The following is a 144,179-nucleotide window of genomic DNA, read 5'->3' on the forward strand; positions in this document are numbered from 1 at the left end:
GAGAAGGAAGGAAGGGGAGGGGAAAGAGGAGCGGGAGGAAGAATAAGAACACGAAATAGAGGATATTCTTTGACTCATAAGGCCTGAGATCTCCAAACCTCAGTTTCTTTATCTGTGAAATAGAGCTATTACCATATTCTCCCAACTGCGATTTTGATGGGAGAATATAAACTGCTTTGTAGTGCTTTAAAATAGTCAAGCCCACAAAAAGAGGCACCAGATATTGGTGCCATCATTGTTATGGAACTTCCATTGCTCCCTATGGTAAAACACACACACACACAAACAGATGCACAACCAAGTTTGAGAGCTTTGTGATTGTAAAGGCATGAGTTCAAATCAAGTGTCCCAGGAAAAAGAGAACAAATGAATAGATGAATAGATATTTGAAATATTCACCAGGCTCACTACTGGAACCATGCTTTTGTCGTTCTATGTTAAAATCTGAAAGAGAAGCTTTTCACAGTAGTCACAGAGTGGATTCCTCCCCCTCTTCCTAAATCTCTACAAGAAACAGTTGTTTTGGCAAGGAGACAGCTTCTCGGGTACAAGCAGCAAATTGCCCTGTCCTTTATGAATACGCGTTTTGTGAACATTCCTAGCAAGTGCCAAGAATGCCTCATGGTGAAAGAACACAAGAAGACTAAACTGAGGGAGGTACAAGGTGGAATGCAGGATGAGCTTTGCTGCTGCAGAATTGAAAAGGCTCTAGTTAACACAGCCTCCTTCTCTAATATTCTTCTGCCCCCAATTTTTTTTTCCTTACTAAAACAATGCTGGACATTTCACAGTTGTCGCTAGGAGGTCATAGATTACTGCCACACAGCCTTTTGATCTTTTGAATTTTCACAGCATAGTGTGTTCGTAGAGATGTCCATCAAACAGCCATAGTATCACCTTATAAATCTCTAGTATAGAAGTATTTATAAATATGTACAAGACAAAAACTCAGAAACTCCCTATATCTGATCTCAAATCAGTAAGAACTCATCCTGACAGATGTTAATTTAATCCTGATTAGCAAGTCTATAAGGTACACGTTATTAGTAACCCATATTCAGCTGACAAATTTGAGTCGGGGAGGTCATGTCAGCCGCCAACAGCACGAGGAACGAAGGCAGGCTTTGCGGTCTCACCAGCACTCTTCCCGAGGCTGAACCCTAACCTCTTCCTGTGCTCCATCGTTCGCAAGATCATTTGCAACTGATATTTCCACTTATTCACAGATTTCTGGTGGACTTTCTGAAAATAATGCTGAGTTGTATACCCAAGAGTAGAGTCCGTTAGGAAATATTTATCCTGATGCTGACACCTGCACTATATTAGAGCATTGAATGTAATGAAAAGGCAATTCATCTCTGGAAAATGAGTCTCTGTTGCCTCCCTAATTCCTTAACTTTCAGAAAATAGGTCCGTAATTACCAAGTTCTCAAAATTACCCAAAAACAGCAAAAGGAATAAAAGAAGAACATCCAGAAAGGCGATGTAGTTGGGGCATTTTGATTTAAAGCAAGATGTAAAAGCCTCTTCAAGTTCATTTTCTGTACTTGAGAAGTTAAAATTCTTTCTCAATTAGTACCTCATCTAATAAAGCTAACGTGGCAGCATCCCTAGAAGAGTTCATTAACTCTCCTTCTGTGGCTTGCCAGGAGGGACCTTGCTTCTCAGTGCCAGCTGTTTCAGAGGCCTAGGGCTTGCTCCACCTCTGGGGACATTAGCTTTAACCTTTCAATCTTTTGACTTAATCATGAGCTCATGTAATTAAATTCCAATAGTCAAGTTTCAGAGGCAGAGAAGCAAGGACTGGGCTGCTTCCATTCAGCCCAAGCAGATGGCAGATACTGCTGCTGGAACAACATGCTCAAATTGCTTACTGTAGCATTTGTGTTGAGTCCCCATTAAGCACACACAACAAAAAGTTGGTCTTCTTTAAGAATGGAAGCCTCTTCACCTGTTTCCATGAGATAAGGTGCAATGTATTTTTAATGTATACTTTTATCTCTCTTTGATTCCCCCCTGATAGCAAGCCATAAGGTAAGCAAAGCTAATGGGTTTGATTTGTACACAGCATATGGACCCCTGGGTTCAAAATAATGCATTCTTTCTCTGTTGTTGCCTACAGCTTTTCAAATGTTGAAGAAGCACTTCCAGGATTGAGTTTAAAAATGCTTCTTCAATGAGTGTAACAGTTGTTAATAGCCAGGTGTTATTTCAACATCTGGTTGAGACTGCTTCATGATATTACCAGAAAACAGCAATCTCCTGCCTTGTTAAATTGATAATATGTTGTCGAAGATATTATTGAGTTTAAATACATATGGGCAGTGAATACATGATTATAATTTCTTGCAAAAATATGATATGAAATAAATGCTTAAAAAATCAATGTTTGCCCAATTTTATCATTCATCTGAAATGTAAAAGTGAAAAGAGAACATATTAGCTTACATGTAATACCGCAGATCTTCAAAAAACTCATTAAGCTATCTATTTTTAAAAATCATAAATAGGGCCCAGCATGGTGGCCTAGCAGCTAAAGTCTTCAGCTTGAACACACCGAGAACCCAAATGACACCAGTTCTAATACCCCAGCTGCCCTGCTTCCCATCCAACTCCCTGCTTGTGGCCTGAGAAAGCAGTCAAGGATGGCCCAAAGCCTTGGGACCCTGCACCCATGTCAGAGACCCAGAGGAGACTCCTGGCTCCTGATATCAAACTGGCTCATCTCCGGCTTTTACAGTCACTTGGGGAGTGAATCATCAGACAGAAGATCTTCCTCTCTTTCTCCTCTGTGTACATCTGACTTTGCAGTAAAAAAAGAAACATAAATAAACTTAAAAAGTTTGAGTCAAAGTAAACTTATCTTTCAACTCCATTTTGCAACACATTTTAAATTCAGATTCATATAGAAAATTTTTAAATCTAAATATTTGGGTTGGGGGACTGTAGATTTAATAAATGCTGATACATCAATAAGATGGAGTATTACTTTTTAAACATTAGTATTTCTTGAACTTTGCTTTTCAAAAGCTTTAAATTTATAAAACAAAAATATGATTCTCCATATTTCCCATATACTAAACACCCAGCTTCTTCTCTAGTGTTATTTGTTACAATCTGTAAGCTACATCTAACTTCCTCTATTTTTTAATCCAAATTCCCTCCAGCTCTCTCATACCTCCAGTCATCTAGTAAGCAACGTTCTGTGTTCATGCTGTATTTGTCTCTGCCTCTTCCAAACCTGCCATACAAACAATACTTAAAGATGCTCTCTTGACAGAGAAGAGGAATAGCACCCACCAAAACCAAAGGCAAATATGAAGAACACCCCAGTAAAACAACAGAGGACTAAATCAATGAAAAACCCATTGCTAAAATGACAGGACCAAATTACCACCCATACATATTAACCCTGAATGTAAATGGATTAAACTCATCCATCAAACTTCTTAAATCAGTAGACTGGATAAAAATAACAAATTCTAACTGCTTCCTGAAGAAGACATTTCTTGCCAACAAAAATAAGCAGAAACCATGTCACATTGATTTTGATTTTTAAAACTTTGTTTCATCTCTTCAAAACAGTTTCTTCTGATTAAATTCTTCAATGGCTCAGATTATACAATAGCATCATTTTCTTCAAAAAGGCTTTTGATTTTCTTTTTCATTTCTTCAGTGATATATTAGTCATTCAGTAGCATGTTATTTAACTTCATGATTTTTTTTAGTTTCTTATTATTCTTCCTGTTGTTGATTTTGTTTTGTGGATTTTCATTTAAGGAGATGTACGGTAACTGTGTAATGGAGACTATCATATCCAGTAACGTTATTTAATTCCATGGCATTGTAAATTTCTATTTTTCTTCCTGTTGTTGATTTTGTATTGTGGCTTACATTTAAGGGGATTAAATAGTAACTGCATAATGGAGAGTATAATATCCAGACGTGAGGATACAATGCAGTATGCATCTCTACTTTCATATCAAAGATGGACTCCCAGTGAAACTGTACTATGTCTTGACAATAGGATGCTGAACTCTCTGCCATTGTCCATGTCTATAATGGTGGACATATGACTGTTTATGAAGAACTATACTATAATAATAACATAGAGGAAACTCAGTGGGGAGGTGAGTAAGGGGTTGGGGGGGGTAAGGGGAATCCCAACGTCTATGGAACTGTATCATAAAATGATGATACTAATTGAAAAAATTTTAAAAACAAATCATGAATTGCAATGCCTATGGCTTAATTAGTTTTTTTTCTTTTTGCTTAGAGTTGCTTTGGCTATTCTGATCTTTAACAGTTCCTTGTGAATTTTAGGATAGAAGGATCTCAAACCATCTAATTCTATATATAAAGGACTCTGACTAACAAGGAAAAACAAATTAAATATTTGGGAATAAATTTAACCAGAAAGTGAAAACTTTACAATGAAAACTATTTTAAAAATTACCAAAGACGGCCAAAGAAACAAAAGTAGAAAGATATTCTGTATTTAATAAAACATAATAATTGACTACATTAATAAAATCAATGCAGTAAAAATGTTCAGGCCTCACATTGTCAAACAGCAGATTAAAACGCTGCCTGCAATGCCAGCATTCCGTAAGTGCACACATTTGAGCACCTGCTGCTGTCCCAAGGAAAGCAGTGGAAGAGTGCCCAGCTTTTTGGTTCTTTCCACCTATATGCGAGCCCAGGGGAGTGGCATACTACTGGCTTCTATCTCGCCCAGTTCTTTCCATTGTTGCTCTCCTAGAGTAATCCAGAAGATGAAAGATCTCCATCACTTCCTCCGTCTCTCTCTGTTACTTTGCTTTAAATAAAGAAATCTTACATATATGTTGTGTATAGCATATGCAAAATATATACCAATATATACATAAAAGTTCAAATATGAGGATTGATGCATACTATATTTAATATAAATACATTCACATATTACCTAAAGCAAACTATAGATTTAATGCAATCTACCATTGGCATTTTTTATGAACTGCTTTATAAACTACTGAAAGGTAATAAAAAAAAAAAACTTTTAAATGTGCTATGTTACTGTTTTGAGCAAAGGAATAATGCTAAATGACTTACTACAGCGTAACATTAATTTGAAATAGCCTTTTGGGACCAAACACTGTTAGTGTTAAGAAAACAATTCAGAGTCCAGATTTTTTTTGTATTTGAATCTAAAAGTAACACAGGCATGATATTCCTATATATTTTTCTATTCGTTTCTTAGAAAGGTTTTTCTTCAGATAAGTTCCCACGCGGAACAGCAATTCACAGAAGAGACTTCATACACACGCAGTTATCCTCCAAACATCTGCGCCGCACAGGCCAAGAACAGAGCTTAGAAGAGCGTGGAGGTGAAGTAACTCGAAGCCCTTCATAGCTGGGCTCTAATAAACCCCACTTCCTGCATCTCAGGGCACTCTGTCTCCAAGGGGGGCTTGGTGAAGGAACACGGTATTTGGGGGGTCTGAGTTTCTCTCATGTGCTTCTAGGAAAAGGTGTCCAGTTTGAGTAGTAATGTGCAGAATATTAATAGGCCCTTAAGCAAAATATTTTAGCTTGTCAACAGCTTTTTCTTAAGACTCTGGAGGAGACAGTTCAGTTGGGATTTTAGAGACAACTTAGTAGGAGTTTGCTTGAAATGATCCAATGCATGACCATTGTCAGTCACCAACCATAGAATTTCCAGATTTTCCTCCAAATGGCACTCTATTGATGCTACCAGATTTGTCATCTGGAATGACCACACTGGTACCTCTCCAAGTTACATCTGTTCCCTGAGCATAATTGGATCGTGTGTAGTGTTGCAGCTTTGTTCTAAGCATTCCATTTATATATATATATATATATATATATATGACTCTGGAAATGTCTCCAGCCTATTGCTGCCAAATCTTAGAGTGGATCACAAATTGAAAATACTTGCATAGAAAATGTGTTCTGAGTTGCAGTACATAAGTGTCTGGTATCGATTTATTTTACATTCTTTCTTGTAGGTAATGATTACTGGCCAGCCATGGCAGGTTAACTTAGAGGAGTTAAAACTTTGACTTCCCCTATTGGTTCTTGTGTGGTGAGACGCAGCACTCATTCAAAATGTGAACAAAGAAAATTTCCTAGCAGAACAAAATTGACGGGTGAAGAGCTCCACGGCTTTAGGATTAATCAAGTTTTGATTGTTATTGCAGTCACTAATGGCCAAAAATTAAGTTAATCTCTTTTTAAAAGAGTAGGGAAAATTTACAAAGCTTGCTTAAAGGAATACAAAAAATTTAAACTACAAGTAATTTATTCACATAAATTTGTATAAACTGATGAAAGTGTTTGTTCAATTACTGATATTTTTATTCTGCACAGCTAAATTAATATACCAATGAACAAAATCAAAGCAGAAATTGTGTGATTAGCTCATTGTTTTATAGCTTTATATTTAGGTTAGATCCTAACAAGAACCACAATCTGTACATCAGAATCTTTAGATTTATATAATGTTATAGCAGCCTTTAGACTAAAAATAAAGATGTAATTTCTGTTGGATCACAATGGACAACATTTTGGAGTATATACGCTTTTTTAGTCGGAAGCCATAAGCAAAACATATCCCACTTCAAGCTGGAGAATTCAAATTACTTTTAAAAGAAGTAATATTATCTTTACAGTTATCAATGAAGAAACACATGTCAGGAAATAGAAAAATTTTCCCAAACGATTCAAAGATGTTTCCCTCAGTATCCATGTTACTACATGACAGAGCATTTAATAATGCTATTTAAGGACTCTACAGAGATCAGCTTCAATTATTAAAATATTACCTGATCTAATTAGATCATAAAAATAATTCAAATTGATTTTAACTACAAAATTTATACAAGGATCTTCAGCAAGATCAAACATACTTGCTGATAATACTTCATTTCATCTCCTAACTAAGGAACATGTTTGGTTTTTTGTTCATTGATTTTTTTTTAAACAGCTGATTCAAAAAGAACCATCAGTTGTACATTTATTCCTAATAATGTTTTGAATACCATCTTTAATAGAGAAGACTTTTGGACATACTATCCATTAGCTCCCAGCTGGAAAAGCATGTGTAAGGAGGCAGGTGGTGACCATCAACAACGTGTCTGACATTCCTTCTATTGTTCAGCAGAAGTGAGAACGAATAGATTAATTTTACACTCTAAATGAGTTGTGCATGCTGGGATTTTTTTTTCTGGAAAGCACTCCTCAGAATAAAAATTGAACATATGTCCTCCAAATAATTTTGAGAGAGGAGATTTCATAGCAAACACACTTTAGGAGTAAAGACATAAAAGGTTAAAAACAGTGGAAGAAAGTAACAAGAAAATATCCACCAAGACACAGTGTGACTGTATCAGTGCTATAGGCAATAATGAAGACTAGCCTTCAAAAGAGTGAATGGAATAGAATATATCTGAAAAGGCATTTCTGTTTGTAAAAATAAGCATAAACTGATAGAAATGAATAAATACATAATTATTGAACACATTACCCTAAAAATTAAAAGAAGCCAGTAAAAACAAGTGTAAGAAATAAAATATTAGTTCAATTAGACAACATGACATATAGTGCTATAAGCAATGATCAGGAAAGAAAATAGTAGCTTCAACGGTTGACCAAATTACTAAGTAATAAGAACCACAAAAAATCTAAACAAATAGCAAATCACTGATACTTTCTGCGCCTATATGTATATATTGATTTGAAAACAAGTAAAGATTTGTATGAAGCAATGTAATACAAAATAAACTTGGGGATAGTCTCCTGAATAACTTGTGAATCAATAAAAAGTGATTTGGTTGGAGAATATTACAGATAGATAATAATTTTAATTTCCACACTGAATTTCAGTGATATGGCGAAGTTAGCAGTGAAAAAGTTGATAGTTTTATGTTAAGAAAACCAAGTCTTTGCAGATTTTTGTAAGCTACCAGCATGTTTAGAATTTGAAACAACAGAAAGAATGCACAGATTCATGAACATGTAATGAATGAAAAATGTCAAATACACCTCTACCATTGTACACACCTGCAATGTCAGAGTGTGCTTAAACAGCACATTGCTGGACTTATGAGTGCAAGATTGTAATAATATAGGGGAAATCAGGGAATGGGGGAGGGGATAAGGGAACTCCCAGAGCCTATAAAATTATATAATAAAATAAAAAAAAATAAGAAAACTCAAGTTAAACTCTTAATGAGACTCCATTTCCAACGTCTGAAACAAACATTTAAAAATCAATCAGTAGGAAATAACAAGAATAGGGAAATGTGAACTCCCATTTACTGTCTTGTTATAAAAAAAAAAAAAAACAAGCTAAAATGCTCACACTTTGGAGAAGGCTGCAGCAGTTTCTGAAGTCCTGTCTAGCAATTCAAAACATGAAATACCAATACTAATGATATAATTCTCATGCATTGCACTAGAAGAAATTTAGAAATGGTTACTGAAGGATAGTTTATGATACTGAAAATGTAAAAGAACGTAGAAGTTCATCTATGTGATAAAATTAAAAACCCTAATGCCTTTGAAAAAAATTATATATACATATGTGTGTGTGCTATTTATGCAGTAAAATGTATTCTATATTCAAAATGAATGAATGAAACAACCAGCAGTACAGCTCAGGGAGTTGGTACCCGGGCAGAGCATTTTGCACAGTGTTAGGATGCCACTTGGGACACCTGCATCCCATAGTAGAGTGCTTGGTTCAAGTACCAGCTACTTGGCTTCCAATACAGTTTCCTGTCATTACCCACCCACCCTGGACGTAGCAAAGGATGGCTCAAGTGCTTGGTTCTCTGCCACCCACGTGGGAGTCCTGGATGGAATTCCAGCCTCAGCCGGGTTATTGTGGGCATTTGGAAAATAAACTAGCGGAGCATAAAACAGCAGGAAGGAGATCTCATAAAGCCTGAAATCATTTATGTATAAATTTGAAACACACGAAGCAATGCGATGCTATTCATTATTATTGCATATGAACACGATAGATATGTAAGAAGGTGAAGGAGAGGTTTTATACATAAGAAGCGCAAGGATTCCTATTATATTTGTAATTTTTACAAATAAATAAAGCTGTTATAAAGTAAATTTAAGGTAATATTGAGCTGAATGAGGGGTATGTAGATATTCCTTTATTACTCTTACTTTCCTGGGTAATTAAACTATTGAAATATTTACTAAGATATGAAACAATAAAGCAACAAAGCCTATAATCAGGTAAGATGTAAATACAACATCCTTCAAATTTTCTTAATGTATTCTTATGTACACAAACTATACAGCGAAACAAAGGGCATTATCACCTTTGCCAAACACACAATCCCTTTTTTCAAATTATGAATACCACTCAAGAAAAGATAAATGAAGAACTTAAGGTTGGTATCAAAACATTAATAATACAATGTTCATTAAATTTTGCAGTGAGAAGAGGCATGGATAATATCACACATTTCAATAAGAAATATTGCATTTTATAATCCTTTGTCTATAACCAAATACAGCAAAAGCAGCATCACAATTTTTTCTCTGAGATTTTTTTGCCTTTGAGGACCAGCCAGCATCATCCTTGCATATTATACAAACATCTAATCCAATAAAGTTTGTGCATCTGATAACAAATGTGGTGAACAAATTCATCTGACAAAATACTTTTTACAGTTTGGTTGATTTCTGATTTTCTCTTGTTTTTCACATTAGTAAAGTACATAACCAGAAGACCAATGCATACAAATGGGACGACAGCTTCTGCAACCGTGTCTGGTATCCGCTGCAGGCGAGTCCTTTCAATGAGCTGTTAAATCATCAAAATTCGGGTCAAGTGATTACTTCGCAAGTAAATTGTTACCCAAAATAAATACACTGGGGCTTTCCGGAGGAAATTGTTGAGTAGAAAATGAATAATTAGCAAACTTCTCAATTTTAAATCATTTCTAAAATGCACTCTTTTACATTTATGATTATTCGGCCAAACTGTAGGACAACATAAAGTTGCCCTGATTTACTGTGCAGGTGGACAGATGATAAAACTCACCCCGGGGGGTGTGAAATTCCTTCACAGTAGTTATGGACATTGCCTGTGGGCACAATATTCTTCAAGAGTTCTCAGTGTTCTAAGGAACTGATAAGTTATAAAAGAGAAAGAAAAATTAGTTGCCAATTCAGACATGGTTTTAAAATCTTGCTGTGCTGGTGCAAATTATCTGGCATGGTGGTGAAAATGCCAGATATTTTACCTGTATCCCTAATAGAGCATCCAAGCTCTTCTTCACCTCTTCCTCCTGTTGTGAACTTCTTACTAATGCAAACATTGGAGGCATCGGTGATGAATTAGGTAATCAGGCATCCTCCACACGTGTGAGCAATGGAGATTTCGATCCATACTCCTGGCTTCCCGTGGGCGGGAACATTGTGGATAAATTGGGAATGTCACTGCAGATAGAACACTTCTCTTTATTTTTTACCCTAAGAAATTAAAAAAGCAAGTAGTAATTTCATACTTGTGTAGACCTTTTGGTAATTTCAAATACATATTTATTTTCAATGGGAACAGCTTGATCACTAATGCAGATTACACCTCTTATTCTGAGTGACAGGCTCCTCAACTTCCAATTGTACTTAATCCAAGAGATGTTATAACTGACTCCCGACACTCCGTTATACTGTTTAGGGTTGCTTCCGACAGTATGTAGTACATGCTGGCAACAATGTATCTTATGCATTGGAGTTCATATTTTCAAATATTCCATGCAATAAATGAGTTTATTGTTGAGTAGCAATGTTGTATGGGTCAAAATCCAGACTAGAGTAATTGTCCACCCCAGTCAGGACAGTTACTGTTTCCATATGGAAAGAGTCCAGCTTCTGCTACAATCAGTAACTGCAAGACTCCCCAGTGAATGCCGCAGAGAGTGTCAGCATCGTCTCTGAGTTTGTCAGATTAGGAATTCAACGTTGATTCTATCAAATAAGCCATGTTGTTGAATCTACATTCAACCTACAGGTAAGTTATGATGAACTCTGCATTCATGAATTCACTGATCAGAAAAGGGAGGGTCATCACGTGAAAGAGACTCCTTGACAGTCTTATAACCTTTCCTCTTAGTCAATGAAAAATGTTTCTACTTGAAATTTCATTTGAAGAAAACTCATATGAGATGCGAATAACTTCCCAGGTTAAGCCAGTTATAAATTGGCCCTAATATACCTCTTGTCTCTAATTTTTTATATCATTCACTTTCCAATTTTTATCCATATTTAGGAAAGCTTTGTTTTCAAATAAATTGTGTATGACTATGTGACAGAGATCTGTCCATCTTCAAAATTTTTCTTCTCCAGATTTTTTCTGGGAAGTAAATGTAGGATGAAGAAGAGATAAGCAGCAAGGTGTAGTCACTGCGAGGGTGAGAAACTACCATCTTAAGAAAAATACTGAAAATTTAGTCAGTCTTATATTTCTATTCTATGTATGAATACTGCTGCTCTAAAAGGAGAAAAATAATCTAAGGAAGAAAACATATTTTTGTCTCAAAATTCCAGAGGCTTAATCCATTAATTTTCTATTATATTTGCAATATTGTTCAACCTGTATGGCCATCTGCCTCAAACACAGCAGGCGCCATTGAACTTGCTGAATAATTATGACCAAGACCAAGTGGCAAAGAGAACAGCTTGCACCTCGGTCTGGACAAGCTAGAGTGTACATTCTTTTGGAAGAAATTCAAAGGTTCCAGGTATAGAGAGTAGCTGAGGAAAGTAGTATGCATTGCTCATAAACATTTAATAAGCTTACCAAGAAGTGGGAGTGCCACATGTGTCACAGGGACATGTGATATCTGTTTGATTCATAAACATGATGAAAAATTATCTGCCCTAAAAAATGGGTTAACCCATTTTCTGGTTACTATTTTCTTGATGACTTTTATAGAAATGATGCCCACCCTCTACCTTGCAATAGGCATTGCCATCTGTCCTCCACCACTACAGAATTCCTTATCTACACTTAGACATAGAGGTCTTTCTTAAAATTTTTATTTATTTATTAGAAATCTGAAGTTACAAATAGAAAAAGAGAGAATCTTTCCTTTACTGGTTCATTTTCCAGTTGGCCACAATGTCCAGTGTTGTGCTGGGCTAGAACAAGAAGCTCAAAGATTCATCTGATTCTGTCATCTGAGTGCACAAGGACTTGGGCCATTTTTCACTGCTTCCCGGGGACCTTAACAAGGAGCTGGGTCAGAAGTAGAACAGCTGGGACTCAAACCAGCACACGTGTAGAACGCTGGCATCATAGATGGTGGCTTAACACACTATGTTACAATGCCAGCTACACATGGAGACGGATTCTACAGAATCTCTGTGCAAGTTAGGAATTTCATCCCAGATGTTCCGGCAAATGTCTTAGTAAAATAGATACCTGCGGCGTCTCTTAAGCGAGATTAACAGTTGTTCGAGTGAGCCATGTAGTAAGATACCGCAGGGACTGAAGTACATGTCTTAAACAACGTGTTTATACTTTGATCCCCCACCCACCTACATACTAAATACTTAGTGAAGGAGCGTTGGGGAGATAATTAGGTCATGATAAGTTCAAGTTAAGCCAGCAGACCACTCTTCTGCTCTGATTCTTTTTCTCCATCTCTGTATCTGTCTTTTTGTGTCTCTTTGCCTCTCTATCTTCTCAGCTTTCTCCCCCGTTCTGTTTTTTTCTTTTTCTCTTTTTCTCACTCCCCCTCTCCCTCTAAGGATACAAGCAGCCTGTTGTCTGCAAACCGGCAAGAGGGTTCTAACTAGACACCAGATATTTTTTTTTTTTTGCCTATTCTTGTACATCCATGCTTTTAGAACCATAAAAAAATGTTTTGTTTTGTTTTTTTTTTAAGCCATCCTACCTATGAAAGCATTCAGGACTGACTAAAATATCTCGCTATGATTTGGATATGGCTTAAGGTTGTCTACTTTGGCTCAAATATGGATTTCCATTGTAGTGAGTTGAAAAGTACTGGGATATTTGAGAGTGCCAGCTGGTGTACATTAACTGGATGCTAGGAAATTGCTCACATAGAAGGAATTGATGGTGAAGCAAGTGTTGCAGCACAAGGGAATAAATCAATGCTTGAGATGTTCCTTCAACTCTTGGCTGCTCCACTTCTTACCCAACTGCATACTAACGCATCCTTAGGGTCAGCAGGTGACAGCTGAAGTACCTGGGTTTCTGCCATCTTTCTGGGAGACCTGGATCCTTGGCTGTTGTGAGCACTTAGGGAGTGAACTAGAACATGGCAAGTATCTCTCTTTTCCTCTTTCTCCTGTGGCTCTTTCAAGTAGATACAAATAAATCAGTGATTTTTTAAAAAGGAGGAATTGATGTGGTTCATATAGAAGCCTTCTTAGCTCTCCCAAAAGGATTGTTAACAACTTGCTCCTCCTTGGCTGCTGAGTCTTTCTCTCTGATAATGTGGCCTCTCACTTTCTCACGCCCTCGCCTCAAGATTCCATCTGTCATGATGTAACACAACTCGGGGTCCTTCAAAGTGCACAATGCTACATTGTTTGCGCTCAAAACCTTCAAAGTCATATATGAAATACACCTCTTACTCTGGTGCATTACCCAGACTAGGATGTTTTCTTAAAGCAAAAGAAAATGGATGAACCATCTTGGGTTCTATAGTACATCAAGAAATTTCTTCCATTTCAACTTGACTAATTGTGAATCACCCATAAGCCCCAAAATTTCAGCCAACCAATTCAGAGAAGAGTGATAATCAGAGTTACCTTGAGCAAGGATATTGAGTGCATGTTCTAGTATATGCATTTATATTGGTTAAACTGAAACAATTTAGTTAAGAGTTTTGTAGCCTGGTGTAGCCCCTTTCAAATCTATTCTCACACATTTACCCCAGGCTCCTGTTAATAAATGGTAAGATACTACCCTCATCTTTTTGTTTGTTTGTTTTTGCTATTGCTATCTTTGCCATTTGTTCCTGGTTCACACTTTGTATTTGATGTCGTACGGACACACTAGAAACCCGTTTTAACTCTAGACCTGAAAGTGGTTGCATGTTAATAGCCCACAAAGAATGATGCATTCTTTATAGATTAGTTTTCTCAGGCGACACAGCTTTCTAAGAAAGAGTCAACCTGACAGAGTAGGAATGAAGCGTGTACCCTGGCAAGGAGAGCCTCGTGGGCTTGGGAGTTCCATGGAGTCAGAATCATCTAAATCGATGCAGCCTCCTCATTGTAATTCCCTGGATGTCTGATGTCCCTGGATCAATGCTTTTTCACAGCAATTTGATGAGGCTATGATACAGCTCACATTAATATTCAAACACAACAGCAAAACAGATCAGACATGCTATCATATTTTATCTTTTTGCAAATAGCAGTTGTGCAGTTATTAAAGCTAAGAGATTTTGAGAAGCAGTCACCCATATTTCTTGAAACCATCATTTCCCCTGAGCCGGGTATTTAAAATCCTATAGTTGTTACTTTTCTTTGTGCTTTCAGTTCATCCAGGAAGACTACCAGACTGTTGTGCCTAATTATATTTATAGTTTTATCATAAAATTCTATCGAAGTAATCACACAATCTGGCAATACCTCAGCTTCAACAGGCTTTCACTCCAGGTGACCTTGGGTAATCATTTTAGTAGCTGATTTTTTTTTCACTGAAAGCCACAAATCACTAGTGATCCATTACACACGAATAGGGTTTTATCTTTAAGCAAACAACACCAAATGCCTATCCTTGAGTGAGTAGAATTGCAGTCAGTTTAAGTACTGAATGCTGCATCAAGAAGACATTCAAGAAATGACAATTATTTCAGCAAGTTCAAGAGACACTAGAGTATATATAATGCAAGTGTACTGCTGACTTACAACAGGGTTTTATTCTACTAAACCCATCATAAATTAAAATTCTACAAGTCAAAGATGCACTAGTATACTTCATGTCCGAGGCACTAATAGTAGCACAGTACAATGCACACCATCCGTCATTTTTCCTCGGAACAGTGGGGCTCACCACCAGCTGGGCCCACCGTCTTTGCTCAGCATCTCTAAAAAAATGCTATGGTGCATGTCCTTGGGTCACAAAAAGCAACCAAGTCAATCCCCATGGAATGCTTCCCTGTAAATGCTTGTCATTTTCACATAATTGTGAAGTTGAAAAGCCCTAGGTTGAACTTTCCTGACTGTCTATGTTAAGACAGTGGAAAGGCGGGGGAGGCGGGGAGCAATCAGGAACCACTTCCTTAAGTGTTGCCTCTAAGGACATACTTCGGTAGCCTTCAGCCAGAACTGGGGTCTCTCCTGCTAACAACGCCTGAGCTTTGTGAAGGTAGCAACCAAACACTGGAAAACTAGGCCATGTGACCTCCTTGTCCCTTGTGCTCATATTCAAACATTAAAAGGAAGCTAAACTCCATTTCACACTGTCTTGGACATTTTACAAACATCCATTTAATCGACAGAGCCTGACTCACACCTAGAACCCAAATGCCAAGGGGTCTGGTGAATGGGATAGATTAGCACCACCAGCCATATCCAGGGTTTGGCCCTGGGTAATGAGTCTACCATCTTGCAGCTCCACCATTAAATAACACACTTTGTTATTTAATCCTTGGAATTTGTTATGTTTCAAAAAGCCTTGTGCATTGTTAGCTTTCACATCTGTGAGTTTTAGCAGAAACATTTCACCCATTCTATGGTGAACTGTAGTCGATTTTTACATGCTTTACAGAAACTTAAGATCATTTAATACTTACACTGACTCTAGGATGAAATTCGACATTAGAGCTTAAGCAATTAGCAGAAAATGGCATGGGTGGTGCAAAGCCAGGGCACAATGTCTACACAGGCAATTCAGTTGTACTCTAGCCAAGCATTAAAAAGGGTCTTCATTTTAGAAATATTCCAGTATGGGCCTGGTGCAATAACCTAGTGTCTAAACTCCACCTTGCATCCATCAGGATCCTATATGGGCACCAGATTATGTCCCAGCTGCTCCACTTTCCATCCAGCTCCCTGTTTATGGCCTGGGAAAGCAGTTGAGGATGGCCCAAAGCCTTGAGATCTTGCACCCGCGTGGGAGACTTGGAAGAGCCTCAGCTCCAGCCATTGTGGCCACTTGGGGAGTGAACCAGGGGACATAAGTTCTTCTCTATCTCTCCTCTCTATGTATCTACTTTCCAAATAAATAAATTAATTAAATAAATAAATAAATAAATAATTACCTTGTATTTCAGTTTTTTCAAGCTATCTCTGAGACCAAGAAGGAGATAATTCCTATGACTTATTTTTTTTTTTAATTACCTTTGTTCTGGCCAAGGAACTTATATTTCTCCGTAGAGATGCTGGACTGTAGCCTGACCAATGACGAGACTATAGCACATGTATACAGGTGTAAAAATACTCCCCAAACCGTTTTTTTTTAAGGTAGGGCATTTAAGAGAGTCAAAGTATAAAACATGGTGGAGACTTCAGCGAAAGCACACAGCCATTGCTAGTATCGTTCAATGATTTTGCCTCTCCTCATTTGCTTTTGGAGAGGATTCTAAGTGACTTCCTTAAGCATTAAACGATTTAAAAATCTTTTAATATATCTGGAAACTTGCAATATACATTTAATGATTGGATTTTGCCTCCCAAGAGAACTTTGATCATGACCCACATTAAAAACCCATAACGATGTGTTTCTAAATGCAGTCAGCAGGTTGGAGGAGCGTGGTTTCACCGAGTTCCTAAACAGCCTGAAGAAAGTGTGCCGCTGGGAGGACAATGTGTTCAGACTGATCACTTGCTTTCCCTGCATCTCCAGAATGATTCGACAAAAGTTGCTGGGACAGTCTACTACAGTGGTTAGACAATAACAGCCACTATGAAATATTCTACTGCTGAAACAGTGTGGTGCAGAGAGGGGAGGAAACACAGTTCCAGCTCCACTCCTCTGTGTTTCAGAATGTATCCCGTGACTTATAAAATCTTGATCAATGCTTTATAGCATCTTTGGTTTTTCCACTTTTCAAATGCATAATACTCTCAACAACAGGAAGAATTTATTCATGTAAATTCTACCAATAGGAATATGAAAAATACTAAGCATTTGTCCTAGATGATACATTGTTCATCTGAACAATCATTTCAACAGTAGGAGCTGCTGTGGTGTCAGCATCCCACATAGGTGCCGGTTCAAATCCAGGCTGTTCCACTTCCAGTCCCATTTCCTGCTAATGACCTGGAAAAGCAGAGGAAGATGGCCAAAGGTCTTGGGTCTCTGCACCCAGCTGGGAAACCTGGAGTAAGCTCTTGGCTAGCAGCCATGCGGGGAGTGATCCAACAGATGAAAGATCACTCTGTCTCCTCTCTCTGTGCAACAATTTCAAGTAAAACAAATAAATATTTAGAAAGAAAAAGAAGTAGGAGACAGAAAGTAGAAAAAGAAGTCTCGTAATTACTGTTGGGGCCCTACTCCTACTTGGATGACCATAAGTAAAATCGGTGTCTTGAATGTCCCAGGATTTTTAGTTTGCATCTTATTTCTGTCCATGCAGGTAAACTACTTTCACAGAAAGCTGCTTATTTTATTACCATAAACCACTTCAGAAAGTGAATTCAATTCTCTTTAACTCCTGTCAAGATTTTCTTGACTTAATGAGATGGCGTGCTCATAAACAACCTGCCATCTGGTTAACTGAATTTGTCAAGGAATGAAACGAGAGAAGGTGGAAACCAGGCAACAGTGAACTTGAGTTCTTGCTTTTTCACCCACCAGACAGGGAGAGAGGAGATCCGTGGGATTCTGCAGCTACCCTTAACGTAACTGATTCCCGACAGGAATCTGTTCCCAAACACACGGCCAGCTCCCGGCGTTGTCTTGCTTTCGGCATAGGTTTTCTTTTCTTCTTCGTTTCTATTCACAGCAGATACTTGTGTTCGTGCCTCAATCACCTTGGTTATCGTTTTCCTAGATAATTTTATTTTTGTGGAGAGTTGGCAAACTTGGATTCTTTCAGGTTTCATTCAAAGATGTCAGTATTAATCACTTTTTGGCTTTTTTTGCATTATGTGTTTTAATTGAATTTAATTTCCAGGAAATGTGAAAGTTTTGTGTTTTCCCTTGAAATCTGATCATAACAAGAATAGAAAATGGACAGTATAAATTAACAACAACAGCAAAGATGGTTTTCTACTGTAGTATATAAAAAAATGGCCCTTATTTATGTTAAAGCTATCACTCTGATTCTTAGAAGAACAGACAAAACTTTATATAAATTTAACTTCATGTCTTTTTTTTTTCATAAATACAGGAAAGCTTTGGGCTCAGTCTTATACATTCTTATAATTATCATTGTGTATCTGGAGATGTGTAAAAAAGTTGTAAGCTGAAATGTGACATAGACCATAGTTGATGATCCAGGAGGGTTCCCAGGAAAGCTGGCAGAATTTAGTTAGCCAGCAAGAAGCTCACTTGGTGGTCCTTGTGACAGACAATTGTGGAAAGTATAAGAAGGGACAAGGAAAAGTATCAGCCAGAAGAAGAAGTAAAACCAGGATGAAATACTATGTGAATCTGAAATACAGCCTGCCATCATTGGTAGATGGCATATCCAGTCAAAGCTCACATGAACAAAGTGAGATGTCTGGCTTTCCTTCGTATTTCTCCCCACCGCCTCCCCACCTGATCATTGGCTGAGCATGTGCTAGGGACAAACTGAGTGAAACAAAATGCATCTAGGATGCACAAACAGAATAAATGTTCATGGAAAATGAGGAAAAAAGAGGAAAACTGGAAAGAGTTAAAACTGCTAAGCAATGGCTATGTACCAGGCATTGTGCTGACAAGTTCAGACAAATTCTCACAATAACACCAGGCAGACATTTTTGTGTTGTTAGATATATGAAACCAAATGCTAAAGAAGTGAAATTATTGGCTAAAAGACACAGCTGTTAGGTGAATGAACTAAAATGCGAACTGCAATGAATCAATATGTGGACCACAAAGTCAGTGATATTCCTAGCACTTTATAAACCATAGCGCTTCTTGAACAAGTTTGAATAACAGGAAGTCATTCTTCAAGTTTTTAGAAGGTGAACGTTTAAGCCACACATGAATGCTTCTGGTACCCCATTGGTCAAGATGTAAGCTTTTATTTTATGTAGCTTCTAAAAGAGACTTATTATTTAAGCTTATACCCATGCCACAATGGTTTCTGTGTTTAAAATCTGCCTAGTTGTGTGTCCACAAATATGCTGTTTTTCCACCTGAAATTATTTGTCATATAGCAATTTACCCACCTGTTTGATCATCCTGTGTGAAAGATGCTTTGTGGTTTTATTTGTTTGATTTTTTCCTATAAAATATCAGTCATTTTGTATGAAAAAATTGTGTTTTATTCTCTTCCTTACGCTGATATGTTCATTGTTTCCTTCTAATGTTCTATTGAATTTCTTAAACAGACAATTGATAGTGATTTGACCATTAAGCAATGCTATGCTAGAATAGATTACTTCAAAGACATGCTTTTCTCAAAGTTTGAATTTATCTCACCATGGAAGGTTAGATTACTCAAAATGTAGTTCCCTCCCTCCTGTGGCAAATTCATTTCTATTTCTATGTATTTAAACAATAGTGATGTTTACAATAAAGCTTCCATTAAATACTTCCATTACATTGGCTTTAATAACTCCTTTTAACGTGTAAATTTGGTCCTTTATAAGAGTAGCCTAATGCAGTTCTAGCCTTAAAAATAATTATATTAATTTGGCTACATTTTGTTCAATACCTTTACAGTACTATAAACATTCAAAATTCTGTAACAAAGAACTAATGTATGAGACGCACAAATACTATTTTATGAAAAATAATAATAATACTTCAATCTTAGTCTCGGGTATCATTTTTTAATTACACAGTTAAAAGGCATTCACTTAAAATATCAGTCATTAGACTATTGTAAATTACTGGAAAGTCTATATTTCTATAAACACCTTCAATAAAAATAATATCTGTTATTCGATCAGAAAGATGGTGTGATCCATGGGAGCTAGTGTTGGAATAGGGATTTGGTGTGGCAGATGTGCTCTGCTTGGCAGGCATGCTTCTCATACTGGAATCCTGCGGAGTCCCAGTTCTGCCCCTGATTCACGAATCCTACAATGCACAGCTTGGGAAGCAGGTTGAGTCCTCGGTTCCCGTCAGCTTATGTCTGAGACCGAGATTGAGGTTCCGGCTCCTGGCTTCCACCTAGCCCAGTTTCAGACATTGCTAGGAATTGGAGCATGAATTTCAGATAGGACATCTGTTTCTGTCTCTTTCACTTGCTCTTTCAAATATATTTAACTTTTTTAATAAAGAAGCTGATATTGACTGAGAGGTAGTGTTCTTGGGCAACTATTTAAAATAAAAACAAATATCTTGAATTTAACATTCCACTGTTGCCATCTAAGCAGTGTTTTAATAGGTATATTGTAGGTTCTAGAGATATGAATTATCTAATTATACTAAAAACCCATTATAAATGTTTTAGACCTTAATTGAGCATATTTTCAAAATTCAGAGCAAAGTGGCAAAATCAGTGCTAAAATCTATCCATCAAAAATAAACCACACTTATCATGTAATATTTTTTCTTGAATATTCTTCTCATAAGTCCTTTTTCATTGAATATTCAAATGTTAATACCTATTACATAAAATATCTGAAAAACTAGAAGATATATTCAGTATTTAGAAATAATTTTGCTGTATACAATTTTCATCATAGGAAAATCTATCATTGATCAGTTTTACTGAAATAAGTTATTTCATAAATATATCAACTTAGTAAAAATTTGCATTTCCTGATTTCGAGAGAAAGAATTCTTTAGAATCAGTTTGTTTCTATTTGTTTTTCTTTCTACTCATTTGTAGTTCTTTAGCCATAATGGGCTTGAATAAAAGTCAGTCTCTGAAGTGAAAACTTCACATAAATTATTTCATTCAACCCTTGCAAGTGTATTATTTCACAAACAAGGAAACTGAGATTTGGTAATATTTAATAATGATACAACACAGCTATAAATTCATGGTTATTTATTATATAGGTCCTACTTTTACTGATTATGAATCTTGTTTTTCAAAAACATTGTTTTGGGGTGAACACAGAATACACCAATTTTCACCACTCGGGACACCTACCTCTTGTACTGGACTACGTGGTTTGAGGTCCAGCCACTCTACATTTCCTACTCAGTTTCCTTCTGATGTGCTTGCGAGGATGGCAGATGCTGGCCCAAGCACTTAGGTTCAGTCTCCCACATGAAATGCAGAAATGTCAGTACTGCTTTAGACTTAGACCTAGCCCAGTTCTTCATGTTGTGAAGGACTGAATCAGTAGATGAAAGATCTCTCTGTCTCTCCTTCTCTCTGTGTGTTACTCTGCCTTTCAATAAATTAATCCTTAAAACAAAAAATCAAGCTTAAGTTTGTAAAAACAAATGGAAAATAGGTCAGTCTCTATAATATTGTCAATGCAATTGAATATCTCCCTTATCCAATCTATACACATCATCTTCAGTTTATAAGAACACAGGAAATAATTGCTTCAATTAGCTAAAGCTAAATCTCATTGAAAATTAGCAAGTATTAAACAGAATTCTGATTTCAAAAGGATTTAGGAGATGAGCCAATTTGTTATAAAAAAGCAGAAACAAGACAGAGAAATGATTTTACCCAAATTACAAGTACTTATACCAATCATTCATATTTTCAGAAAGTATCTGAACTTTATTCAGTACTTAATATGCCTTGGTATTTCTCTATATTCTTACATGGTCAGTGGTGTTTCTTATAACTGCATGTCCAGAGGGAATCTGAAGCCTACATGTGCTGGAGCAGGTGTTTGAATCTAGCTCTAGACAGCTTTGAACTCAGGATTAAAGGGTTCCATCGTGTTTGACTTGTGTAACTTCTCATCCAATTGACTATAGCTCTGTAAACAGAATTACTCTCTACCTGAAATAATTGGACTCCATTACAGAATAACTCACTTTCTGCCACTCTTAACATCAGATACACTACTGAGACAACTACACATTCCAAGTAAACATGTAAACTACTTCGTATTGGAAAGATTTGGGGTCAATCAATCAAAAATAGACACGTGCAAATAGAAGAGCACTTGGCTATGAACCATAGCAATTCTCGTGTCCATTTATACTCACCAAATAACTGTCCTGGAACAAACTAAACAATGCATTCAAGGACTAGGAGAGAAACTATTTCATTCAATACTCCAATATCTGATATTCTGCAATTTGTTGAGTAATGAAAACAAAAATAAGCAAAGGAAAAAATAACACCTCAGACCACAGTGAAAGAGATGTGTTGAGATTATTCCATCATAAATAGAAAATGCATAGAGAAAAAACCCAACATGACCCAGCTGAAGAGGATGCAAACTTCTTAATTATAAATAGATGACAAAATTAGAGTGATATCAATTGCAAAAGTTAATTGCATAACAGGTGGTCAACTATAGCTTCTGCATGATGGAGTCCTTAAATCATTCTCCTTCTTGATTACCACTGCCCCCACTATGTGCAAATGAAACATGGATGTAAATGAAATGGTGGATGATATAGTAGAATATAATAAGTCAATGGCATTTAAGATTATAGATTTTTTTGAAACAAATGTGGTGTTTTGATTTTTAAAAATGTATGAATTTTCCAATGCCTTGTGAGTGCTCATTCTTGGGATTCATTTTATACTCACATTTGATCAGTTAATTCTTTAGCAATCACCACATTTATAAATGCAGATTAGATACAATCTACTATAATGTATCATTGTGAGACAAAGTACCCAGTAAGATTTGTTGTTAACACATAGGCCTTATTTATCCTAACTGAAAAAACAACAGAAAAGAGGAAATACGCTTCTATTGGTAATAGTTGTGACATTTACATGGAATTTTGGATGTTAATTATTTTTTATTTAGGTAAACACAACATGTAATTCCAGATTTTAATACTCAAAAAGTTTAGTTTAAATCAAAAAGAGGTGGTGATGTCTCATCTTCTGCTTATGAATTTATTTTGCATGAAAAATATCTGGTACTTAATTTATTTAGGACTTGCTCAGATGCCGTGCCAATCATTCTACATGCTTTTAACTGTGACAGCCACGACTAATGTTATATATCACTGTTCTAATTTAGGGGAAAAGTCGTGTCTAAGAGTTATTGCTGGGGCCAATTTTCAGGTCAGTGGTAGAAGCAGGTGTCCAAAATGAGCTGATCTGATTTCAAGTCTGACTTCTTAATTGACACTATCCATTGCCATTTTTATGGACGAAGACTTTCTTGGAGAGTTATTTACTCTCATAGCAATAGCCAAGGTAACACCATGTAAACCTTGACATGATAGATGCTGCATTTTTTATATAGGATATGACAATAAATAATGACTGTCTCTTAGGATTTTGCTGAGAGATATGAAGACACAAATAATCCAACTTTGCTTTGTGCCTGTGTGGAACTCCTGCTGAAGAGTAACCTGCCAAAATAGTTGACTCTGTCTCCCTGTGTTTTCTGGACTTCTCCTGAAGTTGAAGCTTTGTTGAAACGTGATCTTTAAACATACATCTTCCTTTGTTTTTCTGGACACTGGCCCAGAATTTTGAGGTTGTCCACAGCATAGTAAAGGAATGTTCTCCAACTTAGTTTTCTAGTTATCACTGTTCACCATTTGAGCGTAGATTTCAAATCAGATAAAGGTGTAGCCATCAACTAGTCACATATTCATAGTTCCACAGCTCTTCCAGAAGGTTATTTTAAAAACCATCTGGCCGTAAGTCTGACCTGGTGACTCTTCTCCACGTGGAACATCTTCCAGAGACAAGCCCCTGAACTCAACCCAAGACACAGTACAAGTGACAGAATGTTCTCTGTCTCTAGAGACAGGTACAAAACAAACCTCTACATATTACAGCTATATTGGTGCTAAACTAAAACTTTTAAAGCTATATGTAACACACAAAATGCTTCAAGCAGCTTTTTAAGGGATTGTATTTGCCCTGCATCACAAGCAATGAATATGTCAGCAAAGAATGCCACGGGATGAAATATTTTAAGCAGCACGACAGTGTGAATGAGATCTCTGGAAAGCTGATTAAAGCCTTTTGCTTGCTTGTTCATGTTAAATGCACCCCTAACCTAGAGCACATGTTCAAGCTGACTGCAACATTGGTAGGCAACATTGGTAAGAAATGTAGTGAACAATGGCTGGCTGGATGATAAATATCAGGCAATAAGTTTGAAATCTACCATTTAAATAATGATAAGTGTTTGAAAGCAAGACACTCAGGCATTCTTAGATTATTTTTTACGCTGAGGTGCAGGAAGGGCTGAAGTGAGAAAAGACTAAAAGATGGGTCATAATCGCCACTGTTGTAGAATCAAAAAGAGAAAATCCATTTGAAAGACAAAATAAGTACCTGAATTAGAAGCATCTTTGGAAAATAATTTCAGACTGTGACTTTTCAAAGTAAATCAGCAGAAATAGCCTGAGTCAAGTGCTGAATACTAGCACCTTCTAGGCAAGATTTTTGATGGGAAATTTGTCTCCCAGAAAATAGTTTTATTCTGCACCCAACATTACTGGGCTTCAGGAAATACTTGCTGCTTAAAAAGGAAACGGAATCATTTAAACAAGGTTTATAGTGTCAAATTAAGGAATTCAACAGATTCTTGTGCCAGGGTAGTTTTATATTTAATGAGGCAAATAGTGATCCAGTACATAGGTTCATTATGTGATTGAAACGGGAAAAATAAGAAGATAGAAAGTTAGAGTTCATACCAAGAAAATGACAAAATCATTAGCTGATGTGCATATTAAAATGATATCTTTAGCGGTGTAAATAAAAATCTGTATCTGTAATTTTCAGTTTAACTAAGGAAAGCTAGCTTATATAATAAGCTATGAAAAAGGAGTATAAACCTAGAATCCAACTTGCTAATGACCTAATAGATTCTGACATATGTGCATCTTCAGCAGTAGCTAGAAAAATACTTAGAGCAACTTCTCAACTATGAAACAAATTCATTACTAAAAATAACCCAATTCAAGTCCTGTGAATGATTTTTTTCAGCTCGCCCTATGGGTATGGTTTTGATTCCAACAAAAACTTTCAGAACAGATAAATGCACAGCCATCAAATAATGATGAAAACACCATCTCAATAAAAGAAAATAAGAAAGGATAATGGTAGGCTCAAAATGAGGTAGATGTTTGAGAATTTAAAAAATACCCATTAGACTTTTTATAAGAATCACTACTATTGCATAAGGTGTTTACAGAACATCATCATCAAAAATAACAGCTCCATCTTCAAAGATTGGTTTAGAATTTATCCTGGAAATTGGTCTTAACATGATTATTTATCAAGATTCAGGAAAAGCTAAGTGCCCATTGAGTAATAGTTGGGTTTAGTTCCAGACTCTGCTTTTCATGGAACTTGTGATTGTAGACTAATCATTTCATTTCTCATGGATATGATTTTTTTTAAGTCAGAACAGCCAAGAAGATTTTCCTCATGGGGTTACCTCAAGGATGAAATAAAACATTATCAAAGCATATGGTGCAGCTCAAACACACAGGGGCTTGATAATTGTCAGATGTCATAATTACTGTCTTGGATTGTTTTCCTTTCTGGTGGTTACCATTAAAACTCAAAAGATTGAATGGGAATTACCAAATAGAATTCCTACAGTTTTAAGTATTTGGTGTAAGTTTGAAAATCTAAACTAAATGAGTTCTGACGTTACCACTATAGTATCAATTTTTCTTCATCTATTTAAGACTTAGATCATCTAACATTTAAGACACAAGACAGATGCAACATCTGCTGTACGTTGGTAGTTTAATGCGAATGTGCAAAGCTGTTTCATGGGCTTTGAAACACTGGGATGCATAAAAAGCAGCATTTATTATACTACCTGTGAGTTCCTTAATGGCGGAGTTACATTGTTTTTTTCCTCTGAATCCTCAGTAGACCTTAACATAGCACTACAGAAAACAGATGAAGAGTAAACACGTTAGATTGATGTGTAGACTTGTTTATGGATGCAGTGGAACAGAAGATAGGTTCAGACTGCATCTTCTTTCTCATGAGGCCTTTGAACAAAGTCTAATGCCCAAACTCGGTAAAGAGACATAAATAAATCTTTTTGAATGAGTACTGTTTCTTGGCTAAGTGTCTAGCCTCCATAGAGTCATGTCTGTAACTGTTGGCCAAAGTAATCAAGAATAGCCATAAAATTCCCCAAATGTAATATGATCACTGATTATTGTTGCCTCTCGTAGCTATTTTTCCAACTGAGAATCTACAAATAACTAATACTGGTTCACTGAAGTGTCACAATTTTATTTCCTGATTCAATCTCTGTCAGATTCATTATTAGTGAAATGGCCAGAAAGGGGTAGGAAAAAAGGTTCCAGAAAATCATTTGAGAGTCATCCAAAATTGAACTTGAATATATGAATTATAAACAATTTCAAAGTAGAACACTATTATGTGAGCATTCTTTAAAGAAATTAATCTTTAAAGCCAGTAGGGTACATGACAAAAAAATGAGTATTCTTTTTCAGGATAACTGTTGGAGCTATCTCCGCGATAATCAATGTGGACTTCACAAATACAAAATAATGTCCTGTATATGTGTGTATACTTACAGGACACTTGCAAGTTCTCATAATTAAGAAAAATAGAGAAGAACTTGTGGATGTTATATAAATATCTCGCACACAAAAAACACCCTTAACAGAAGTTGTCTTGACAAGGGATATAAAAAATTGTATCATCTCCTTCATTCTTGTCATCTTGCTTCATCATGTGACCCCTCATGTATCTTTTACATTAGCCACACAAGCACGGATGGTGTCTCAATGAACTTACTCAGATAAACACAATATGGTTTTCTTTTAAAATAAGCCTTTACTGGATATATCAACAAGGTACTGTATAGTGTAGAGTGAAGTTTGTAGTTAACAAAAGTGTGCAACATGGCAGGTTCCAAAAGATGGTGTGATGTAGAATCCCTCAGCCCCTTGTCAGAGAACACACTAAACACAAGCAAGAAGCAAATCAACACAAAGTTCAAACAGTAACAGCCATCAGGATGGACTTCCCGTGAATATATATATACCTTTATGAAAGGGACATGCAGTGCCAAAGCCTCTTCTTGGCCTCAAATGACTGTATATTGTACCTTGCATGGACCCCTGAACAAATACCCCATTTCTATGGGTGTGTTTGAGTATGTTTATGTGTTTCATGCTAGTTTAATAATGCATGTGGCAATGACTTGCTTTGTGCTCTTCTCTTGGGTGTGCACCTATAAAAACAAAAACCAGAATCATATGTGTACAAAACTTGTCCCTACAATCAGTGACAAGCATTCTTCACTACCAGCAATTGTCTTGTGAACTTGCTGAAGAAATTAGAGCATGCAAGCTACAGCTTCCTACTATTCATATTTCAGATTTTCAAAGTAGCAGTCGGAGAGGTCTGACAAGACCAAGAATTGAAAGTTGTTTTGTTTTTAGGTATTTTGTTTTTTTTTTTTTTTTTGGCAGGACTTCTTTCCTACTTTCCTTCCCCATGCAACTAAAACACAAGTCTTAAGCAAAACCCATAACTCTCCTGTTCTAAACAAAAATGCAATGCCCATTTTTAAAATATAGGTTAAGTGAAAATGCCTTGAGTAAAGACGTTAGTGGAAATTAGCCACTTCCCTGTTCAGGAGCTACATTGCATTGTGCAGCTCAGCTTCGCTAATCAAGTGCAGCATCCGCTCCCTGTGGACCACAATATTGTCTTGTGTTTTGAATGGATGCCTCGCTCACAATATGAAGCACTTGTTTCCTCAGTGGGAAGTAAGTTCTGACTCGTGTGAAATCAGTAAGACCATTATGATTCACACTAGTAGGAAACGGAGCTGTGATGTTAACTTTTTCATTAAAACTTATTAGACTGGTCATGCTATACTTTTTGTTTTAGCCTCAGAGAAAATGCCTAATACCTTTTCAACAAACATCTAGGTAATTATAAATTCCATTATTTTTCTCAAGGGAGAGTGTTTTCTATTTGTTGCATAAAGAAAATAGGAAGGGGACAGACTCCTCTCCTTGTCTCTGCCTGTGACTGACTCACATGGTTGGCTGTAGGTGTATCTGAATGGGTTTTGGGAAGTTTCTCATCTTTTCCTGGTCAAATATCACTGTAGCATTAACAACTACCAGGGTTGTGATATAACCTTCAATGATACCTGTGTGGTCATGGCTATGCCTTGGCATTTCCCAATGTCATTTTTACAGTAGCTGGGACTAAGCTCTGAAAGTGGTCATATATTGTCACAAATTATCTCATTTGGTATGATAACACCAAGCTATGAGCAAGCCAGCAGACCATGGCTTTACTCCACGGTGTGGCCCTTTATTTTCAACCTTCACTATGAGTTAACTCACAATACAAATGTATCTGCAAAACACATTCTTACGACTAGAAATGTTGATCAATGCATAATTCACCAGGATGTCCCATCAATAAATTTTTCCAAGACACATCAGACATCACCGATTCAGTTCTGTGCTTTCTATCTTGACGCGGTTGAGGATTCCAGGTATACTACTATAGACGAGAGGCTGGGAGTAGTTTGGGCAACCATGAGTGAACTGTGCATGACATCAAAATAAAGCCTGTCACTAGATTCTGTCCCATTAGGACACTTTCTTGAACAGGAACTTTTTGTATCATTCTAACCACTTACTATAACTGGGTCACCTTCCTACTACTTAAATCCCAAAGGATTTTGTGAATCCCAGGACACATAATAGAAATATCTCCATCCTTCTTATTTATGGCCCAAAGCAAAACACTTTCATCAGACAAAAATTCCACTGGGAGTGTAGAAAAATACAAACAAATGAGAATGATTCTTTTGTGAATAATAGTAACTTAAAAAAAATCAAAAGTCAATGTACCATCATTTGAACATACACTTTTATCTACACAGCCAAGGGGATGAGGACAGAGAAAGGGAATTCTCTAGGTAAATAAAACCCCATTTCAGTGTGATTTAAATGGCTTACTGCTGCTTGGATCACCTTCATGGACTGTCTGATCCCTTCCCTGCATGGACCTTAGCTTTAAAGAAACAACAGCCAAAACATTCTAGCTAATAGACTAACAGGAAAACTAGAGTTACTTTAAAATAGATTTAAATTAATTCATAGCTAACTTCAGCTCTACTGACAGCGTAGTGTCAATTATTGTGTTTACAGCATAATAGCTTCAGTTGTATTTTCTGCTTACTCTGAGAGATGGGGAAGATTAAAACATATATGTTGGGATACATTATTAAAGAAAATAAAGCTCTTACTATAAAGAAAAACTTGCATAGCAGTTCATAGCTAAATGTTTACAAAGAAGACACATCACAGTTTTATTTAGAGAGAGAGAGAAAGCATAATGGTTGCGACATTTACTTTATGAGTCTCTAATGTAATGGTTGGTGGTAGAGCAAATATGCCTCACAGAGTGAAATGGCTATATTTGATTTGAAAAAGAATTCACCAAAGTTTTATTCACTTTTTTGAAGATAACATAGGTGGAGTTTTAGCCCTTCTACATCTAAGGGATGACATGGAGAAGAGTCAATGAAATATGTTTTCTGAGTATGGACATCACTTTGAACATATCTAGAAATAAACATGGACATCCCTCTCTTTTCTAAGCCCTCTGCTCCTTTTTCTGCTCTGTGAAGACTGTAAGATTGATCATGCCTCCATTATTTCCCAAAGTAGAAAATCATTCTCTATTTAAAAGGAACATATGAAATTCCAAAAGTGGAACTGGATCAAAGTGAATCCAAGGTGAAAATCCAGGATTGCTTTAAAAAATCTGGCCAGCATGGGCGTGTCCTTACAGAATCATTAGCAGTGAAAACTGGTATACAGTTTAAAGTGTTTGAGTACATATGGATATTTTGTTCAACCATGACTGGGAACCATATTTTTTTCTTCTTGAAATACTGAGCAGAGGGTCGGTAAACAAAAGAGGCACCAACAACTAATTACAAAAATATACGCTGGATGACTGGAAGACAAAAATTTGCAAGGGAATAAAGACATTAATTTGAGCTACTTCAACATGATACTAAGAAAGCCAGTTGATACTGCTTAACAGAATCACTGATGAGTTGTTTCTAAGTAGTATCAGTGATTTCTAACATGCCATTGGCATGCATTCCAAACATTGCTACCTTGTTGATCTAAATACCATGTTGATATAGCTTCAGTGAAACTACCCAAATAATTCTCATTATCAAAAATAATCCCATTCAATATAATTCTTCCCATTATTTTATTAGCCTCTTCTAAAAAAGTATTCTAGAATATATCTCTGTTGGATGTGATTCAACCTGACATATGATTTGAATAGTAACACTTTTCAAGAGAGTTTTCTTGCTAGCACATCACACTGGTTTCTGAAGACAACCAAAATCAGACTCAAGCTTTTAATTCCGTTATCACATAGGGTCAGGGACGCACAAAGGATGTTATTCAGTTCCCACTCGGAAAGCTAACCCCTGAGCTTCAGCATTCTGCCAAAACTCATTTCCAGTTTCTGATTCTGTCAGGTTGGGTTAAATGATATCAAGGGAATCAGCTTCCTTGTGATGTTTTGCGCATCTTCTGAGTGGAGTCTAATCAGGGTAACTACCACCATTCATGCCCTATGGAATTTTTCACTTTTCTTCCAAACCAGGACGCATAGACAGAGCACAGAAATATCTGGGTCATCTCTTCTTTTACCCATGGGATTAATCTTACCCCGATGAGTCCATTTCAATCGGCCCTTTCACCTGACCACCAGCTCTATGAAAGAAATTTATTCGGACAGCGTCAACAGCAAAGTGGTTAATGTGCATCTCTTATGGAAACATCACGCATTCTTTCACCTTGTCGTCGGGTTTTCATTGTACAACCCTGTACAGTACTTCATCAACTATATATATATATATTTTTTAAGATTTTAAAAAGCAAAGAGTTACAAAACTGTTTGTAATTAACTTGAAATAGAAAAGATAGCACTTTTTTTTAAATTCCATTATATAGTACACCGTATAAATTACAGAGTATTCAAATGCACAAATGCATCTGTGTAACATTTATCAAATGTAATCTGTGTGTCTTTATGTGCACACGTGTGTTCGCAAGTTTTACTGTCCACCTAGCGGATGCTGGCCTCCTGGCTGTTACGTGTGGCAGTGTTCCAGGTCGGGCACGCTGCTGTTACAGTATCGCATGTTGTTGGGGATGTGGCAGTCTGTGTAATTAATGCCCCCGTTTGGGGTGTAGATGGGCTGCAGTCTGAAATCTCCTTTAAGGAGCTGATCGTTATTTAAGGAGACGATCTGAAAACTGGTTTCTGTCATCTCCAGGATGGAGTTGTCCTTCTTGGTGCCCGCCTCACAGTAGTCATCTTTCCGCCGGCCACGGTTGTATTTCCACTTCTGGGAGGTGTATCGCCCCTTTTTGTGCATGTGCCAGCAAAAGACGCTGAGTAAGACCACAAGCACAAATATCACAGCACCCCCAATCAAGCCTGCCAGCAGAAAAGGGGAGCCCATGCTGTGGGAAGTCGTCTGCTCGTGGCTGGAAGCAGTGTTGCTGCCATTGTTAAAGTAAGAGGCATGTGTGGTGGCCTCGGAACAAATGGTATCTTCTACAGCACGGTAGTTAAACGCATCCAGTGGCACTAAACAAATCCGATAGGTGGATCGGGGCTCTAAGTTGACCAAGCTCAGGTGCTGCTTCTCACCGCTGACTATGCGTTCCTGAACGATGCCGCCCACCAAACTGTGGCCCATTTTCACCCAGGTGAGCTTGTACGCCATCACGGTAAAGAGGGAGAGCCAGCTCACTTGAATGGAAGTATCATTCACAAAATGGATGAAAAGTTGGATCCGTTCAGCAATAGGAGGGGTCACCCTTTCATTACCATCCCACTCGGGAATCTTGGGGAGTTTTGATGTGGTAGGAACTGGAGGTGTGTGGCTCCTACTTGGCGTTGGAACTGAGAGAGTGGGAAGCTGAGTCGTCGGAGAAGCTGTACTTGGGGCTGGGGTGAACAGAGGCAGGCCAGGGGTTGAGGTGGGACATGACAAAAGATTCATATTCAGCTCCCTCACCGCCATCCCCCGGACTTGTTCAGGACCTTGGCACATGAAACCCCGCACGTTAAGAGATGACGGGATGTATTTGAGCCATTCTGTGACCCATTTAATACTGCAGTCACAAAACCAAGGGTTATTTCTAGCAGTGAGCTGCTTCAGGTTGGAGAGGTTATCAAAAACCCCTTGAGTCAACACTCGCAGTTGGTTGTTGGATATATCCAACCGTTCCAGCTTGCGGAGGTTCGAGAAGGCTGTGAGAGGGATGTGGTTTATCTGGTTGTCCTGGAGATAGAGCCTGAGCAGGTGTGTACCTGGGAGATCCGGAGGGGGATGGGTAAGTGAATTACGTACGATGGAAAATTCCTTGAGCTTGGTGAGATGGCTGAAGGTGCCCTCTGCAATGCCCTTATTGGTCAGGAGATTTCCATCCACGATCAGACGCTCCAGGCTCGTGAGGTTCTGAAAGGCCATGTCAGATATGACAGCAATCCGATTTTCATCCACTCTGAGCTCTTGCAAGTCCACAGGCAGCCCAACAGGCACACTACTCAGGTGGTTCTTGGACAAAAACAACAATTTGAGGCTAACAGCCTCCCGGAAGGCCCCATCCTCCACCCCCACTGTGGAGATCGAGTTGTCATCCAGGTGCAGCTCTTCAAGCTTCAAGAGCTGGGCAAGAGCAGCCCGCGAAATGGTCTGAATGTTGTTTTCCTGCAAATGGAGCACTCTGACATTCTTGGGCAGGTTCATGGGGAACTCATCTAGTTGGTTACCATACAGGTAGACCGTGTGCACTGACTGTACGCTGTGCAGTTCTGCAGGAAATCCAGCATTATTAATTTGGTTGTTGTGGAGGTAGAGCACGGTTACGCCCTCCGGGATCCCAAGAGGCACTGAGGTCAAGCTTCGCTCATTACAGTAGATAAAGTTCCGGTCGCAGCGGCACACAGTAGGGCAGGCCAGGAGTTTGGACATCTGTGAGTTTAGCCCCAAGATAATGATGAGCCAAGATTTCAGAAACAAAGCCCCGTGTCTGGGCCACTTTGTGATCTGTAGGCCCATTTCTGAAGCACAGAAATAAAATACAACGTATTGGGGAAAATAATAAAACAAAACAATAGAGCAAAAGCAAAATGACTAGATGGGGTTCCGTCCAAGTTCAGAACACCAGTTAGGGAAAATGTCCTGAGGGCATGCGGTAAAATAATCTGCTTGCTGTCTCTGATCAGCCTACGCTGCCCTCTCTGCTGCTGTCTTCCATGTGCAAATCAATTCAGCTCTCCACACAGGCAGTGGGTGATGCCAAGTTATCAGTGGTATCCGTACCAGTGCACCTGGCCAGTTTGAGCTCCCCTCTTCTGCTGCAGGTCAGGGCAGCATTGGTCAGCCCATGAACTTGTCCATTCGACTCAGTCTGCAATCTGTTGTTGGAAAAAAGAGAGAAGAAAGCAGGTCAGTTAAAAGCAATAATGGAAGGCTGGGCAGCTGGCCTAACAGTCAGAATACTGACATCTCAAGTGCGAGTCCCCAGTTCCCGGTTCAATTCCAGTTGCCTCCTAATGTGCACTCTGGGAGGCAGGAGATGATTGCTAAAGTAGTTTCAGGCTGCTGGTTTCTATCCAGCCCAGTCCTGTAGGTTGTAAGCGTTTGAGAAGTGAACCAGTGGATGGGAGTTCTCTTTGTCTCTCTCAGATTGATAAAATAAATAAATATCTTTTAAGAAGTAAACAATATAAAATTGCTGAGTTAAACAGCCTAAGTGGGTCTAAGTAATAAGACAGGGGTGGCATTAAATAATGTTTTAAAAAGCACTAATTTGGTTGAAAAGTTATTAAGGAGAACTACATGATTATAATCTATGTTCAAGAGGAAAGTATATATTTATCTTTTACTATCAGTAATTACAAGGTGAATTCTATCATTCAGTCAATACCTTCTCTTAAGTACATATTTGATAAGGGGCATAAGCATGCTACTGAAACCCCAGCAACTGTTAAAGTTGACCACTAACGAATCTTCTTGGTCTTAGACAGTTACTGAGCAACCAGGAAAGTTTAAGGGAAATTGAAGCCTATGTAGAAATGAATTTCAGATATCCAAAATGGTTAATTGAGAAAGTAGCTTTGTTAACTTTCTATCTCCTTTAAAAATGCATTCTAAAATTCTGATGTAAAAGCATATTAATCATTAATGAGAATTCTGGATAATGTGAATACAGGATGAAGATGATAAAATCACTGTTATGAGAACTTACACTGACTACTTATTTCCTCTTTTGTCTATGTGTATACTAAACAAAACTGGAATTATTATTTATTTTCTTTTTGTTACATAATTCTGTGCTGTGACTCCATTTCCAGGTTATAAAAGAAATCATTAAAAAAAAGATGGATCCTTTTGATCTGACATCACGATGGAGCAGAAGCAACACAAAGAAGTCAGAGAAGCACACACGTACCGCACTGTGAAGGCAGAGAAATGGTGTCTCTTTCCTTCCCCACTTCCTGATCTGTGTCTTTCCCCAAAATAACTTTTCATTTGAGTTTCCAGAGAGAGCGACCCCTAACGGCAGTGAAGGGACACCCACTTATCCCCTCCCTAGAAACCTCCAAATACAGAGGAAACAAATCACCATGAGCCCTTTAGGAATCACCAAGCTCATGATTGGGAATAAATTCTCCTACAACAACACCGCCTTCCTGCCTGTGAGAGCTTTTTCTGTTTATTCGGGACTTTTAGCCAATTTAAAACCGATAGAAGACATAGCTGAGAAAGTAAAGGCAATCCACAGATAGCAATCACGCCTCTTGTCGCAGAGTGTGTTCCATCTGCTTTTAGATTAGAGAGGTAGAGAAGTTAATTGAAAGGTGCCAGATTTGATTTCCCTATAAAATAAGCAAACATGACAGGACATGGTGAGCTGCGAGCCTCTCAATTCTCACCAATACACGGAGATTGAAACGACTTACATCAAAAAGCACAGAGGTAGGATTTGAAATAGTTTCCTAGACTATCTTTAGAAATATAATTTTAAAAGGAAAAAAAAAATCACTCTGTTATTTGTCAAGGATATTGTAAATTTGTTCTATAATTTAAAAGACTATAAACCATCCGATAATGCCTATGGTGACCGGAGCCGTTAAAATTCATAGTTGTTTGTTATATAATAAATTCATAGTTTATTGTATTTTATAAAAAGGTAGACGATCTCTTCGCAGGCAAAAAGAAGATGTCCCAATAGTTATTTGACTGAAAAAAGTACAAGGAAGTATCTTGCCGCTGAACGGGACCAGATTTTTACTGGACAAAATTTTATGTGTTTGAAGAATAACTTCTACAACTAATGGTAGCACAGAAAAGAAATGGGTTTAATGTAATTGGGCAAAGCAAGACTTAGCTGAGGTTTCAAACCCTACTAAAGTTTCCTGGTCTCTTGCTACATGAGTGTGGTTCTTTGTCCACAGAAAGAGGCTGACCTAGGAAGCTGGTGGATGAACAGAACCCCAAGGAAAGAACCTGAAAGTTAGAGTGAGCCTTGGGTGAGTACGTTGACAAACATTGCCCTCAACACTGGGATGCCTAAGTTAGTAAGTACAACATAAACACAAGGGCACATCACTTGATTCTTTAGAGATCTGTAATGGCACAATATAGGTTTATCTTTGGTGATAGGAGACAGGTTCAAACTATATCTTATATGCAAATTACATCTGCTAGGGGGTGTTGGGCTGCAACTCTGCGTCACTTGACCTCAACAGAAAAATGCAGCTGTGAATGACAGGCTGTAATGTCCAGTAGGACCTTGAAGATTAATTTGTAGGCAGAAGAGCCCACTTATATAAAGCATTATAAAATGGTATTACTAAGTATTTACAGAAGAGGATGAAAAGACTTGGACCTAACATTACAGTGGAATGGTAGTCCTCAGAGCACAAGGAAGGTGCACAATGAACAGAATTTCTATGCAGGAAAAAAAAAAAAAGAAAAGGCAAACCCACACACACACACACACACATCTAAGTTTTGTATAAAATTAAGAGATGCCTCTCAACTCTGTCTACAATCCAAGCTTTTAAGCCTAAGACAACAAATACTTGAAGATGACATAATTGACTTAAGAGTTTACCAGCTGAGCCTCAGAGAAATAATCACTGGGAATTATGATGCATCCAAAATTTTAAGATTTCCACTTATCTGCATTGTTGTCTTCCGAGACAGAAAACACACCAGCAGCCAATGCTCTGCCCAGGGGCTTGCTGTTCTGCAGGCACATGAATAATTACGTAAGAAGACAAGATGTTGTGCTCCAAAGGACATTCCTAATAAGATTACATGGGGCATGGGGCACACCGCCACTGTGGATTCACCTTAACAGGAGAAAAGTCTCAAGCAGACCAGTGTGTTGATCAGGCATGACAAATCTAATTCTGAATGGAAACAAACCCTCAGATCTTCCTTTGAGCGTGGTGGGAATTCTACAAAGGAGAAGCCCAGGGCACACCTGCTTTGATCCTTGGATTAACAATAGCCTATGCGTGTCAGCTAATGACCATCTTTGTTCAACTTAGTTCAAAGTACGATACTGCAGAAATTAGTTCGTAATGCTATTTTTGATTTATACTTTCACAAATTAAAGTTCACTCCATATTTTCAGTTGTGCTTTCTAAACCCCTTTAACATTTCACACAGGAGAATATACTTGTTGAGAAAGCGGTATACTCTACTGGTCAAGAACACGGGACTGGGCCAGTCCTAGAACAGTAGCATAGGCTGCCACCTGCAGAGTTGGCGTGCCATATACCCCTTATCAGAGCTCCTGCTTGAGTCCTGGCTATTCCACTTCCAATCCAGTTCCATGCTACTGTGCCAGAGAAAGCAAGAGAAAGCAGGAGAGGATGGCAGAACTCCATGGGACCTGTACCACCCACACTGGAGACCAGGACAGAGCTTCAGGTTCCTGGTTTTGGCCTGAACCAGCCATTGTCATTGCAGGCATCTGGGGAGTGAAGCAGCATAAAGATCTCATTGTTTTTTTTCTTCTCTGTCATGCCTTTCAAATAAATGTTACAAAAAAAGAAAAAGACAGACAGACAGACATGAATCTTGAACAAAAAGAGAGCAAGTAAACCTTAGCCCTGGACTTACATCCTAACACTGAAATGCTGTAAGGTCCTGCATATATTAATATTAGGAGTGTTGCTTTTTTATTTGAAAAATGGGTAGTAACAGTTCCTAACACACAACACTGAAGAGGATTAAATAAATACCATTTGTGAAAAATCTGCAAGGTGTCTGAACATGGCAAGAATGTAATAAATCTGAACCTGTTGTTCTACATTAAATTCCTAATGATATTCAAAGGGCGAACTGTAACATTGTCAGCAACACAACATCACCCTGGACTTGGCTTGTAGCATCACTTAGTCCCACGGTTTCTTAACCTTTGTCCGATTGACATTATGGGCCTGATAATTTTTGTCATGCTGTTGCCAAATGTGCCCCAAATCTTGTCCAGTGACTGCCCTATATAGGATGTGCTATCATTCTTAGCTGAGAACTATTGACCTATACCATTTTTTTCAGGTGACTTGGACAGATGGTATTATCACTGTAATTTTCCAGTGAAAATTGAAGGTTATTTCCTAACACATCATCTAAAAATGATTTACTGCAATAGACATGGAGAAAGCACAGAATGCAGTAAGCTTTGCATTAATTTATCCAACCAGTATATTTTTTGAGCACCAGAAGGAAGAGACAACTTTAGTTAGCAGATGAGGGTTTTGGTTCATTGAGGCTTAAAGTTTTGCGAAGGGAAAGAGTATATTTACTATTGAGGCAGCTGGTTAGGATGCTATGGCAGGGGCATTGATCTTGGAACACCATCTGGTCCAGGGATGCCTAAAAAGCTGCACCCTTGGGCCCTGTGCCTCATGGCTAAAGTTCTCACCTTGCATGTGCCACCTCCTATATAGACGCCGGTTCCAGTCCCAGCTGCTAGACTTCCCTTCCAGCTCACTGCTTGTGGCATGGCAAAGCATAGAAGATAGCCCAGATTGTTGGGACCCTGTACCAGCGTGCAAGACCTGGACGAAGCTCCTGGCTCTTGGCTTCAGATCAGCTCAACTTCAGCTGCTGCAGCCACTTGGGGAATGAACCAGCAGATGAAGATCTTTCTTTCTGTCTTTCCTTCTCTCCATAAATCTGACTTTCTAATAATAATAATTTAAAAAAGAGCTGTACCCTATCTCTCAAGGTGTCAGTGAAAGTGCTGTAGCACCAGAGGGGTCCAGGTGAATTTCTGCAGGTAAGGAAGCCTCATCATGTAGAAGAGTCTGAGCTGCTTGTCACTCAATCCTAGCAAGCAAACCCAGCTCATAGAAGAAGCAAAGATTTTTCTGGTTCTTTCTCCTGGATCTTGGTGCTTCTCAGTGTCAGTTGAGCCTCTGGAAGATAATGAGCAAACTCAGGTTTCCAAATCACTGGACATTATATTTTTCTGTCTCTAAATGGTGGGAAATAGAAGTAAGTTTTACATGCTGGAGGATCCCCCTGCCATGGGTTTGTTTAAAAACTCTATTCAATTCTTTTTCTCTAGAAAACTAAAGGTTATGAAAAACAGGTTAAAAGAAGATGTGAGACAGAAGCAGAAATTTTCATTCAAAGTAGGTAACATTGTAAAGAGGGTTCAAAATCAATGAATATAAATCCATGGCCCTTGTATACACAAATAATTCCATGGCTGAGAAAATACTTGTAAATACAGTCCCCTTTAAAAATAGCAGAAAAAATCTTGGTTATCTTGGCATAAGCCTAACCAAAAACGTTGAAAAACTCTATGATGAAAATTATAATATATTTAAAAAATAGAAGACATTAAAAGATGGAAAATTTACCATATTCCTGAATTGGTAGAATCAACATGATTAAAATGTCCATTTTATAAAAAATAACATACATATTCAATGTGATCTCAATCAAAATTCCAACAACATTCTCTCAGAGCTGGAAAAAATGATACAAAAATTCATTAGGGAAAGCAAGAGATCATGAAGAGTCAAAGCTACCCTGAAGGATCAAAAGAAAGCCAGAGGAATCACAATTTAAAACCTCAAGGAATATTACAGGGAAGTGGTAATCAAAACAGTTTGGCATTGGCTCAGAAACAGAGAGGATCAATGGAACAGAATCGAAACCCCTGAAGTGAGCCCACACATGTATAGCCAACTAATCTTCTTTGTACAAAAGAACTGAAAATAAGCCAGGGAAACAGTTTGGTCTCTTCAACAAATGTTGTTGGGACAATTGGGGAGCAGTCTGCAGAAGCAAGAAACAACCCCCATCTGTCACCTTCTAAAAAAAACTGCTTTAAATGGATCAAAGACCTAAATCTGCACCCAGAAACCATCAAATTAATAGAAGAAAACACAGGAAGCACTCTACAAGATATAATCATTTGTAAAGACACCAAAAGCACAGACACCCAAAGTCAAAATAAACAAATGTTGCTATATCAAATTAAGAAACTTCAGTGCAGCAGTGGAAACTCTCAACAAAGTGAAGAGGCAACCAACAGAATAGGAAAAAAGAAAAATCTTGGCACATTTCACAGTGAGGGACTGATATGCAGGATTTGTAAGGAGTTTTGAAAATTCAACCATAGCAAAACAAGAAAAGGATGAAGGACATGACCAGGTATTCTTTAAAAGAAAAAATTTAAATGATATCTGAAGAAAAAAAAAAACACCACTCAGGCTCATTAGCAATTAGGGAAATACAAATGAAAGCCACATTGAAACTTTACCTATTTCCAGTAAAACTGGCCTACATCCAGAAATCTACTTACTAACATTTGGTGGTAACTGTGGAAAAAAAAAGGTATTCCACTCACTCTACTATTGGTGGGAATGTAGGCCAATGTAGCCACTATAGAAGTCATTATGGAGAGGGATCAGAGAACCAAAAATGGATCCACCAATACGACCCAGCTATCCCATTCCTAGGAATATATCCAAAGGATACAAATCTGCATATGAGAAAGTGACCAGCAACACTGAATTTATAGCAGCACAATCCATATTAGCAAAGACATGAAGACAACCCAGATGGAGTGGATAAAGAAACCACGGTATACATGGTATACAATTCAATGGACTACTCAGCCACCAAAAAGAATGAAATTCTGCCATTTGCAAAAAAATGGTCCCAACTGGTCACTAGTATGCTAAGTGAAATAAGCCAATCCCAAAAGGACAAATATCATATGATTTTTCTGATAAAAGGCAACATTCATGCAATAGATAGAATAAGTATTTTTATAGGCAAAAAAGTGTATATACATATTTTCATGGAGGAACCACACAATGGAGGCTAGTACATCAGGACAGTTAATTATTCCTCAATAATATGGATGCTAGAATATTATGGTGCGCACACGTAGCAGAATGCTGAACCTACAACTGTTGCTAGAGCACTATACTCTTGTAATAATATGGAGGGAATGGCTCTGAGAGAGGAAGAAGGGGAGGAAAGAGTAGAAAATTGAATCATGGAAAATAATAAAAATAATTTAAGAACAAAGTAGATAACATGATTCGTAGCTGCCTAAGTATAAATGAACATATGACAAACACTCTTGGGGGACACCAAGAACCTGGCCCTGCCAGGCTCTTGAAGATGAAGGTACGGCAGTAGCTATTCCAGGATACTTTAGCCCTTCCTAGAAACTGGCTTTCGGTACATAAATCATCTAAAAGCTTGTTGTAAAATGTTTCTCTCCTACTGATGGTTAAGAAGGCTTTTTTCTTTCTTAATTAATTCCAGGAGCCAATATTCCAGGAGAGCTTAATAAAGTCAGACTATAAAAATCATAGCACAGAAAATAAGAATTGTCAATAAGCACTGCTGAGAGCATAACATAAAGACACTAGGATAAGCCTAATCACAATCTTAATGGTTTCAGCATTGGCTGTCTTGTGATAAGACAGCACGGTGCATGAAGTGATACAAATGAAAATGCTAAATGGAAGAAGGATTTTTCCAGGGTCACAATGCATTGAGTTTTTGGGGTTAGGCTATTTGTGCTTAAAGTCAGACCCACACAAGTGTGCAATCTAGAAACATGGCTGCACTGCACATTTCTTTGTTACAATTTGGACATTGGAAAGCATTAATAATAGATCTTGTGCATATTCTCCAAGACCAGGTATAAATACTGCTCACACAACAATCAGACAAGTGCTAAAATGTGGGGATTAGCACATGAATCTGGTGAGATACTTTTAATAACGGCCATCCTCTAACTTGAAACTGATTTTTCATGCCATTTTGTGAGCCTCCAATGAGCCCCTTGAAGTTTTTCATTAAATGAAAATCCTGAAAGGATGGAAGATGGGAATGAGGGGTTGGCAAAAAGCAAGGAAGCAAATGCTTTATGTAAGCAGTTGACAATTTCCTGGCTCCCATTAGCCTGCATTTGTAAACATTAAACAACAACAAAAGGCAACTGTCCTAGGAATTACAAATTACTCTTCAAACATTTGAAAAATTGTTCTCATGTGGTTCCCCATTTACTCCAATAATAGGGATGAGTTTAGAACAGCAATTGTTATATTCTCAAATGGATCAACTTTAAGGACACATTCACGACAGCCACAATCCATGAGGGATCTCCCAAGAGGTATTCTGTGACACCTTTCAAGTCTGACACTGCAAGAAGGTACCCTCTTCATGAAAATAGCCTTGACTTTTATGTGTAAGACAGAATGGCCAGCTGAGTTCAAGGTCTGAAATCAGCTTGTAGTGTGATTATAGAGTTGGTTCACAAAATAAACACAAATGAATGGAGTAGAATTTTCATGGAATTGAAAGAGGACCAATAGGATATAAAAGTATTCAGTCCATAAAAAAATAGATCTGCTAGAGCTTATATCCACACTCTTCAATCCACCTCTAGTACATACCAGAATATCTCACATTTCATAAAATAATTGTTTTCTTAGACTTTTGCCTTTGAGAACTTAATTTTTTATTTACAGGGGCAGAATGAGACGTAGACACACACACACACACTTCAATCTGCTGGTTCACTCCTACACTCCTAGATGAATGTAATAGCCAGGTCTGGGTCAGACCAAAGCCAGGAACCAGGAATGACACTCCTGTGTTCCACATGGGAGACAAGGACCCACATACTTAGGCCATCCTAAACTAAGTGCATTATCAGGGAACTAGATTGCAAGCACAACAGCCAGGTCTCCAAATGTCACTCTAATATGGGATGCTGACACTCTAAGTGGTGAGTGACTCAACTTACCATGTCACGATTTTGGCCCTTTGGACCTAAAAACAAAAACAAACAAACAAACAAACAACAACAACAAAAAAACCAACTCACCATTGGTTCCCTAATCCCAAGGGTCACTAAAAAATATTAGAAGAAAGGAAACAAAAACAAAGACTCCAGGACCCTGCCCTGTAGACTCCAGGCTGACAGGTCTGTTAAGGAGACGGGGCACATACATTCTGCATAGCTTCCCCAGATGAGTCTGATACTCAGACACTTTGAGACTTGATGACCCAATGGCCAGTAGTGTGGAATAATGAGTAAAAGCATTGCCTCTGACACAGGCTTCCCAAATTTGCACCAATTCATGTCCCGGATGCTCCACTTTCAATCCAGCTGCCTTCTAATGGTTTAGGAAAAGCAGAAGATGGCCCAACTCCTTTGGCTCTAGCCATACATGTGGGACACTGGAAGAAACTTCTGATTTCTGTCTGGTGCCATCCTGGCCATTGTAGCCATTCTGGGGCAGTAAAACAGCAGATGGGAGATTCTCTCTTCTCCCCTTTGTTCCTATGCCCTGGCCTTGCGCCTGTGTAAGCCCCACACAGGTAGAGGCTGGTCTGCTTTTGCTCACTATTATTTCCACAGAGTCTATTGCAGTACATGTTTATAAAATAAATGAACAAATCAAAGATTCGGCTTCAGATGATTGCTGTCTGAAGAGACAATCGGTAAAAACTCTTCAACATCTCCATCTCAGTTCCCAAAAGGAATCAGAGATAATATTTCAGAACAATGTTCACAGGTTTTAAGCTGCCCAACCCTACCTACAGAGATTGCGGGACTGACATAAAGAAACTAGGGGATATTACAAACACACACAGAACAATTAAATAGTAATTGCAGCTACTGCAGCAGAAGACTCATATACAAAGGAACATCAAGTTCTACATGACTTCTAAACTACTTCTGCACAATTTTTTGATGACAGAAAATTTGGTACCTAACATGTCAGTTTCACAATAGCTGTTACCTGAAAATAGACTTTTGTGGACTCCCAAAAATATATGTTTCTGGTCACATAACAGTGACTTCTACATACTTACATGAGTTTACTGTGAAAATTCAACCGAGTTTTAACCACACAGAAGTTTACCATTCTTCATAGACTTGATATAAAGCAGGCCACTAACTCTGAGAGGTATGAAAGGCTTACGAAAAAATAACTTGAACCCCCAAATACGGACAAGTTTTACATCAAAATAATGCATCCCATATGTAATATAATCAAACAGAAAAAAGTTTCCTTGAAAAGGAGAACGCAGATTTCAGCTTGTGATGCTCATTGGGTACACGAAATGAAATTATATATTGTATATTTTCCAGTGAATTATCTGGTTTTGAATCTAAAAAATGAAAAATCCATTGCTTAACTCTATTCATGTATTCCAGTATTACAGGAGTGACTCTGAATATAAATGGTGTAAGATTTCCTCACTGAACAAACAGGCTTTTACAATTTGCCTTCTCATCTTCAGTACACCTGTCATGTTGAAATGTCAGGCTATGTTGATGGAAGCTATTTCTAGATTTAGGGACCAAGAGGGGACAAGAAACAAAAACAGATTATTGTTTCTTATCCTTGTTTTCAAGGACATTTTTTTTCCAAACATGAGTAAAAATGGGTTTAAATCAAATCAAGTAATTTTAAAATCTCAGAATAAACCCCCAGATGAGCTGTATTAGTATTGTTCCTAGTGGACATAAAGGGAAAGGAAAGGCTATGCAAAGGAAAATATTAAAAATGCATAACAGATCTCAAAAACTGCTTTTAAAAATCCATACTGATCACCTCTCTGATTTAAATAAATTTTGAGATACGTCTGAACACAAGCACAAATGCTTTGGGCAGGTTTACACCGAGCAGTCATCGCTTTAGTTTAAAGACACTGTACCTTTCCAATGTCACCCTAAAGCTTATTTTTTAATAAAAGACTGGCAATTGATTTCAGCAACATATTTATTTTTGCCTTTTTTTTTAACCAAAAAAACGGTATCACAAAAATTAAAAGACTGAGGCAATGTGATGATTTTTTTTTCATTTTTAGGGAAGTAAAATCCATCCTGTGAAGGCAGCCCAGAGTGTGTACATGTCACTATCAGCAGGTGCAGGCAACAAAACTGAAATACACACACACAGACACACGGACACACGGACGTGGGCTGATTATCCCACCTTTGTTACAAACACTTGATATTTGTGTTGAAAACAGTCTGAACTTTTCCTGGCAAATAAAAATAAAACCCAAGTACGAAGTTTGGGGTGAACAAGCAGATTTAAAATACAGTGATGTGAAGAGGATCGCTCCTCAGCATTACTCATTTCTTAGCTGCACACACACGTGCAACTAGACTTCACCTCTGTCTTTTGGAGCGCTGCCATTAGTCAGTTAAAGGTGAGGTTAACAAGCACTGCGTCTCGATGGCAAGTCTGCTCTCTGAAGCAAAACACTCTAGAGACAGGTCAAGGAGCAGGACCCATGCATGTGCAATAGGTCATAGGCGCTGGTTTCCAATGGGCTTCCATTGTTATCCGAGCCTTCCTTTGCTGACTCCCCAACACTTCACATTTTATAATTATAAACTCCGCCTTTCGATGAGATGGCTACTCTTTCTGGAACTGCAAACATTTTTTTTTTCTCAGACTGTTTGTATCCAATGAAGCATATCCGGTCTTTTCTTAAAAATCAGCATTCTTCATTCATTCCTCCATCAAGAGTTTCATGTCTACCATGTGATATAAAGGACAGCAAGAGGGCATCAGGAAGATATTGTGTTCAGATGGCAAGATGGAAAGCCAAAGCAGAATTGGGATTTGAAATGATATGTAAGCAATGCCATGAAGTAAATAAATGTTTGTGATACAGGTAAAAGGATGGAGAGGGAAGGATTAATTATGGGGTCACAGACGGCACCCTGAAGAATGGAGCTCCCAATGAATGAACTGTGAAGAAATAGGGTGTCCGAGCAGAGGCAGTACAGTGAGTGGAAAGAGAAAGGCCAATGACCTGGGTTAGTCCTGAGGCACAGTGCACACGAGGGTGCAAGGAAGAGGCTGAGCTCATTCAGAATCTTTCTGAAGGAACAAATTTGTTAGCAACAAAGGGAGGAGAAGGAGCAGGCTCGGGGCCAACAGTTCACATGGATCCGGTCACAAAAAGCCGTGTGGCTTTGGTAACCATTTGGGTTTTATTTTCAAGATGATGGAAAGCCTGCCAAGAAAGGACAAGGTGAGGATGGGGAAGATCAAAAGACAGTACTGAGATCACACAGTAAAGCACTGAAGGAAGTTCTCGCAGGGGGGATGAATATTGTAGAACTCGGAGACGAAAAGTAAGCTCCAAGCTTACTGACAGAACTCTCCAAGTATTCTGCTTCACAAAGTTGCCCAAACACTCCCACACATCTTTGTTTTTTTCCAGCTATAGCATGTCCTCGTTGGAAATACATGGAGTGTGTGTAACAAATAAATTAAATAAATACAGCTTTGACCAAACAAGTACTTTGATGGCAAAGTCAGGTCCCCATGCTGGGCCAAGACATTCATGTAATTAATTAAAAGGGTCTCTCCCTTTCCATCAGGAGCACGGAAGCCTGCTACTCTGCTTAGCATAAAGTCCCCTCTACAGGAGAAGGCACAGGCCACCCGCTGTTCCCTTGCAAGCAAATTGGGCTCTACCTATAAATTATTCTATCTGGCAAAGAACAACATTGGCCTTTTTTCTCGGAGCCCTGTGCACAACCTTCCAAACAACTATAGCTAATTTGAAAAGGGACTCTTAGTGACCCTGGTGATTACAAATTTTGCTTTGCAGTCTGGCTCTGCCACGTTTTTGAAGCTGTGATGTCTGACTTGGGCATACAGGCCACAGATGCTGCCAGGCTTGCCACATGTGAGGGAAGAGCCCAGTGCAGGGCGACAGGAGGGCGCTTACCCTCTGCCTCTACATGAAACCCACGCACATGTTTCTAAAATGAGTCTGTCTCCTCACAAGGATTTAACGAAGTAAATTTAATGAAGTCAGGATTTAATGGAGTAAATTCCCAGGGAAATAATCATCTGTCTTTACCACCTTTGGATATGGCTGAGCTCTGTCCTGGATGTTTTCTACAAATATTCTTTCCCCCCCCCCCCCCCAGCTCTCTTGACCACCCTTCAGGAAATACAGGGTACAAGAGTATTCTCAACAGGAGGGAGAGATCCCCAGAAAATCACCGACACTGAAGCCGAACCTAGGTTCTTCACAAGTTTGCCCACATAATTAACTTAGGTTTCTAAACTCCAAAATATAACAAAATAAATTGAACCCGTACTCCGTACTGATCAGCTTGAACCACCGTGAATCATCCTTCAGTTTACAACACAGAGCAAAGCACGTCAAGTACACAACATGCTAGAAGGGCACAACAAACCAATTAGTGCTAGCAGAAGGTAGTTAGTACACAGTTCACTCAGATACAACTCTTGTAGCGGGATTGAAAGTGAACCTACTTATAATTTCAGCTTCCAGGTCGCCACAAGAATATTTCTAATTACTGCATTTGAAAAGGTTCTCTCAGGTGTAGTGATCCCATTTCTATCAGTTCAAGAATCCACTCATCTTTGCTTTTCAAGCCAATGGGTAATGACTTCATGGCTTCAATGACAATGCATTAATAACAACAAAAACTGCTGTCAAGTGGTTATTAATCTAAGTATAAAAGTACCTAACTAATTGCTTTCCCAGGTCCTGGAAATCATCAATTCTCTACCACATGCACCAAAGGCTCCCAAATCTTTCTTTTGGATCAGGAAGAAAATATCCCTGGAAAATAAGAAGCATCACTTCCAAGTCCAAGTTTGCTGAGTCTCACATTACAGAGTGGCCAACATGTGTATGTTCGGATGGAGATTGCGCAGTCATCGGAAATGCATCATGCATTCTCCAGGAGGATGACACTGTTGTCAAGTGGACAAAAATTGGTTGCTGAGGAAAGGAGACAAAATCCTGACACATGAAAGTCTGTGTTCCTCCAAGTGGCCGCAAAATGGATAAACCAAAACGTCCATTAGGACAGATTCGTTTAACTGATCAGATGCATTTTTTGCAATATCAGACAGTAGCTCATAAATACACATTTTAATGTGTCATCTAAAAGTTTTAACAAATATTATAAAAATCTGTGAGAAATAGAATTAAAATGTATTAGCGCAAAGAAGTTCAAAGGCAAGTTATGCCATGCATAATTGGTTTCACATTACTCATTTCCAAAAGCAATATTCTAAAAACTCTTTGTATCCAACAGTTTCACAACTTTATGCACTAAAATAAACTCATCTTTTCATTCCATTTTCGCAGGAATTTTTTTAAAGTATCCTCATATTTGAGCAGATATGCAGGAAAAAATAATCAGCCTTCCTCACATGAAGGGCTCTGCAGTGGACAATGATGAAGATAAAAAATCTTTGAGGGACACTATTGTAGATTATGAAGCCAGAAAGAAAGAATAATGACAATGTGTGTTAATTCCTATGTGAAACTCTGAAATACACTATATCATGTGTTTGAGATTTGCTGAATCATTTATTTTCTCCTGGCAACTTTATGATGTAAATATCATTATACATCATTTAACAACAAAGAATTATCAGCTTAGATACATGAGAGTAATTCATAAAGTCTGTAGAAAAAAACAAAAAAACAAAAACTAGGTCTTCATGCTCCCAGCAAACTATGACATACTGTACACTCTTGTTTGCTCAGGTAATCCTCTAGTAGTTCCACATGTTCCTTAATATAAATATGTTATATATATATATATAACACAGGTACATTTCCCAGGATGTGCATTCCCAAGAAGCTGGAGTCAGCTGTGGAGTCAGGACTCTAACTCAGTCACTATATTGTGGGCTTCAGAAGTACTAAGTATTACATGTTCTCTGTCTACTCACACTCCTGACAGTTGAACTCTACCAAGAGTTTCAAGCCCAGTGATGGCCTCTTTTATTATTTTACTGTAATTATATAAGTACATGACATATTTTGAAATGTGGATACAAAAGGAAATTATATGTGGATGAAAAGAAATTTGGCTAGAAAAACTGATTAATCGCGTGAGGATGAGACAGAGAAGGCAGAGTCTAAAAAAATTTCAATTCCAATATTACATAGAAAACTGGAAATTAGAGCTGGCACTTTTGGGGGAGGAAAAACAATTCTAATTCAATCATTGGTTCCACATACAAACAAAAATCTTGACTCTACATCAAAATATGCAATTAAGTTTTCTTTGTGCAAGTTGCTATTTAGTATTTCTATGATGTCTTCATTTAAAAGCAACTGTCCCAATTATGCATAATAATAGGGGAGTTGTACATTATATGAAATTTCAAATGCATATTATGGTGCACCAGGCCTAAAACTTGGAAACTCTGACCAAGCAGCAAGATTTCAAACAGAAGGAATGTGCATGATCCAATGGGGAGAGCTACAGTTATAGGTAGAAATTATGCTACCCAGACAGAGTGATGTGAGTTACTGAAAAAGCACCATGTAGCTGAGACAAAACTCCAGTGCTGCCTAAATGGTCTTCCTTGACAAAAGAAAGGGGGTAGAGGTGAGAAGGTGAGGATTTTAATTGAATCAGATTGAAAGGGCAGGGATGATATTAAAGGAAAAGATGAAACAGTTCAGTAAGTCTTCCACGCACAGGGACTTCTGACTTCCTGAATTATTGATCAGGTTCACTGCAGTGAAGCCCCCAAAGGTCTGTGAATTCTTAGTGGCATCTTCGCTGCGACCTGTGATGACTTTAGTCCTTTACACTAAAAGCAGCGGCAGTCAGAGGAGGCCACTGTTGTCTTCCCATTTCCCTTCCTAATCCCTTCATCCCACCTTCTGCAAACACACACAGCAGGAAGGAATCATTTCTTTCCCATTTTCTAAGCTCTTTTTGATGGTATTTTGTGAGCAGTGTTATGAACTACAGCTATTTAAAGCCATTTAGTTTATCCACATTCTTTCACTCCCTCTACCATTAATCCAACCTCAGAAACATTCAGTTTAAAAAAAAAATTCAGTTTGATAAACAATCCTAGGTATATTTATTTTACATTCTTTCTTAAAAAAAAAAACCCTTTTTGGTGGTATTTACAAGATTAACTTTTTTATTTACTCACAGCAATTTATGAAAACAAATATTGCCCATGGCCCTCATTTATGCTGAAGTGTGCCCTACTGTGAACAATATGTTCCAAGATCAGGGCTGGGTGAGCAGAGGTCAAAAGAAGTGAAAGAAATATCCTTAAACAATGTCAAGAGTCCTTGAGACAGTTGTAACCTACTTGGGTTAAAAAAGAAAAGTTCACATTACAGATGATTAACAGGAAACATAAGATCATGTGGAAAACACCGTAAGGTGCAATTAAACTAGGATTCGGGCGAAAAGAAAGGAATAATGCTTTTATCTGTGAATGTTTTAATGCAGACACATCACACAATTTCCCTGGGCAGCACATACCTCATTGGTATGGAAGGAGATGGACTAAATTACATCAAAGCTCCTCTTCAATTTTAATACACAAGGCAATATTTTGAACCCATTCTACTCTGCAAAAACAATGCAACTCTCCAATTAAAAAAAAAAAACATGTGTATGACAGGGTAGGATTAATTTAGCTAGCATGATTTCTTGAAGTTCCTTATTTCATCAAAATAAAATTGAGGAAAGCAACTGATGTGGGCTTCTATGCAAGCAGTACACTTTAATGCAGTCAACATGATCCCATAAAAATAGAAAGGAAAACCCCAGAAGTAGGTACAATTCCAATCACCGAGCTTTTCTCCATTTTTAATCTAAGACTCATCACCTGTGAAGATGAGATTTAAAAAAAATAATAAACAGGGAATTCCATCCCCTTCTGCCAGAAGTTATTTATCTGTCCTAATCTTGACCTTGCCAGAAAGCTTTACTCAGCAATGAGCACTAAAGACAGCGTCATGTTTTAAGTGCTGTTTGGAGCTTGTCAGTTATTTAGTCAGTCCCATTATTTTGGAAAGCACATGACACAAGTTTTCCTACCCTGCCCCCCTTAATAATTGATGCACAGAGCTCGGTCTTTCACCTCCCGAGAGACACAGAGGGCCTCTATCTACTGGTTTCTTGCTTCCATTTGATGGAAACGGCAGCAGCAGTTACTGAGTGAGCTCCCACCAAGCACCTTTAGGGAATTCAGAAATAGTACCATTCCTCAACTGCACATTACTTAGGAGACAAGACAGGGTTGATGGATCCATGAATAATTTAAGGCGAAGGGTCCTCAAGGTCATAATTAGATGTAGCAAAATTATATCCATATACACCATCTGAAAGACTTGAGGAAGCAGCATGCGAGAAAGGCTTAATTTGCACTTTTCACACTTCTTCAGACTGCTCCCCCACCATGAAACAACCCTAGAACAGAAATCATTATTTGTCTGCTCTCAAGGCAGATCTCTGCAATGCATCTTCCAGAGGATGATCAGTTCTGTTTTCAGCAGAAATGAATGATCCTCGCAGAATTCATGTGCATCAAAGGATACACCACCCATTTGTAATATTCTAGAAACTAGTGTCTTCATTCTGGAACCTGTTGTCAAATCCATTCAACGAACATGGCGAAAGTCACCATTGCAGAGGTAGAAGCCCCTTGAGCAAAAATTACACCCACATTTTTCATATTAGTCTTCAAAATTATTGGAACATTGCACAAATCTTAATTTTCATGGAGTAGAGGTTTACGGAGCTACTAATGCTTTGACAACTCAAACTTGGCTTAACTGACCCTGATGAAGTCAAAAGAACACTGAATGTAAATGATCCTAATTTCTCCAATTTGTTCTCTAAGCTACCGCGTTCTTTTAGGATGCCACAAGTCCCATCTCAGCTTCCAGGAGAATCTGGGTAGAGAGAATCCAGTGTGGTACCAGCAATTTTTTTAACAGGAACTCCACACATCAGAACAAAGGGACTATTCCAAAGTTGTTTAGCAAGATGGCTGCTTTTTAAAAATTAGAATAAATCTATCATCATTTGGAATGGCAGCTTTTTTGGGAGACAATATAGAAAATAAATAATTAAGCTGTTAAATATATCTTGACATTAGAATGCTGGCATTTCTACCATTGTCTGGACCTTCAATGTCATGATATACTGAACTAGAATGATAGATTTGTAACTGTTCGTGAAAGATTAGACACTGTGGAAGGGGAAGTCCCTGTGCCTATGGAACTATATCATGAAAAATAAAAAAACAAAAAAAAAGAAAGTAAGTAGTGGAATGTGTATTTTTTGTGCCACATATCCACATCCATATAAGTATTTATGTGATTTGGGTGTGTAAATATATATGTATGGTAATATAATAAATATTAGCCATGCTAATATCTGAACATACATTCCACTATCCTATTTTTATAAATTTGTAAAGATAAGTTTTACTTACCTTTGGGATACAGTTTAAACGGTAAGGATGTATTGTGAAAAATAGATTTCCTACATATTGACCAAGAAACATTGTTTGTGGCCACAACTCTTCAACTCACCCTGAGAAGCTAAGCTGGGTAAAGGATGGTACTCAACACATTCTATAGTGACCCTGGAGAATAAATGCCTATTTCTGAATACTATGTTCCAGCTACAGAGCAACCCCGCTAGCGTATTTCCCAAGAAGTCATCCACTACTCTGCAGATTGATCAATGATGATTTTCAAGAGACAGCAAATGCAAACAATTCTTCATTTACAAAGTATTTTTTGACACATCTCATTTAATCTTCACAATATTTCTGAGTTACTTAATTTGATAGGTTTTCCCCTTTTTATATGCAATAGAACTGAGGGGCTAGGCATAGGGGAGATTTGCTCAAGCTTGTCCACTCAGCAGGTAACTAAGTTGGGGTTCAAAGCCACACTTCTGACTCCATGCTTTCGACCTTTCCTTGGATTGAAGGAAGTCCAAGGGGCTTTTCTCCCCAGGTCATTAATCCACCGCAGCTTGCCATTCACCAGCTGCTGGGGCTGCCTGCTGTCTTCCATTATCCAAGGGGCTGCAGTCTCCCTAGGGAACTGGTGATGTTCAGCATAAATTTAGTCCTGGAAGACTGGCTGTGTTCCAGAAACTCTTTATTAGGATCATGCTGTGTCATTTAAAGTTCAAAGGGGTTTGCAAGCAATGCAGACAAATTGGCTCAACCACAGTCTGGGTCTATGGAGCAACCGACCTGGCCCTACTAGTTTGTATGCCTGCCCTAGGACCCTACCGGGCCAGTGGGTCTCTGTCACATGGCATCCCCCTTGACCTCATCCAAAATCTCCTTCAGCACTTGAGTTGCTGTCCCTAAACCCTCACTACCTTTGTGAGACTGGGTTCCTGCCAGGCTAGCAGATGGACCCGTTTCCTGGAGCTAACCTGTGCACCTCATCTGACCTTCCCTCCCAGCTCCACCCCCACTCCAATCCCACTGCCTATGATGGATCATGAATTCCATTTGTTTCTTTATTTTAGTAATTTAATAATAACAGTAATATCTATACTTCTGGTATAATAAAAGGCCCAATTAATCATTCAGTAAATATTTAGTTAAGATTAGTATGTTTTGAAGCAACATGCATCACTTGGAGACTTATTTTCAGACCAACACTACTCAGGTTTAAGATGAACAGATCTTCCAGCTGAACCCCCTCCCAACCCTTCTACTTGATTTAATGTAAATCATACATTGTCTGTTTTTCTTATTCTCTTGCTTCTTGCAATCCAGTTTATACAGTATTGAAATACCCTCAAAACTGCTCTGCAGTGCACAACGTAATTTCATCAAGGACAGCAGAATGATGCCTTTCCATCTCCTTTTACTTGACTTTGCTGCCAGGATTGACGATCACGACCACTTTTCCTTTGTGCAGATCTCACTTCCATCCGTTCCTCTGAGGTTTGGTCAGAATCTTTCCTCTTCCTTTCTGACTATACCTGTCTTCTTTGCAACTCCTAAATGTGGACCATACCCACAAGTCTACACCGCATCTGTGATACCTGAATAAATGCTACTACTTCAGTTCACAAATCGTGATCCGACGTTTTTCATCAGGTGCAACATCTGATTAGAAACAACTTTCGTGTTTCCAATTTCATGGACATTGACAGTTCCCTTCTGGAACTTCTCTGACACTCTTCATCTGCCTTGTCCATTTTGATCAATGGCACTGACATTCACTCAGTTATCCACAGTAAATGGACAATCACTGCCTCTTACTTCCTCCTATCGCTCAAACGAATCATCAGTGAGGTCACAGTGAGGTCAATTCTTCCTTTACAACATTTCTCATGTGCTTCCTCTTCTTGGAATATGGGAACACCCATGGATGACCTCAGCTGCACTGGACTCCTGCCCCCTGCTGCACAATCTCCCTTTTCTGGTCACCCTCAACTTTCCACACACAACATTGTGAGGGAATTACTGTAACCGTCAAGGTACTGCTGGCTGCAGTTAGGTCTGAGGTCTGTGAAATAATCATATCATTTCATCCTTTTTGTGCCTGGATGTTTGGGTCTCAGATTTTAAAGTATTAGATCTACTTCTTCATAGTTGTATGAGCTCAGGGAAATGACACCATCTTCCTATGGGTTTACTTCTTCACCAGTAAAGTTCACATGCATTTATCAACAGGCTTTTTGTAAAACACACACATGCATTTCAATGGGAAGAAAGAAGGTAAGAGGAACGAAAGGAAAAGAGGGGACTGAACTGAATGGTTAGAGTGAAACTTACAGGACAGTCTTACCCTTGAGGGGCTACTGTCATGATGCAGTGGATTAAGTTTTGGCTTGCAACAACAACATGCAGAATTTGAAAACAGTCGAGTCCCAGTGGCTCTGCTTCTTATTGCAGCTTCCAATTAAGATACCAGAGAAAGCAAAGCAAAGTGTCCCAAGTACTTGAGCTCTTGTCACCCACTGGACAATAAAGCGGAGTTTCTGGATCCTGGCTTCAGCCTGGCCCAACTCTGGCTGTGACAGCCGTGTGAGGAGTGAACCGCTGCATTAAAGGTCACTCTGTTTTCTTCTCCTTGTCAGTCTCGCCTATCTCTGTTGCTCTTTCACAATAACATTTTAAAGAGTGTTTTACACAGCCAAAAGTCATTTGCACTCCACATGGGCTTTTAAGGAGAAACTATATGAATACTAGAAAGAAGTAAACATTTGGATTCCAGAAATCTACATCTCTGTCTTGGTTGTGTTACTGTGTAGATGTGTGATCATTTCATTTCTCTAGGATTAAGTGTTTGCTTATTAACACCACAGCAAAAAGGGCACAGCACGGTAGCATAGTGGCTAAAGTCCTCGCCATTGTGACTAAAGTCCTCGCACAAACCAGGATCCCACATGGGCTCTGGTTCTAATCCTGATGGCTCGGCTTCCCATCCAGCTCTCTGCTTGGAGTCTGGAAAGCAGTCGAGGATGGCACAAAGCCTTGGAAATGTGCACCTGTGTGGGAGACTCAGAAGAGGCTCTATGTTCCTGGCTTCAGATAGTTGCAGCTCTGGTGATTGTAGTCACTTGGGGAGTGAATCAGCAGACAGAAGATCTTCTCTGTCTCTGCTCCTCTCTGTATATCTGACTTTATAATCAAAATAAAATAAATCTTTAAAAAGAACTACAGCAAAAAAAAGACTCACTTAGTTTGAACATCCTATGAATCGGAGCAGTAGAGCACCTGCCATGGAGCGCGACTAAAGCTACCTCTATAACTTGCAGAGCATCTCAGAGCACCCCAATGTTAGCATCAGAAGTCAGTCCCTACTTGAATTTAACGGAATTAATTGGTGAGCAGCACAATAGAGATCACTTGGTTTTCTTCCATCTGCTTCCAGAAGCTGGATATCACCCATGCACTGCTACTAACAACCTTGTGCACATCTAAGAGCAGTTACAATTGCAAAAATAATGTTTGTATTCAAATATGGAACTATTTTTAAATTCTAGGGTAGGTGGCATACAGTCAGAGAGACTTGTATGTCTAAATAACTTCCTCCGCCATTAATGAACTGTGGGCAGATCTTCAGAAAATCATTAAGCTTCCGTAACCTTCCAACATAATTGTAAAAATTAAACGAGGCCTCTTATGCAAAGCCTTTACTTAGTAAATGGTGTGGATGGAGTTCGTGCTTAATAAAAGGCAATCATTATTTTCATCATTAGACTTAGGCTGTATCTATATGGAGTGACTGGATTAACAGGTTTGAGTGAAACAACTGAAGTGAAATAGTGACTGGTAGACACCATTAAAATGAGTTGAAACTAAAGAGAGTAAGACTGTTCAAAGTACACACTATTATTTTCATGGCAGTAAGTGAATTAATTTTGCAGATGGAAAAGAATGTCACCAGAGTATATTACTTCGGTTGTCCCATTCCGCTGCAAACGCTGATATATGCTTATAAGCCACATGTGTGCTTGCACTATTCATCGATGCCTTTAGATTTCTGCAGAAACAGATATAATTAAATGGAAGAGAAGTATTGGTCTCTGTGACCAGACTGGACTTTTTCCAAGTTATTTAAACTCACTAAATATCTCCAAAATGAAAAGCATTTTGTTACATCCCATATAAAGCTTCTAACTAAGAAAACAGTGTGGTTTGAAAACCTCACAGAGTTTTGCCATTTAGCTGGGAAAGGCAGCCAGCAAAATGTGGCATAACAAAGAAAACAAATTTGTGATGGTAGGTCTGCGACGTCCGACCACATACAGAAATCAAACATTTCTAAATGGCTCATCTCACTTATTCACAATATGCTCCCAGTTAATAAGAGAATATGTCCTGAGAACTATAACTATAAATGTAGTTTATGCCTCAACAGCTACTATCACTCTTCATCTTTCTCTCATGCTGATGTATTTTCTCATTTTCCAGCTCTTGAACTGCATTTTTCCTTATTATATTTTAATTGACGTTTTCGTACTAAATTGTTTGAAAGAATGATTTTGAGTTCAAGAGCATCGAAGTAGTTATACCTTTTAAGAAAAGCCTTACGTTCATATTTAATTTGATCCACACTTGCACAGTAAATTGTATTTCTCTTTTTTTCATAAAAATAATAAAATACAATAAAACACATTAAAAATAATTTTAAAAATACTCTGATTTCACCTTGGCTTTCAACTATCACAGAGCTCTATCATTTTTAAACGTTTGCTTGCTTTCTGAGAACCAAACCTTGAAAACCAAGTGCTATCTCCCAGCTCAGCATTCTCATTACCATTTAAAGTGTGCTTAAAATCAATTGAAAGTCAACACATCACACAACAAGGCACGGCTCGCGTGTTCTGATCTGTGCAGTTGAATGGTAACTGCTCACTCGGGAAGCATCTGAATTCCCCCCGGTCCCATGATAATACACAGGAAAGAGTTTAAACAGTGAAAATGTTTTTCAGAAGTCTCTAGAAAAAGTGATTGGATTGGTTGCTTTAGGATTTTTAAGTCTAAATTATTTACCTGAGTATGTTTATATAAATCCAGAAAATAAATTCCTTAAATAATAATAATTTTAAAAAACCTTGAAAAAGAAAAAGCCCCACTTAGGGTTAGCGTGTTGTATCTGGCTTGGTCCATGAGTCAGAAAAAAATAGGTAACAAAGATGCTGCAACTCCTCAAGAAATAAAACAAAAAATGCTACATGAAAAGTGTCTGTTGAACTACTTTCATGCTTATAGAAATGGTGATTCATTTTTAGCTTCTCGTGAAGATGAGGGTGGGTGGTTACGAACAGACCCCACCTAGAGCTGTGACAACAGTTGCCATGTTCTGTCCAGATCTGAAAGAGAACCTGTGAAAACAAGGCACAGCAAAGGTCCAGAGGGGCCGGTTTCCTGGTCCTGGGTGGGACATGGCCTCCCTACTCTATGCCAAGAGATGATGTTTGTTTTCCTGATACTGGTATTTTAAAACGTTCTTCCTGGACAGTCAATAACTGAACTGTAATTTCCTGAGAGATTCAACTACAAGCCTGTCCAAATGCAAGCAACAAAACGAGCCCAATCTCAACTGAAAAAAAAAAAACTACATAAAGCAAACCAACCAAAAATTCAAAGACCTCCAAGTCCAGCCCCAGGGGACTTCCAGAGTTCAACTGGAAACAAGAGACCAAGGAATACAATTACCTCTTGCCAGTCAAATGAACCATTTCAAACTTTATTCGTGGAACCAAGAAAATATACAAATATGTATGTGAAGACAAAAAAATAAACAATCCTGCAAAGGCCTTATTTTCCCACTGAGTCAGTTGCTTGATAGTGAGAACTTAGTCCCCTATTGAAATAACTATGGGTTTTATTTGCAAGTCTTTCTGTATTAGGACTTCAAAGAAAATTCTGAATATTAATCCTATTGATGCCCTTTGAACATGGTAGGCACTTATACCTTGGATAAAAGCAGCACATTAATTCCTAAGCTCTTTTCATATAAACTTCCAAAGGTTCTTTCTTCCCCATCCTTGAAAGGAATCCATGATTTCTCGTGGCTACGTGTATATAAACCTACATAAATAAATAAGCATACATACTCATTTATAATTGAAATGCATGCACACTAACCACGAAACACCTTTCTTAAAGCCAACCACCTTCTTAAACACTTTTAATCACATTCTTGTAGGTCATTATCACTGTCTGTTCTTAAGATATTTCTTAACATTAGCGAAGTAAAATAACTGGTTTAAATTCATGCAGATCACAAATATTAGCACTTGATCCTAGGATTATGTGGCTCCCAAACCCATGACCATACTATTTTAAAATGCATCTCCTATTAACTAATTAGTGTGAGCTTGCTTGTATGGAACTATTAGGAAAACTTTAGTTCTTTCGTGATTATAAGCAACCTGAAAGCCAGAATGACTTAGACTCAAAATATAACAATCATGTCTGAGGGAGCTTCGAAATGTGCAGAGGGGGTAAGAGTGGAAGAAGGGAATATAATCATGTTTTCATAATTGCATCTGCAGATCACACTGAATCTGTTAAAAACTAATTAAAATATAGGGCCTGGCACAGTAACCTAGCTGTTAAAGTCCTTGTTTTGCACACACCAGGATTTCATATGGTCACTGATCCTAACCCAGGCAGCCCTGCTTCCCTTTTAGCTCCCTGCTTGTGGCCCAGAAAGCAGTTGAGGATGGCCCAAAGCCTTGGGACGCTGCACCCGCATGGGAGACTGGGATGAAACTCCAGGCTCCTGGCTTTGGATGGGCACAGCTCTGGCTGTTGCAGCCCTTGGGGAGTGAATCATTGGACGGAAGAGCTTCCTCTCTGTCTTTCCTCCTCTCTGTATATCTGGCTTTGCAATAAAAATAAATGTTAAAAAAATAAGAAAAATGTGTGCTGTGGCTAAAACTGCATGGCTATCGACTGAAAATCAGACTGGGAGAATTCCTAGGGCTTTAGAGCTCAAGGGAGAAAGCCCCCAAATGCTTGTTGGGTACCTACTGAGAACAGAGGGATTCAGCTGAACGAACAAATGAACGCAGTGTTAAACAGAAAAGATCAAGCTAAGCCTGATGGTGGACATCTGAGCTGAGACTTGCACGAATGAGGGAGCAAGAAACACATACACCTGGAGCAAGCTGTTCACTGAGCTGTTCTTTCACAGAAAACTGGGTTCAAAGGCACACACACACACACACACACACACACACACACGGACCTCCGCACAGAGTGATCAAAGCCCATAGAGCTCCTGTTCTTGGGGCAAACATGACATGCAGGCAGGACCTTCACAAGACCCCAAACCTCAATAGTCATTCCATCACCATCTACATTTCCAATCTTCTGCTAAAAGAGCTGCCTTTCTTTACAGAATGTTAACTTTCCTTGGGCCCAGGATAGGATACTGCCTCCGGATGTGCACAGCTATGTCATTTCCTATTACACCTTAGTGGCCCAAACCTGGAGTCAGCTGGCTGTTCTGTCCCAGCCTTCCTTTCAAAAGTCATCTTCCCTGATTATATTTATTTCTTAGTTGTAACAGAATAATGCCTTATTTTAAGGGCTCACTAGCAGCAAGAGGCTCTCTCTCGTCAATATCGTATTTAAAATGCAGTTGTCTCTATAGAATCGTTCTGGAAATCCATGGGAAGGAAACCATGCTAATCAGTAACACAGAAGGGTTGATGTTTCAGGCACCATGCAAAGCCCCATATTCCTCCCAACACAGCATGGTGGCAGTGGGCACCTTCCATCAGACACAGCAGCATGTCCTCAACCACAGACGACAGAACTAATGACACAGCTGGTGAATCACCTGGGTCCATAAATTCAATTTGAATTGCAGGAACTCGGTTGAGGAGTTTAGTCAGCACATTAAAATGCTCTTAATCTTAGTAGATTTGAAACTTCATTACTGTTGAAAACAAAAATTTTAGCCTAGGCGAAAGTTAACTACACTCCTTCTCTGTCATTTCTTTTTTGTTCAGTATTACTGAAATGATGAGTATTGAACTGTTATATGCTCAATATATACTTAACACATTTAATACTTTTTAGTTGTTAATTTATATTTTAAAATAGAGAGAGAGAGAAAGGGTGATAGAGGGCTCTGATCCTCTGATTCACTTCTTAAATGCTGGCAGCAGCTGGGGCTGGGCCAGAACGAAGACAGGAGCTGGGTCCCTTATGTGAGCAGCGCGACCTAAGTACTTGAGGCATGACCTCCCGCCTCCTGGGGCACACTTAGCAAGAAGCTGGAGTTAGGAATGGAGTCTGGACTTAAATCAGGCACTGTGGTATTAGATGCAGGTGTCCAGATTGGTGTTAACTGCCAGCACCTGCCCACCATTTCACACTGTTTATCAAATTTGAGGGGAAAAAATACTAGTAAACACTTGGACTTGGATATTCTACAGAAGCAGACAAATGCTCTGACTCACACTATATAATAAGGCAGCTAAGTCTAAATCATCATTTTCAAAAAATCAAATGCTAGGTATCTTTAAAGCTCAAAGCCATGCATAATTATTTCAGTTAAAGGTAAAAACCAGCCCTGGTAATAAAGAACCATGTAACTGCTGCTGAACAACCAAAAGAAACCCTTACGGTGTGAACTGATTTAAGCAGCCAAGAGCCTACATAACAGTACCCATTCATGCCTAGGTATATTCTAACTGCCAACAGTATCCCTTTGATTCTTATCCTCAGAGAATGTGTAACATACATAAAATACTGCTCAAAAATACTTATTTTGGCTTAACACATTTTCAAATCAATGGCTTTTCAGGGATATTTAAAAGACAGGACAATCCTTAAAAGTACATAAGGTCACGACGCCAGGAGATGAGTGGAGACAAGGCTGGAGATGATCAGCAAGAGGTAGCAGTTAGCACCATGGAGGTTCAGAACAAACTTGGCACATGGCATCACAGAAAATCCAAAAATATTAAGAATTTAAAAATGTAAGTCAAATATCCAATCATGATCTTAAAAATCCAATTTGAAATCCAATCATGATCTAAAAAAAAAAAAAGATAACCTAGGGACATTACACAGATATCTAATAAAATGTCATTTTCCCTCTATTCTTCCATAGTTGTCCTAAAAGTTCTTAAAGAAACATATTACATTCCCTTGGCAATTATACAATCTAAGGGGGAAAAATATGGTCTATTCAACTGTAAGTGGAGAATCCTGGTATAGGAGAATAACAGGTGATTTCTGTATTCCCAACCTACTCACAGGTTACAAAACAGTGTGTGAACTATTGCAAAACTTGAAATTATTATGGAAAGAATGGTCCCGTTTCTCACGGAACTGACAATGCAAGATGTCCTAAGTACCCTTCAACCCTCTGCACGGCAGCCTGCACAGAGGGACGTGCACAAACCCTGTGATTCCAGTTCTTAACTGAGTGGGAAATGCCAGTGTTTCTGGGGAAACAGAAAACCCCACTTAGAACGGATGGATGTTTGTCACCACAGAACATGTCCTGTCAGTTCTGTTTGGCTGATGAAAAGGGGAAGTGGCACAAGCTGCAGGTCAGTTGCCACCAGAGTCACAGGGAAGCCATGGGATGCGTTATTCAGGCATAATGAACAGAAAGTGAAGGCGTCACAGAACCCCTTCACTGGCGTCATTTGCTTTGTTTTCTGTTTTCTCTTCCACCATCACAAAAATAGTTTGGTGAAAATTGATGAATGAGAGACAATCTTTATTCTCTCACTTGCTTAGAAAATAAAACTCAGTTTCCTCTTGTCAAATATACTTTATAAGAGCCATTTCAAATGGAGTAAAAAATCAAGTAGTATCTAAAGAAGCCATTTCAACATTTTAAAATCAATTTGTAATTTACTTTTTAATTTAGTAGAGAACATTATTCATTTCTTGATGGCTATATGTGCTTAAAACAATAAGATAAATTAATATTAAAATTATGAAATGCTCTAGGTAAGCATAATATTCCCTTAGTCTCCACATCCATAAGATTTAGAGCTTTGCTCATGAAATATTTATTAAGCAATAAAAATGTTATGTGTTCATCAAAACACCTCATTTATAAATTAAGTAGCCACGCAGACCTGTCCCTCAGTAAATCAAGAGGAACTAAGAAGGACTTACTGCCTACCTTCCTAGATAGGAAGATTTTAGTCTTAGATAACTATTTCATGTACCAATTAACAAGCAAAACAGGAGTCCACTCATACTTTGCCCGGAAGGGCCTTTTGTAGCTATCTCAGGGCTACCTTTTTGCAAAATCTTAAATACCAGTGGCTGAAAAATGAGCTGTTTCACCCCAAAACTTAATTCCAAAAAACCATGCTATTTTCAAAAGTTGTGCTTGTGGATGTCTTAGAATTCTTTCGAAGTGTTTTGCAGTTAACATCACTGCACCCTGCAAAATTAAAGGAAACGGGCATTGCAGCATAAAAACTGCTGTACATAAAACTGCCTTCATCTTCCCAGAATGAAAGAAGAAGAGGAAACTGAGATGATTCAAAGTCACTCAGCAGTTTGGAGGAAACAGCATAGAGACAAGAGTCTGATTCAGCGAACATATGACACTCACGCATGGTGACAAAGCCTTCACAATAAGAATATATATATCTAGTTATCACTTCTAATCGACTAAGGCCACAAAGAAAAGGAAGGTGTTTTTCAATATGCATATCCTATCTTGATACGATTAAGAAGACCCTCAAGTTACTTACCTTTGAAGGGCTGAAACAGTATGATCCAACGAAAGGAAGGAAAGGAGGGAGGGAAAAGGGAAGATCTGTTATTGCGACACACAGATGAAATAGGTAGGGAAGACAGAGCACATGAGAGAGCAGAGGAGAGGAATTAATGTAGGGTGTGTCTAGGCTGCCACCAAAGTGGTGTCATGGTTTGCAAGAGCAGCAATTTTTCCTTCCAGTCCCTACCCTAAGGAAATCTGGCCATGCTGGAGATGTTTTTGCAAGTGACAACTGTGAGTGCAGCTGGCATTCTGTGGGTAGAGATCATGAAAGTTTCCTATAATACAGAGTTCAAAAGGTTAAAAGTGTTGCAGTTAAGGAACCCAAACTACTGCTAGGAAATAGGCATTGAATTTCCAGAGGTTTAGGTCTCTTTACAGAAACGCTGCACAAATAATATAGGAGTACTTAGCTGAAGCGTAGGTAAAGGTTACCCAAAGAGAAAATTCAAGCAAATTTAGCTACTTGAAGACTTCTTAAATTGAAAGTATTTTATATTATTCTTATTAAGAATAATATCTTCATGTCTTATGCTCAACAATACATGAACAGAGAAATGGAAAGCACGTGGCCATAGAAATAAGCACCTATTTTAAATTTACATAGTATTAGGGAAAATGTTCAATAAGCAAGTGGTCATTCTACAATGTTTTAATTTAATCATCACCAATAGGAAAGAAAATTGAAACCAGAGCAATTTGGGGCCAGTGTTATGGCACAGCAAGCTAAGCAGCCACCGTCAATGCAAGCATCCATGTGAGCACTGGTTTGAATCCAATATTTAACTTCCAATTCAGCTCCCAGCTAACACACATGGTAAGGAAACAGATCAAATGTCTGGGCCCCTGCCAGCCACCTGAGATCAGGTTGAAGTTCCAGGCTCCTGGTTTTATCCTAACATATCCCTAGTGGATAAAACCACTTGAGGAATAAATCAACAGATTCAAAATCTCTCTCTTTCTCTCTTTCTCTCTCCCCTCCCCCGCCCCTTGCCTCCCCTTCCTCATTTCTCCTTATTTCTCTAACTCTTTCAAATAATTCCTTTAAAAAATAAATAATTGTCATGTAGTGCTTGCCTTTCTGCCCCCAATTCCCTCCTCCTTCACCACACTCCAGTTCCAAGTACCTTCCTAATGGGATGGGCAAGACAATAAAACACTGTGGGTAGTGCTTACTCAAGAGAAGTTTGTGCTAAAAGGAATGACTAAAATGATTGCTGCAGTAGTATAATCTTTGAAATGCAAGCTCTTGTTCACAGAATGAATTTTTTTTTAAGTCTTAAGGGTTCTGACTGGGTTCTTTTGAACCGTCAGCTGACTACATCTAAAGGGGCCATTCTCTGTCTACAGAACCTGCATCAGGTTTGAGTCACAGCAAAAAATTTTCACTTGGAAAAAAATCATGGTCAGGTCCTTTAATTTAAGGAGTTGGCACTTGATGAGCAAGTTCCTGTTAAAATGGGCTCAGAATCCAATATGGTTTTCTGTGTTAGGTGGCAAAGAAAGCCAGAAACCACAAAATTATGCATCAAACATACAAACAAAACAAATCGGGAAGACCTTTAACAGCTCAAGTAGCTCTTCTGCAGGAATTCTCTGGAACTACTGGCACACTGGTGTCTGCTGTCAGTGCCAATTAGCCCAACCAAGATGAGCTCTGTTTTTTTTCTTTCTTTAGCCAGCCTCAAACTGAATGACAAAGCAGTTTCAAGGCTAAAATCTACTTATGCCCACTTTCTAAAAGGCTGAAAAAAACGTAAGTGTGGGTGTCTGTGCCTTCAAATACCATTTTGAAATCAGAATAAAATTGAGGTTTCTTCATTTGAAAATGGGCAGTCACAGCACTATTGCCTCAGAGACAGTTATGGGCCAAATACCAAGTTAAGTTACAGTTTAGTTAACAGCGTAGCTTTCCCTATGGCTAACCCAAATGATGTCAGTAGTCCATTAAGAAAATTCAACTACCAAAAAAAAAAATTAAAGAAAGGTCTATAATAACTTCTGCATGCTTGCTTGCAATTCTGCTGTCCCACTCAAGCTCCAGCAGACCCAGCTTACCTTGCTGCGTCAACCTTACAGAGGTGACCATCTTTCCTGACTTGAGATCATGACTAAACTCAGTCTACCACCATCATAAGAATGTGCTTGACTGATGTGGAACCTCCAGTTCTTTGACTAAAAAAAGGTGGGGTGTGTGTGTATATATGTATGTGCTTGCATGTATTTTTAAATGTGTGCATCATATAAATATACTATATACATTTGCAACTTATAAATTGTATTGGAACTGGCATATCAACATGGGTAAGCTTCATTAAGATTACAGTGCACTAATTTTGAGCATTTTTAACAAGAATTTCCTATGGTAGAGAAAACACTTAGTATGAGCTCTGTCCTCGTAGGAAATTAAGTGCTCATGCAGTAATGGCAGCAATAGGCCCGGTGTTGCACGACATCATCTCCAGGGCTCATTCGCCTCGCATGACTGCAAGTTTATGCTCACTGACTGAGCAGTATTTCCTGCACTAGCATTATCACTACAGTCAGCCAAGGAGATTAAAAAAAGAAATGTCCAGACTTCCCAGCATTGAATCCTGATTCCAATGTTTACAGGCTGTGTTATCTTGGGAAAAATTAACCTCTCTGTGTCTCTTATGCCTCATCTGTGAAGAGAAGATAATCTGTATCATAGAGTTAGGATGAGGATGGATCATACAGGCACACGAAAGATGTCTCCGCACACGTATGTGTAAATGTAACTTCCGGTACATCTGCATTTGTACATCCGCGTATATGTTCATGTCACCTATGAATTACATAAATAATGCAAACTTTTAAATGCAAGGGTAGTTCAAATATTATTGGAAAATAGAATTAAAATATAACCTTATTTTGGTAGAAAGACTCATGGAGAACATTAAAAAAGGAAACTCTGCTGTTGAGCTTTGTTTTGTCAGCTCTTCCTCTCGACCTCATGTCACATTCCAGGAAGGACCCTTTGAACCTTCCTTAGCAAATCCCCGGTGATGCAGATTGTGATAAATAGAATAACTGTATTTATCTACTCTCACTGTGCAAAAAGTTGAACTTATAAAATCAAGAATCCAAAATAATATATGAATCTATATGACACATGATAGACTAACCTCTACTTTTTATTATATGCACATAAAATGCACACTACACACACACACACAGATACTGTGTACTGAGATGATAACTAGTGGTTATTTTATCCTTTAAGCTTACATTTTCTGGATTCTGTACAACCAATTTGCCTTACTCTTTTGATCAGAAGTAAAAAGGCTCACACTATGCCCATCACCACTGCACCTGAATGCACACAGCCCCTTTCAGGGACGGCAGAATGAGCGGAGTGATAACACAAACACTGCCCTGAAAACAGTGATAACGTGAGATGAACCAAGCCAGGAAGAGATCAGTATCATAAATGAACCCTTGAGTAAATACGTGTGCTCTTTCAACCTGAAGAGCAGATACTCAACTCAAAGGAGGGTTCGCCCGAAAAAGGGGAGCATTACTGACTATCCATGACAGATGACTTCACAACAATCACCTCCCTTAACTGCTCTCCCAACTCAGAAGCAGCCACTGTTGCCACCATTTATTTCACAAAGAAGGACCCTGGGATTCAAGGTCACTTAGCCATCAGTTGCAGTGTCAGAATGTTAAGCACATTTCTTGGCACTAAGTTAGGTACTCTTTCACCAGACTCCAGAGACTCCTGCCTGCCTCTGGGCTTCACTCAGCCCTCTTAGGTCAGTATTCATCATGGCCTCTGAATGATCTCTCCCCTGCAAACCCCCTCTAGTGTATGCCTTTTAGAAACCGCCCCACTGGCAATGAAAAAGAAGAGCGAGCACAAAAGCCTCCTGCAGCATCCACACAGAAAGCCTGACTAAGGTAGGGCCAGTGATGCCTGAAGCCACCAGTATTCTCTCAGATGTGCAGCTGCAGACATGCATGCCGCCTCTGCAGGGCTCATAAAGCAGCTTTCAGCACCACTTAGGACCCTGTGTTAGCGGGCATCTGCAGCAGTGGCCAGCTACTGCACAGTAAGTAATTCTCTGCTGAACCCAGCCAGGACTGCCCTGTAGCAGAGAAGCAGGCATGTGACCCCAGAGAAGAATATCTGTTCTCTGCGACTCTGGAGGGCATACTATTATGTCCTGAGAGACAGGAAGGGGTGTCAGAGTGTCCGAGGAAGAACCTTACAGTCTCAACTGCATCAGCCCATCTAGGCACTTCTGTCTGCTGCTTTACAGAAACACAGAATTAAGATATAACATAAAGCAGTCCCTTCACAGCTTCCACAGTTCCCATTTATACTATTCTGCATTATTTTTTGCTCATGTAATTTCTTCTGTTAATTATTTAAACAAGAAAATTAATGCAATGTCCTGAGTCAGTTTTCTGTAACCTGGTATGTGTGTACAATCCACTCAGAGAAGATATTTTTAGTGCTGCGCAAATACTAATTAACTCAAGCATTTTGCAAGGCAAGTAGCTAAGCAGCCCTAGACAGGTTAAGATAATACGGTGATGTACTTGTAGAGCCTGCGTTACACTGACTGCTGGGGCAAGGAGGAAGCCCATATTCCACAAGGGACACAAAAAATAAACCCTGTTGTGGGGATGAAGAGCGTCCACTGCACCAGAGGAGCCAAGTGATAACAACAACAAGAAAATGAAACGCCAATCACCACCTATTCTTCAAACATCCACATAAGCCACTCGGATTCTGATTACCGTAAGAAAGGCCCATTTTTCTCTTCTGTCTGCTTGATTTTTAGAAAGGGACGGCTTTTCTCGCTAAAGCATGGCAATCAACATGCAGCCCTCCGTGTTACATAAAGTGAGGTCTGTTTCCTTTTCTGCACAATGCCGTGAAGGTGTTCTTTAAAGGGCGAGGGAGCTCTGATCAGACTATCCCGCAGGAGCCTTCGGATGAGTCTGGAGCATCCCTCCGGGGAGCCTCCTGCGGGATTCTGAGAGTAGCTTGGGTTTCTCGCAACTAGTGCCAAAATAGGAGTGTTCTGCTCTTTAAATTCATTGCTTTAGGCCACATTTGAATTCTGTTCATGGGGCAGAGTGCCCATCAGTCGCTCAATGGATTAACTATTTGGGAGCTACTGCAAGGGGGAAATCTGGTTATTCCATTTAACCAACAGCAATGGTTTCAAAGGGACTGAATGTTTCCTGGTTTTCGGATTCGACAAGAAGGGACTATAATCTACATAGTCCTTTTCACTTCTTGGGCTTCTTTAAGTATTATGACACAGCATGAGAGCGTGGACATCTCACATAAATACATGTCTCTTAAGTATTCACTGCTAGAAATAACAGACAAGACCATCTCACCTTCAGCATCGATCTCTGCCAGTAATTTTCAGCAATGACTTTCTGCCCTCAGTTCCCGGAGGTCTGACTCTGAACAAGGACAATTTCATTCCTCACATGGGAAGATCCCTAGGTTCTTCTTTCAGACAGCTTTCAAAAACAACAGGGAGAGGAAGCAGGGAAGGTAGTTTGGCTCTAGCCTCCAGAGGTGTGCAATGAAGCAGTGAGAAAGACAACCAGAGAAATGTGCACTAAAAAACTAAAATATATATGCCATACACAGAACCCTCTGCATAATGTCCATTTGTTTTCATAGCCACTACGTAACAGCTTTCAACATAAGGTACTTTCATCCTAAATTAGACATCACTGAACACTTTGCACGTAAAATGCACACTTATACAAATTTATACACGAGTATCTCACATAATCACAGCAAGGACTGCGTGAGAGAGGACTAATTATAAGTTTCATTATATGTATCATAGTAATGATTACAACCACAGGAATAGCTGTATTAAGTACCTAGCCTCTGTTGAGTATCTTAATTAAGGTTTCGTCATTTAATCTATGCTGCGTTGTTATGGGGTTGTTTCTTTAGTTATTCCCATTATACAGATGAATATATTGACTTCACATGGAGTAGAAGTAAACCTAATGTCAGTGATAATTCAGATTCAATTTGGCTTAGTTTTAGAGTGCTTAGCCACTTTGCTATACCACCTTCACCAAACACTGATTGCTTATGAAACTCAGTGAGTTTAAAAAAATATTTACGAGTTATTGAGAAATAATTTCTACTTTTTCCTTTGGCTCTCCATTTCAAGTTTTCATTCATCTTTTTTAGGGCTACATTTCATGTATATGAAAATAAAGCTCATTTTGTTAAGAAGCATTAATTACATCAAAACTTCCACCTGTAGGATTTGGAAACAGGACTCCATATATGTGGAACCCTATATATGTACACAGAGATGACTATTCTTATGAGAGCATCTCTCCACATTTGAGACAGTGTTGCATGGTCCTTACCGTCTGGAAGGATGCTGATACCAAACTGCAGTCATGTCTGCAGGTGCACATGCCAGCATGGACAGGACATCAGCTCTCACAGGCTCCGTCCCTAGTTTTAATGCCATGACATAATGAGTTAGATCTTACGCGTTCCCTACCTGTGAGTGGAATAGTATGATATACTAACATGGCAAAAGGATCCTGGTTTGCTACCATCTACTCAAATAAAACATGAAAAACTAATATCAGGCCACCATTTTCTCAATGCCCATGCACACATGCTTTTCTTCCTGAATAAAAATAAATTATTTCAAGTTTTAAAACTTGTGGCCTATAACTTAAAAAAAATAGTCTAAAACCACCGTGGAAGAACACACAATAAGGTGGTATTTAGCCTTTCATTTCTGAGGAAGATGGAAGTGCGCATCATGGACCTGGTCTGCAAAGCTGGCGTTGATGCAATTGGAACGACACACTTTTCCCAAAGACTGGAGCGGGGAACCGTAGGGAAGAGAACAACTGCCAAGTTCTTCCAAGAAGTGAAGATGCAGTGGAGCTTTCTAAACTCTCAAGTGGCACCATCACACTCTTATTTTCCTAACTTAGACTGCCAGTAAGTATAGAGGCTGGTCTCCTCTCCAGTAGGGAGCATCCTGTAAGGGGCCCTGCGAAGCCACGGTCAAGAATATTTAAGGGCTACTGTTGCTTCCAGACCATCTCCAAACAAATGGAAAGCTAATTTGCATGGGCCTTATTTCCATTTTATTCATCCTTTGCCCATCTTAGATCTGGACGCTTTTTAATACTATCCTGTCTAGGGGAGGTCCAGCAAATTTAAAAGGATTTGGTGGTCAGTAATGAGAAGGCACAGGCCCCACAGCAGAGTTTATATTTGAAAGGAAAAGCATTTAAAACAACAGTAAGTCTACTTTGTCATAGAGAATAAGAAAAACAGAGAGGCCAGCTAAGCAGTATAAACACGGGAGAAGCCAGGCTCATCACCGTGGGCCTTCGATCTCTCCAGGGTAACTGGAAAGCCACTATTTAGGGAGGGTCTGTCATGATACCAGACATTTCACTGGTACAGAGACATTTAATCTCTCAAAAAGACTTAGAAAGCAAGGGTTTTGTTCTTCTTGATGTACCAAAGACAAAAAAATTACAAGGATGGGAATATAAAGAAAAAAGTCAAAACAAAGTTTTTCTCTATCTTCTAAAGAACAGAAGCAAGATTCAAAGGTGGCAGTGTCTGATTCTAAATCCAGGAACTTCCTGACCAAGAGACAAGACACGCCTTCTGGTGATTGGAGGTTTATCAGTGTGAGCCCTTAACCTTACAGGACTGTAGCCAACCTAGCAGGAACAATTCACTCTGCTTCTGCAGTAGTTTCTTTCTGAATACTAGACGAAGCTTGGGTGATGAACTCAACTAAACTCTATCAAGGCTGATGACCCTCACTTTCAGATATGCATGACTATTATTTTCCAATAGTAAATTGGCTCATGTCCTATAAAGGTGCCAGCGTGTGAGCATGCCACTAGAAGGGAATAACAAAACTGCTGCTGAAAACTCTGCAAAAATCCTGCCATGCCAACAGTATCCTCCATGGCTCATTAACTCTGGCCTAAATTGGCGACTGTCAGGCAAATCGGGCACCCTGTCCAGCAGACACCCACCTACTATTAGGCTGGATGTGCCTGGCATCTTGACATTCTATTGATTCCAATCCAAAGCTTATTTTAAAAAAGGAAAAAAAAGGCAGCAGCTCAGAGTCCGAAAAGAATTTTGGCCACGATGGTTTGGGAGGGGTCCAGTTGACTAAAAACAGAAAGAAGAAAATGCAAATCTGAGTGACAAACTTGAGACAACCCAAGCGGCACTGGTGACTGCTCAAGGACAAAGCCACAAATGACGTCAGCATGTCCTTTGCATGGCCATTTTATTTTAGGAAATCCCAACACCTCAATCATGAGATGACCATGGACTTCCTAGCTCAATGTTCACACACAAAAAATATTCACAACTATTCCAAATACTGTTGCTTTGAAGCACTTTAATTTTTTTTTTTTAACCTTTAAACCCTGTGCTTCTGCGAGGCTTTTGGTGCCATATATACAATCCTGATATAACAAAGAATTCAAGTCTTTAATCTGTTCATATGAATTTTGAAAAGATGTGTGAATTTCAAAGTGTTTAAGAACGCCAGCTACTGAAGAGGGTGTGTGGCACAGCATTTAACTGGCTTTTTAGGACAACTGTATCACCCATTGCAGTGCCTGGCTTTGGGCTGTGGCTACTCCATGTCTGATCCAGTTTATAATGCACATCCTAGCAAGAAACAGGTTATGGCTAAGTTCTGGGATCCATTTCACCCACATGGGAAGTCCCAACTGAATGCCTAACTTCTGGCTTCAGCCTAACCCAGCCGCAGCTTTTGCAGGCACTAGGGGGTTTAAACAAACAGATGGAAGTCTGCCTCTATGTATTTGTCTATCTGTCTTCAGAATCAAATGAAAGTAACTTAATTCAAAAAAAAAAATAACAATTATAAAAGAATGCTAAGTACTTTACTCACCAAAACTACCCAATGGCCCTACGAGTTCTGTTTTCAATTTGCAGACCATGGATTCTAAAAGGGAAAGTAATTTGTTCCAAGTAGCCAGAAAATGAGATACAAGGAAAGAGAAAATCAGGATCCACTTGCAGCTTTACTAATGGCTCCTGGCCCTCCTCCTCCTCTCAGATAACCTAAATGTACATGCGGCCCGACATCCAGCACTGGTGGGCTGTGCAACAGCTGCTGGTCACAGACCACTTTAAGCACACAAACAAGTTAGTTCTAGAGCACTCTTTAAAATCAAACCAATTCTGTCTTCACTTTAACCAAGAGAAAAAGTGCATTTCAAAATAAAAGTAAATATGTGAAAAGGGAGGAGGAGAAACAAGCAATGCAATGGAGCAGCACAGATTTCAACAATCCCTGCTCATCCTCTCCAAAGCCCATTTCCCTAGTCCTCCTCAGAGCTCCCACAGATTCCAAAGTCAGCTCCCTTTCAGGAGTGGGCAACCACGCCTGATAGGCAGGGGTCTTTTTACAGAGAGGAGAATGGGTGAAGACTAGATGGTCTCTGGAGATGTAAGACATATTAAAATAAGAATACTAAAAAGCAGATTTCTATCAGGGATAGCAGAGTGGTTCAGAAGGGAGAGCATCCCACCAGGAAGGAGGTATTTCTGCTATTAGACATTTCCCAGGACTGTCAGACTGTCCCAGGTTCTGGAGGGTGAGTCTGGGACTGGGGAGCAGGGAAAATAACTAGAGTCCATTTACACTGCCAAGGCAAGTGAGCAGTGTGCTACCCTCCAATTGGGTTATCCGTCCTTTCATGAATTTCTATAATTTGAAAGCATACTCTTCTTGCAAAAGAGTACCCATGGATTGGGCTGCAAAAAATAATTTCACAAAAGAAGCAGAAAGCTCCCTAAAATAGATTTATCATTGCCTTAATACCTTTTTGCTCCAAAGGGTATGGTATCTATTCACTTGGCCCTTTTGGAGGGTTGCATGCTGTCTAGAAGTTAGGCCTACAAACCCTTCCCCCGACTCTGCCTCTGATTTACAGGCTTAATTTTTGGAGAGAGCCACTTATCTCGGTTTATCATCCATCAGTTACCATTGTTCCTACTACCATTATTATTTCAAATTATTAGAGACTCATAAAGATACTATCATCTCATAATAATATTTGCAATATGCTTTTACATTGTCTTGTTAGTACTGCAGGCATGTGACTTCTTCTCTGACACACAAAAGATAGCTGCAGTGGAATGTTTTATAAAGCTCTTGAATGTTTACATGTAAATCAGTGAAAGTATACAGGTGCTGATGAATCATCTGAAACAACAAACTGGATGCCCTTTTGCGCACAGAAGAAAAAAAAAAGGTAATATGCAACATTAAAATCATGCGGCCCTTCTGTCCTCAACTACAAATTCTCCAAGAACAGTGATGATAATTTTCTGAGCAAATGACAGTCTGTCCTTGAGCTAACCACTGAAATCATGCTAACATTAAGGACACATATGGAAGACAGGAGCTGGTACTTGTAAGCTCACAAAGAGACTTATATGCTGTCTCAAAAGAAGAATATCAAAGAGGAGAACAGCTTCAGGAAATTGATAAAAATCCATGCATCTCCTCTTGGAGACAACAGCAATGCAGCTGGTGAGTAAAATCCTCAACTCTAACGCCAACAGGAGTCTTGTATCAGCAAATTACGGAAAATGGATTCATACATCATTTAAAACGAATCATTTTACTTCCTCTCCTCCATTTTTATATGTATTGACAAAATACAAAAATACATTCTTTAAAAATCGATTCTTCTTTGTAGCTCTTTACTCAAAGAGCAAACATACTCAGTATAAGTGTAAACCATTGAGTAATTCTTTTCATGGTTTCACCCACAACAGAATTCCACCGGCCTCAGATTCAACTACCCGCAACAAACAATGCAAGCAGCAATGCATTACAAATCGTTCTCCGTTTATTTTGAGAATTGAATTTCCATTTTATTTTTAACAAGAGCCTCACAGTGTTCGCTGACAAGTGTCCTGAACTATATTTGGAGGAATAGTTGTATCAAAGATCGGGAACAAACATGGGCAGAACTGACTTCCCACTTTTTCAGCAGAAATACACAACACGTGCACATTGTGCAAATGTCATGTGAAGGATTCGGTCCGGCCAGTAAGGCTCCTGCCGCCCTCTCAACATTTCATGTCAGGGTCTGCATGGGAACATGTGGAGAACCTTCTAGGTGTAGACTCGATATTTTCTCCAATTTCTTGTCACCAAGAAACATTCCATCATCAAACGAGTCATGTTTTACTATGGAAACCTACAAATCTAAAGGGATTTTAAAAACTAAAAGACAAATGGCTTGTTAACTGACCCCCAACAGGTACAACTCATTTATACTCCCTTTGCATTTGTAATTAGATTTTCAGAAATCAGGCCCAGCATGAAAGCCTAGCAGTTAAAGACCTCACCTTAAACACACCAGGATCCCATATAGGCACCAGTTCTAATCCCGGCAGCCCTGCTTCCCATCCAGCTCCCTGCCTGTGAAAAGCAGTCCAGGATGGCCCAAGGCTTTGGGACCCTGCACCTGAATGGGAGATCTGGAGGAAGTTTATGGCTCCTGGCTTCGCATGAGCTCAGTCCCAGCCAATGCAGCCACTGGGGAGTGAATCATTGGATGGAAGATCTTCCTCTCTTCATTCTCTTCCTCTGTATATCTGCCTTTCCAATAAGAAGAAATGCATCTTTAAAAAAAAAAGATTTTCAGAAAATGAAAATCACTGTCTTTGGCTTTCTGTGAAACAATGCTAGAGGCAAGCACTATGGTGATTATTTTTAAAGGTGTAGGAGAAGGCGTTGAAACCTTTTAAGAACAAATAAAGTTGTAAGTTTGCAAGCGTTAAATGCAAAACAGTGGTAACATGTTACACTGTATAAATGCAAGCCATCTATCTACTTTATGGAGCCAGTGAATATTTTGGACAAAATTTTCTCTGTGTCTATGCCCAAGGAAAGGGGAAAAAGTCAGTACTTTGAGACATCAAATTATAAAAATGGTGACGAAAATACACACTGTTCATTTTAAGATAGTCATTTTTGGCAGGTTTTGCATAAAAGTTGAGCATTTTAATAACAACAAAAAAAAGAATGTTCCAAGCCCAAAAATTTTGGATCACCAATACAAAACAACAAATGGAGTGTCCCATATCATGAAATTTTGTTTCATACAAAAAAAAAAAACCCTGCTTAAAATATTGCGTCTTTTTAAAAAAGATGTATTTGTATTTGAAACGCAGATTTTTTACAGAGAGACCATGAGAGAGAGACAGAGAGAAAATCTTTCCACTGGTTCACTTTCGAGATGCCTGAGCAGATCCAAACCCAGGGACCAAGAGTTGCTTTCAGGTCTCCCCTGTGGGTATAGGAGCCCAAGGTATTTAGCCATCATCTGCTGCTTTCCCAGTCCATTAGCAGACAGCTGGATCCGGAATTGGAGCAACAAGGACTAGAATGTGTGGTGGGCTCACTTTCTCACTCACAGTGAGAATACAAAGCTCGGGAAAAAGGCTGGGATTCAACAGTCATCTATGGATCATAAGGTTGGGTCAATCAGCTGAACTACCATCATGGTCATCCCAGACACCCATTTCAGGCTAGTATCTGTCCTCTTCACAAGACAAACGAGCCTGTTAAGGATGAAGAAAATCACATTTGATAACTTATTAAATAAAAGCCAAAGCAAAAATATTTGCTTATCTAATGGCCACAGGCCTTTTCTGCCGAGTCAGTTCTATCTAGCACATGTAGGTGGTACCAGGGATCAATTTAAGTGGAAATGAGTCCCTGTACTGTTAGTGCTGACCTGGTTTGCTCTTGAACGATAGCCAATTCTTTTGTCTTCTAATCTGCAGTGGATGTCCTGGGTAAATCTGTTTGCACAGGAGTTTGAAGAGATGCAATTCAACCACTGCAAAAAATGTGCCATTTGGAAGAAAAGCTGTTTGAGAAGACAACAAATTGGCCAACAGGGACGGCTTTTGATTCCTTGTAAGCTTCACATCAAAGTAAAGTTCTGCAATTTAGGGAAAGGTGGCTGTACTCAAAGGACAAAGCATGGATCAGATTTTCACTCGAAGGGATGGCTTAAGAGAAGCCATGTGGCTGAAATTCTTTGCACTCTAAAAGAGAAATCTTCAACGTCTTTAAGGAGTTTAAGTGAATCTTATGCTGACACAAGGCAGCAGAAACATAAGAAAATGAAATAAATATTTTAAGAGGCATCTAAAATTTTCTTATACCACGATTCTCAGACACACTAATGGGTGGTTGCAGAGCCTCCACAAAAGCCCTGTTGTATTTAGGGTTGTTTGTCTCAGCATAGCACACTTACGAAAGAACTGAGATATCCCAGGCTCTACATGATAAAGGATTTCCAGATAAAAATAAGAATGCAAACATGGCAAGGGAATATATGCATTGAAAATTATATATTTGTTTATCAGAAATTGACATGGAATTGGACAGCTTGGGTTTTGCGTTTATTAAATCTATCAACCCTAAAAAGACAGAATAGTCAAGCCATCCTGGCCAAATTTGGAAGGAACTATTTTTTGAGCTGTTTAACGATGGCACCGAGGGCTCTTCAAACTTTCCTGTCTTGCAGAGTCTCCTGGGAAACAGAAAGTGAGGACTACTGCATCATCCTTTGATCTGGTCTCCCACTATATTCACAAGCTCCCAGGGAGCTCCCGATGCACACCCATTGGAGAAATGACTTCCACAGCCCCAGACTAGTAAAAAGAAATAAGGCAGGCAGTATCAGATTTATTTGATGACTCCATCAGCCTCCTGCACTGATTTAGAAGTCTGAACTCTTAGGAAGGGGTTAATTGGATAATATTCAGAGGAAATCATGTAAGCCCAAATATTCATTGAGACAATATTGTAATGGACCATTTCTTTATTACCCAGATGAGGACGCCAAGGGGGAAATCTCATCCACAACCTAAATTAGAAATTCAGAAATGCAACCAAGAATAGAACCTCTGACACCTGATGCCAGAATCCACCCCATGTTCTCACTGTGAAACAATTCCTCCTTCATCCTGTTTCTTGAACAGCTGAAGAAGTTGGCACACCCAACAGAAAGAGTGGAGACATTTTTTTTTAACCCTCAGCTAAAGTGTAACTCTTAGCTAAAGTGCAAACTCTTTCACTGCAAAGTACCTGGCCAGTCACAGGAAATGCTCACACCACATTTAAAAGTGAATAAGGAAAAATCTAATTGTAGGATACTGAAAATGAAACTCAAACTACTGTTTGCTTCCAAGGATATGCGGGGTGTGTGTGTGTGTGTGTGTGTGTGTGTGCGCGCACGCACACACGCAGGGTAGAGATGACATTGTGGAAGGCAGGGCATATTTCTCTTTCAGCAAGAATATTTTCTTTGGGGTAAAAAAACTATAAAACTGCTGGAAACTGTAACTTTAAAATGTCAATCTTGGTGTGGGGAAAAACACGGCTGAAATCCATGTATACATTTTTTCCAAATTCTCTGGATTGGCACAGCACCGGCCGTTGCGCTCACCTGGGGAGTGAATCATTGGACAGAAGATCTTCCCCTCTATCTTTCCTCCTCTCTTTGTATCTGACTTTGTAATAAAAACAAAATAAATCTTTAAAAAAAAAAAACCTCTGAAATAAACATGGAGTTTGATTATGTATATCCTACAAAAATTCTGAGATGTGCAGTTTTCTTCATGTTTTTCTTAAGGAGATAATGTGTACTTGCTTGAGAAGTTCATAAAAAATGTCGGTTAATTAACTACAAAAGGGCAATTTCTGATAACAGGCATTAGTGATACAATTGATAAAAACCAGGAGCTCACAGGGAAAAAATAGCTGTGTGTTACAACAGTCTGGGAATTCCTCACAAAAGATAAGTTGCTCCACATTGGGCCTGAGAGGGGAGTAGCATTTAGATAAGCTGAGAAAAGGAAATCCCAGGTTGATGATACAAGGAAAGTCACATAAATGAGAAAACACAGGGCTTGGTGATTTGGAGGCAGATAAATGGTGCCTTATCCAAGTCGGTTACACCACTGAATGCCAGGGTGATGAGTCTGAAGGCTGCCATGTGCATCTTTGCTTCTCTCACATTTTAGTCTATGTTACCACTGCATTCATTGCCAGACAGCAAGACAGTAATTATTTTCTGGGCCTATCATAAAATATTTGGGATTGCATAAGTAATTGGTTTTAGATTATATGGAAATTCTAGCAAACAGTTCATTTTCTTTCCCTTCCTTTCCCTTCCCTTCTCCCTCCCCCCACCAGGGAATACACACATGGTCACACATCCCCCCCATTTACTACACCACACTGTCATCTCTGCATGCATGGCTTATGTGACCACTCTGAGCAACAGCAAGCCGGACCCTGAGACACTAGACAAGCCAAGTAGGTGTTAACTGTGTTCTTCAGACATCAATGCACAGGAGCCAGAGAAGGAAACTCCCTTTAGAAATCTGTCCTACTACTAATCCAGTCAAGCCTACCTCTGAGCGTCCCTCAATATCCCCACTCCGCCACAGTAACAAAGCCAAGGCAACATCCATACCAGATGGTCAATTATTGCACTTGAGTGTACGTTTTTGGAATCAAACTTTGTTATGGCCCTTGGGAATGAAAAAGCCCAAATCAATTCTTTTTATGCCTACACCAATCACTATTGGTCTTATAATCTTCATCGTGCCAATTCCAAAAAAGTAAGTTAAAATACCATATTATACATTGTCTGGCATCAGTTAGTAATTATTCACCTTACACCACATCCTTATGCTAATCTGTTAGTTTCTGATAAATCTGTCTTTACCTTAGTGAGATGGATTTTCCCATTGTATATGCCATTGTGTTTTGCATCATCCTAACACAGTGCCTTCTTTTCCAATATTTAGTGGAAAGGCAGCTGGTTCGCTCTTCCAACCAGCACTAAGCTAGGCCACAGCCAGAAGCCAGAAAGTCAATCTGAACTCAAGTCCTTGGGACTTGATCTGCTCCTTCTCAGGTGCATTAGAAGGAAGTTGGATGACACGCAGAGTTAACTGGCACACTACTCAGGTACTCAGGGGTCAGGTGCAAGTGTCCCAAGTAGCAATTTAACTGCTGCACCAAATGCCTTCCCCTGACTACATCACTTGAGTTTTAATACACATATTACTGTAAATAGTATAAGGTGAGAGACAGCTGGACAAACAGGTCCTAGTTCACGGAGTCAGTCCAGCATGGCTCCAATAGCTACAGCTGAAGTCGAGAATTTAACCCCGACCTCTCACACAGGTGAGAGCAACTTAAACACCTGATTCACCACTGCTGCCTTCTAGGGGGTTTGCCAGCATCCCAGAAATCTATCACTGAAAGCAGAAGCAAGGAACCCAATTCAATCATTGTAATACAGACGTGGCAACTGAAGAGACATCTATACCCCTTTGCCAAATCGTGAACTGTAACTTTTAAAGAATTATATAGATACATTGTAATTCTACTATTATACTTACTGTGCACTACTCTAAAAAAATCTATGAAACAAAAATGTTTCTGGTAATAATTTATAACAATGTGGTAATGTCCATTTTGAAAATAATTCTACAGTGTAAGAACAACCTAACACATCACAAGTTAACATCATCATATACTCTTCTAGAAACACACTGTTAACAGCATAATGTACAGAAATAAAGTGTATCCGTTAGAAACCATATTAGCTTTAGGAAGAACAGATGAAGGAAAGTCCTTGGCTTCAAATGCTTGTCAACAAGGCCCCAATTCAACTATTTTTAATTTGTATTCCCCAGATATGACACTACTGAAAACTGTACACAGACTTCCTTACAAGACACTTCTGGCATACACTTAGAGCAATGATTTTTTTTTCAGTACTTAGTTATTTATATTAAAGATACAGCTCTCCTATGCCCTAGTTTACTCCCTTAACGCCTGCAGCTATAGCTAAGTCTGGCTCTGTCTGTCAGCCAGTAGCCAGAAACCCACTGGAGTGGCCCACCTACGTGGCAGACTCAGTTATCAGTTGCTGCCTCCCAGGGTTTGCATGAACTGGAAGGTGGAATGGAAAGCAGAGTAGGAAATGAAGCCCAAGCACTTGGATGTGTGGCGCGAAGCATTCTAAGAATGTCAACCACTGCATGGAATGCCTGTCCCTAAAGTTTTAAAACTAATTCACAGTGATTCACTAGTGTGAGGAAAGGAAGAAGATAATAGCATAGATTAAGCTACTAGAGCTATTTTCAATAAGATAATAGAAAGTTTAGGAGGAAACGCGAATACTTTAAATCATTCCCTTTACCATTTGCTCCTTCATTTGCAGCATTTAAAAATAACAATTGACCTCTGAGCACGAAAGTATTTAAGCTGTCTCTAAAATAGTCCCCATAGTCAAGCAGAGGTTAACAAAAAAGTAATACTATGAATTACTGAATTATTACATGTTCAACTTACATGGTATCTACCGAATTACTTCTAATACCTTCACATAGATTTGAACATGGAGTGGAATGTGAAACTCATACAACTAAGGTCTTTCACTGTTAATATTCAATGCTAACTTGGCAAAGAAACAAAAGAACATCTTTCAAAGAGCCAAGGTATAATTTCTGTGTCAAAATCACAACTCTACCCTCCTGGCTGGTGACTGTCAGTATCAGAAGCAGGAGAATGAAGGTAGTACAAATACGCAGTTTTATTTGAAATAAAAGCTTGTCACTTTCTATTCTTGACTTTCTCTAAGGTTGAAAGATGATATGCCCATTTGGGTAAAAGCTGTTTAAAGATACTACAGTAGACAAAATGGACATAACAACATCTTATAAATAACCACAAAGATTCACTGCCACATTTAATTAACATTATCCTGAAATTTAATCTGGCCAAAATATTTAAAAGAAAACAGCTTGATCAAGACAACACTTGGACTCATTTTTACCACTAATGCAAAAACCCCTCCAAAAGCTCAGGAAATGAACGCTTTCGTAACATTATTTGAAATTGGTATTCTGCCATTGTCTCATTGCTACGAGATAACTATATTTTTAGTCACTTTGATAAACCAAAACAACCATGGCAATCAAGGGGAATGGGGACAAAATGAACTTCATCTGAAATTTTTAAGACACGCCCTTCACTGTGACTCTGTTAGGACTGTTATTAGAATTCCAAAGCACACTGTGAATGTTCTGGTTCCTAATGGTCTCTTGTCTTAAGGGCCAAGCTGAATAAAGCTAGTGTAGCTGGTGTTGGCTGCATAACATGATTTCTCACTGCTGCTGCTTTTTATTTTTTCCCTAGTCCTGATCCTACAGGAAAGGACAGGAGAGACTCCACACTCAAACCCTGTCCACCTTCATGCTTCCACTGCAATTGATTGGTCAGCTCAGGGAACCAGGGAGCTTAAATTTCCCCTTTACTTCAGGCCATGCTGGAAAGAGAAAACCTAGATTGACAATGCTGGCCTTGACAATAAATGTTCCTCTGCCAAGGATGCAGGGGTAATGACAGAGCTGCTTCGGGCAGAGGCATTTTCTTTTTTCTCCTAGGTGAAATCCATGAACAGTGTTCAAGGGCAGAATGGGGGTCCCCTGTAGCGGCCACAGCACCCCACAGCACCCCACAATAGTTTGTTACAACATCTAAAACCTCCACTGTTCCATGCTCCCTTTCACTGAGAATTTGCCGTTGCTAGAAACTGCTATTAAAATGATACTATTTATCAGTAAAAGCTTACTAAAGAATCACTGTCATAGTTGAGATTTCTAAAATAAAAGGGGTAGACTGAGTTTCAAAGACTTAAAAGACTAGCAGATGGATGTGGAAAGCAGATGAGACGTCCAAACAAGCAACTGGCTCATGCCTGGTGCTGTGCCATGCAGTTTACAACAGTCACCCCCTGCTAGTCATCAGAGAAAGACCCTTAGACCCCCTTCCACTGAAGCCCCCTCCACTTGCAGAAGATCCTTACTTAACCTGCTGTAATATTTACATATAATCTATGAGATTCTTTGATATTCTCCAAATCATCTCTAGATTACTTCTAGTACTTAAATGCAACCTAAATGCTTTGAAAATGGTTGTTAGATTTTCTTGTTTTGAGAAGGATAACAAGAAAAATATCTTTCCTTGCTTAGTACTGATGCAATTTTTCCCTGAATGTTTTCTTCCAGGAGTTGTTTGAATAAACAGCCGTGAAACGTGCAGCTACAGAAACCTAACTGCCCAGTGCCTGTTCACCTCTAGAGGTAGCCTTGGTCTCTCCTCTTGCTAAACAGCAAAACTTGGTTTTGAAAAGGCAAGGTCTTGAGAAGTACAGAGGTACAGATCAGAACACAGAGAGAGCCGAGCCGTCGGGGTAGGAATTCATAAGGAGGTGTCCTCATTACCTCAGGAAAGGCAGATTCAGGATCTGGATTTGACTCCAGATCACACTGATGGAAACAAAGCCCGAAACAAAACAAAACAAACAACAGCTAGGAGGTGAATTCGGTTTGAAGTCCAACACCAATTCTTAGTCCAGAGCTAGCCCAGGTATCTTGAATGGCGGCACATTATTAATAAAATTTCCATCTATAATAAGTAACAAAAGCAATAGTGAATTCACTGAAAATTTTTCACAGCAAGTGCTGTTGTCTGGGCACTGACTCCTCACATGGAGTGTTTTAGACTGCACCACCATTTTCTGATTTCAGCGTTCATTCTCCTTAGAACAAGCCATTAGCCTGCCCAAGCAGAGAGGAAACACGATGGCCACTCAGTGAAACCCCGAGTGACTTAGAGCAGAACCAGGACAAAGAAGGATCCAAATTCATCCCCAGCATCCTCCATTCCACACACGAGCAAGATTCTACAAACAGAGGAAGTGCCCACACACTTTTCACGCCTTGCCTTTATTCATCTACTTATGAAACAGAAAAGGGTGAATTCTTAAGTAACTCATCACAAGGAAAAACAAGATGATCGATATCCAAATCAATAGTAGACTCTCAACTAGTGGAACTGTCCAGGACATCCATAACTTGCCTTTGGAGATGAAGGTATATCCAACTTTTTATAGAAGATGATCAAGCTAACCAGGGCATGAATGTCTATATGGGCGTGGGAGAACATGTGAAAGTCACTTGCTGTGTGCCAAGCTCTATTTTGCACCCCTGTACAGATATTATCAAATTGTTCTGTCATCAAAATGACTGTGATATATCCCATAGCAATGTACATAGTAATGATATTAAGAATGCTAAAGAAACCTAGACAAGCACCAAAGTTACAAAGTGACTTAGCTGAAACAGGAGGTGAGGTGGTCCGGACTCCAGTTTAATATGATGACAGGACACACATGTACATTGTGTTTACAGAAAGCTGCATCTTGGTCCCATAAAGAAAAGATTCAGAAGGAAGTTTAGAGGCTCTACATGCTTTTGCTGAACCCATGGTGTGTGAGTACTGTACCACTGACGGGATATCAAGTGTCCAAACTGTGCAGGTGTTCATGCAGTTCTGAGGACACATGTCGTGCAGGTACTGAACTGGGAAGGTTTTAAGCACTTCTCTAGAGTCGAAGTCTACTCTCAAACCCATTCTTGCACATGTTTGCTTGTGCCCTCCCAAACTTCAGTGTGTTTGAAGATATATATATATACTTAATATTTATTATATTATAAATATTATATATTAAATTATATAAATTACATATTATAAACAAATATTATCATTATAATATATATTGAAAATACATACATATATATATATCATTCAGTGCAAATACCAAGATTCTTCATTAAGTAGTTAAAAATAGATAGGCCATTCCTCCAACTCAACAGCACTGGATCATCAGAAATGGAGTGTGATCTGCGAACACTGTTTTCATTACAGCTTAGTCACAACACAAGATTTAATACTTTGTGAAATTTCCGTGGTACATTGCCTTTCATTGGACAGAAGCAAACTGCTTCTTCATCACGACTTATACAGTGAAGACCAAACTGAAAAAAAAAACAATATTTATGCTTGTTTCATTCCCTGTAAACTGACATGCAGAAGGAATATGTCCCCCCCCCCCTTTTTTTTTCTTTTGATGCCAAAGATTTGAAAGTACTCAACCCAGATTCTCCTTGACTCACACCAAATGACATTTTCTTTCTCTGCAACTAGACCAGGCATGTAACCCTTGTATACTCTGTCATGCATATTTAGATCAAATACGGAACAACACCAAACATTGCATTTTCCAAAAATGCCTTCTCCAAAATAGCAGCAGAAACATTCACTGAAAATACACATAAACACACATGAGTTTGATGAGAACTGCTTTTTTGGGATTAGACTTGAGTTTACCCACTGTTAATTGTATGAGTTGAAAAATCAAGGTGGTTTTCTACAGGCCTTTGGAAAGCAATTTTATTCTCAAAGAATAGTCCATGATTTCAGTCTTACATGCATTTTTTACTTCTCTTAATAACATTTTCCTGCATAAGACCCTACAATCCAATAATCATTCAGTGTTATCATCTCACCTGACCCTTGCTTGCATGCCTGCATGGCACATTAAGGTACTTCAGGACACAACACAGAGATGCTTTCCCCCAACACATCTGTACTCTTTTGCACGGCTCATATGCATTCTGTAAAGCTGTTAACCAGAACGGATGAGAGCAGGTGTCATTATGAAAGTGAATCTACATCCAAGTATAATTGACTCCGCTCTTCAGTTTCCAAAGTATGAATCATTAGGTTAATTCATGAGAACACGACTGCTGTCATAGTAGCATTTGCAAATTTCTTTAGATTTGTCATTTTCTTATGTGAGCTTATGTGTGTGTTAGTCTGACCTACATATAATGCTGAGAAATGATTTGTCTTTCTCATTCTAATGATCCAAGGATGGGGGACAACATTCATCATACACAAATTGGTGCATTTTGCCTATTGTCCCCAAACAGTGATGTTTCTGAGAGACTAACAAAAGATCTCTTTTCTCCCTTAAAGATAATGCCTGTTGGTGAGTATTTGTAATAAATGCCATGAAAGGATCCAAGGCCCCATAGATTTCAGTTGCTAGGAAGCTATCAGTGTCACATCAAGTACATTTTCCCTCCCGGCCTGCAGTAGCTCTTTCAGTCCAAGAGCCTTTTTATGTTACTCCCAAGTATCTTTGAAGCATGACAACTCAAAATAGCTACTTTTATTTTAAAAGTTAACAAGTTATACTTTAAAACTAATAACCTGGGGACAAAACTCTAAGTATATATGCCTTAACAAAAATTCCTGAATTTCCCCCACAAAATCATTTTAAAATTAGAAAAAAAAACACATATTTAATAAATCATTCATAGAAAACAGAGGTGGTGACATTCTTCTGAAAAAGATTAAGAACCTAGGAGACTTTCCAAACCTGCAGAATACTCTGCATAGCTACAATATGGCCATTATTTTTACACTTAGCCTATTAAAACTGTAGGTTTCATTCTTATTTTAATTACACTTCAGACTAGAATGTGACAGATTTCTTATAAGAGTAAGAACATACAAGAAATGTTATGATAAGAAGCTATTTTTATGACTTCATGCATGCTGAGGACCACTATGGTCAAGAAGACTTCAACTATCCTCGCTCAGAAAAGAAATAAAAACAAATATCAGCTTTTAAAGTAAGAGATTTCATTCACCTGGGAAAGCAGCAGAGGGGGCTCAAGTCCTTGAGCCCCTGCACCCTCATGAGAGACCCAGAAAGAAGTTCCTGACTATGGCTTCTGATTGGTTTGACTCCTGCCATTGCAGCCACTTGGACAGTGAATAAGCAGATGGAATAGTCTCTGTCTCTCCTTCTTTTGTTGTAACAATCTGCCTTTCGGATAAAAATAATTTAAAAACTTTTTACACAAGTCAGTACAGTATTTGTTTTTATAGTTAACACTTTGGAAACAGTCTAGCAGCCCAGTCCCTGGCCTATACTGTCTTTCAATCACCCCTGTTTCTCTAGTACTCCAGCGCTGTGTCTCTTCCTCTACAGTTCTGCTGCAATCTATAGATATTTCTTTCTTTCTTTTTTTTTTTTTTTGCATACAACACACAATTTCCTTTGCTTGATTTGATTGAGTTAGCTCCTGTGGGTCATTTTGACCAATTATGTTCTTTGCTGTTCTTTGCTGTTTACAACATTCAACTATCAATAGATCACATTTTGAAGTACATGATGTAATCATATGATGGGGTTTTCCTGTCATTAAACCATTGTGACCCCTGGAATATTCTAAAGAACAGAGAAATAACTGATGTCCAACAGCATTGTAGTCTGTAAGGCAATAATGGAATAAATTAGGGATTCTGAATCTATATTCCTGAAAAAATGAAAAATGGGGGCAAGAGATGTGGGAGCTAGTGTCCATGTAAATCATATTGCATACCTGTCTATTCACTGATGTTTCTAGCATCTCATATGACCCTTAGGAAAAACCTATGCGTTGGTATTATTAACTCAACTTATAGAGGAAGAAACTGAGCTTCTAGAAAGTCAAATAACCTGCAATAGATCCTCTTGGCCAAAACCTGGCAGAAACTACGCAAAACCTGGGTTGTCTTGATGCCAGTGGCCAACATACTCAAGAAACAAAATAGTAGCAGTTTACAGAGAATTCCAATTATTTTTTTGTTTGAATTTCAAAAATGCTCAAGTCTGTGTGAAAATTAAATGTCCATTTGGAGACCTGAGTGAGCCACATGAATTCACCAAGTTAACCAGACAGTTGGTCAGCAGTAAGCCATGCTTGTCCTCCTTTAACACTCTTGTCCAGTTGTTGAGTAGTGTCCAACTATTCTGCTTCATTTAGCACCCGTTTACAAATGGTTTCAAAATAAAAGCACTCTCAGGACATTAAGAGCATCAGCGTTGGCCATAACTTACTACAGTGGAACTGTGTTGCCAACATGAGACCAGTTTCAGTCCTTAAAAAACAAACAAAACTAAAGACAAGAACAAATGTGGTGAACCAAGTCTCTCACACGTGGGATAACAGGGAGTTCTGGAATTTCTAAGACACAAAAGCCAAAACCCAGCATCTTGGCAATACAAAGACAACAGAAATGATTCCATAGCTGTATTAAAGTCTGGGGATGCCTGAGGAATGAACAATGCTTTATTAACTTATAATTTAAAAATAGGGGCAATTTGGTATTCTTTTTAGAAAGGCTTCTAGTATTATTCTAGTTTACCTCGTTGCTAATTTGTCATTTTATAGTAAGTTATTCAGCAACTTCATTGGTTGTCAACATCAGCATCAACTATAACAATGGATGAAGAGGTTTGATTTTTCCATACTACCACGAGGCATGCCTTGGGATGCCTTCCCACCCACCTGCCAGGATTCTGGGAGTGCTTTAGCATAACTTTCCGGTGTACACTCTGTATAACTCATAATCTAATAGATGGTTCCATCAGGCAAGTCCCTAATTGTTAATCACTTTGAAAATGAGGGCAAAAACATGCTGAATAAAATTGAGCAGAACACCACACATCTTTATTCCTTACAACAGCTGACCAATTTCCAGTGGACACAGCCTCACAGAACACGCACAATAGCACTTCACCGCAGCATAACCTGAGATTGCAAGATACCTTGATAAACAGTTATTTTCTCAGCCCAGGGTGTGTCCTCTTCTTTCCAGATACACTCCCAGACCCCAGTCCATCAAACAGCTAGGGCAAAATTACCTACTGCTCACGAGACAGCTACAGAACCATGAGGCGATGCTAAAAGCTGTATTCAAATCATGGAGTGCTAGAACACAAACACACACAGAAAGTATTACCATTTTCCAAGTCAAAGAATCTTTTACTGTGCAACAAGAAGGTAATGAAAAAAACATTTTTTTTTTTTTCAGTTTTCTGTGTACTGACAGTCGTTCACAAGGTAAAATTACCAAATACTGGTGCAATTTGGAGCTTGCATTTTCTGTCTCAGGAATTATGATAATATGACAAGGTTATGGTTATAATTAGGAGAGTAATTAAAGTAACAGAGTAATTGCTCTTTGGCAGTTTTTCTTAGTCAAGAAGATGTAATCACAGAAAGGGGAGAGACACATTCTTCCTAGATGCCTTTTTTTTTTTTTACTTCTCACAAACATCACAAAAACAAGAAACAGGTAGACAAGCTACATTAGCACAAAGCTCCTCCCAATTTTTCTTTTTATGAATTAACATTTCTTTTTTAGCTGCATCAAATTCCTAGTCATCAAAATGGATTCTATGTGGAAAAACCTTTTATGGCAATTCAGTTCCTTTCTATGTGTGCTGTATCATTTCTAATTTTCTCTTGCTGTTTTCCTGATTCTAGACTTCATTTACATCAACTGTGGGCTCAAATATTCTCAACTGCAGAAATGAAGAAAAATCCCCATGTGAAAGAAAACCAGCAAGAAGTGAAAAAATTCATCTTCTCCTCTGCTGAGATTCAGACCTGGCACAGACAAGGTCTGCCTGGCAGAAACACTCTGTAATATAGGAAGAAGGAAATGGCATGAAGGACTGTTGAAATGCCGAAGCTGTCAAGGGGAGAACCCTGGCAGGACTTCCAGAATCTCAACATTTTGCTCAGATTCTATCACTTCCGTGGTGCTGATCATCAGACATGGAGAGTGTGTGGTCCAGCAGCTCCAGGAAAGTACTGCAAATGATGCCAGGGGATTCTGAAGTCAGATAGATCACCTGGGGCCTTCTATCTAACCCACAGGTCACAACGCACGACACACAACTGAACAAGAGTGGTGAGATCTAGAATGTCATCTTAGGGCAGCTGCAGGGAGCCAAGCGACCGTGAACGTGACCCTGTCACTAAGCTTCCCTGCCCTTATCCAAAAAATAGTGTTCACATTAATCTGAACACTGAGTGCTATCAGTTGGGGAAAGTAGTGTAAAGGCACAGTATAAACAGACACACATATACATATAAAATATAAATATATATATATATAGTATATATATAGAGAGAGAGAGAAAACACACGCTTTATATAGAAAGAATCAAATGTAGCAATATATACATATATACTACATACAATATATTCAAAGTAACATTTAAAATGCACAGCTTGTGACTTAACTTCCTGTCTCTCTTTCTTTGGGGGTGATGAGGATAGAGTACTCAAACAACATCCGCACTATTTGGAAATGAAAGAATTCACTTTCATTTTAGTGTAAATTTCAGCCCAAAGTGAGTCCTTGCTTCTTCTAATATACTTTTTGTTTGCTCCTCTGCTTAGCTAATCCCTGTTCCTTCCTTAAGGATTAGCTCAAAGATCATCTCCTGAATCTGCCCAGGGTCCCCCACATATACTCTGCTCCTAGTTTGCTGTGCACACACCCACCCCAATCCATACATCTTGTCTCTTGCATCCATTCTGAGTCACCAGAGGCGGGACCTCTTGAGAACGGGTTCAGTCTCTACTTAGCTGTATCCCTTTAGGGCAGGGGGTGGGGGCTCGCTGAATAACAAACTACACATGTGAATAATGGTGCCAGGTACACAGGTATATGCACCTGCACCTGCCAATGTGTGTGCAAGTGCCTCTATGAGGGTTCTCTCTGTATATACTCATTTTGAATACAATTTCTTTTATTAGAATGCTAAATCCCTAAGGAACCAATAGCCACCCTGGAAACATTATCCAATTCAGAGAAGGCTATGCAAATAACACGTTCTTTTATTTCGGAATACATTATTTCCCAAAGGTTGTTATCTACTCTGGCAATAGCAGTATCACCGTCATCATTCTAAAGAAACAATATGTCAGATATTCATGATACAAAAATATCCCCCAAACAAAATGCTGGTGTAGAAGGAATCATGTCGCAGGGACTCCCTGGAGAGTCAACTCCCTGTGCTGTTGCGACGGCTGCTCTTCTGAGCAATTGCATCTTCCCTCTCTTTTGTGATATGATTTTCAACTGAAAACATTATGTAGCAAGGAGCACTGTAATTAAAGCTTCAAACGGAAAATGATTGAAGAAACACTGAAAGAAACTTTTCCTTTGAAACCGCATTTCAATTCTCCCTGTGCCTCGAGAAGAAAAATGCTTCTGACAGTCTATATTTTACTGCTGTTTCATTTAATAATGCATATCGACATTTATCCAGGAACATTATCCACTGCTTTACTTCTCATTTGAAATCAGCTAAGCACCCACCCACTCCTGATTCCAATTTTCTCCCTACTCTTTATCTATCCAGTATTCTTCTCTGCTTATGACTTACTTTAAAAAATACATGTAAGTATATACATATATATACACATATGTATACATTTCTTTATAGCAAGAATAAATGGTAAAGAATAAAAACACAAATTCTCTGAAAAACATGAATATAATGAAAGCCCTTCGCCCTTTTTTCTACCTGCATGATAAAAATGTAACACAACCCAACTGAAAACACACACATACACATATTCTATATACACATATGCTCAGGCAAATCCATGCAAAGCGCAAAAATAATACATGGAGCCTTCCTCACCTATGCTCCCATTTCTGAACACTTCTACGGAAGTCCATTACGTGCTCCATTTCCAGGAAGGGGTCTCTATTTCTGCAGTCATCGTTTTTCTTCTAATATCAATGAGTGGTGAAAGTACGATGGTTCAGAGCAGAAACTGCCTTGTTTTATACTCCATCTGGGTGTGTGCATGGCAATCTCTTAGTTTCATTTTGTTTATTAAATCTAGGTGCTACATTACTCATGATAACTTCATCCTCACAACACAATAGAGGAACGAACTAAAGAAGATTTAGTTATCATTTAAACGATGGAGAAATCACTTCAGAGATACAGAAATGCCACAAGGTGAGTATGATTGGAAAGTCTGCTCTCTCGAGGCACAACCAGCAGCATTCACCATCTCATTATAAATGCCTTTAACCAGAAGGACAATGCGGGGGTGGACATTTAGCCCGGTGGTCAAGATGCCATAGTGTTGAGCGTTTGCTTCACACCTCCGGCTTCTTATTCCATCTCTGTTCTAACACAGACCCTGGAAGGCAACAGTCGGCTCACGACATTGAATTCCTGCCCCTACTCTGGATGCCTTGCTTGAGTTCCAGGCTCCCAGCTCCAGGCTCAGGGTTGGTGGAGACATTTGGGAAGCCAACAAAGAGAGATGCTTACTCGCTCTGTCCATCCTTCTCTCGTGGGCTGCTCTCTCCCACTCTCACTCACTCTCTCTCAAATAAAAACTTTACGAAAATATCCAGAAAATGCTGCTTACTGTTATTATTCTAATTTTAAAAGAATCAATTTTATATGTTACACCACTGGATGTAGCTAAAAATAATCTGAATTCACAACATGGAGTTTACTAACTTACCAGTAAATTTCTTAATTATATACCTTCTGCTTATATCCCCCTAACATCTCATTGTCAGAAAATAGAAGTATAGTTACTTATGTGTGCTTATTTCTTCTTGTTGTCCTTAAAAAAATCCCCTAATTTTCTGATTAAATTTTTTCCAATTCTCTTCTCTCCTTACTGGATTCATTTTTAAGTTCTCAGATATAGAAGAAACAGCTACACTGCTAACATGGCATGCCTTCCAGGAGTCTGGGGACGGCCTGACGTGCCAACAGGTTCAATTCATAGTACATTCACATAGTAACAGGATTAGAGATGCTGGCTTTCTTTGCCCTTTAGATCAGGAACTGAATTGCTGGAGAAATTGGAAGTAAAAAAGCTAACCTTCGATGTTACCACTTTAGACTTTTCCCTCTCTCTTTTCCAATAAAGATAGCTTTCATGCAAGGAATAAAATCAAATTTCTAACTTGCACACCAAGTCTCTTAGGACCCAAATTGCATTACCTAAGACCTATCTCCATTAGACAGGCATGATGACATGACACTATGGGTATTTAATCCACATCAGTGTGTTACATAGCATAGGATGCCTATCCAAGGACAGAGGGCTTGGGGCACTGACCCCTGACTGTGAAGGACAGCAAGCCATATCTTTAGCCACAGGAGAAGCGAGAGTCTGACCTTACCAGCCACCACATAGGGACACAGGACTTTCCTTTTAACCAGGATTGAGTTCATTGAAATTCAGAACAGCACTTCTGTATTTTTAAATTCAGAGAAGAGTAACTAAAGAGATGTAGTTGTTCCTTGGATTATGTTAGTGTGTGTGCATGCGCACAAACACACACACACACTATTCACTATTTGGTCCATGAATTAAATTAGAATAACAATGGATCCAATAAAAATCTCACAACATAAGCAGGTGTTGATTTTCAACCCTATCAGGTGAACTGAACTTCACATGTGCAAGCCAGTGCTTGATGGAACATCAGATTTCAGTTCGGCAGAGGAGGGAAAGATCTAAAAGAGATATACACACCATATATAAATGGTCTGAGGACACCTGAGAACCAGCTGTGCCACTGTCACCCTGCTTGGGTAGGGAAGGAGAAAAGAATGGAGAGAAGGGGAAAATAAAACAAAATACAGCCCCTAGCCTATAATTACTACATGATCAACCATCCTACAACACGTAGTACCTGCTTCCCACTCTTCGGTAATGGCATCTACAGCGTGTCAAAAATTGCGGATACATGTTCACCCTCTGGGGACTGTACGATGGTTCAGTGGCTAAATCCTTGCTTTGTATGCAGCGGGATCCCATAGGGGCACCAATTCATGCCCTGGCTGCTGCACTTCCCACCTGGTTCCTTGCTCATGCCCTGAGAAAGCAGTAGAAGATGGTCCATAACCTTAGGACCCTGCACCCATGTGGGATACCCAAAAGAGGCTCCTGGCTCCTGGCTTCTGATCAGCTCAGCTCTGACTCTTGGGGCCACCTGAAAAATGAACCTGTAGATGGAAGATCTTTCTCTGTCTCTCCTCTGTAAATCTGCCTTTCCGAGAAACATAAGTAGATCTTTATTTAAAAAAAGAGAGAGAAAGAAAGTGTTTATCTTCTACACAATGCTTTGCAAGATTAAAGTTTCTTTAATTTCCATGGAAGACCACATTAATCTGGTCCTTAGAACTTTCTGGCACTTGGGACTACTTGCTGACCTAATCATTTTTAACTTAAATACACATGTATCCTACAGAGTATAATAAAATCCTCTACCAAGAAATTAAGTGCTTTGAAAAATATGTAAAGATATCCTCTTTTCTGTATGAGAAGAGAAATACTGATCTGCTTTATTTGTACAATAAGATGTTCTTCCAAATCTAAAGCTTCAAAATCAACTTTACAATTATCTACCTGACCCTAAAAGCAAGTGGAATCTAGCATGTCTTTTTTTTTTTTTAATCATAAATTGGATAACTATGGCTAGCACATAGGAAAGCCAAGCTTTAATCACCCTGGAATTCATTTGCAAACGTTATTTCTTCAGTAACAAAGTCTGTGCCTTCTCCAGACTACTAAGGCAGAGAAAAACAAAACAAAACAAACAAACAAAAAGCTCTTTTTAATCACTGGACACTGGAAGTAAGCTGAAATCATTTTCCACTTCATCTTCTCCCTCAATCTTTCCTTCCCTCCTCTCTTCCTCAGCCTCTCCTCCCATCAACATGTATTGAATCCTAACCAAATCAGCACTACGATCTAGGAACAAGAAGTACGTCTCAGCTCCATGAAACCCGGACAAGAACAAACAAGCATGTTCTACAAGGACAAACAACCCTCAGATCAGATGATCTCAGCGGCAAGACCCCACTGATGGAGGAGGGGACTATTAAACATTCGGCCTGTTGGGCTGTTGTTGTGGCTTAGCAACTGAGATCACTGTCTGATGCTGGCACCCCACGTGACTGCCAGTTCAAATCCTCGCTGCTTCACTTCCTGTCCAGCTCCTTGCTGAAGCAGCTGAAAAACCAGCAGCAAATGACCCAAGTGTTTGAGTTTCTGCCACCTATGAGGGAGACCTGGAAGAAGCCCCTGGTTTCCAGTTTCAGATGGGCCTAACTCTAGCTGCTGTGACCATTTGGGGACTGAACCAATAGGTGGAATAATTTCTCTCTTTCAAATAAATAAATAAACCTTAGAAAACATTTTGCCTATTGTAAAACCTTGATCATTACTTGTCATTCTCAGTTATGTTTCTTGGCAAATAAGCCTTTTTTTTACTGCACTATTCCCTCAATTCTGATGCTGAGTTTGAACGTTTTCACAATAGATTTAGGTGTACATTTCATAACCGTGACTAATGCAGAGACCCAAATCATCTTACCAGAATCAAAACAAGAAAGCCAACTTTTCCTGCAGTGCAGTGTATGATTCCCACATGGAATATGAATGATGGGATTTTGTTAGTTAAAGACATTTAGGCAAACAGAATACAGCAGGCATGAGAGAGGAGAGGAAACAGGTAGAGAGAAGCTACCCTCCACCTGTTGGCTTGCTTTATTGGCTTCTGGTAAGATCATATGGGAGGAGGTCAGCTTCTGTTTGCCTGAATGTCTTTAACTCATAAAATCCCATCATTCATATTCCATGTGGGAATCATATGCTTTGCACTGCAGGAAAAAAAAAAAATTATCATTGCTCTAGTCTTCTAAAGCCACACTCTGGATATTATTAAGCTGGCAAACTTTTCAGAGACTTTAGTTCAGTGGCAGAAGCATGAGCTAGACGAGCAACAAGACTGTTTAGTTTGAGCAGTTTAGGTATCTCAGAAGGATCTCAGGAATAGCTCCTTCACATCAAAGGTTCCACAGGCAGCCCTCCAAATCCCGCCATAAATCTCAAAGCAAAAAAAAAAAGGTCCCTGTGCTTTCCCTGTCAACATTAGGGAAAACTCCACAGAACCACTGACAAATCATCTTCCAGTTCTTGACCTCACTCCAAGAAAGATCATTTGTCTCTTTGAAGAGGCCACAGGGACATTCTAGACTAGTCATCATGGCACCACCCTTTCGGGAGTTTTGTTGTGTAGGATTAGGTAAAACAGACATATTGGTGCCAGTTGTTTCCTGGAGGCAGTGCTGACATTTATTTTAGACCCTACTGGGTGACCTGTTAATTAATATTCATTGAGCATTTACATATACCATGCAGGTGCTAAGGGCTCCCCATGGATTACCTAAGTTAATTCTTAGGGCAAATTATTAAATGGTTTTTTTTTTGGCATCCTTGCTATAGAGACAAGTGAAGCATAGAGCTGGCTTTGGAGCTTGCCATGTTGGCAACCAATTTAAGTGCTCATTCAAGTCTCAGCTCCTCCACTTCCATTCCACATGTCTGGCAATGCACCTGGAAAAGCAGAAGACGGCCAAAGTGCTTGGGCCCCTTCCTCCCATGCAGGAGACCTGAGTGCAGCTCCTGGCTTCTGGCTTCAGCCTTGCCCAGCTCTAGCTGTTGCAGCTATTTGGGGGTGAGTGAACGGATGGATCTCTGTCTCTAATGTTGTCTTTTAAACAGATCACATAAATACTAGAAAAAAATTAAAGGAAATGAGGCTTATTTAGGTCAAGCACCTTGCTAGCGACAGAGCTGCTAAGCAGTGAAGGCAGCTACAAACCCAAGGAGAGGAAATGCAGAGCCAAGCTCCTACACAGTAATACCAACTCCCCAGTCTCTGAGAGCCAGAGAATTGCTAGAACTGCCTAGCCTCGTACAGACGAACAAATTGACATAAACAATGTGAAATAATGTGACAGACATCAAAAACTTTTTTCTAGAGTCCTCACAAAACCTAGAATTTAACTCTCCTGCCCTCAAGGTTATTCAGCTTTTAAGTATACTACATTACTCGCAATATGCAAGTCATGACAACACTTATTGATAAGATACCTATTTAGTACAGAAGAGCATAAAATGGAAAGGGTCATGACCTGCAGCACCTCCTCTTTCTGAGAATCTAGGAACATTAATAGTTACATACACCCTACCCACCATGGAAGGAAATAACATGAAATAACCAGACTGAAAACTTCAACAAATAAAAGAAACAGGAACAGCAAAGCTGAAACAGTTCCCATCTTCAAGTTTCTCATGAAATAGTTACAGTCTCGCTAATTGTAATTTAGTACACTCATTCGCCATGCTTGCATCCATCTAAGGTTGCAATGTCCACACACAGAAATCAAATGTGGGCACACTGAATTACAATAAGGATTAACTGTGCTGTGCTTGAGATTCTATCTGGTGTCAAATCTAACTACAGCGGTGCTCACTTGGTATACTCTCCTTGCTTCTTCAAACAATACAACTGGAGGTTTAAAGAGCTTGTAAGTTTTAAGACTTGTAAAGATTTGTTCGTATTTTTATTTAAAAGGCAGAGTTACCGAGAGGAGGAGAGATGGCGGGAGAGAAAAGGGAAGAAAGAGAGAGACAGAAAGAGAATGAATCTTCTATCCGCTGCTTCACTCCCCAAATGGCTGCAATGGAGCTGAGCTGATCTGGAGCCCGGAGTCAGGAACAACTTCTGCCTCTCCCACATGTACGTAGGGATCGCAGACCATCCTGCACTGCTTTCCCAGATTTTAGAGGGGAGCTGGATCAAAAGTAGAACATCCATTTAGGATGCTGGCACCACAGGCAGCGGCTTCACTTGCCATACCACTGCACTAGTCCTGTGACTTTGGTTTTTTCCCAGAGCTAAATTCTGGAGGGACATGAAGAAAGCGATTATTTCATTTTTAAATAAATGCCTTTTGCTGTAGGGTAAAAGTTTCTTATCCTTGTAATGGTAAAGGAAAATAGATCTTACAAGATCATTTCCATCAGCTTCATGTTTGTGTCCTGTTCAAATTTCTCCTCTAATATTTCCATTCTGCTTCCAGGAACCTCATATCTTCTCCCACGTCAATTATTATTACAGGATTTCATTTACCCATTTGCAGAGATACTGGTTAGCATCCCTCATCTGCAAAATACTCTTCCATTGGAAGAAAGAAGGAAATCCATCTGGACATTTAAAACTCTATCTTCTAGTTAGAGTTCTGGATGAAGGTGGAATCAGAATTACATCCAAATTAGCTGAACTAGTTTGTGGATTAGTATGTGAACTCAAGGATTTCTCCCTAGATATTAGCATTAATCTATCTGTCACTTAAGGATGAAGTTATCTAAACACTGTTTTTTCAGGAATCTATTGGCCATGTACCTTAGTGACCTAGCAACCTAAAGTCATGCAATGGGGAGGGGCAGGGTGATATTGTTTCTACATCTATCATGACCAAATCTAAGCTGACCACCAGGATAATTATTCTTGTTCTTTTAAAAGGTCTATTTATTTCAAAGGCAAAATGACAGTGAGAGAGCGAGCGAGTGAAAAAGAGTTGTCTTCCATCTACTGCTTCATTTCCCAAATAGTGACAACAGCAGGAGTCAAACCAAAGCCAAGAGCCAGAAACTGTTTCCTGGTCTCCCAAGAACTTGGGCCATCTACTGCTGTTTTCCCAACGCAGACAGGACTTGAACCACGCACCACTCCCAAATGGAATGCCAGTCTACCAAACAATGGCCTAATTCACTGTGCCACAACACAGGCCCATTATTCGTGTTATTTCAAAGGTTTCTACTACAGAAAATCCTAAAATCTACCCCATGAAACATTTCCTCCTGTGTACCACAGGAAGAAAAACTACAACTTTAAACTTTAGTATGAATTTCTTTTAGGTTAAAGGAAAATATTCCACATCTTGTAACATTCTGTGTACAGATTGTTGAACTGAAATCAAAATAAACACTAAAAACACTAATTTCTACAAAAGCATCATAAAATAAGTCTCTATGATTCCACAACTGTGGGATTTTGATATATTACGGCAGCTTCATAATACTGAATTATTTTAAAGTATAGAAAAAAGGAAAAAAATACACATTAGTTTATTATAATAACATTGGTCATTCATGCTAAATGAAATGTGTGTCAAGTCACATAATGTCTTCCACAGCGTTGCCTGAAATGGATGTATTTGCTTGATTTGTCTTTTTTCTGGTTCCCTCTTTGTAATAGATCATGCTTTATTGTTTATTTATCTCCTAATAGACATTCCCCAGGGTTTTCTAAGACTAAATGTTCACTCTTAGGAGCTCCTATTTGATTAATTTCACCTAGTGGAAACATTCAGAGCCTTGTCCCCATAGAATACACTGTGAACACTGCTCTGAATGACAAGCAGAAATTTAGCAGAAAAAAAAATTCCTTCTCAAACTTCTTCCCAGGAAGCCAAGCTGAAGAGCACTTTCGTTAGGTGATTCCTTTCTGAGAATATTATAAACAGCCTAAGAAAAATAAAATATTAAAAAGTGCAATAATAAAGTATTATATGATAATAAAATACACAGTAGTTTTGAGTTGATGACACTGCTGAAATTTTTTTTCCCAAAAAGTGAAGGGATTTTAAGACTTTTTGAACAGTGGTACCCTATTGGAGAGTGGGTGGTGACTGTTATTAGAAAAGCTTACTCTCCTTTGTAACCCAGAAATAAATGTTGCTGTGTAGGAATGAGACAAGTGTCCCTCCAGCTCCACAGAGGACGGATCCTTTAAGGAAATCACATCAAACATACACAACTACTTTGGCTACATAGAAGAAAAAACACATATAGCTATTTAAAAGCCACAGAAGATGCACTAACTTCAAGCTAGAGAGCACAGAAGAAGGCAATCCATGCACATTAGTACCTGGTGTGCGCCACACATCTTTCTTTGCGTTCTTCAGAGTAATCCTGTAATTATCACCTTTTCTATATTTAAAAATTGAGACAGAAGGCAGAGGTTTGGCACTGTAGTTGGGATACCTACACCTCACAGCAGATTGCTTGGCCCATGCCTCAGCGCCTGCACTTCTGATAGCTCTTTCTGCTGACAGGCACCTCAGAAGCAGCAGAGATAGCAAGAGATAGCGCAAGTGGCTGCATTGGTGCCACTCGTATCAGAAATCCCAAGTGAGTTCTACAGGTTCCTGGCTTCAACCTGGCCCAGCTCTGCTTGTTAACATTGGGGCATGAATCAGCAGATGAAACAGTCATTCACGTTGTCTCTCTGCATCTGAAATAAAACTAAAATAAAATTCAAACATATTGTAAATGAGGAAATGCAGAGTCAAAGAAACACGCTGAAGTTATCGTAGCCAGCTGAGGCAGAACCAGGATTCAAATCCAAATTATCTAAATGTAGACTCCCCGGCCATCCCTCATCCCACATCCTACACCATGATACATAGCTCCATTCTAAGGAAGACCAAAATCAAAAATAATGAGCAGCATGAGATGCATTTTTGAAAACATTCACGTATCTTAAAAACTTAAATGAAGTCTACGACTTTGTATTAACTCAAGCATCTCCTTCAGTATAAACCACCACACCACTAATTTGGCCATCAAGCATCAGTTACAAGAATTCAGTTCAACACAAGCAAGTTCTAATGCCTCTGATGATTTCAATTTGTTTTTGCCTACAGGGCTGGAAAAGGTACAGGCTTTACAAACAAGAACAGAGGACTCATGATGCTACTGGAATGCTCCACCTTCCTGTTTTCAAAGCCAGACACTACACTGCTTTGAAAAACACTCTAAGGAGAAACCAAAAGAAACGTTTAATTAGATCACCGTAAAATTTATGCACATCATATTTATCTGCACTAACTGTAAACATCTACTTGCCTAATATTTGAAATGTGATGGGAGCTAGTCTAAAATGTAGGTTGAACATAGTCTTTATATGGAAGTTTTGTAGAAGTAGTTCAGGGCCCAACAGCTGTGTTAAATCCAACTCCTCCAGACCTATTGCTCTGACTTAATAAGTTAATAATCTGACAGTGGAGACAAAATTTTTAAAGGAGTGTTATATCACACTGGAATAAAACTAAAGAAGCACTCTGAAACTAGAGAAAAGCTGACACGAAAATTAATTTTCTTTGGATAGATTAGGGGAAGCTTCAGAAAAAAGAAACTTGAGGTCTCAAGTCTAGGAGTTTAATCAGATTTGACTCTGTAAGCAATGGGATATTACCAGCACAGGAATGAGGAAGAAAAGGTAGGCGGCATGTAGGGGGAAGATGTATGGAAGGACATACTCCCATGGGGTAAACACAACAGCCAAATGCAAACAGAGTGAGTGGGGAAGAACAGGTTCCAAAACTGAAGAAGGTGAATGAAAGAACTGCTAGCTCATTCCAACCTATACAGACATCGTGTTCCAGCAGGAAATTCAAGTGAATTCAGCACCTGGAATGCGGAGAACAGGACAGCAAGACAACTTGAACCTTTGCAGAAGTGTCCAGTCCAGACAAACCAGGCAGCCACTTCCAGAACGAACAACACTGATATTGTTCAAATTTCATTTACATAGGCTGGTTACTGGTCAGCTGCAAACTACAGGTTTAGTTCCACTCAATTCAACTAGATTTGCATACCCAGAGAAAAAAACGCTACAGAATTCACCAGAGGGCTAAACAATGCTGATGTTTTCATGTTGTTGTGGAGCTAGTTGGCCATGGAGCCATTGACCAAACAGCGACCACACCCAATTTGCACCTACTTCCATAAACAATCCTTTCAAAGAGACATCTAGATTGACCTAGGTCAAAAATAATCACAGTTACCTCATGACAGAAAATGAGCTCACAGAAATGACTGAAGCACTGTGTACCGCCAAAGGGGAAGTGAGCAAAGTAAGAAATGGATTACCTCATTTAGTTAATAGTATCTATGAATTAGAGAGTCTTATTCACTCCGCAAGTTTGAGAAACACGACTGTTATAGACACAGAGTTGAATGCATCAGTAGAAAAGACCAGGAGAGAGGAATGGTCAGAAGTCCAAGCAAACCTGGTCAAGACTTGCAAGCACATATTATGCTTATTTCCCAATTATCAATGTGAAACAAGCATTTCCCAGCACATCTATGGGCCATTTTTTTCACCCAATAAAAGTCCACTGCTGAGAAATTACATAGGTTTAGAAAAGGACTAAATCTGACCTATTTATAATAACACAGTCAAGTCTCCATTATTCGAAGGTCCTCTGAGAAGCTACTTGCTATGTGCTATTATCTGCCCTCTGGTCATTTCATTCTCCATTATCACCTCCACAGGGAAAAGGAGGTGAATCTCAAATCAATCCATTTAACTATTTATTAGTAGTGCTGGTAAAAGGGTAAAGGGAAAGAATGGAGAGTGTTCTCAACAATAAATGTATTTCTTAATCACTACATACTTAGCCACAGACTTCCATTAGTGCCGGAAATGTGCTGAAAGTACTCGTGCTTTATTTTCAAATTAGTAATTTCTCTCACTTTTCCCATTATTCAGAAATATTCTGAGATCCAAGAATCCTTTTCACTCAAAAATGACAAAAGCTACATAAAGATTTCTTAGTTACCTATCAGCAAAGTCAAATACGGAACATTAACCCCCTGGTTAGTAGCTTGTCATTCCTATTCATTTGACGCTGAGGCACGGACTTCAATTCTGAGGCCATGAGCAAATAAATTTAAAGCTGATTTCAAAAGCTACCCAGCATTCACCAATCTATAAAGATAATGAACAATAACCAGAAAACAAGCAACCTGGGGGAACTCTACTTCAGTTACCCTGCATGTAATGTTAAAACTAATTAGCAAACATAATCAATAGAGCACACATTCCTGGGTTTTTATGATAATTTTCATGTGGCAATATACATGAACTGCATAAGCAATAATGTAAGCTTATCAGTAATTGCATTATTTCTGTGTTGCTGTTACTACTATTATATGTAATTCCTGGATGAGGATATGACTGGTTAATACCCCGTACAATTGAAAACCCAAGAGCACGATTTGGTTAGTCTAAACAGTCTGATAAATTAACAGAAGATCTAGGGTGGTGTTGTAAACCTCTAGTATTAATGGGTAATGCTTAAAATCACAAATTATCTCTGGTGTTTCCATATGTCTGTCCAATGATGTGGAAAATATTATCAATATATAGCACACCCAGAAGGAACCAGAGTTTGAGAATGGGGCAAACCAAAATATATCCCATTCTCTTCTACTATTTTTAGGCACTAAAAATTTTCTGGAAATAGGGGAAGTACTGGAATGCACTGGATATTCAGGCTGCTTGCATGTGAGTCACCTCTGTCCACCAACTGATAATACCATCAAAGTAGCAAAGCATTGTCAAGAAAGACCCAAAGTCCGCCTTCTGTAACCACCATGATCCTGCTACCGTACATTAGCTTGGAATTTACTGTAACCCTTATATTCTCTTTGTTGTACTCAGTGTGGACATCATGATGACTAACATGGATCCTGCTTTGTAGAGACAGGATGGTTAAGGAGCTGTGAGTTCCAGTCTTCTTTTCACTTCTTCAGAAGGCTCTGGCTCCTCGGGGCTATCCTCCAGGAAATAATATGTCTAGGATAAAATAAGTGAAATAAAAACAGGTGGCAAAAATACAAAAGAGAGCAAGTATACCAATTTTCACAAGTTCTTTACCTTGCTCTCTTTAATTATGCTGAGGTAGATACAGAGAGCTAATGATTCGAGTTTTCATTCTACAGAAAACTACATCTGTGTGAACATCTACTTAGCCGACAGTTTCTGCTCAGTGCCAAGAAACACATGCCATTACGTTAAATTATTTGTTCTTCAATGTGGCATCTGAACTGCTTCATGTGTGGTTTAGAGAGCATCACGTGATCAGGGTTGGGTTAACCAGCAAGCATTTGTCTGAAACACCTGCTGACAGGAAGGCACAAAAGTGGTGGCTGTAGGGTCTCCACTAGGCAACTTGGCCATGGAAATGAAGAAGCACTTCTGAGGAAGTGGTCCCTCTCAATAGATTGTGAAGACCTTGTCTTCTTAAACCAGCTGCTATGAGCCCACAGTCGTTCATTTAATTACATTTATGCATAAACTGGTGCATGCAGGCAATTTTGTTAGCTCTGGGGAAGCAAAACAAATGAACCAAGGTTGCTGGAGTCTAATGAGAGAGACACATAGGTAAACAGGCACTTTATAATAAACCTTCAAAAAAAGGTCAACAATGTTTCAAGCAAAATGCTGCAGAAGCAAGGAGAAAGGAGTGATTAATAAAATTAATAATAGTAATAATGAGTGACAGGGCAAAGGATGTCTACCAAGGTCATATACAAGTTGTGTAAAAGGTGACTGAGTAGGAAGCATCCTATTTAAGGGGTAAACCACACAGGAAAGCTTGGGATCCAAAGGGCTCTGCCTCCCTACCAGGGGAACAGAGAGGCAGGGAATGGGCGCTCCAGGCTGAATTCAGCGCTGCTCTGAGATCCCTTGGGATGAGCTTTAAGCAGAGGGGCGGGGAATCTAACAGGTTAGTGAATGATGGCTTCCACGATGGATGTGGTCTGAGGAGACTCACTCTGAGGATGCCAAGAGCTGTAAAACAGTTGGACAGTGATGATAAGATCACCTAGGAACCTGTGGTACCTAGCTCCTCTGAAGGTTCCTGTCCTGAAGAGTGGGGTAAATTAAGTCATACTTCCTATGTGGTAATATACACTCAAAAGAAGTAAAAGCTAGCAAAATTCATAAGTGATGTGAACCAGGAAATTTAGATCACTGAATTTTTAAACCAGGAATAATACCCATAAATTATCCAGGTTAGTTGCTTTCATTCCTGGGAGCTTTTGAGTAATCACATTTTCGGGATTAACTGCACATTTGATGAATGTTCCAGGCCTAAGACTGGGGGAACTTGTATTTTGAACCATTTCTTCCAGGCCATTCTGATGGATGTGCCAGTTTTGGAAAACAAACACTAAAGGCCAAACCATCAGACTTCTGTGTAAGAGGGACCAGGTTTTATTTGGAAGAACATCTCTGGTGCCTAGCACAAAACAGCACGGTGCCTGGCACAAGGCAAGTATTCAATGTTTGTCAGACCCCTAGTTATAAGCTCGTGACTCCAACGGATGCCTGCCTGGCATTCCTTTGGGACTTGGAGATTATTAAAATCGAATTCCAAATTCCATTGCTGTCAGCACAGCTAAACTTTTTCCTTACCTATTTGGATCTACAAAAAAATATTGAAGACCATTTCTCAAAGAATTTTAATCTCTTAGATTTTCTGAAGTAGAAAAACAAGGTCTTACTGTTTTATCACAGATTGAATATTGATGCAGAAGCCACTTACAAGTGTGTTAACAGCTCACAAAATACACTGCAAAATATACTGGTTTTTTTTGTTCCACCATGATTCATGACATGCATAAAAGTTACATTATATATTATGTGATCCTAACAAGATGAACTTATGATGTGTTTCCCAACTTAAAGATCTGGAACACAGCTAACATCTAGTTAATTATAAGTTTCTTGTATCCCTATATTTTAAGATTCAGCTTCCACAGATGAAAAGCAAATATTAGCTGGGGAGCAGAATTTAAAATTTACACTCTGAATACATGCACTTAAAATAATAAATCAAAACCAATCCCAATATTATTCATATTGACCAGCAAGTCTGAGTACTACTTTTGTTTAGAAAGATCTGCCAAAAAAGCAGTAAGAAGCTCCTTTACTTAAATGAACTGAAAATCACCCCTTGAAAGAAATATTTCCACACTAAACTGACAATCTAACTCTGATCCTAACATCTATCATTAAGTAAGCAAAACTAAAGACAGAATAAGCGCCGTGCAAGCACAAAAATCATTTACATGTTAATCTTCTTGCAATAAAATATTTTCATGGCTCTGTCAAAAATTATGGAATAACTTGTGTGAACTAAGTGTTTAAAAGTCATTTTTACCAAAACCTCCATACATTAGTAACAAGATATCAGTCACAGGCCCTTGTGCTCAGTGTCAAGGTCTTGACACAGGGTTCCTGGCAATCTGAAGACACTGGCTACTAGAATAATGGCCCTGAGGTCGGGAAGGGCTTGACCAGTGTGCACAGACACACGTCTCTCAACTGCCAAAAGCAATTTCAATGAACAACAAAAACAAACAAGAACAACAAGGCAATTTTAGCAGGATAACACTGATACTGCCCTGTGATGCCCTAAACCAAGACAAGCGCTTGCTTCTGTCTCCTTCTCTGGTCCGGGGCCTCCTTTTCCACCATCATCCTGTGTTGCATACCACCACCCCTAAGCTCCTTTCACCATTCTGTGAAGTGCTCATTTCCTTTGCTGTCCTTTTCGTGCTTTGTTACATGCATAAATAATGAAATTCTATTTTGCCAAAGAAAGTGCGTCAAGCTTAAATAGGTCTAAAACATTCTTTGAGGTTCCAGAGAAAATGGGGAAAGGAAAAATTTGTAGAGGGTCAAAGTAACACAATAAAATCAGTGTCATTTTGAAGATGAAAGGATATATAAGCCAGCATTTATTAAGCCTCTACTATGTGTCAGAACAGGTAGGCAGTTTACATAACTATTGCAATCCTAGTAAGAATAGCTCTAGAAGCATAAAGTGCTTTGCCTCATTTTCTACTCAAAGACATTTCAAAATTTGGCCAAACTGACAAAAATAGCAAGTGGCACAGCAAGAAGTCGAACCTGGGATGATCCCTCTCAAATACAGAGCTCTTTCACTTTTCAGTGTACATTCCTGGCACTCTTCTTGGAGTTGAGTCACTGCGTTCAATCGAGTATACAACCGCAAGGCCGTTAGGTCTCCAACTCCTCTTATCAGCCTAGGCAGCCTCAGCTGCAAAGATTCTACACTATCTCTGGAGTCTCCCATCTTAAAGAAAGTCAATGGCTGGCGCATGGTAAGTGTTTAAAAAAAAATGCTTTCATAGTGAATGAGAAAGCCATCTTTGCTGTCTTTACCTCCTGCCTCTACAGGAATCACAGCATCTTCACGAGTAGCAGGTCATTCACGTAAAAACGTTTCAACAGAATTTTGTGCTTTTCTTCATTTACAGTTTCCCTGGTACCTACCTGGAAAAGACCATGCCCAATTTAACTCTCATTATTTTACTAAGTAGGGGCATATGTCCTAACGTGGCACCACCTGGCTGTGAGGTTTACCAGTACTTCCTCTGTATAACACACTTGTTGGGACTCAGATACATTTTATCAAACTATACAAACAACTTATCTTAAAATATGGTCTTATGGTTTCATACTTTACAGTGAACAACTCAACCTGGAAAAAAAGGAAGATGTTGGCAAGTCGCAAATGAGAAACTGAAAAAGAACCTTGCTACAGACTTCACAGATCCAATGACTAACAGAAATACTTAACCATACATTTTATGATAACATACTTCATACTGACACATGTTCTCTGAAATCTAAAACAAGCAACAACCTTTACAAAGGTACAAATATGAATAAATGAAAAGTAAAATGAAAATGCTCACTCTTGGAGCACTTAAAACTAAAAGCATCTCAAATCTCACAACCACAAAAATATAAACAGACATAAGCTGCAAAGAACTGTTCCTCCAAGGCTTAGTTATAGTAACAAAATCAAAATAAGGCGAAGCTTTGGAATGTATGCTAGAGTCCTAATAAATGATGACCTTCTATTTATTTGTAATGGATTAAGGAAGTTTGCCAAGTATGTGAAAATTTAGTCTTTTGACCTGTCTTGCCATATTTTACAAAATCAAATTAAAAAAACAAAAACCATGGGCAGTGTTTTCACAAAAAGCAACTTGGATGACTTAAGTAAAAAGCACATGGAAAATAAAAACAGTCCCATCTCTAGAACTGTTGGTGATTTCTTCCAAAAAAAGATGCTCCATGGAATCCATTTATGAAATATTCAGTTTCCAACATCATGTCAACTTGGCAAGGGAGGAAATTTTGGGCCTTGAACTCAACTCTTTTGAAAAGGATGCATGTGTCGAAATGGGGTAAGCCACAGAGGGAAATAACTCATCAATAGATGTTAGAAGAAATGTTTCAGGAAGCACCGGCCACTTCACTGATTTGGGGCTATGCCACCCCCATGAGGGAAAACTCCTTTAGAACAGGAAACTCTAGCTTGACTAGCATCTTAATGAGACAACGCCTGGCTTATCTGACCACATGCTGTCACTCAGTGATAAACGTTACCAATTTGAACAATTCCTATTTATGAGAATTGTTGTATCGTATTGTTTTTGAGGCATTTTCACATGCATTAATCATACACAACTCAAAAGTTCTGTTAAACTCTACAGGAAGGAAATTAAGTGTCCAAGATATTAAGTAATTTTTACAAGGTCAACACAAAAAAGTGTGCTGACATGAGAATTCAGGTTTTCACTTGTTCTTCCAAGAAAATTCCCTCTATCTGTCACAGCTGAAGTATCACATGCCTACATAATAACTACAACTATTCAAAAGAAGCAGACTAATAATCCCATATTACATTAGAGATATTGAAATACAGTTATTTCAAGCCTAGGTATTTATAGATTTTTTTTTTTTTTACTATTCCTATAAAAATCTTACTTCATCATTTTGAGTTTGCGAAGAATAAAATCTCCAAGTTGCATCTGGAGCATTCTTCACCTGTGTAAGAAAGTGTAAAATAAAGGTCCACCACCACCAGCTCCACATGGTGTTAGGAATCTGCACTTCACCTCATTCTAATTACCCGATGGGCAACTAGACGGACAATGCACACAGAGAGACATGAGCAATAAATGAAACCCAGTATGTGAGAACTGAAAAATTCAGGGGCACCGGAAACAAGAACACACAGGAACATAGTTTAAAATTGATTTTAAAAGGAACTCCCTGGGAACCCATTGTTGTGGCATAGAGGCATCCCACATAGGCACCAGTTCATGTCTTGGCTACCTCACTTTGTATCCAGCTCACTGCTAATGGCCTGGGAAAACCAGCCAAAGATGGATCCGATGTTTGCATCTCTGCAACTCACATGGGACACACAGATGGAGTTCCTGGCTGTGGCCTCGCCCAACCTTGGCTCTTGTGGCCATCTGGGGACTAAAGAGCCAGACAGAAGATATCTCTCTCTCTTTCTCTCTCTCTTTTTCTTCCTCCTTCTATGTAATCTGACTTTCAAATAAACAAATAAATAAAATTTTAAGGCAAACAGAGCTCCCTGGAAGTTCTACGACCAACATTTATCATAACGGTTCACTGAAACCTCTCGTGTTCTCTGTAATCTCCTGAGTCCTTTCCTTCTTCTAAGCACTGAAATCTAAGTTTAAGAGCAACATGAGAAAAGAAAACGATTCCTAAGGCCGTTCTGACACTAGATGCTTACGAAAATGGCACCCATGGGCAGCTGAGGCTGAGTGACACCAGCATGTGGACCTATTTTAGTACTCATACATGCCTCATGCTTTCCATTTGGTCAAATGACCTCTGTCCAGGGTAACCGACAGTATCTTCTTGAGCTGGTTTAGGGAGCCACAGTTCTCTCACTCTCTGAGGTAGGTAGTTGCAGGGCTTTGAATCCCAACAGCTTTTAAGAATTCTGAGGCCTGACATTTTTTTTCCATGGGTTTAGGTCTAAACACCCTCTGGTTCTTCAAAGGTTCGGAGGGCAGGTTCTTTTATCTGTGTTTTGAACCATCTAATCAATAGAACTAAAATATAACAGATCTGTGAGCTGACAACAGAAGACCTTTCCCAAGTTCCTTGCACAATCCCTTAAACGCACCTTGGGAAGAAAATGAGAAAGCAGCAGGACCTTGTTCTAATGAGTTAGTAGCTCCAGCAATTTATTTTGTGAATTATTCCAGAAAAACGGGCAAGATCTTTAGCCACTAAACTTCCCAAAATGTACACCCTTATTACATATTAGCAAAATAACTGAGCTGTGCTTCAGAACCACGAATGTGGCCTTTTGACTTCCCAAATTATGGCCAGGATATTTTCTCTGACCTTCCCTTATTATTACACATCAGTAACAAGGACACTGCTTTGTTCAGGATACAAGGCTCTGCTCGCTTTTGCAGAAACATATCCCACACTAAATTAAGTTAGAGATGGTATTTGAAAAAATAAATAAATAACGGAGTTCCAATTCACTGCAAATGGTATAGGAGGCCAGTGAGTGGGAAGCCTGCAAGAGAAGGGCTTCTTTTAGAAAGATGTTTTACAGGACTTTTTCTGCATCATTAACTCTTCTGGAATCCTGAACATAACATGATGAATTTCCCTTAAAAAAAAAAAGTAGCTACTGTTTAATTTTGAATCACTTCAAAGAGCCATAGTAGAAGGAATCAAAGAACCCAAAAGACCCATAGATGTGAAACTCGCCAAGAAAAAAAAAAAATGAAGGTTCTAACAGATTTTAACCATGTACTCAAAACACCAATGATTATTTTGCTAATACAGTGTTTTACTGTTCCATGGGGCTGAAGTAAGTCTCTGTATTCGTCAGAACACAGGATATTTTTATTACAATATTTGTGTCATAGCCCTTGAAAAAGGAACATACTTAAAACCTTGAAAAGAATCTCTGTTTTAACATGGCTATTGGGGCGTGTGTGTGTGTGTGTGTGTGTGTGTGTGTGTGTGTGTTTTATCATAAACAGATCCTTAATGGGAGGTCACTTATTACTGAAAGCAGTAAAAAAAAGAAGGATATAAATAATTCTCTCCCACACATGTAATTCAAGAAGAACCCAATTTCACAGAAAGCAAACAAATTTTGATGGGTAGGAAATGTAAAAAAATAGCCTAGGGTACTATATTGGTTATTTATCATTAATAGCAATAATAATAGGTCTTAAAAATATCTTTGGAGGGTAAACCACACTGGGAAAAAGAATGAGAACCATTTAAACATTCCGTATTTTCAAATACCACTATTCCAAAAACCATCTGGAAAATGTCAGATAATGGTATCCACCCACCTAAGAAATTCAGTTAAGTTTGTCGTCAATTAGCCTCTAGGATAATCAACTAAAATTACATTTTCTATTTGAACACATTTAGAGGACCAAAAAAAAAAAATCAGATTTTTAAAGTCTCCTTAAAAAGGACCATCTGTTTATAAATATCTTTCTCACACTCCACCTTGTCCTTGATCCGCACTGGTGGTTCACAGGAGAGGCACAGCTAAATTTAAAGACACATGCACACTACCAGGACAGAGTCTACTTACCCCATGTTCGCTCTGAGCTAGTCTCACGTTTCCCTTGTTATCTGAGCACTTAGGGACAATAACTTCTCCCTTGTGTTCAGCAGCATGGTAGGATCTGGAAAAAGAGTCTACTCAATTGTGCAGTTGTTTAAGTGGCAGCAGACAGCACTGGCGTTCTATGTATGCTGAGTACCATACAGAATACCCTTTTGGTAGTCTATTAGCCCAAAACGTTTTATTGCCCTTGTCAAATATTCATTGTCCATTCTAAACTCAGTGTTAGAAAACTCAAATTATTAAAAAAAAATATATATATATTCTGAAAGAATTATGGGGCCGGTGGGGGTTTTTCCCCCACAGACACAATCTGCATTCTCTTGATGAGAAGAAAAACAAGGAGCGCTCACTTCTCACAGATAGAGGTCACTAATGGACTGGATTTGAATCACTGTGGCAGAAACCACAAAGTTATTAAAGTAACCTAGTGAAAAATGAACTTGAATTGAAATTAAAGATATCCAAAGATGACTGTCCAGAAAGAGCTGTTCTGCACATATACTCTTTCACCTTGACCTTTTAGGATTCAACCCAGCACAGCCTAAATCCTTCCCAGCACCCTTGCTGGTTTTCAGCTTTAGACACTCGGGTTAGCAGAAGCAGATCTCCCTTGTGAAGTGCAAAGTTGAAGAGTTAAACTAGATGAGCTGTTCACCCCAGTCTCTGCAGACAGAGTAGGGCTTCTAGTCTGGTACATAGCTCAGCCTTTCTCTAATCCATAGCTTCAAACTCGGAAAATAGAAGCTTGCTTTAAGGAGCTACATCTCAATCCTAAAACAAACTCTCCAGCAGGCCAGAATATATGAAAGAAAGGGGCATCAGAGACGGTTCAAATCAGACTTAGCCTATCAAAGTCAAAGTCTGGTAAGATCACACCACCTGAAACCCAGCACAGAGGGAAACCCAAGGCGACCTTGGCTACTCCAGAGCAGCCCAGCACGTGTTATTTGAAAATCTACTTTCTCTCTGTTAGGAGCATCCTCTGGAATTTCCAAGACTGCAAGGGAAAGTGTTAGGACATGGAGAAAAAAAAAAAAAGCCATTCCTTCCATGCTAGGTTTGCAAGAGACTCTTCTATAGCACAGACATTACAAGTCCCTACACTTTCTAGTACCTACAGGCAGAGACCTGGATTCCGGTTTAAAATTTCATCTCATGCCCTCCTCTGTCACAGGCATTTGCAACTGCACAGGACAGCACGATGTTGCACTGCCCTTTGGGATTATTAATAGCCTTAAATAGTTAGATTCTATCCTGTTTCAGGCTTTCGTGGAAGAGAGGAAATGAAGAAGCTACATTTTCAGAAGCAATCACCTTGTAGGGATGGAAAGCAACTTTTCAGGGCACGTGTAACCGTCAGAGATTGATTCTTTTCTAATATGGTGTCTTGTCGATCCCGTGTACCTGCCTCAGTGATTGAAAAATTCAATAATGGAGTCAGGAGACTTCAGATACTGACCTAAAATTTCACATTCACGCTGCAACAACCAAATATATCCTTGGACAAATACCAACCTGCATTCTATTTACCTCAAAATGTTTTGGGGATTCTTTCATTGAAGATTTAATAAGGTCATACCAGTTAAACCCACACACAATATCGGCCCGATATGCAGGCTCGCCTTCACATTAGCTTCTGGCTGAGGGAAGTTAGACATAATAAATTCGGCAATAAGCCTGTGAGCGAGTGGACATGCTCCAAAGCTCCCTGAAACCCTGTGTGATTAAAGAGCCTCCCAGCTGAGTAGGAAGCAATAGCTCCCATTTAGAAGAGGCTTTGCATAGCAAATGCAGCATGTAAAGGAATCAGCACCTTGCACTCCTCCAGCAGCATTTACACGGATGTGTGCTTTGCACTTTCTTGATGAGCTTACTGTAAGCTGTGCAAGAGATTCCCTCCACTAGAATTCATTTTTAAAAAGCTCAGAGGGGTCTGTTTTCCGTTCATAAGGGAAGATGCGATGACTTCCCAGGTGAATAAATAAGGATCATCATCATGAAGATGATAGCAGCAAAACTCCACGCGGGGATGTGGGGAGCGGTAGAGGGGTTGGGGCATCCGGGGCTCTAACCTTTCTGCCACCAGGGTGAGCGGCAGACGATTTTCTCAATCTTAAGGCTGTTCATGAGAGAATTGCTGTCTTCTCCGCTGCTCCCTTCCCACCCCATCACCACCCTCCATCAAGCACAGGCAAGGGTCACTCACTCCCCGGGCACTCTGGGTGCCTCAGGCCACCTAGAAAAGCTGGCCTGTACACAACACCGCGGCTCCATCTCACACACACACCGAATTCACCTTACCCACAAAATAACACCTCTCATCTCACCTCTCAATGAAAACGTGACTTCTAAAGTTCCTATTTTATGAGGCCAGGATGTGAATGGTGGGAGGGAGAGAGGACTCCAGGGATGCCCAAAGAGCCAAGGGTATGTTTTCCCTTAGCTTGCAATTTTGACAACACCCCCCCCAGCCCCACCCCCACCCCCGAAATACGCCGTCCTGTAACTAACCGGGAGCTGGAGAATGAGAAGAGGGCCAAATTACAATTTTAAAGATGCTAAAGTCTGGGGAAGGGTTGGGGGGGCATGTGGTGCGAGAGGTCCCTCCACCAATTCTCTGAACACTGAAAGGCCCCGAATTCGCATTCCACATTTCAGAAGGGCCGCAGCACGAGGCGCCAGCTGAAGCTCAGGGTTCTCAGGCACTCCTGGAGGGACTCGCCTGCCCACGCAGCGGCCCGAGACGGGCAGCGACGCACCACGGGCCCCTCTAACGTGGCTGTGGCTCTGCCAGTGCTAGGCGCCCAGCCCCGGGATCTTGAACTTCGCCTCCGTGGCACTTTCAGTCAGACAGGGTGCCAAGAAAGGCTGAGAGATGGAGGAAGAGCCCAGTGGAGGGGCAAGGTATGGGGGTGGAGGGGGGCGGCGTTACCTGAGAAGGTTCTCGAGGTCTCCTTCCAGCCCTGGTGGTAATCCCGCTCAGCGCCGCGCCCTCCCCCAGATCCAAACTTTTGCCGGGTCCTCCCAGTGGCGGTGGAGACGACAGCGGCAGCGGTGGTGGCTGCTGGAGCGGAGCCCTGTCGCCTGCAGTGTCGGGGCGCAGGGGTGCGGAGGCCGGAGCCTCGGAGCGGCGCGCGCTTGCCCGCAGTCTGCCGGCGCCGGGGCGCCCCACTCGCCTCGCGCGCTCTCGCCTACGTCCCCTACGGAGCCGCGGCATCCTCTTCCCCCGTCCTCCGCCACCTCCGTCTCCAGGGTTCGGGCATGCCACTTTCTCTGGGCTCCGGCAGCCGCGATTCCCGCCTCCTTCCCCTCCTCTGCCTCCCCCTCTCTGACTCCGAAGAGCCCACGAACCCCAAAGAAGTCTGGGAAGTGGGGGCTAGTGGCGCCGGGGCTCCTCGGGGACGGAGGATCTCGGACGCGTGTGTGCGGACCGCGCCGAGCCTGGCGTGCGGCGCTGCGCCGGACTGCGCGGGGGCGGGCGCGGGGCTCACTCCAAGTGCAGGGCCCTCCCTGCGCGGGTCGGGAGGTGGCTCCGACCACACTGCTGCCTCCAGCCGACGCGGTCCGGCTAAAGTAGGCGCCGCGGCCCCCGCCCCTCCTGACACCCCCGGGAGATGTTTACAGTAATGAATTCGCGGGCTGGCCTCCACCGCTCCCTCGCTCCTCCTCTCCCTCCGTCCCTCGCGCTCTGGCGCGCTCCCCTTCTCGAGCCCTCTCTTTCCCTCTCCCTCCCTCCCTCCCTCGCTTTATCCCTCCCTCCCGCAGTCCCTCCCACTTCTCTGGTTTAAAGAATGCTTGGGAGGAGCGGCTGCAACCTAAAGCTTTCGAAGAGGCAAAGTCAGTCTCGGCTTTTAACCCTGTCCGCCCTGAGCTGAACCTTTGCTGAAGCCACCTTGACCCTGCGCGCCTTTCTCTCTCTTTCTCTCTCTCTCTCCCTGCCTTCCTCTCCCTCCTCCCAGCAAGCACCCCACCCCCGTCTCTCCACCCTGTGCTTGCACTACCTACCCCTTGCTCTTAGGAATTAACGCCATCACCATCCGAGCCAAGACACACCATTGCTCCCCCTGCGTGCCCAATATCGTACTTTCAGGCAAGAGATTACCTGGATACTGAGACATGATCGAAATGAAAAATTAGAGAGTAAAAAACACATAGCAAGCCTCTCAACCAAAATGGCGTTATTTCAAATACAGGCAATTGTAGCGAGGTGCCCCCACCCCTCCCCCGCCCCATCCCTGATTCTCTCAGTCCCAGCCTTCTTAGAACAACTTTAATGTGGGGCAGGATAGGAGAAATAATCCTGAATTTAACCTGATGATCTCGACACCCTTCTTCTGCCTTCAGCCCTGGCTTCTAGCAGAAAGAGCGTTTCAGTGTCCCCATGGGTTGCTGCGGACCAATAAGCTCAGGCCTCCGAGACTGAAGAAACAAGCTTGATAGCTAATGAAGCCCCGTGTGTACGCAGACTGCTTTTCCTCCTCTTTCCAAAGGTTAAAGAGCAATGTTAAGAAAATCAGGTGTGAGACTCTTTCTACGGGGTGGGGGTGGGGGATGCAGCGTCTCCTCTCTCACTTCTTCGCTGCTCCTCCCAGGCTCCACTAAGTTTCTGTCATGTTTTAACAAGTCCGGAGACTGGATCCGAACAGAAGAGGGAGAGCGAGCCCGCGCCAAGCGCTGCGGAGCGCCGAGTCCCGCTGTCGGGAGGCCCCGAGAGATGCAAACGGCGAGTTTGAAACCGGCCCAAGACCGACACCCTAGGGATCCGCTCAGCTCTGGGTGTTAGCAGAATGGGGCGGAGCCCAAGACAAACTGGGGATCATTTCCTGACGCGCTCCAGGCAGGCGCGCCCGCTGTCCCTGACTTCAGTTCAAAGCCTGACTCACTTGGCACCACTTCCCCAATTGTTATTAGTTCCTTTGCATCCCTGTTGTGTCTGCTACCTTCGCGCGTCCCACTGCCCGGGTTTTGTTAAGGCAGTTTGGACTAATGCTCAGTTTTGCTTCCCAAACCGCGCACAGATCCACCGAGACGCACGCCCGCGCAAAGGCGCACGCCGACACCGGCGCTGACACACGCGTGCACACACTCCGGGTCGCCGCATGCCGTTCCGGCTCCTTTAAGCGAAGGGCGGCGAGGAAAACGCATTGACTTACACGCAAACAGCTCGTCTTCTCTCCAAACTCAGAGCGTGACTAACTACTAACTCTCCCGGGAGCAGGGGCACGGCTGGGGATGCTAATCCGAGGGGGAACAGGCAGCGAATGTCATCTTGCTGGGAGGTGCCAAGAACACAGCGTCTACAACCACAGAATCAGTAGCCTCAGCCTCCACCGGTGCGTGGCAGCAGCCGCTCAAAGGGAGCCCCACACTCTCCGGGATTGTTCCTGGTTTCTTCAACGCCCGAACAGTCCCAGGAACCTTTCCCACGGGAGTGCCCCCATCACAACTTGGTCACCTTGATCTCAGACCTGATTGCGAAGGCTAAGTGACCGCGCCGAGCCCAGGACTGGTCAGCAAGGCGGCCGGATCTTTCAGGGAGGACCCTGCTGGGCCCTACTCAGCCACGCGATCGCTCTCTTTCCCCCCTGTGTTCCGCACGTAACGCCCCCTCTCTACCTCCCACGTCCCACGCTCACTGCAAGCGAAAGCAGCCTGGGTTCAGCCTGCGGCGTTCTCGTGTCGTGGCCACCCGGGGTGGCAGCCAGAAGGGGGAGATGTCCCAAGCTCAATGACCCCAGGACTAGAGTGGGACCTGCTTTTGGAAAGGCCAGTTCCTCCTCCCACCCCCACCCGCTAAACTCAAAGGAAAAGGAATGGTAGCCGGCATCTTCTAGGCTGCTAATCAGTCCCGGATTGCGTGGGGGTGGGGGAGGCTGGCGGCTGTAGATACTTGATAATAACTCTGGTGTCATTAATAGCAGATGGTCGGAGTTCGGAAGGGTTGATGTTCATGGAAGTTAAGAGATTCATTCCTGCAAGGTTAAGGGACTCCAGAAAAACCCAATTTAGGACCGGTGCTTCTAGTAGCTCGGGTGATTTGCTTTTGGACCCAAAACTCAGTTAAAAAAAACTCCAAGCAGCTGGATTCCACCTGCACAGAGTTGTCCCCAAAGTCGGGAAAGAGCAGAGAGAATATTTTCTTTTCCAGCGGGTAACAGATTAGAAGAAGCCACTTGGGTGACCCCTTTACCCCCGTACCCCCATCGACGCAGGTTATTATATTTTTTTTTAAAAAAAGGGGGGGGGTGGGGAGAGGGACAAAGAAAGAAAGAAAAAGCTTCCCCCTAACACGACAGCGTGGTTCTAGCGTAGTCACAGCCCCGAGGTTGGCTGAAAACTTCAACTGGCACCGCAGCCCCTTTACCTGGCTGCCGCGTCTCCTCTCACAGGGCTCAGCCGAATCCGACAGGGTCGGGGAGGTGGAAAGGGAAGAACACAGCGTGGTAGCAGCGGGGCTCCCGGGGCATGGTATTGTTTTAGGGGTCGCCGCCACGGTCCCTCCTGCCCATCTTTGAGAACCGCCTCCCTGGTCCCAGAGCTCAGAGGACACGGCGGCGGCTGAAGCCGAACTGCCGCGGCGCCACAGCTGCAAATCCTGGACCAGGCACTCTGCGCGCCCTCGGCGCAGGAGCTGTGCTGCGCCTGGGCGCAGAGAGCTGGAAAGGATGTTATCTTCGCGCGTTAGTCTTCTGCTGCGGTGACAATGGATGCTACTAAACTCCCAAGTGACGGAGACAGGTTTGCGATGTGCGGCAAGAACCCAGACGGCGACTTTAGCAGCTTCTTCCCCCACCTCCCCTTTCCAGGTTTCCCTCCTCTTGAGGAGGGAACTAACTTAACCCTGTGTGCGCCCTGCACTCTTTGGAGAAGCTGGAGCGGATAGGAAATCGCAAGCCACGGCTCCCGGAGCGAGAGCTTTGTTCACGTGCGCTTCCAGTGGGTGTGTTGTTGTCTAGGGGCACTCGCGTGGCAAGGCGCCAGTGGCGGGTTTCCAGCGCCAGACTCCGGCATGGGAAGGAGCCTTAGCGTTTCATCCGGACCAGATCCAGCCCTCGGAATATATTTTTCTTTGCCTCCAGTTACCGGATTTATTGACATTGCCAGAGAAGTTGGTTTTTATTCGTTTACTTCTCCACTGCCCCCGCCGCCTCCACGCCCGTGTTATTTATTTGTCCTAGCTGCACTTTGAAGATTTGGAACCAATCGCCCCTTCTAGCTCTAGCTTGTGACCATAGGTGGGGGTATGGGAGAGTGATAAAAGGGCACCCACCGCTCCATGCTAAATGTGAATGGATCCTCAAGGAAGGCTCCCTCCCACCACACATTCTGTGCTTAAGAATCCTAGCTACACACACTAAAATATATGAGCATTAGGAAGATTGGGAAAGGGGAGACAAGAGAATTTGATATGTGGGTGCAGTGAAAGGGAGGGGACAGGAAACGAAGAAGAATGACGATGCAAAAAAAAAAAAAAGTGCATGTCCTAACACTGGATGCAGTAGGTCAGTTTCAGCACCTAGAATTGAACTGGAGAGTATTTCCCCAGTTCTTTCGGAAGAGGCTCCACGCAGACTTCATTTTGCAAAGGGCTTTGACCAAAGTGCCTTGGACTCCCGACAAGTTTAACTGGAGTGAGAAGCGAGTCATCTCGTGGTCGTGGAATGGAAATTTAGACGAGAGAAAACCGTGGGGTGGAGTGCCTCTGCTGTCACCCGGTCACACACAAATGAGCCAGAACATGGCTCAGAGCACAAATCCCCACCCACGTGGTCTCCCTTCCGGACTGAAACCTTTAAAAAGCAATCGGAAAGGAGCCGCTGGATCCCGCAGAAGCCGAGTTATTTTGAAAAGAGAAAGCGTGCTTTCCCACCGGATAGATGTTCTAAATCCTTTCTGCCGGGTACCGCGCGGCCCGTTGGATAACAGCCATGCCAGGTGCTTTTCCTCAGCCTACCAGCTCACGGAGGAGGTGGTGGGGAGAAGGCCACCAGCCAGCCAGGTGAACAACTGTAAATCCTTCTCTTTTACCAAGGTGGCAGCAGAGCACACGAATCGCTGCTCTGGCTGCAGCATCACAAGGAGAACCACATTTTAGGGCAAACACTCATCTGCCGGTTTTTAAACATCCCATTTTCCAATGGAAGTGTACATAGTTATCCAAGAGGTTCTTCCTGCAACACCTTGATCAAAAGTACCAAAGTATTGATTTGCTCTTCATTTATATATATACATATATATATATATTTTAGTAAAGCCAAAAATAGAGGCCTGTACAGATTTGCCTTTCTGATGTATATCAGTAGAAAATGAATAGACCAAACAGGAAGGTGAAGAATTTGCAGATTTGTGTTTTAAACTGTTGACATTTTTTTCCTAAGTTATAAGAAAACAATGCTAGGAGTATGTGTCCCCTGTTAGGGACTATTCATGCAGTGTTTGTAATCAACACTAGGAAAGCATTACATTGTATGTCTGAACAGAATCATCACACACACACACAAAGATTTAATCTGTAGGGTCTATGAATCAAAGCTTTAGAAACTGGTAATAGAGCCACAGGAGGCAAAAGATTAGCAAATATGTGGTTCAAGAGCTCCAAAAATGTAAATCATTTTACATACTCTTGAAGCTGTAAAAACCAGATCACTTTTTTTTTTTTTGCAAAATTGTCACTGACCAAAGGTAGGAAAGATGGGCAAAACAAAACACAATGCAAATTTGTGAACTTCAAATGTACAGCCAGTTCAGTACGTATTCCTAGGACTCCATTCGTTGAAGGAGTTTTTGTTTTAATTGAAAAACTTGCTAAAGTTTTACTTATTTGAAAGCCAGAGTTACAAAGAGGAAGGGAGATAAACACATGCACAAACCCAGGAAAAAGAGAGAGAGAGAGAGAGAGAGACTCACTAAATGGCTGCCACAACTAGGGCCAGGCTAGAAAAAAGCCAGGAACCAAGAGCTTCTTCAGGTCTCCCATGTGGATATCAAGGATCAAGGACTTAAACCAGCTTCTGCTACTTGTCTCAGGCCATTAGCAGGGAGCTGGATTGCCAGTGGAGTGAGTAGGAAGAACCTGTGCTCCAGTAGGGAGATACCTTACCCAACCACACACAGTGTCCTTTCAGCTAAAATCTGACATCTTAAAGTCACTGCCCCTCCCCCATTTTTAATATTCTCCATCAGCTTACACACATATGCACATTCCCTTGTCTTGCTCATACCTGGTGAAAGTGAAAGCAAAACAGTATCTGGATAATAAATTCATGGCTTCATTTCAAGCACTTATAATGTTGATGCTAAGTTCAGCTTCTTCATTTATACAATGGACATTTATATATATAAATATCACCTACTCTACCAGCCATAAAACATCATGTGTCAGCATATGTGGAAGCACTTTAGAAATCTGCCATGTTATTATTAATAACACCACAGAGTTCCAACCTCCAAAACATTAGTAATACATTTTAATCTGAATGTTGTCAGTTTCATATAATATCTAAATCTTCTATTATCTTGAAATAGTTCTGAAACCGAGAAGGCAACATTTCTGCATGGCGAGTCCCTAAGCTTCAGGCTTCTCACAGCTCATCAGTTTTTCTACTCTAGCCTTAGAGCCACCTAAAAACCGCCAGTGGTCTCTGGCAGTTCTCCCATCGTCCCTTCTTCTTATGTGTTATGCCAACCAGGGCCTTGAAGAGTACCTGTCGAGTATTTTGTAGAATGTCTCTCAGTTTGGGTTTGCCCTGATGTTCTCTGATGTTTATGTGTCTTGGGGGAAAAGCAGTGGAGAAAGGAGTGCTTTGCTCATCTTCTCTCAGCCTGGCATCACTGACAACACTCCCAGACAGTGGATCAGGTTATTTGTCCTCACCATACTCTGTTCTTTGGGATTTGGAAGTCAATCACAAACTCCAGCCTACTTGCAAGAATCTCAGTTTTATTTCATGGGTAAAAAACAATTTAGTGGGACCTGTAACCATCTCAACTATCAAATCTGACCAACAGTCATCTCCCAGGAAATCCTTTACACTTGTCTTCTAAGAAAAGTTTTCTAGGGCTTGGTGCAGTAGCCTGGTGGCTAAAATCCTCGTATTACATGCACCAGGATCCCATTTGGGTACCAGTTAGTATCCAAGCTGCTCCACTTCCCATCCAGCTCCCTGCTTGCGGCCTGGGATACCAGTCCAGGATGGCCCAAAGTTTTGGGACCCTGTATCCATGTGGCAGACCCAGAAGAAGCTCCTGGCCATTGTGGTCACTTGGGGAGTGAATCAATAGATGGAAAATCTTCCTCTCTATCTCTCCTCCTCTCTGTATATTTGACTGTCCAGTAAAAATAAATAAACCTTAAAAAGTAAAAATAGCTTGGCATGCCCTATGATGAGAACCACTTTTGAGAAGTAGCTTTTCTGTCACAAGTATGAAATACTTCTAATCTACAGCATCATTTTTTTACGAGTGCAGCTTGTTCTACAAGAAATCTGTGACATTTGAGGCTACGCTCCTTCAGTTTTGAAACACCACACTACAGGATTTGGCTCTTCCTTTTATCCAATAATCACTGGAAGAAAATATAAAACATTCAGCAGGCCCTTAGATCGTCTCCATGCTATCAAAATTCTCAATCTAGTGGGGACTCATAATTACACACTCACTGGGGAAATATAATTCAGGTATGTGCAAGTATTTTAGTGTGCTTCTCTAGAGAGAAATTCTCATTTAAATTATGATGAGACTCTTTGAGCAACGTACTGATTTGGTGTTATTTTTATATTTAGCGTTCTACACAGGAGCCCCAGCTACTAGAGTCCCCCGACTCATGGAAAGCCCTTTGGGCTGAGAATTGGAGAATCAATGCCTAAGTAATTGCTTAAATATCCATTTCCCTGAGCCTCGGTTTCTTTGCTTTTCTGTGGAGGTTACAAGATGATTATGCGTGAACAAAAACAGAAGGTACATACTGACAGGAAACAAAAGCACGTTAAACCATGGAGATTTCCTCTTACATAAACCTGCCATTTGTTAAGCAGTTGCTCTCTGTTCCAAAGGGAAGCTGGCAAAAAACTTGACGCAAACATTTTCCAACCACACTGGGAGGCACAAGTGAGGGAAACGCCTTTTTAAAAAGAATATAAAAAGAGATGAAAGATCTACCCAGGGACTTATTCAATTCTAGAAGCTTCCATTGTAGAAATGTTACCAAGCCTTCTATATCTAACTACAGTTCCATAAATAGATGGGTGATGTTTTAAGCTAAGAAAACACACTTACCCAAATGTGTGTGACTGTATATATATATATATTTTTTCCCTGATTGCTTATTGACGTGCAAAAATAAAACCTTATTCAATATAAGGAAAGAGACAGTATTCAGGATTTTAAATTTTTTTTTTGTTTTTGGAAAGGCAGATTTAAAGAGAGAAGGAGAGACAGACAAACATCTGTCATCTGCTGGTTACTCCTCAAGGGGCCAAAAGACTAGAGCTGAGTTGATCTGAAGCCAGGCGCCAGGAGCTTCTTCTGGGTCCCCCCCGTGGATGCAGGGTTCCAAGGCTTTGGGCCATCCTTGACTGCTTTCCCAGGCCACAAAAGGGAGCTAGAAGGAAAGTGGAGCAGCCAGGACAGGAACTGGCACTATATGGAACCCTCAGGGGATTCAAGGAGAAGATTTAGCCACCAGGCTCTCATGCCAGACTTGGTTTTCAATAATTTCTATGAGAGCATCTTCACTCAAGCTCCATGGAATTATGCAGGAGTCTGAACTCAATCTCAAAATATCAAACTTCAAGCCTTTATCAGTATATTCATCACTATATCAGAGAAATTTCTTAAGTGCTGTGAGCCTTACTTTCATATATGAAAAGTAAACACAGCTGTTCAGATGTCTCTTGGGACATCTGACCTAGTATCAAAAACTCCTCTGCTTCCAGCACGGCTCCCTGCTAATGTACTTGGAGATAGCACATTTGGGCTCAAAGGATTCAGTTCTTGCTTCCATCCGAGAAGCCTGGCTGGAGTTTCCAGTTCTGCTCTCAGTGTGGTACACCATTAGTTTTTGCAGACTTTTGGGGAGGTAGCCAGCAGATGAAAGATCTGTGGTTTAGATTCTGCCTTTCAAATACAATATAAATAAATTTTAAATAGAAAGCATGTTCTAGAATAGGAGCATAAAGGTCAAGTGAAGTGAATGAGGTACTTAAAAACTCAAACTAAGAACAAACTGTTGTTTATATAAAACAATAGGGTTTTGCAGAGCACACTTTGAAATATATTTTATTTAATATAACCCTCAGCCAATTTATGATATTTAAATTGTGTTGCTACGCCTTCCTTTGCTGGTATGGAGCTTGAAAGGCATAACATTTCCTGTACATGAAAAGTTATTCTACACAAGTCCTTCAGGTACAAATCCCTTACTATCATATTTTGATCTCTTGAAGAAACAAGCTTCCTCCACTTAGGAAATTCAGAGCTAACCTTCTCTATCATTAAAAATATACGAATAGTATTTTGGGCAGTAGGTTAAGACGTCACTCAGGAATCCCACTACGTTTCATGCTGGAGTGCTGGGATTTAAGTCCTGGCTCTGCTTCTGTTTAGTCTCTTGTTAATGTGCACCCTGGCAGGCAGCAAGTAATGATGCCTGAAGCATTCGTGTCCATCCCTGCCACCCACATGGGAGACCACCTTGATTCCTGGTTTCCTGTCTTCAGCCTTGGCTGTTGCAGGCAACTGGGAGTGAGCTTGTGAATCAAAGATCTCTGTCTTTGATTCCCTTTTTCTATTTTTTTCTGCCTTTAAATGATCAAATACATAATTCAATAAAAATGTATATAAATTGGTGGGTGAATTGGTCTTATATTTTCTCTTCTTAACTAACAGAAGTAATAGCAAAGTTTGTCAAGTTGTTCTTTTATTCCTTTTTTTTTTTCCTTTAAATGTAATCTTCATTATTTCAGTGCTTGAGATTCTCAGACTTAGTCCTCTCATTCACTCACTCGGTTGCAACAACTTGGTGTTCATGTATAATTTTTTTCCCACTTAAGTTGCTTCTGAAATGTAAAATGAAGAGTAAAACTTGCTAACAAAGAAAACTGAAAGATAGAGTGTCTAATAGATAGTTTCTATTTCTCTTTTTTAACTTTGGATATTTCCACCAATACGGTATGTTTGGTACAGACAATAAAATCTTGACCATGAGTATAAATGAGTTTCTGTGTGCCCACATATGTGTTTCTTGTGTTCTTCATCGATAGTACAGACGCAGGAGGAGTTCATGTTGCTTTTTGGGTATGGAGGAAGTGATGTGGGTTAATGGGTTCTTTTGCAGGTGAACAAATGCCTAGGGGTTCTTGTCTGTGATGAGATCATTAGGAGACTGGTTTTGAAACTCTTCCCCCATTTCTTTTCATGCTTTGGAAACCTGTATGATTAATCCCAAACACAATACCAAGCCACAGGAATCCCATGATTGCTCTGCTTTTGAATTTGTTTGCTTGTTTTTTCTTTCAAGCAGTTGTGCTGCATTTTCATGCTTGTAATATTTGGATTTCCCCTACTTGTTTTCTGAAATACGTCATAAAAGCTATATTATTATTAAATCATTTTTAAAGAGCAGCAGATATAAAAGCATAAACTATAGAACAAGTTAAACAGTTGATATTATAATGCTCCCATTTGTACAGACTTTGTTTCTTTCAACATTCAGAAAAGAAATCAATTTTTTAATCTCAGTGTTTTCTATCTCAACTCCATCATAATAATGAAGAGTGAAATGTAAGCTACACATCCAACAGCACAGAATCAACAAGACAGCTAGTAGCACTAAGATTCTATGAGTCTGTCCAGAATTTAGCCAACTTCCCTGTGAGTATTATTGCTCTCTCATCATCCAGCTTTTTTTTTTCTTGTCATCATGGATAAAACCAAAAATACTTCCAGGATATTCTTCATTTGTCTATCATAAGTAGATGGCTTAAAAAATTACAGAAGTAATCCTCTGAAAGCTTAGGAGACCTCAACATCATTAGGGAAATGCAAATCCAAACCGTAATGAGATCTGCTTACTATCCTCAAGAATAGCTATAATACAGAAGACAACAGCAAATGCTGTTCAAAGACTAAAGACGTAAGAGACCTCTTATACTACTGACAGGATTGTAGAATAGCACATATCCTTTGGAAAATACTTTGATATGATCTGTAAAGAAGCATACCATGAATTTGCCATATGATACAAAGTTTCCATTCTTAGATATTTGTACAAAAGAAATGAACCTGTGTCCGCAGAGTTACTTTGATAGGAAAGGATCCTAGGATCATTATTCATAATAGTCAAAAGTTGAAAACAAACTCAATGCCCATCCAGATGCGAATGAGTGGACACAGTGAGGCAGACCCATGTGATACAATACTATTTGATAACTAAAACAAGTTGTTTATACACTCCATGACATGGGAAAATTTCAAAAGCATCACGTAACTGAATGAAGCTGTGCGCAAGATACAACGTATTGCTAAATTTAACTTGCAAAAGTATGCAGAAAAGGCAAAGCTATGATGCTTGAAAGCAAGTTACTAGTTTCTAGGGCAAGGAAGACTGGAAAACGTAAGAGAGAATGAAGATCAACAGTGAATGTGTGTGAAAGATCAAGACGGTACGTTGAACAAGTCCTACAGTTGATTACGTTGATTCATCATGATGGATGCATAAATTATCAAATTTACTAAAGAACAACACTGAATTGTGCACTCAAGAAGAAATTCTATAATTTTTCAAAGCACGTTTACATGGAAATATTTTTTTAAAAAAAACAAGAAGAAATACATCAACATTTATGAATATGTAATATTTGTAAAATTCTTGTTAGGTACTCTGACATTAGTATTAGATAGGACTTGAATTATCTTAAGAATGATAAATAAAGGATACGAAGATTAACAATAGTAAAGTAACATACAAGCATAAACAATTCCTCCTACGACTCATGTGTTTTTGTCAAGACAGCCAGTGATTCCTAATTTGATTAAAGTCCTTTATGTGATTGAAGTAAAATAAAAAACCAAAACAAAATATAGAATGAAAAACAAAATTCCTAAGCTATTGTCTTTCTAAAACCTGGACAACTTTTACAAAGATTTATACATTAACAATGGGAATATTTGCCAATGTTTTTGCTTACTGTGGTTCAAATACAAATAAAAATTTACATTTGATAATAGGATTATGAAATAGTTTAACATATCCACAGAATGGTTTCAGTCCTTCAGATATTTATCGATCAATTGCCTTCTTTCTTACTCTGTCTAGTTAACTTAATATAAATATCATTTTGTGAGGATGTCAGATTCTCTTTTTTTTTTTCTTGGCAAAACAAGAAAGCATCAGACAGATGGGTTAAGAAGAAAGTCAGACACAGTATCAATTGCCAAAGGGAAAACAAAAAATAAAGACAACATCTTGTCCATCAAGGAGCTTAGATCAAGGGTCTTTCTTTGTTGAAATGATGACAGCACCAGAGCTATGAGCAACCAGAAAATAAATAAGCAGAACCTCTGAATGTGTTTCTCCACCATTTCCACTGAAATGTCTGGAATGGATAAACATGTCACTTTGCCAGGAGGATGACCTGCAAAAAATTAACTCCAAGAGAAAAGAAGAAAACCGAGTGAGATCACATCACATCGCTCAGCTTTGGACAAACGGTCATCATGCTTTGCTAGATGTTGCTGATGAAAATGTCTGTGACAATAACCTAAAACCACCTACAACCATGTAAACCAGTCCATAGCTCTGATTTAAAAACCTCATGCTGGGAGCAATGGGACAACTGACATAGTTGAAAACAGGTTCTGGGGGTAGTATTTGGCATTCACTTTTGTGGAATAAAAGTTGCTCACTAGATTTGGTAAAATTGAGATTGTGTTCTCTTAAGTGGCCAATTATTTACTTAAATGGCCAGGAAGACCTTGTTTTTTAGGCCCCAGGAACTTGTTGACAGAATGAAAGAGATCAGAACGATGCCTATATCTGCTGGACCAGTGAGTTATCCATCACACCTTCACAACCATATTCCGGATGGAAGAAAGATGAGAGTGTGTGCATTTAATGAGGTGTGAGCTTTGATGGACAATGATAATTGTGAATGTTTTGAAATTGACTCTGTGAAATGTCAAATACACACACACAAACAATCATTATGAGAAAAAAATCACATTGTAAAAAATCCATTAACTCTCATGACACACAAAAAGGTGAGAACTAAATGTGGAGAAAGCTGTCAATTAGGTTGTTTTACTAATGCCATAACGCATGTGTTTAAGTAGAAGAGCACTTTACAATCTATTTGAAGCAGAATCAGTTTGAATTCTGGTGTTGAACTTGTTCCCAAGCAGCTGGGTATTTAGGGAAGTCCCTTAATTTCTTTATGGCCCAGATGTCTCATCTGTTAGAAGGTGATAATAATTTCTGGTAAACTTGCTTTCCATCATTTTATTAGTATAAAATGAAGTGACAAATTTGAAAATATAAGAGTAAAGCACTTCCAAAGCAGAGGTGTCAGTCTTGTTTAGAACTGGGAATGTCTCCTCTTTAACCCCTTAGTTTACCCGAGGATGAAAGCCAGGATTATTCCTCTAGGAAATGATTAAGTTCTGGTTTACATTTCTTATGTTATGAGGGGTGATAAAGGTTGATCTTTAGACATGACAAGTACAAAGTCCTATGCTTGGAACTTCAGAGTATGAAGAGCCTCATTAATCATGCTCTATTGTGGTACAGGTTCTGTAAACACTGCACACGCACAGAGTACAGCCCTTCTCTCAGTGACATCGTTCCAACCTAACTCCAGGAAGCCTTTGAGATTTCCTTCAGTGACTGGATTTCATTTCAGTCATTAGTTAACCCTGCCTAGTGGGTGACCATGAATCCCGCCAGGCAGAAGTAAGGGGATATGTATTCAAACGGCTCAGACCTGGTTTGTCGCTGTCACATAACCATGCGAGCAGAAGGGGGGCTTTCCTTTCTCAGCATAAGTCATTGAAGTGAAACACATAATATTCCACATTTATTTGTTTTTAGAAAGCTATGCAGTTGAACTTAGAAACAACACCAACAATCCTTCCTGTGGATATTTTGTGTGATACTTTACAAAGCAAGCGCTGTTTCTGTCTGACCTATAAATTTTGTTCATAAATTGTTTAATGTCTTAATGCGTTATTTTAAGGCAATAAGAAGCCAATCCACTTTGAGCACTTTTGGTTCAAGGGGTATTTGAAGTTCACCAGCTTCCTCCTTATATTGTCACTGCACTTAGCTTCAAAGTTTCTAAAATGATCTCACTGGTAAATATTTCATTATTTTTATATTTGCTTGCTAGTACTTTACTTCTTGAAAATACTTTAAGGCATATATATTTGTTGAAATGTAGGTTTACTTGATTTTATTATCTGTAATAGCAAGCATTCCAAGAGAATAATGGTTATAAGACCATTAAATCCTGTGTGAGTACAATTTGAATAAACCTTACAAATGCATGTTTTTATTCTATAAATTTTACAATGTAGTTGAAGTGTATATTAAGCTACAGGTCCATCTTGTTTTTAACATCCATATATATATATAAACTGAAAAGATGCATCAATTTCTTGTCTGCTGTTCTTATCTTTGACCCCTCAACATTCATTTACACTTTAGGTAAACACATCACTAGAACACAGAGAAACTGCTCTGAAGAGACAGATGCCAAAGTTCTTGAAACAGGTAAGCTATCCTTCTCTTTTGCAAAAAAGTAATATAGAAAAATTTATGTGTCTTCTAGGATAGCATGAAGAATCCACATGAAAAAAATGTGTGTCTGGTTTCCAGGATACCCATAACTATCTATGAAAAAAAATTCAAAATACAGGGCAAATTGACATTTGGGCACAATCAATGCATTTGTGCAAAATAAATAATCTCTTTTCTATGCCTATATCGGCAACATTCTTCCTCTTCATCAATAACCTAAAATATGTTCCCCTATCTTCTAGAAGTTTCATTTCTGTTATACTGATACTTTCTTCTATTTCAAAATAGCGAAATTCAAACTAAGCAATTATCATTTGTAATAACCAACTAAAATGCATATCTATATAATTGCAGTGAGTATGCCATACTCAATCCTAGCAAGAAAATATGGGCAGAAAAATGTTAGCATGCTTACAGTAATGGATGGGCCCTAGGATAAATAGTGACAGAAATGTTTATTGCTCCTTGCATATCATAAACCAGTGAAGAGCTCAAGTTACTATCTCATTGTTTCCTCATAAAAATATAACATCACTAACTCAACTTTAGTTAATATTAAAAAAACATTTTTTGTAATATTCCTGGGCTTGAACTATTTTCAACTTGATCTTCTCTTTTAACTTTCTAAATTAAACTTAAGCTTGCTATGATGAATTTTTTTAGCATATAAATAGTATCCACATTTATTTCAATTTTTAAAATTTATATAAAGTGAACAAATGTTACATAAGTCACACGATAGATTTCGAGCTCACTGATACTTCTCATGCATCTTCCACCACTGTTGCATCCCCACCCATCTCTCTCCTTTCTTATTTCTTTTTATTTCCTAGGTTTTGTTTTTTCAATAGTATACTTGTATTTCACTTCATAATCGCAGTTTTAGCATGCCGTTAGGTAAAGATATCAGCATAGAGCAAGTACAGAATAATAACAATAACAAAGAACAACTACCACCACAACAGAATCCTACTGTTCCTTAGGGATATGGACAAAGGCTGCACGCAGTAATCAGATCCCAGGATGTCACTCACACACATTTTGTATGTATTAGTTCCCGTGAATTAGGGAAAACATGTGATGTTTATCTTTTGAGGACTGGCTTATTTAACTAAGTCTGTTGCCGAAGATTGGGATAAGTCAGTAACATTACAATGTAATTCTAGTAAATGCTAGTTCAGGGGAAACACATGCTTCTGAAGGAAAACATACCAAGGGCATCCAGCATTGCATTTTGGAGGTAGGGGCTTTTTCCTGCACAAAATATTACAGAAACTCATTTATAGTTATTTGTAGAAAAGGGAAAACAGAAGAGGCAGCAGTAGAAGCTATAAACTGTTTAGAATTAAACGGAAGGTGTACATACTGAAGGAAATGAGAAGTCACAGGAGATTTTTTTTAAATTGAAAAATGATAAGGATTCTACCACAGACATTTTACAAGTGTGGGGAGGTATAGTTCAATAAAACTTCGTTTACAAACCAAGGCCAATGGCTCGAATCAATCCAATAGATCGCGGTTTGAAAGAATTCAAGAGCAGTTCATTAGGTAAGCATGAAAGGGTTTGGTCACCGGCTAGAAGTAAGGCAAAAGGAGATAGCAAGTTTCTAGTTTAGTCAATGTGCAGCCAATAGTTGTCAATGAGTACCATACCATGTAGAATGTTACAGAAGAAAGATTTCACAACAGAACTAAATACAGCTTCCCATGAATTACGGAATTTGTTTAAATGGCTCTACCAACACTTTGAGTTAGAGGCCAGCATTTTAGTGTGATGATGTTGTGGCAGAGTGGGTAAAGCTGCCATCTACAATACGAACATCCCATCCAGGGTTGTCCTGGCTGCTCTACTTTCAATCCAGCTCTCTATTCAATGCCTGGGAAGAGAATGGTCCAAGTGTTTGGATCCCTGCCACCCACGTGGGAGACTAATATGAAGCTCCTGACTCCTCACTTTGGCCTGGTCTGGCTCTGGCCATTGTGGCCATCTGGGGAGGGAAGCCACAGTGAAAGATGGTTGTTGCGTTGTATCTCCCTTTCTCTGTTACTCTGATTAAAAAGAAGAAGAAAAGAACATTGAATTAAAACAAGCATTATAGAGCCATGCAAGCAACCCGTTGTATCATTTTTAAAATGATGACATAGATTTATACCTGTAAAATAAATAACCATTTGTTGTAACACAGTGGCGAGAAAGATAGTATTTGTTTGCACACCACCGAGCTCTAAAAATAAATGGTGCTAGATCTAGGAGAGGTATTTCCACTCAGTAAATGTAATATTTTGAAATGCTTAACAAAGAGTTGCACATAAGCTGCAGAAACAAGGGGGAGAAATATGGAAACATTTAAGGAAAGGATGTGACTCACAGGAAGAAAGCCTATCTGAAAGCTCCAAGAAACACAGGGAGGAGACCAAGGAGAGATCCAGAGTGCAGTGAAACAACGGCTCGGGAAGCAGATGGTGCAATACCTCACTCGTAAGAGATAAGATGAGTGAAAACTCTGCCTTTTCTTTGCAAAAAGTCCTACATTTCCCTCCCATTTCTTTCTTTTTAGAAGTGGTATTATCTGCAATTCATCTTTATTCAAGTCTGGGATTTTATCAATTTCACAGATAATGAACCTCCTATCATGTGAAAGATCTAGAAATTTCACTTTTTAAAAATCATTCTCTCCAAACTGTTTTTGCTTCCATCCTTCCTATTCTGTAATCTGAATACAGAGGTGGTGAGATTGTGCCATAATGTGATGTTAAAATGTTTTGGCAACTCCTAATTACGAATTTCTGCAAGACATTTGGGAGAAATTATTTCCTGTGAGTAAAGGAAATCCCTTCACCCGTCCTTCTTGGCATACTTCCCTGCTGGGCATCACAGATCAGCAATAAGAAAAGATGCAGCTTTATAATTCTTGGCAAAAGTAACTTAGAACTTCAATATTTCATTGACTTTAGCATTCTAAATCCAGAGATCCTGCACACAGCCCAACGCCTGCCATTCTAGCAGTCCTTACTTATTCTCTGAAAACTCGGTGTCAATTTCTTCAGTGTCTGGAAGCTTTGGGCATGGAAACCACCACCAAGCAATGAAACATTTCCTTTTCTTGTGCATCAAATCATACAAATGTGCTTTACATCTTGAGAACTCCTCCAGGAACTGTCTAAATGTCCCAGTGTTAAGGGAAGATAACTGATTCAGCTGTCAGCAATCCATGACGATAGTGTTGGTGCCATCTCAATTTTTGATTCCAATGTGACAAGTCCAGCATATGTCCAGACATATGTGGATGGAGTTCCATTTTATTGGCCTTCAGAAGAATGTAGGGACATAAAGTTGACGGTTCTTTATTTAGAGCTGGTATATGTGTTTATTACATCCATATGCATGTGTGCATATATGCTTGAATATGTGTGCACACGTATGTATATACAAGTATACAAATAATGGCTTACAATTCAGAAAGAGAAAAATCTATGGTCCAGAAAGTAAAATGCATATTTTCTGTATATTCAAATTCCAATATTTATAATACCATGTTTTATTTATTTCTACCAACTTCAAAAGATAGTTCTACTTTTACTTTGGGTATATAAATAAGCACACTGGTCTGATAATGCATTTTAAGGTGTTCATTTTAATATATAGTTCATTTTAGTTAAATATGGCACAGTTTAAAGAATAAATAAAAGAGAAAAAAAGGCGTGTGTTTTCTAACAAGAATATGTTAGAATGATGCTGGGTCTATCCATATTTAACCCTAAAAAACCTTTGTGGATGGATCATCGCATACATAGTATAAAAATAATTCCATTCCATCACACCTCAAATGTAAATGTAGAGAATATCATACGCTCATTTCCAAAGTTCTGAAGAATCATGTTGTATAATTTTGCTTCACTGTCTTAAGATATACAAATATATTCAAACTCTAATTAATGAGAGCTAAGATGATTTAATTCTAATTTAATTTTCTCATAGCTAAGGATCTGTTTACACCAGGAAAATTCTCCCTTCTCTTTATAAGGCTCATTAAAACTGCTGAAATATGATATTAACAATTTGTTATAAAAGTTACTGCTTTGTCTGAAACAATTCCAGTTAGATATCAAAGCTGTAACTTCAAAATTTCATAGCTACACAGCATAGAACACCTTTTAGATAATTCATAAAAAAACAATGCTTAAAATAAAAAGGAGATTTGTTCATTCTTATGGGAAAGGCTACTTTACAGATAGAAGCAGATTCAGACAGAAGGTAGCTGCATGGCCAGAGCTACGCCAATCCAAAGTCAGTAGTCAGGAACTATTTCTGGGTCTCCTTCATGGGCAAATGTTCCCAAGGCATTGGGCCATCCTCTACTGCTTTCACAGGCCCCAAGCAGGGAGCCGGATTGGAAGCAGAGCATCTAGGACACAAATAGGAATCCATATGGGATCCTGACACTCACAAGGGAAGGACTTCATCAATGAGCCATCATGCCAGGCCCAGAAACAATGTTTTGTTTTTTGGGTTTTTTTTTTAAAACATATTTTAGAAAATTGTACCCTGGAAACTGCTCCAATAATTCAGAAAATGTTCAGAGAGTCTTTGTTTCAAATATGCTGGCTTATTTATATAGGATGGATTTCATACTGCAACAAAAATTATGCCATTCATATCAACTTTGCTTATTGCATCAGTCTATGGAGAGACGTGCATTCTAGGAGCTTCTTCTAACCTTGTGATTCAAATTTGTCAGACAGGATAGCTTGTATGTGTCCTATGGTTTGGTGTTCTCAGAAATAGTTACAAGGCCTCTCAAAACCTTATTGCTTTCTAGTCTTCTTGTTTTAAAACACCTCAAAAATATGATCCTTGTCACAACTGTTCTAGCTATTCCAAAACAATAAATTTATATCAGCAAATAATAAGTGGAACTCTGTAACACAAGCCTGGGTAGTGTTGGTAGGTAGTATGGATTGAAAGCCAAGTCAAAAGCTGCGCTCCTGTGAAATCTGCTTGGTTAGCACTGGAAAAAGACAGTACTCAGTCTTTGCAACTGTTCAAAACATTCTACATGTATTACTTAAAACTCTTTAAATTTTCCAAATTGTTGGTTTGCTTTTCTTCTAGATCTATTTAAACAACAACAGGTATGCCAATTTTGTTTGCTTTCTGAAATATGCCAAAAATAATAAATTACTTGTATGATATTTCTAGGTTGATTTCAAGATAAAGTATATCAATGTTTGTTGTTCTTGTGCATTACACTTTACTGTGAGTTTGCCAGATAAACCATTAACAACCTCAGCTATGAATAAACCTTTTGAGCAATCAAATACATTGCACAGTTTCTGAGTCTCATCAGCAGCAATGTCCAGGGAGAAAGTGGAGTGTTGATTCCATTTGCAAAAAACATATCTTTGTTTTGCATTATTCCTACTTTTAGTTACTATAGCCAACCTGTGTCCCAATGTCCATGTGCGTCTCTCAGCTGAAATTCCAATCTTTTCCCTTTTCCGCACATATGAACTGAAAATTCCTCCACTAGATTGCGTATAGCTAATAATGAATTATTTTAACTTCCAATATTGGTAAAGAATGTGTAGAAAATTAATGCAGAGAATAAAAACAAAAAACAAATTCTAAGAAGACAGAATATTTGTACATGGCGTTCCAAGATGCCAATCATGATCATGAAAAATATTTCCAGAGGCCAGCATCATGAAACAAAATGGGTTGAGCCACTGCTTGCTAAGCCAGCATCCTGTAATGGTGTGTTTGAGTCCCAGCTCCTCTACTTCTGATCTAGCTTCTTACACCTAGAAAGCAATGAATAAATGCCTCAAACACTTGGGTCCTTGCAATCTAGCTGGAGTGACTGGTTTTGGCTTTGGTACGGTTCTGCCCTGGCCCTTATAAGCATTTGCGGAAAGAACTGGAGTGTAGAAGATCTGTCTCTATTGTAGTCTTCCTCCTGGCCCCTTCTACCATTTGGCCTTTTTGATTAGGTCTCCAGCTACTGCTGAGTTTCCTGGGGACAAAACCACTTAAAGGTCAAGAACTGTTTGGGTCTGCCCTCAGTCCCATACCCCTTCAGTATTCTCTGAATTTAGAATGAATTATTTGTTCTTATTTGCTCCTCAAAGGTTTGATGTTTTTGACAAAAAAGAGAGGGAGAAAAAGAATAAAAAAATTAACATAATGTAAAATGCTGCCATTTGGGAAAACTTGTGATCATCATAACTTGCTAATTTTAGATTTATCAAAGCCAAACCCAAACGGTGCAAGAAAATGCTTCCCGTTCAACGACTGCCTTTACCTTAAAAGTCTAGTACTCATTTTGTGATTCAAAAGATGTCTTTTGTCTTGCATTCTCTCAAATATTCAGATTTGGTGCAGTGAATACCAAATTGAGTCATTAAGACATTTTAAAACTACACTGATTTGTCTTTTTCTTTTTGTTTCTCTTTCATTAATGATACATCTGATTTGTCTCCAGACCTTTTCATCCTTTCAGAGAAAACCCTCATGTTACATTTCTTACACAGAATTGTCTTGTAGCATGAAGGCTCCTCAAAGTCATAATTACATTTCATTTGTCTGCAATGAACTGTCTGTCATTGGTAAGCATTTGAGCCTGGGCTTTCTGCACTCTGCTCTATTTGCCTGGTTAACATTGCAAACTGGGGTGATTCCTTTAGCACTAATATCTTTCATTTCCTATCCAGAGATTGGGGCGCTTTCTAATTTTCTGGCTGTTTCCAAACCAAAATAGTAAAGCGGCATATATATTTATATATGAACAAAAGGTACCATTTGCAATTAAATTTGATGTTTAATTTACATATTCCTACTACAAGCAATAGTCTCTGCATTTTATTTGCAAATTTCCGTCTGCTGCTTAAGACAGAGGAGATGAATTTAGGAGGCTGGAACACTGAAACTTAGCTGAATGGACTGGGCTTCCTCGATTTCACACCTCAAGCCCTCAGGAGCAAGGAGCAGCCTTTCTGCAGACTGGCTGCCTTTTGAAGAACACTAACTGACTTGGAGGCTAGTTGTGGGTATAGGGGAGTTTGTCTACTGGAACCTCTGATACTTAATTAAAATCACAACAGACATTTTGTCACTTGGCTTTGTTTTGCTTGACAGATTATTTTAGACCCAGATGGAATCTTAGATTCAGCATCCTTTTCAGAGCTTTCAGGCTATAAATGCAGAAATCCCAGTAGAGAGACACACCAAGTAGTTTGCACATTTAAAAGAAAGATAATCAAGTTGAAAATGGGAAACACAAATGTTTTCTGTTCCATCAATGTGGCACCTCAGGCTCAAGTTGAGATTTGCTTTCACCTTCTTTTTCCCAATGGAGGCATGGATATAATTTTAATCTAAATACAAAATAGTAGAAAACAATTTGCAAAGTCAGTTCTTTGTCCGTATTTCTCTGTATTTACTTCAGTTTTTTTATTGCCTGTTATTTCCATATCTAAAGACCACAAAACATATCTTCAAAGGCATACTCGGTCATCTTGACACTCGTATTTCCTAAAAACAAAATGCTAACTGTTGTCACTTACAACTTATCTTCCTACTTGTCACACATAAAAATAAGTCTGATCTTTGGACATTTTTTCACTGTCTCAGAAATAAAATGTAATATTTGTCTTAGAGGTCTTTCTGATTTTTGTCTATTTTAATTGCATTTTTCCAAGAATGCTTCAGTTTTTTGACAGTATCAAGAAAACGTCAAGATCAACATTTCTTGAAAGGCATCATCTACTAGAATCATCAGGCGGGCTTGTCAAACATGCAGATGCCTGAGAGGAACCAGCCTGAATACAAAAGAAAAAAAGTATTAGCACTCCATAGTCTAACAGGTTCTTTCCAGGGAGTTTGAATATCAGCTAACATTTGAAGTGCCTGCCTGAGAAAATGACTTCTGCATCCCAAATATTTTGTTAGCTGGCTTAGGAACGTCACACTGCATCAAGTCTGTCAGCATATGCCAAACACACAAAATACAATTATGATTTCACTATCTCTTTTCTATAAGTCTACTCATGTCAACATCATCTTTCCAAGATCTCTCCAAGCATCTCCTAATTGGTTCTTGCTTCTAATCCTTGTTCTTCTTTAAGCTATCCCAACACAGGCGGGAGAAAGTTGTCCTTTGATATAATAAAGTCTTACATTCCTAAGCTCAGTTCCCTTTAGGGGAGTCTTAGAGAAGAGATTAAACTTAGTATGATGGTTGACAAATCCCTTGTGATGTAATCACTGAACCTTCACCCATAACCTCCTAGTTCCCTCCGTTCCCCACTCTGTAATTAGGTTTGTTGGACTTTGGGTACCTTCACAAAATACCTAAGACAAGTCGCTGACGAAGAGAGGAGGTTTATTCTGTTTATGGTTTGGGGACTGACAGTCCAAGACTGGCATCTGGTGAGGGTGTTTTCCAGACAGCACAAAATGTCCCATGACAAGAAAGAACAAAGAAGGGTTATATGCCAAACTAGTAGACCGAGACATGGCTGCAAGTGACTCAGACCAACTTATAACCGATTACTTTTCCAAGAACTGGCTTCTTACAGCGTGTTGCAAATGGCATACTGAGCCCTCTCCGGCCCACTTCTCAGACATCAAAACTAGACTGAATTTTTACCCTCTTAGTACTGACAACTTAGGACTTTGTGATTTAACCGTCTGTATGAACTCAGGACCCATGGTCTATTAAAATCACCACATTAATCATGGTGATTCCTTGGTCATCTTCAGTGTGTCAAACCAACTTGTACTTTATGCTCATAGCTGAAACCAACCTCCCAGTTATCCTGTATGTTTGCACCATGACTTTTTCCAGATCTTTGTTTAAAACACTCAGCAGAATTGTCCCACTTCTGGACACAATCCTATCCCCTTTCTGCTTTTTTGTCTCTTTTAAACATATCACCGTTTATCATTGTGGACTCCAATTCTTTTATTTACTGGACTCCCTCCTGCCAACTATAACTCAGAAAATTTAGACTTTTAAAACTTGTTTTGTTTGCCTCTGCATCCATCCAAGCCCCAAGAGGAGTGGCGTATGGCAGAAACTCGATAAATATTTGCTGAGTGAAATGAATAAATTATCTGAGTGTAACAACCTTGCACTGTAAGTGCTGTTCTCTCTCTCTTTTGACAGATAAGGAAACCAAGACTTACAGAACAGATAAAAACAGCCCATCTACAGTCATGTGGCCTGCACAGAGTTAGGCAGAGCTTTACACTGATGCAAAGACAGCCCTGCTTTCTGAAACTCCACCATGCTCCTTAAAGATCTTCTGAGTTCGATGTTTTTACTCTCCAAGTGAGAGAGTGCTTTTGGACAATGTCATCCCCAGGATGAAAGCACACCTGGCCTGCCACAGGTTACCGGGACAGGAGCGGCAGCTCTCAGTCTCGTTTCCCTGCTCTACTTGCGAGACCTTTAAGCACCCACAGTCCTCTCCTGGGATGTCTGAGCTCAGGCAGTAGCACCCGAACCTGAGGACTATTATGCAAATTTACTCTTGATATTAAGGTGCTGAAATAGGCTACAGATATACCTCACCATTTCAGTCAAATTATCATTTTGAGTTCAAAGTTTCTCTCTTGTTTTCCTGACCTAATATCAATTGTCAATGTATATTTAACAGTGTCTTTGGAAGTCTCCCTTCCAATGGCATTAGGATAAAAGCCACAGAGGATGGCCTAGGTAATTGTGCCCCTTTCACTAATGGTGGAGACATGAAAGAAGCCCTTGGCTCCTGGCTGCTGCCCAGCCCAGAACTGGTCCTCGCAGCGATCTGGGGAGTGAATCAACAGAAGTAAGGTTCTCTTTCTCTTATTCTCGATCTCTCTTCCTGCAATTGACTTTCAAATAAACAAATCCTTTCAAACAAAATAAATGCTGGATTATTCTGGACAGGTCAGTCGCATGGTAAGGAAAACAAATGATGTTAAAAGTCTTAATAGCTCTATTAGCAGAATAGCACAATTTCATACAAAAAAAGAGTTCCTGCCTTGAATTCTTTCTGGAGTTGACTGCGGGACCATTGTCTTATGTTATACCCCTAATAACTAGGATGGGCATAGAAGGAGAAGAAAACAATTATGATAAAAACAACCATCTCTGAAGAAGCCATTTTTAGTGGAGTTAAAGCTGAAGGTCAGGGTGAACTTTTTTTATTCCAATGTCTTTCATGTTATTTCCTTTGTTAACTCTCAATAAGAAACATAAACATGTGAATACAGAAATCTATGCAAAAATTACATAAAACATGTTCCCCTTGATTAGTGTTTATATTTTAACTCAAGGTAATAACAAATATTTACAATATTGCAAGATGCACACTAGACAATTTGAAATAAGTAATCTAGAATAAGTAATACTGATTGCATTTTAAAAATCATCTACTTGCAAACGTATGTCCTATCTTTTAGGAATTTTAATTATCAGTTTTCACATCATTCGTTACAACTCTGAGTCTGACAAAAAAATAAATCAAGAAAATGAATATAGTCCACTGATAAATGCCTTTGTTGAAGAGGGGTAAATAGACCCTTTGTCTGCCTTGGCTCCAGTATTTAACAGTTGGCATCTAATTAATTAGTTATCTGGAGTGAAATCACATTGTAAAGTAATTCCCTTTTCTCTTGATTATGGATTGCATTTTGATGACAAAATTGTTGGTTGTGTCCCTTGTTAGTGACAGATTTGTGTGACTAATGTCTCTGGTGCCTTTTTCCACTGTCACCTTCACACAATAGATATCACAAAGACTGCATCACTAATCAAAATCAGCTTCCATCTCCTTTGCAAAGATCATCCTCCATACTCACTCTTATGGTTGATCTTTAGCTGTGTATTTGATGATCAAAAACAAAATCAGAGACCACACATTCCTATGTCAACTGTTTTAAGTTCAACTGAAATTGGGGCTGCATTGTTCTAAGCCTCAGTAGATTTTTATGTATGTTTAACTATTTACAAGCAGTTCATGAAATGTACTCATCTCAACAAATTGCCATTCAATAAAACATTGTTCTCTATAATTGATCTAAACATTTAATCACTGAACTATGATTCTGTACACTTTTATTGGTTGACAACCTCAGACAAACATACCTGACTTCACAAACATTTGCTCAAACACAAAAGTAAGATATATGTCTTGTGCAGTTACTATAAATATAACCTTGTGGTGCACTTCACTGGCGAATTGTTAGACTAGCTTGTCTACAAGGAAAGTGATTTATTCAAGTTACTTTAAGTACAGTGATTTATAGACATATTGTTATTTTTAGGAAGTGAGACTACTCTTAAGACTATGTTTTATGATCACAGCTTCTGTGTTCTTTTCTTGTTCCATTTTCATTTCCCAAAAACTAACTTCCTATATATTCATGTTTTATTCTCTGATGCTCTCTTTGATCTTTGCTGTACACGTGGGATACTCAATTGTCATTCACAGAATTTTTTCTCCCCCCTAACTCTATCAAGGAGCTCAGAATTTCCAACTTCCTCAAACCAAGTGTTACATGGAAGATTCTTACTGTTTCCACTTGATTGCATATATGAGGTTACCAGGATGACAAATCAGTTCAAAGTACTGAGATTTCACTATCCTTGTGTTATGGCTTATCCTTGGTTTAATCAGTTAACCCCAGGAAAAGCATCATGTATATAATAAAATATGACTTCCTAAACCAACTTGTTAGGGAGGTGGAGGTGGGAGACATCGTATTATGCCTTAATTTGGTTTTGTATCTCTGTGAGAGAATACTTGAAATTGGGTAATTTATTCATAGAATAAGTTTATTTCCTCCTGTTTGTTGAGACCAGGAAGGTCAAGAGAAAGGGATTGGGATCTTAAGAAGAGCTCATTTTCTGAATCTCATGATGGAAAGTCAAAAGAGGTAGAAACAGCAAAAGTTCAAGCTCAGAATCTTGAATCCCTTACAATAGGACTTAATTAATTTGTAAGATTGATATCTACATGATCTAAAAAACTCTCATCAGGCTACACCTCCCAATATGATTGCATTTGGAACAAAACATACAGCATGTATACTTTGGAAAACACATCCAAATGATAGAAGATAGGTATTCTAAACTGTGTGTCGTCTCTAATTGGTTGCTTGGTTACTCTTAATAACATTTACCTTCATTTTTTAAACAAATTCAGAAATGCACCTTACAGGTAGGGGAAACAGATTTACTAATAGGACCTAAGTTGAAAATAAAATACAATTATTTTGGCTTAATGCAAAATTAAGATTTTGCTGAGATGAGAAAATTACATAAAACATTGGTTAGTTGGAGATGATAATAGAAAATCAGCAGCTCATTTTTGGATATGCTGAGGCTGAAATGTTAAGACATTCGAGTTCCAACGACCTGTAGGACACTGCATATTCCTGTTTTGCAGTCAGGGGATAGCACTACATTGAAGGCCATCGACCTATCAGTAAGAATCAAGTCAGTGTGCTAGTTGTGATCACCTAGGAAACAGGCACAGATCGTTTAATAAATGGTACACGTCAACATTCAGAAGTAGAGAAAGAGATGGTACAAAGCATGTAAAAAAGGAACAAGTAGGGAAGAAGATAAGGAAAAATAATTGATTGTCGTTTCACAAGAGGCATCATTTCAGGAAACTGCCCACTTTTCTCAGCTATTTATGACAGGTAAAGCAAACCTGAACACTGACTACTGGAGGTAATGATGTTAAGGCTGCATTTGCTTTCTAGCGATGTTATGGCAAATCATCATGCCTTGGTGGCTTAAATAATAGATGTTTACTCTCTCAGAATCTTGGAGGCTGGAAATCTAAGATCAAGGTGCTGGCATTTGTGTTTCTCCTGAGGTTGCTCCCTGTGATCACAGATGATGTCTTTTCTCACATGAACTTTCCTATGTACCACATCCCTGCTCTCCTTTCTCTGTCTATTGCTCTTATTAGTTTAAGGCTCTACATTATGACATTATTTAACCTCCAGGTTTTATTAAAGAAAAATTGCATATTTCAAAACCAAGAACTATGAAATTCTTCAAAAAGCTTTGGGAATTCTTCAAGTTTCTGTGTGAAAGGTAAGGAAAAAAATATGACATTGTGTGCTGGAGACTAAAATCTTTTTTGTTTGTTTAAAATAGTGTACCTATAAGAACGCCCTGGTTAATTCAGCATTCGCTTAAGTGTTTGCTGCAAGGATATGTTACTTGCTGCATAGCTGTCAAGTCCCGGAGATACAGAGGGGAACACCACAGGACAAATCAGGTGTTCGCCCCCGAGGTGCCCTTCTTTAACTGCACAGGGGAGAAGGTAAATAAACAGGCTAAAACAGACATACAGTGTTGACACGTAAGAAACAAAAAGCGTACTGAGACACAATTACTTTACAGAGGATGTGGAAATAAAGCTTCTCTAAGCAAATGCGAGCTAGGTTGAGACTTAAAAATGATATTTTAATAATATAATATTTGCAAAAAATGCGATGATATATTCTTCTGTGATTTCAAATTCCTCTTAAGCATAACCAAGTCATACTTAGTCATGGCTGCTCGTCTTCTACATACAAACTGGGGCTCGGTATTTCTAGTATTGGGGCCTCTTCTGGACTATGCTGGCTAACTTGGATGCTTCCTTGACTAACCATTCACAGGGTCAAGAAAGTCCTCTCTGTAAGAAATGTGCTAGAGAGAAATGCAGCAACTGCACATACATGGGTAATAACATCATTGCACCACAGACTTTGCCCTTGAGCAGAGGCGACTGAGGACCAGTGCCATGATCCTAACGATTGGTAGCACCATCGCAAAGACAGATTTGGAATTATCCTTAATTCCTCTCTTGCCCTCATCTTTCAAATCCAACTTACCAGCAAGCAATTTTTATTTTTACACCAAAAATATGTGCATTGAGTTTGTCTTTTTATTTCTCTCTTATTTTCACTTTGCGATGCCAAGTTCTCATTAGCTTGCATTTCTTCCTTGTCATCCCATATCTATTCATTTTTTTTCATTTCATTCGTTGTCTGTATCGTGATCAGTGCAATAACAAATCTACATGAGGTTATACTTCCAACTCTACTTTAAATTAAGATTCCTTACTGTGATCTTCAATGTCAGCATAATGTAGCCCCTGGCTATCTCTACCATGGCACACTTAGGCCATTCAGTTCCTTTGGATGTCCTGAACACACTAATCCCTGTTCTTCCTCAGGGGCTTTTGAGCTGCTAGTTCTCGCTCCTGAAATGCTCTTTTCCTATTTCTGAAGGCTACAATCTTGCAACTACATCTTAATTCATCTATATTCAATTTACTAGGCATTCAAAGACTTAGTGCCAGCCTCTTGGGGATACAGTGGTAAGTGTAGCCAACGTGGTTGGGAACCATGGGAAAAGATGAACCTTCGAGATGCATTCTCAGGGGCAAATGGGGCTAAAATTCAAATTGGAGTCAGGTGGCCATTGCGGACTACAATTTATACAGGCACTGCGTTTGCCTTGTGTTCCTGGACAAAACACTAAAACATAGGCTATGCTATTTTGACTCTTACCTTAGCAGGGCCCTTTTCCAACTACCAAGATGAACAGTTTTTGAGTACTCCCTAGACTGCCATCTGGATGAAAACAATGATTTGTATTTGGAGCCCCTTTAGTTCCAATCAGAGCTTGGTATTTTCTATCCATAGCATTTTGTTTTCCTCTTTTAGTGAGCTTTTGCTTGGTATGAAAGGCTGTATGCCTCCCCAGCCTGCAAATTTCTTGCTGAAATGCAGTGTCCATTTATCCTAGATCCTTCTCTGGTAGACATTTGTTGACATAATAAATATAGTGACATGTTTTAGAGCAATGGTCTTCACACTGAGCTCCACATACCTTAGAGACCTGGAAGGGACTTTGAGAATCAGTAACAGGCCGAAGGGTTCTACAGACATCGGTGTCTAGACAGTTGACCTTCTCCTTACACTTCTGTAAAATTACTTTGCCTGACGTCGAACTTTCCCTCCTCCCTTTCACAGCTGCTCGCTTTTGAGTTGCAAAAGAAAGGCATGCCACTGGGACTCCATCAGGAGGTATAAAATCTTCCAGGTACTGAACAAGACTGAGAAGAAAGGGAATCACTAAAGATTCTGCAAAAATTATTTTGTGAGTCTGGGGATTTCCAGTTATCTGCAAAAACAAACAAACAAACAAACAAAACAAACAGAAAAGCCAAAGCAACATAAAACCACTGACTTGATTGAATAGAAGACATAACAAGAAATAGACCAAGAAGCCAAATCATCATGCAGTTTGGGGGATGAAACTCAAAAGATGGGTCCATTTTCAACTAGTCTGGAAAACAAAGACAGTACTAAAAAATGAGAGAAAAAAAAAACCCTTCATATTGGGTACTGTGTTGTGCTATCAATAATAAACTCTGAATTTAGGAAATTTTACAAAATGAAAACAACATCATCATCATTCATAATCCATGAATCTAGGGGAAAAATTGATTTAAACAGCCCAGAACATCTTGTTAGGGATTCTTGTGCAATAAAATTTCCTTTTTGGTATTTAACCATTTTACAAAAATTTACAAGATGATTTATTTCACTTGATCAATTGAAATTTATTAATCACTGAAATGATAGCTCAGACTAGAAGAAAAAAAATAATGTAGCATTCATTAGCTTGTAATTATCAAAATTTTAGAAATAAATTTCAGTTTGCCTGCATATGTTTTGTTGTAAGTTACGATGATTGAGCAAGGGATAAATGGGACAGGGAAAGTATTCCAGCCAGCCAGGCAGCACAAGGACATTGTGTTCTGGGTTCCCAAAATGATCAGATGTAACCAGGATTGAGCACGTGAACTGATAAAGTAGGGTGGTGATGGGGTACAGATGAGAAGACGTCTCAGGAATGTGAACACTGAAGTGTATTCATTTACCACGAGAGCATCTCTTTGGAATTAAGAATGATGAGCTCTAAAGAGATGTTTTTCCATTTTTCATTTACAGCAATAGACTGCAAACTTGTAAGAGGCAGATAGAAAGACTTTTTGGTCTCAATCGCAGCTATTTCCCTCTGATGTTGCAGCATGAAAGAAGCCATGGGCAACAAGTAAATATATGCGTGAGGCAGTGTTCCAGGACCTTATTATTTTCTGTAACACGAGGACAAAGCACGCTGACAACCAAACCAGGCTCATTAAATAAGATGCATTAATTTTTAGAGATATTAAAATATGCATATATACTTATGTGTGTGTACATGTTTGGGAACATCAAATTGCCATATTTTTCTTTGATTCACTGACTTGCATTTTGTTTTGTACATGGGGGGGTTTGGGGGACACGACATATTTTCTCTCTGTCAAAGTGCTAAGTTATTCCTGCAATTTAATGAACACTTTGCATACTGACGACGTCCAACTCTGGAACTATCCGTGTCTTGAACTTCAGAGTGTTCTGCCTGTCAAATTACTT

General features: G+C 39.4%; 1 protein-coding gene across 1 annotated transcript; it reads right to left on the reverse strand.

Annotated features, from left to right (window-relative positions):
- Window positions 1–30,536: 30,536 nt before the first annotated feature.
- Window positions 30,537–112,895, reverse strand: FLRT2 (fibronectin leucine rich transmembrane protein 2). The gene is made up of 2 exons (XM_040975583.1): window positions 112,838–112,895; window positions 30,537–33,680 (listed from the first exon to the last, which is right to left on the reverse strand). The coding sequence occupies exon 2, from the start codon at window positions 33,319–33,321 to the stop codon at window positions 31,339–31,341; it is 1,983 nt and encodes a 660-aa protein (XP_040831517.1). The 5' UTR covers window positions 33,322–33,680; window positions 112,838–112,895; the 3' UTR covers window positions 30,537–31,338.
- Between the last annotated feature and the right edge of the window lie 31,284 nt (window positions 112,896–144,179).

The sequence above is a fragment of the Ochotona curzoniae genome, unplaced genomic scaffold, assembly GCF_017591425.1.
Source record: "Ochotona curzoniae isolate NIBS_2020 unplaced genomic scaffold, NIBS_Ocur_1.0 contig_2688, whole genome shotgun sequence".
NCBI classification, from domain to species: domain Eukaryota; kingdom Metazoa; phylum Chordata; class Mammalia; order Lagomorpha; family Ochotonidae; genus Ochotona; species Ochotona curzoniae.

Excerpts from the sequence above, each read along its gene's own strand:
- FLRT2 (XM_040975583.1), bottom strand. The coding sequence starts at position 33,321 with ATGGGCCTACAGATCACAAAGTGGCCCAGACACGGGGCTTTGTTTCTG.